Source organism: Uranotaenia lowii, chromosome 3, assembly GCF_029784155.1.
Source record: "Uranotaenia lowii strain MFRU-FL chromosome 3, ASM2978415v1, whole genome shotgun sequence".
NCBI classification, from domain to species: Eukaryota; Metazoa; Arthropoda; class Insecta; order Diptera; family Culicidae; genus Uranotaenia; species Uranotaenia lowii.
Genome location: NC_073693.1, coordinates 299,905,402 through 300,049,580, shown reverse-complemented (window position 1 = coordinate 300,049,580; position 144,179 = coordinate 299,905,402). Strand labels below are relative to the sequence as shown.

Here is a 144,179-nt window from a genome sequence, read left to right as displayed (position 1 = left end):
AAATAATAAACTGGGTACTTCCTAGAATTATTTCCGCAAGTATCCGGGCCGGGCAAATCCGGGCTATTTCATGTTAAAACCTTACATAAACCAGGAAGCCGGCCAATATCCGGGAAAATTTCGGATTATTTCATTAAATCATGAAGAAAACATTTGAAACAAAATATTTTTTTATCGAATCAAATCAGCCGATTTAGAATCATATTTAAGGCTTCCAAAAATTCGTTCTTGTTTATTTTGAAAAAAAAAGTTTAAACATTAAGGACACTGTTGAAATTTTTGTTCAATTTGTCAATTAAAGTGATAAAATCTGTGCAAAATATGGCAATCTGGCAAGCTTCGTCTAACTTCTTGCAGTCTGTTAGACTAAATTACCATCAACAAGTGAGAAATTTTCTAAAAAACTGTTGTAAAATTTGGGACCTGGGATGGAATTTTGAGATTTTGGACTAAGTTCAGAATTCAAATTGTTACTCGTGACTAATTTCAGTTGTTCATAAAAATTGGACTTATTATTTAAAAAAGTTCAAGTATTTTACCCACATAGTGAGAGGGGGGGGGGGTGGTTTCAATGGAAATTTTTTCTTTAGATTTTGCATGATTTATTTCAAAGCTTAGGACACCCTGATTAAAGGATCAAATCTCCTTTAACTTTCAAAATATCACAATTTTTTAGTTCCATGAAAAGGCTTCTAGTTCATCTACGGGTTCATGTATCGATCTAACTTTTGCAGCATATATGTAGATAAACTTGATGTTACATGCTGTCAGAAAATGCAAAAGACATCGATTCGCATTTTTTCCAAATGGATATGATGAAAATTAAAAAAAACCTGAATCTAAATTTTACGGATCGAAAATTTGATTGAAATACTATCATTATCAGTTTCGCTCCCATCATGTGACTCTCCACTTACCTTTCATTGATCGGCCATCCTCAGGGCTAAAGTCCGAATCGCCGGTAGATTCCTCAAAGCGATACCCATGATGATACCCACTGGCAGTTGCTTCCACTCCCATCATATTGCCTTGTTCGCCGTTATTTTCGGCACGTGGATTAAGTAGTTGCTGTTGCTGGACACTCGCGATAGTACCCGGGTCACGTTTCGTTCGTCTCTTGCTACCCCAAGACACCCCAAGGACACTGCCTACACTAGCACTATCACAAGTTGTGGGACCACTTTTACCACCCCCCGCAATTTGCACTTGTCCACCACAATCACCACTGGACGACGACGACGCCGGCGGCACCTTGGACGCGATCGAAGGACGCGTGGACGTCGCGGCCGCTGATGGCACTATGGAAGGGCCAACCGTTGTACTTCGCCAGCTCACTATTGGAACTGAGGAAGGAGCAGCGCCACCAATGCCGGTTGAAGTTCCCTCGCTGTCTTCGAAACTGCGAAAGGAGAACAAAAATAGGTAAACGAGTTCGATCAGTCAAAATGTCATCGGGCGTAATTTAAAAATAGGTTTGAATTAGGTGTAACAGAGAAGAAAAAAACGAATCTTCAAGTGAATCACTTTTGGCGGCAAGTCGTTCGCACTTCTAGGACGTTGCCGATTTGAAAACGAAAGGTGTGAATTAAAAGTACGCGTCAAAAGTAAAGTGGTGGAAAGCTTGTCATTTGATGTTGCCACTATTTCATTATTTTAGACAAATGCCGTTGAAATCTCAGCTTAATCAAACTCGTACTCTTGAAATTGTTGTTTGTTTGGCGCTACACGTACAAGCTCGAATAAAAATTTCCAGAGAAATATGTACAATTTCACATGCTATCATCAAAAAAGATATTAAAATTGACTTGAAATAGTGCCATCTATAGCGCCGTTCAAAAGATACAAATCTACTTTAAATTTTCCAAATTTTCTTGCAATTAAATTAAACTTTGCTCTGGATTTTGAGTATATTAACTAAAGATTCCCGCAAAAAAAAATTTATTCGCCTGAAAGCCAATTTTATACCGATTCTAGTGGTGTAATTACATAAGCGCTGCGATACTTTACGAAAATATGAGAAATCTAAAACAAAAAGTAAATCCAGAAAATTTACGCGGACGCTTGCGTTTTAGTCTGTTTTCGCTCCTCCAAGGTGGCCAGCGAGTTACCATTTTCAAATTCCCGGTTTTTTCTCGGTTTTCCGATTGACACTTTACTATCCTCCCAGTTTTAAAATCCACAAATGAATATGTTTATCAGGGTTTTTATTTAACCAAAATAAGAATTTTTTTAATGTAAACGAAATATGTGAGAGGACTTAAAAATTCTAGCTATTCTAACATCAAATTCAAAGGTTATTCAGATAACGATGTTGTTTGTTGGGATTTCTACAGAAAATAGTTTAAGCGGCTTAAAAGGCAAAAAAGTAGGAAAATAATTGAGGCCCTTAGGATCGGATGGATGAGGTGTCAAAATTATCAATTCTGTGTCAAGTACTTATATCAATCGATTCTTCATATCTAAATCTATATCTGGTTCAACTCATATTTTTTTATTATTTTGTCAACACTTTTCGATTGAATTAAAACGATGATGTTACAATTAAAAATTCGCTTATCGAATTTGACAATAAAGCTCTGGTTTTATAAATTCTGAAAATTGAAATATAATTATCAACGATTGGTTTCGGGTGAATTACGGATTTAAACATAAATCAATTGATTGATATTTATTATACAGACCCCGTTCGATTTTGGCAACACGCCCGTAAATTTTGTGTTGCCAAAATCGAATGTTGCCAAAATCGAACTTTTTTTTTCTTAACTTATTTTAAAATATTTTTGAAAAATTATAATTATTATTATCAAAACCGTTATTTTTAGTAAATTTTCGATCATTTGTAGTCATTTTTTATTTTTTCATCGTGTTTTTGATTCATTTTGCACTTTTCTTAATTTGTTTGTAATGTTTGTTTTAATTGGTCATATTAGCTGTTTTTGTATTTCTTCATCATTTTTAGTTGTTTTTTTGTCTTTTTCAATCTTTTGTTTGAATTTGTTTTTTAACATTTTGAATTTTTCATCTTTTTGACATTTTGAGTACTTTATAAATTTTTTAAAAAACTTTTGTTTTTATTGTTGCATTTTATCACCATTTCAGAACATAAAAACGTATTTATGGTATTTTTCTAAACAAAATTGGTCCTATTATAACGAAAACTAAATGGTAATGTTGTTTTTAAAACCGTTCGATTTTGGCACATGTGCCAAAATCAGATGTTGCCAAAATCGGATGTTGCCAAAATCGAATGTTTCCAAAAACGAACGGGGTCTGTAATTTAAATTTTTTTCTCATCAATTTTGAAAACAGAATACGCTGTATCTTATTCCTCTAAAATATTCTGAAATTTTGTATCGATTCTCGTTTTAAATACCGAGTAAGGTTTTTAATTGTATAATTTAAATTTTTTAGAGCCTGAGTTCTGGGTGCTTGATTCTGGACATGCCATTTTAAAACATTGCGGATCAAATACGAGATATCTCGATTTTTCGCTCGCCGCAAGTGTGCTACACTTAGAAGCATAACTCAAAAGTTCTTGATTTTATCTTTAAGCTTGCTTCGATAAAATTGAACATAACACTTGCCGTTACTCAAAGCAGTGAAATTTGTGGAATTTGATTCAATGATTTCAAAGATATAGAGAGCCGAATTTCGATGCCTAGGGTGTTAAAAATTAAGGTTGCCAAAGTTTATTCTGTGTTTATGTGAAATAATATTTCTGTGACTGTAACTTTCTGTGATTAAACCCGAAAATTCTGCGATGGTTTTCTGTGATGCTTTTTCCATTGATTTAACTGAAAAGTCCTGACAAATTGGTTGTTTTCTACAGGTTAAAAATGAGCAAAATTTAAAAAAGAACTCAGTGAATTCTGTGATAACTTAAAAAAAATCATTTTATTAAATAATTTTTGACATGTAACACAAACCAGAAAATTTTGATTCAATAAGAGTTTTTTGTAAAAACTTGAAGTATGGTTATGATAAAAATGTGTACTGATTATTGTGAGTTTTGATAAAATGTTCCATTCATAACCCCAATTCAAAACAGTCAAAACTAAGAAAATTCGCAAAAAAAATCTCAAAATATTTTTGAACTGGACCACTTCTGAGCACTAAAATCACGATTTTTCATTTCCGACAATTCAGATTTTTTCAACATTTCTCCGATGGAATTTAGATTCCGTTTTATATCGCTTTGGAGAAAAAAAATTTATGATGATACCAATGAACTTCAGAATGAGGTTTATTTAGGGGAATAATGATCCGTAAAGAATTTTCCCGATTTTGATTTGAAATTCCCGGTTTTTCCCGGTTTTCCTGGTCCCATTTTCAATTCCCGGATTTTCCCGGTTTTCCCGGTTCGCAGGCCACCCTGGCTCATCCGTCGGTATCGAAATTAAAAAAAGTTAGATAGGTTCAGCGTTTTGGCACGGATAGAAAGGAGTGTAGGCAACGTTCAACGCCAAAATACTCAACTGGTACAAACCACCTTATGATTTGGTCGTTTTCACCGCCCAGTCCCACCCAATTTCGGAGCTAACAAGCAGCTGCTAGCGGTAGTTTGCGCTAACTTATGAATATTTAGAGAGTATTGAACATTTTTAATTATCATATTTTTGTAAAGTTTCACAGCGCTTAAGTAATTACACCACTAGAATGAAATTTGCTTTCTGATGATTTTTTTTTTGCGGAAACCTTGAGGCAATATAGTTAAAACCCAGTGAAAGTTGAATTTAAGTGCAAGAAAATCAGAGAAATTGCAAATTGACAAACATGTACCAAATTACGAAAACTTTCCATTCCTCTTTTCAAAATGTTCGAAATTCAAATGTAGCTTAACATAATACAATGCACAATTAACAAGGAAATGCATTTCTAACATCATTTTCTTACTCACGATTATCATGATGATATATCACTAAAAAAAAATAACACATTTTACTGATAAAAAAAATCAAAATTTCCCAAACAAATCACAATGAAAGTTTCAAATCAAAGGTTTTTTTTCAATAAACACGTCTTACTATTATAAAAACTTACTTATAGAATTAAATTGATAATTCAAGGGAACGGCATTTTAGTGCTTATGTTTTAATGATTGATTTGATAGATTTTAACGTCCTGAACTCTGATCTTTTGTCAAATTTGAACAATCACATTAAGTTTTGATTCTATGGAGTTTTGAAATGTGTCAGTTTTAAATTAAATCAATCATTGATAATTGAATAACTTCCTAATATACATTTAAGAAAAATTCTGATTTCGTTTATTATACTTCATTCAAAAAAAGAATAATATTTTGATGATAAAGATGATACAAGTTCTAAAAAAGTAAAATTCAACAGTTTTTTTTTAAATTAGGAAAGATATCAGGCCTTGTGTAATTTATCAAAACCTTTTCAAATATGATGTTGAGAGAAACATGAACAATATAAAATTTAGACTGAAATTGGTTTCTTGAAGAATATTTCATATCAGCATAACATTTTTGATGACATAAATGGTTTTATTCAAATTCAATTTTTTAGTAATAAGGTAAAGGGTATTGGATTTTTGATTTTTTTTGCTTATTCTGTTAGAGTTAAACGCCTGTTTCATGGTATCCAAATTGTCCATGTATAAAATAAGTATTCGATTTATAAATTTTGAATCTAAAATGGTTCGTTTGAAGCTTTGTATTTGTTTAGTTACATTTCTACACTAAAGACGAGGTAGGGTTTTTAAGTCAATTTTAGACTTTCAATTCAAAAGGTTAATTGAATTGCAAATCATAATTTATTGTTGTTGAATTTAATCGACGTTTTTCGGCGAGTTTTACAAATTAAAAACTGTTTTTTACCAGTTTTTAATTTGTAAAACTCGCCGAAAAACGTCGATTAAATTCAACAACAATATATCGCGGCGATTAACCAACATTCATCAAATCATAATTTACAATTGAAAATAAGTTTCAATTCGTGAACGTCATATAGTGAAGAAATGTCTGGGTTTGAGATTTAAGAGTAAATTCCGCCGGAAGCGAGCCAAATTTCTGACTTGCTTGATAACATCTATTTTTAAACACCTTTAAAGGTCAAGTAATTTTCCGATACTACGATAAAAAAATCTCCATGGGGGGGGGGGGGGGAGGGGGGTTAAACCCCTCAACCTCCCCCCCCCCCTCTCCGTTCGCACGGCTTCATTACTTGCATATTTCTACAAATTTTGCTTCATTTGAAAAATAATAGAAAATATTGCACAATACTAAATAAATTATCCCTACCAACTTATGCATGGACGTCAATCTTTTCAAGGAATCGGTATATTCATCCCAGAAATGCCGAATTGCGGGAATCCAATGGACAGTAAGAAAGTTTCATGCTCTAAAAATTTAAAAAAAGGACCGCCCATTTACCAAAGTTTTCATAGACAAGTTAAAAAAACCGCAGATTAGAATTGTTGAAAAAGGGAAAGGTTTACAAACTTTTGTCATTTAAAAGAATTTTTTTTTTTTGTTTTATCAGTTATAACATTGATTTTTTTCAAAGTACGGACCTCAACCTCAATCAATCAAAGTCTTTCGAAATTTTCCAGTATCTTGATTTGACAAGTGTGTTGGGAAAGCCTTCTATAAACAGAATGAATACGGATTTGATTGTTGTATAATCATTGCATCTTTTTTAAGAAAAAATTTTGCTAGAAAAAGTCGTTCTTCTGAGAGATTTATCAGTACCAAACCGGTTCTATTTGAATTCTAATACTCAACTGTAAAATCTGTCTAGTTTTCTATTAGGTACTGACGTACATAAATACAGAACACAATGCCAATTAATATATTTGGATTTGGTTTAATTTTCTTAAATATACCCTTTTCTTTTAAAGCTTAGCAAAAAATCACAAATTGGAAAATTTGGGTATAAGTGCAAAAATGTTCGTTTTTGAGTAAATGTGTAATGCCAAACGATGTTTGGCATGCATGTTTCAAATCATATTTGGCGATTTTTCAAATGATATTCGCATACTTCTACGTTCGAAAGCAAATTGCAAATGTTCGAAAAATGTATGGAAAATGGCTAAACACAACATAAGTTTTCCAAAAAAAGATTTTGCGGGCCATAAAAAGTTGGCCATGGTTTGGCCACCCATGTTCTAGACTAGAGATGTACCGAACATTCAGTCGGCCGCCGGGCGCCGAATACCGCCAAAAAACCGTTAAGCCGAATATTCGGCCCACCAAATAGTTGGCCGAATAGGCCGAATACTTATATTTCAAATTTTATAAACTAACTGACTTTTAGAGTTTTTCAACTGATGGTGGATAATTTAAAAAATATATTCAGAAGTAATGTTGAAAGGCTACAAAATCATCAAAAACTTATGGTTTCAGTACAAGATCTTAGGTGTATCTGTGTATATTTCACTATAGATAGCTTTATACTTTGATAATCGTTCATTCCAGCTTTTTTTCATAATCCAGGCTTGTCATTAATCCAATAATTTGAAATATTCCGGATTTTACCCGGGTTTATTCAGATTATTTGCTAAATCAAATAAATACTAAAATTTCTCTTTGAAAGTTTTTATATTTTTCGTTCAAAAACAATTTTTTTAGATTAAAACTAAATATAAACATCAACTTTTCCTTAACCCTTAGATACGATTTTAACACTGTTGCTGTGATTTGATGAAAACATTACATTTTAAGTAATTTACTTTCATTTTCTCTCGCATATCTTGTATAACAGAATCTAAGCATAATGCTAGATTGTGTTGAGTGAGATATGTTCTTTTTTATTTACAAATTTTTCAAAAAATAGTCCAAACCCGTCCGTGTAGATTCGTTTAGTAGAAAATATGACACTCTTCAAGTAAAAGTTCATCATTTGTTTGGCAACTATTTTGAAGACATCTGGCCAAAATTCGACTTACATCTGATTCAATATAAAATTAGCTATTTCAAATAACTGGTACCTGTTTTGACATGTTTTGTCCCAGATTTCACTGGAACCCAATCTCTTTGGTGATAAACGTCCTAAAAGCGACAATTCATCTGATGTCCTTCTTACTATGGGTGACATTTTGAAAATCAAAGAGACCTCTACTCAAAGAAGATCTGATGTTTTATACATCTAGCTGAAAATAATCGATTCAAAAACATAAGGAGTATTAAGATGGAAGAAGTAGAAGAAAAATAAAATTCTTGCTTTTTAATTTCTACTAAAAACTCAACAGAATATTCGACCGAATATTCGGCCGAATATTCGTTTGGCCGAATAGTTGAACGTCACCTACCCCCCCACCCAAGAGGATCCAAAACAGCAGGCGAGGTTTTCTTCCCTACACTAAAAATTTTAAATTCAGAACCAAATTATAATAATAGAGTAAGGTTAATAAAAAGTAGCAATCTAGACTAATAACTAATGCAAAACTTCAAAAGTCCATCCAAGTCAAAAATTCGGCTCCAATTTTTCAAAAGATTGTCATTTGTTCATCTAAATTTCAAGACTAAATATTCAATTTTGAATTAAATTAAACCCATTTCGAAGGCTCTGATTCCACAATTCCCATAACCTAGGGATACCATACGTACTCTTTTAAGAGTACATGTACTCTTTTTCGACTGAAAAATGAGCGTACTCTTCTTTTTGTAAAATTATACCAAATGTACTCTTTTTTTGGTGAAAGGAATTAAATTAAATTTTCTCATATAAATTAACTTATTTCTCACGATACATGAAGATTGTATTCTTGTAAATACAAAAATCAAACTTTTTATGCATTCGTTGCACAACACTTCAGTTTTGCTTCTTTTCATTAACGTTTCAAAGGATGGCTTCCTTTGGAAGGAATAACGCTTACATTCACGATTTCAATCTGAATTTTTCGTTCATAACTAGCGCCTTTAAGTATGCAATGAACTCCTGAACAGTAGGCAATATGCATAACAACAACTTACCTAGCATAGGGCACAAATCAAAAGCGATCGAATCAGCAATAATGTATTTGAAGATTGAAAAAATACGCCTCGGTAAAACTCTTCTGGGAACGCAGTTTTTTATCAACTTTGGTGTGCTTCCTCAGTATAAAATCGAAAATTTTGAATAATCCAACTTAAAATACTGAGCAAATGCCACATATATTGCAAAAAATGACCTAAAACATCTTGATTTTGAATTAATGGCGTTTGTCTTTTCAATTTTGGAAATATTTCTAAATGTACTCTTTTTGACGTTGCAGGATATGGTAACCCTACCATAACCAAAATTGTATTCCTATTTTTGTATTTCTGATTCTGTATCCAGTAAAAGATGATTGATTTTCAATTCGAATACCTAATCATAAGAAATTGGAAATTGTTAAAGTTAGAGTCTTAGTAAACAGTTGATTAGATGTTTCTAGTATGTTCATCATAACAACCATAGTAACTTGTTACTACTGTAAACAGGGCCTTGCCTATAAATAGAAACGAATTGTTCTTTAGTTAGTTAGTTAGTTAGTTCATAATAAACCGTTAACCTGAAAATATCAAAACTCTTTAGGTTATGGGCCCAGGTAAGCTCTGAAAAGAAAAGTTGGTTCTAGAATAGTTAAATTCTGGAAGCTAATTTCGAAGAACGGTTCAGATGGCTACTAGCGCCAAGAAAGCGGGCATCGTACAGTTCGCTGGAGAAAAGTACGACACATAGAAGTTCCGTGTCGAGACTCAGATTGCGGCCAATGGCGTACGAGACACCATCGTGGAGGACCCTCCAGCGGAGACGGCGGTGGCAGCAGAGAGAATCACCTTCAAGCGGATGGACGAAAAGCCACCTGGAATACGTCAGAGATAAACCGACAGCCAAAGCGATATGGACCTCGTTAACCAATACGTTTTCGAAGAAAGGGTTTGCCGCTCAAACCTGCCGCTCAAAGTACGACACATAGAAGTTCCGTGTCGAGACTCAGATTGCGGCCAATGGCGTACGAGACACCATCGTGGAGGACCCTCCAGCGGAGACGGCGGTGGCAGCAGAGAGAATCACCTTCAAGCGGATGGACGAAAAGCCACCTGGAATACGTCAGAGATAAACCGACAGCCAAAGCGATATGGACCTCGTTAACCAATACGTTTTCGAAGAAAGGGTTTGCCGCTCAAACCTACATTCGACGATCCCTGGCTCTTCTACGGATGGACGAAGGAACCGCCCTTAAGGACCACTTCCGAAAATTCGACGAGTTGATTCGGCAGCTCAAGAACGCTGGGGCCACCCTGACGGAACTGGACCAGGTGAGCCAGTTGTTCATATCGCTCCCGGCGTCATACGATGTGGTCATCACGGCGTTGGAGAATCTTCCGGATGGTGAAATCCAACTCGGAAATGTGAAGGTCGCATGGTCGCATGGTCGCGACGGTGAACCAGGATCTGGAAGTGATATTGAAAATACGGTTCTGGCAACGAAGGCTAACAAGTCAATGGAGAAGAAACGGAAGTTAGCTGGGAAGTGTTTTGGATGTGGAGTTTTCGGCCAAAGGCTGTCGGATTGTTCCAAGGAATGGCGCTCTAGGAATGCTCAGGCCCGAGCAGTCCAAGTAAAATCCGATCCTGAAATTGCTCTGGTCAGTCCGAAAATCCTAAGAAGATCGATTGATTTGGATCCTCAATTCCGGTGCGAGCAGGCACATGGCTTGCAAAGAAGAATTCCTCAAGCCTGGTCGATTTGGAGGTTCCACTTGGTATTGAAAGCGCAAAGAATCAGGGACGGATGGTGGCAACGAAAGAAGGGGTCATCAGAGGAACGGTCGAAATATCAACCCAAAAGGTTCCATTGAAGCTGAGCAACGTGTTATATGTGCCAAGTTTGCAATTCAACTTGCTTTCTTTGGCTGCGTTGCTTCAAGTCGGAGTGAAAGTGGACCCAACTGGACAGCGATGCACTATGCTTGGGTATGCTCCTAATGGATACCGCCTATGAGATTATAAAAAAAGGAAGACATTCGTCGCACGGGATGTGAGGTTCAATGAGGTGGCATTTCCCTTCAAAGACAAGCTGGACGAGGTAAATTTCCAAGAACTGACTATTCCGATAGTAATTCTTCAGTCACTAGAGCAAGAGGGGGAAGTAGCAGTAAAATCGAGAGGAGATGCTCCTAGGACTGAGGTTGTCGAGGCTCCCGAAGAAAAGCTTTACGAAACGATGGAGGAACCAGGTAGAGACGATTCGGATCTGATGACTTCGGATGATTATACGGCTGAAGAAGAATTTGCACTCCCTCCACAACTCAATAAGAGTACTGTAAACTGGGGGAACTTTGATCACTTTTTTCATTCATTTTTGAATATTTTGGTACGGGTTGCTTTTTCGTAATATCTAAAATTTTTAAAACCCTTACTGAGGTGAGGAGTATCAAACATGATCATTGATTGTAGTAAATTCAAAAGACATTGGTGGTAATAATTGAATGTTTGTTACAAAACCAGATTTCGAGTTTCGGGGTGACTTTGATCACTGTGGTTTTTAAGTACCGCAACATCTTCAAAAATTTTGTTATGGTGCCAATAAGCACGCAAAGCATAAACATTAATAACAGTAATTTCTGTTAGGACTATACCCAGTTTTTCAACGTTTTTTCAAAAACATTTATAGTCAAAAGATGAATCCTGTTGCTGCATACATCTAGGGGCAAAAATTATAAAAATTTCTTAATTTTTTTTGGCCTCAAAAACAAATAAAATTTTACCTTCATGCAATTCCCTAGATCCTCGCACTGTTCCCATGTATTTTTTTTTTCTTCAAATTGAACCATTTGATAGGGTCTTAGACATTTTTACTATACGGGGTTTCTCATGGAAATACACCGTTTTTTTTTCCAATATAAAAACATTATCACCAAATGACCTTGAAAATAACACCTAAACTAAACCTAAACAAAGAAAAAAGTTGAACTTTCACATTAAACAACCCATTTGCTCCTTAATGCTTGAATTTGATCAGGAGAGATGTTTGTTTGTGAGCCTTCGAAAAACCAGATATTTTAAGTTTTTAAAATTACATTATTAGGAATATCAAAAATCTTCTAATAAAAACCAAATTTAGCTTATTCGTAACTAAATTCATAGGCTTTCAAACGTAGTAAACAGTTATCAGATATTTTAACTTTTTGCTTAGTTCATGATGATTATCTGCAAAAATTTCATGTTGATCAAAGTTGCCCCGGTGATCAAAGTACCCCCAGTTTACGGTACCACTCAGAATGAGGTTGCTGCTAGATCCAGTGGTAGGGAGTGCAGGACACCAGGTTGATTCCGAGATTTTACTACATTGTATGGTACCGTTTCTGCTGTAGAAAATCTTCCTCTGGCTGCCACGTCATATGCTGACATCCATAATAACCCGGATAAAGACAAATCGGTATCGAATTTTGAATACGGCGAATGCGCCAACTGTAAACAAATCCAGATAATCACATAAATGCGTTAAACTATTCATTTTACATCCGAAAATATGATCTCCTTTCAATTTTTCTTATTTTAGTGAAGTTAAATTTAATTTTTTAAATAAGGCGAATAGCTTTTTTTTATGAGTGTGTAATCCCACAGTTCATTCGCCCATTTCCCCTCGAAATTTCGTCGCCAACAAAAGGGCCAATTGTTATCTCGAGATGGAAAAAGGGCATTGAAGTTTTCGAAAAAAAAATTTCCAGGACGAGGAGATGCACAAATCAGTATTTATAAGATCGTTGAATGTGCTAATGTGTTAACGTGATCATTTGGACCCGCTTTCAAGCCGAAATTTGCTTGAATATTGCTTCTTTAATGAGTGATCCAAAAGGCGAATAGTCATTCTGCAATTCAAAAGGGCACTCCAATTTGGCGAATGAACAAAATGAGAGCACCAGTCTGTGGTAAAAGGGCCCACAGTTATATTTATTAATTTTTTGTGGTAATTAGTACGGAAAAGCTATATTTATCGATCGGGTGTTGAAATTAAACCAATTTGTAAGCATTTTAGCGACTTCTTTAGGAAAATGATTGTACGCAGCTAAATAGGAAATTGATTTTATTTTCTGAAACTTGGAATGCGTTTTTCTCAAAACAAAGGTCTTGGCGCATTCGCCGTATTCAAAATTTGATACCGAAATGGCTTGAAGCGGTTCGAGACGAACTGAGGTCGTTCGAGCGAAACCAGACTTGGAAAACCGTAAAAAAGCCGGTTACCTCGATTCCTGTCCCGTGCAAATGGGTGTTTACGTTTAAGACCGATGTGGATGGAAGATCGGTTCGCTATAAAGCAAGATTGGTGGCGAAAGGGTACATGCACATCGAAAGCACATCGACTTTGAAGAAACATTTGCGCCGGTGGCGAGGCTTACTACGATACGGACGATTCTGGCTGTGGCAAACATGCGAAATTTCGAATTACACCAAATGGATGTCCGAACTGCGTTTCTTAAAGGTGTGCTTGCAGAAAAGGTATACATGGAGATACCGGAAGGGATTCCCTCAAAACCGAATGAAGTCTGCTTTTTTTTTTTTTTAAGGAATATAACAGCAAGCTGTCATTCTTCCCAAACATGAAGTCTGCGAACTATCCCGTTCCCTTTATGGCCTGAAGCAGTCTTCACGTTGTTGGAACAGTCGTTTCAACTCATTCATGCAGAAGCAAGGTTTTGTGCGGTCGCGTTATGACTACTGTCTCTATGTCCGAACGAGAGGAGAAGAAATCGTCTACGTTATCGTTTACGTGAATGATCTGTTGATTGCGACTAAGACGCCAGCTCAAGTGAAACTACAGCTTTCGAGAACGGAAGGAGAAGGTGCGAGTATCCTTATCGTGAGCTTATTGGAAGCTTGATGTACATCATGTTGGGAACGAGACCTGATATTTGTTTCATCGTTGGGTATCTTTCACGATTCCAAGATGTAGCAGGACCTGAACACTGGAGGTGTGCCAAACGTGTCTTAAGGTACCTACAAGACACAAAGAATCTCAAACTGGTATACAAAAGAGAAGCCCATATGTCCCGATTGGTCGGATACGTGGACTCTGATTATGAAAATGACGAAGTGGACTGAAAGTGTGTCTCTGGATTCCTGCTAAAGGTTTCCACCTGCACAGTGGCATGATCGTCCAAGAAGCAAGGTACGGTTGCGAAGTCATCTACAGAAGCAGAATATGTTGTCATGAGCAGCTGTGTAGGTAAAAGTTTCAAAATTAGGTTTGCATATGGGTTTGTTAGTCTATCAGTTATCAAAGACTTATTTTTCTCAAAACTGATGAATTTTTGGTGTTCAACTTTCCAATAAACTGATAATAAAAAGCATTTTAAACGCTCAGAAACTCAAAAACTTATAAAAATGTTTAAGAATAATATAACATGGAATGGTTTTAAACAACAACAGTTAGATTCTATCTTTAAAAGAAACCTTTTTAAACAAATTATTAAAATTATGGAGAAAGTTTTATACATCAATATTTATATCAAAAATCAATATTCTTAATACAACATAACTCGTAGAAAAAAGGTTTCTAACGTGCATGAAGGGATGTCACTCAAAACAACACACAGCTGCGAACAAGGTTAAATTAGTCAACATTGGAATACGAATCTTACTAGGTACAAAAAAAATCAACTAACATATTGCAAAAAAAACTTAGAAGGCAATATTTTAAGGGAGTTTTTTATTGCCGAATTAGATCATCGTTTCGCTCATTAGTGTTCCGAATCGTCGGCGGCCAACTGCCACGGCTCGAATTTGATCAAAAGAAATTCTCAACCGCTCGAGTCATCCTATGATGACGTTGGTATACAACAACTAGTTAGCTTGCGACTTGAGAGGAGAAAAAACGGTCAGAAATTGATCTGCTGCCACCCAACACATAACAGCTGGCAGATCGTCTCGATCTGTAGAAGAGATCATCACAGAGAATGGTTTTTCACTTATGTTGCTGAGGAGAGAAATAAAATGCCACAGCGCTTTTTTATCACGTTGGTGACTAGAGCACTGGGCCACGGTCAAGATATGTATTAGAAGAAGAGAACGAACGACCGGCTTTTGACGACACATTTGAAACAGTTTTTAATTTTATATTACTGTCTGCTCTAGTTGAATAATAATTTTCAAATTTGGAAAATATGTTGACGGTTTGGATGCAAAATACGTAACAATTCTGAAAGACAGTGAAAGATTTACCTTTTACTGGTGGTCGCCTTGACGTCCCGCAGCAATTGTTGCCGGTGGCAAACGACGGTGCGTCGTTCCGAGCCAACCCCGATCGAAAACGTTACCAAATCGGGTCGCTGGTGCTGGTGCTGCGAGGTAGGTTCATTATTTCCGGATCCAGATCGGAAGGAGAACTCGCCGTCACCACCACTTCCCCCGGAAACGAAACTTTCACACACTTTGTGGATGAGGAAGCGGCGATAGTTGCTCACCGGAGGAAACACCAGCACACTGGAATTCGGAAAATAAAAATGGAGTTGTGAGCTGAAGTTGTATGTTTTGTACATTTTTTTGCAAAGAGAATTTAGCTAAATCTGGAACTGATCGCTGACTAAACGTTTGAGTCTATACTCCTGGGTCTGATAAAAAAAACTGACTAGGAATTTTTGAACGAAATAACATTCAAAAACATTTTTGTCATGACATCTACGGTCTTACGGACTTCAAAGGAAATGTATGAGGCACCCTTTCTGGCGAGTGGCGAAGTCTTGAAACAAAATCGGTCACATTTTCCTCCCGGGGATGTTTTCTACATTGACAACAGAACTTGTAAATGAGGACTCCTCGTTAAGCTTCTCCGTAGACTGGTTATTGCAAAAAACGTACAGAATCATCATAATTGTTAGATTTCTTAAGAACCATTTTAAATAGGTATAATACCTTTTTATTAAAGATGCTATTTTTATAATTTCACCTACCTCTTCCGGCTCCCCTTCCTGACGAAGTCCCGTATGTCCTGATCCACCACCCACACGAACTCGTCATCAGCCACGCTCAGGAACCGATTCACGATTAAGTTATCCAGCTTGAAATGCTTCTGGTTTGTTCACCCCTGGATTGAACAAATTACGGTTCCAGATTTCTTCCACTGACCAGTCAAACGCTAGATTAGTACATCTAACAACGGAACTGCACTTCAATATTGGATTTTTTCTGACCACCAAAATGCATTTAGATATAAACCGAGCTGATCTAATTTGCCGTGACCGACTTTTCCGGAAGCACCACACTTTTGTGCTCTCTCTCTCTCTTCAGTCACGCAACCTTCACCGCTAGCTAGTGTGCAATTTCAATTCACCATTTGGGGTTTACTTATTGCATTTTTTCTTCCAATCCACTGATATTGTTCCCGACGTCTATGGATTGATTTCACTTCCGGCGGTGATTTAGAACACACATTAATCCTTCCTGACCCGTTTTCACTGGCTAACGAAACCTACACGACCGGGGGCAATCGCGAACGAGACCTCAAAAATAACGTTTCCTATCCGACCTCGCAATCTCGGGAAAGAACCCGTTAGTTTGGTACGGTCCAACGAGTAGCACCACACCAACACACAGCAAAATTTTAGTAAATCTTCCGCTTTGCCGCAGCCAGAGATAGTACACGAGTTGATTGTTGCCGCAGATCGTTGATCTGATCACACTCACACCCCGGAACCGTGGTCGGAACAGCAAAAGGACGTGCACGAGAGATCACAGACAGTTCGCCAGATCGTCCGCAGGCTCAAGGACAATTTTCACTTGCAAGTTATTAGCCGCAACTTCACTTGATCGCTGAAGGATTGTGGATCATCCAAAAGTTCTTCCCTTGCACAGATTTTCCTAAATCTGAAAAATTATTGAAAAAATTATAACCACTGCTAGAAATTTTGGAACTTGTGTGAACAGCAAAAGCAAAACAAAGGGAAACGAACGACGGAGGGGAAGGAAAACAAAAAGACAAAACGGAACCAAAAAGTCGACACTCGACATACACGAATATGAAAATTTACTCGTTTGCTTCTGAGTTCAACGCATTTAAGAAATATTTCAGACCAAGGTGTGTATAAAATAACCTTGTTTCAAACCTGGAGGGCTCACGCCCAGGGATGCCAGGTGTTGAGGAGTAAAAATCTGGGCAATTTTGAAAAAAAGTCTGTGTTTGTCTGTGCACAGGGAAGATCACAAATTTGGTAAAAAACAAGACATTTGACGGTGCGTGTGAGCGGGGGGAGGGGGGGGTTTGCCTGTGGTATTCAGGTTATTTTCGAACTGAGAACACTGTATCCTACCACGTACCACGTTGATGTTATTTAAAAAAAGAATTGGTAATGAATGCTTAGTGAAATACCAATGAATACAAGCGAGATTTCAGTCTAATCTTACGGATCCTTACGGATCAAATCCGATCCATAAATATTGGTTTCATCACTCAATTTTGAAAATCTGTAAAATCTGGGCACTCTCAGCAAAAATCTGGGCAAAATCTGTGTCTGACCAATATCTGGACGAAGGGTCAAAAGTCTTGGTTTTACAGACAAATCTGGGCACCTGGCAACCCAGCCACGCCCCTTTTCTCAAACGTAAAAATTAAGTTTGGCCGAGCTTCAAAAAGTAGTTCGATTCTATGAACTTAAAGTTAAGTTCCCATTTTCTTTATTGCGATGATTCAAAACGGAGGTTGAACCACAGGTTGAACTGCGAACTGAAAACTATCATCCCTTTTTCTCTTTCGGGGAGGGTGCACAACTGAGTTTGACCTTTTGTTTCTCTTCTTTTCTTAATTATTCAAAATTATCATTGTTGTTTGTTCTGGAAAAATTGATGCTGCACTTGTCACACGATAAAGGGATAGAAAACAGATGTTCACTCACACACGCAGCGAAACAGTTTTAGAGAATAAAGAAATTTTCCTTTGTTTAGTGGCCAATCAAAAGAAAATTACTTTGATTCTGGGACAAATAAAAAATCCTTTGCTTCTAGTCTGTTTTCCTTTATTTCAAAGAATTTTTCACCTTTTAAATTAAGTCAAATTCTTTGTCTCATTCACTGCGTTTGTCATTCTTCATCATTCTTCAGTTGTTTTTGTCAGTTTTAGACTTTTGTTAGTATTAGATTTTATTTTTTTTTTTTGAATTTTTAATCTTTTGTCCTTTTTAGTAGGGTCAAGTGGGGTAATTATGAACACGGGGTAATTCCGAACAAGTGCCATACGCGCTGTTGTGGGGGATGAATTAAAACAAAAAGTTCCAAAAGTGGTAGCACTGACCATACTGACTGGACACTCGGTTTCGTTTTCTGGATAATTTTTCCAGAAAAAAAAAACAAAAAAAATCATTTTTCCAACAGTACGCAATGTCGATTCCAGAGTGCGCATCGATCGATTTGAAGAAATGCTATCCCAGTTAGGAAATGCCACCCAACATTAAAAATAAAACACGCAATTTCTACGATAAAATCGGGCTAAACAGGACCATTTTTCCTACAGGGCATTTTTTGTCAAATTTTTCAGGTTCGCCACCTGCCGTCGGTATTGCGAACCTGCAAAAGCTGACAACAAAAAATTAGACAGAAAATGGTTGAATTTTTGTTCTAAGAGTCAAGTCAGTGTGGTCAGTGGTGGTCATAAAATTGATAGCTATAAGCTGTTTCCGATCTATTTTCAAATCCTTATGATATCATTTCAGAGGTTTTAAAAAACCATTACCTCGAGAAACGGAAATCGTTTTCGACAATGTTCAAGGTTGTTTGGTTTGAAATATCTGATCTTGAGAAATACAGCTGGAATGTTGTTATCACCTGTTTTACATCCAGTTTATGATGCTTTATCTTGATTTTGAAAAATTTTTGAAAAATTTTATTCGCACTGGTGCACAGGTGAGTGTTCATATTTACCCCATAGTTTTCGTCCTATGGGGTAATTATGAACACACATTTCCTGACATTTCTTTGGCTTTATGATGGTCAAATGTTTTATTCATCAACTTAGGGGGCCATTCATTTGTTACTCAAGCATTTCCAGACCCCCTTCCCCCCTCCTCCCCTTGTAAGAAATATCTCACAAAAATACCCCCCCCCCCCCCCCCCCTTCTGTAAGATCTTAACACAGGACCGTGAAGAAATCTTAGTCAGGAAAAATCAACACTCGGCATTCTATATCCCAGGAACTTACTGGACAAATTTCATAAATTTCATAATTAAATTAAGTCCGCAATATGTTAAGTTTTGAATTTTGAGAAATTGATTTTTTTTTTCATCCAAAAACGAGATTCGGATTTAGAAAAAAAAAGCTATGCCAGATCTTTTCAGTCTTTAAAAAAAATTTTTTGCACACAATTTTATCAAAACTTAATAAAACTTTAGTTTATAAAACAGAAATTTTGAAAAAAAACCTAAATCAGCATCTAAACGAGTCTTAATTTTGTTTAAAAAAATAGTGGTAAGAGCTTGCTTTTTGTTGATAGAAAAAAATGCAGTCAAATGTTTTCTCAGGTTTAGTGAGTGGTGCGTACGGATAGTAATACCGAAACCGAAAACCTGTATCCCAGAATAGTTTTCTAACACCGAATAAAGGTTTAAAGTCCTTCCAAAACCAGTTTTTTTGTATTGATATATAACAAGGTTATAAACTAGACTTGGAGAAATTTTTTATTATACTAAAAATGAAATTCACTATTTTTTAACAAAAGGTTTGCTGCTCGAGCTTTTATATATTACCGCGTGAAATTTAACATTATTATGAACCTTAAATCTCTGTGGTCAACAGAAAAATATATGAAAAACCACGATAAATTTAATAGATGAATAAGTCCACAAAACAAAGACCAAAAAGATAAATTTTCTTGTATGTTTGGACAACGTGCTGCTATTGAGAGCATTAGAATTACAGCAAAGAATAATTGTTTATGAGTTACATTCGGATAACAAAGATCCAAAATCTATTTTCTTGCAGTCTTATTTTTTATACTTAGTTACTTTTTTCAATCTTTATTTGTTCGAATACATTTTTCTAAAATTTAGAACAAAATGAGAATCTTTTGTTTGAAGATTTTCTCATTCAGTTTGGTGATGAAAACTTCTGCAGTGATAATTTTGTTTTGAGAAAATAGAGCTACTAATGTGATATTTCGTACAGGTGCTAAAAAATTAATTAGTGTTAATATTTTTAAAAACAGTCGATCATATAGAATTGACAAGCCTTGCAAAATATGACTGTTCACTGATCCAAGAAGATTTTGATGGGTGTTTTTTGTGAAACAACCATCTTTCAAAAAAATTAGAATTTTCTGTATATGTATAGGCTTTAATTTCATGATAACTCACACGTACGTGGAAAAGCAGCACCTACGACATTTAGGTGAAAACTTTATGTTTGCTGCGTAGGACATTTAAAACGGATGTAATAACTATCGAGTAGCCTAAGGCCGATGACATAGTGAGTGCGATGCGATGCGAATCAGCGGAAAAATTTACGGACGCAGCCTACGCGAACTCGAGCGGCGGAACAAATTGACATCTGCTTCGCCGCGTTGAGTATGTCAGGTTTAAGCGATTCACATACATTTTCATCGAATGTGGTTCACCGCATTGAACCGCATTCACCGCATCGCATCGCATCGTATTCACTATGTCATCGGCCTAACTCGCCTAAAATTTCACACGTATGGAGAGGTCCTATCAAATAAAAATGATCTGCAACGACATTAAGATATTCATATCCATCTCGTAAAAGATGCAACAAAAAATTTAACTACCGATACAAAAGATAGAAAAAATTAATACAAAAGAACACTAAATAGCTATTTTTTGCGTTGTTTTACCTCTAAATTTTGATTACGTTTCTTTAACTTATAAGTTTTATACATGAATTGAATTGAGTTTTTATAAAACAATCCATTTTCTTATTACTGCTAATTATTTTCATTATTTGGTGTTGAATTGAGATTTTTTGACACCATATAAATCATATTGGACAAGTCTCGGGGTAAATATGAACAGCGTTCGGGGTAATTATGAACAGGTTTTGGGGTAATTATGAACATAATTTTTTAAGTAAAAAATCACCATACACTGCTTATTATGGGTAAATGTAACGTATAAATACTGTTACTTCTCAAAAAATTTATACCAAGTCCGTAATCCGTGTTCATAATTACCCCCTAGACAGGGGGGTAAATATGAACAGACGGGGTAATTATGAACAGACGTATTCACTATGTCATCGGCCTTAAGGACGTGGGTTGCGACCAAGAAAAAAAAGTTGCTCTACAGAATGATGAAGAGCACGGAAACATTCAATATTGGCAGGTTTTCAGAATTTATGATAAGAAATAAACATATGGTGGCTGTGAGTATGCCAAATGAAGAAATTTTGTTCATAATTACCCCACCTAGCCCTACTTTAAAATAAAAAAAACTTTTGATTTTTTGTTGCATATTATCACCATTTCAGAACGCAAAAACGTATTTTCGGTGTTTGTCTAAATTATAATGGTGCTGTTATATTAATCGCAGCACACTAAATTGGACTGCGCACTCATGACTGCGACATTTGTGCGAACTTGTATACATTTGTGCGACCTGTCAAATCAGTGTAAAATCTGTCGGAGTTTTACACGCTAAGCTCTTGTCAGTCAACCTTTGTACGGATAACTGCGACTGCAAAACATTGTGAATGAATGAATCATCAATGAAAGAGATAATAGAGAAAACTAACGGCGTGTTCGTAAATTGATTTTTTCTATCGAAGTGATTTTTTTATCGATGCTGGCGTTCGTAAATTCCAAACAAACGTATGCAAAAGCATATGGAAAGTGATTTGACATCTACCAAACAAATCAATCGACTGATGCATCACCCAAAAAAATCAATTTACGAACGTAAATATCACAAAATACACAGTAAACTAAAATTACCGAGTTCGGTAATTTATTTTACAAAAGTAGTTCTGTAATTAGAAAATTTTCGGTAATTGATCAATTTGACGTTTAGTTTTTACCGAGTTCAGTAAATCGGCTCTTGACTTACCGAAGTTCTTATGAGGACTGGCAACACTGTCAGAGCCAAGTTTCACCAAATTTTCGTGTTAAAAGAATTTTCAATATTTTATCCGAAAAAAAGGATGTTAAATTGTGTATTGTGGTCTAGAGTGAAGTGCTATATTGGTTTTCCATCATGAAAATAGAAAGTCAGCGAAATATTATAATAAAGTGTTGATTATCTCCAAAATATTCACATGAAGGGGCTGGTGCTACGCCATCCGGATCCAACAAGGAATATGAACTGTGTATTAGCCACCGAATGAAACTTGACCTACAGTATCTGGAACCAAAGATAAGTTGTTTTTTTTCTTATTCTTTACTGAATACTAGCGTGGAACACTTTTTTTTTAATTCTAAAAATGTTTTTTATACAATTTTGAGAAATTTTGCCATCTAAAATCATGGCAGCACGAAAAGAAATATTTCACAAAACAAATCTTATATAAAAGGTTGCATACAATCTAGGCAACAAGGAAAGCTTGATTCTACTAGGAAAAGTTTCATGTTTGAAAAGCTTCAATGCATCGAACTTTGAAATGAGACTTGATGCTCAAAATCACGTTCAGAGGGCACTGTGATGAATACTCGAGCTTTTAATCCCCAGCAGGAAATTTACAACACTTTAGATAAGCAGCGTGACTTTAAAAAAATGTGTAGGAAGCATTTTTCGATCTGAAGAACTATAACACAGTCAATTCTTTAGTAACATTATATAGATAAAATTCAAGCTTTGATGAAAAAATCAGTTTAAAATACATAAGTTTTCGGTTAAGGTGTTTAAATTGTTATCTGTGATGGGTTCCATTTTATTAATTACAAATTTGATTAAATAAAAATGTAGCTGAATTTTGATCTGATAGCTGGATTGTTAGGGATGAAATATTTCATGGACGAACTCGATTCGACACAAGCTTTCGTACAAGTCAGTACTCAAGAAATATTTACCGATTATGGCGACATCTAATGAGTAAATTGATTGTTGTTGGTAGCGTCATCTGATGCAAGGTATCAGCAAATTTAGCTTAAAAAAAAGAGCCGGCGTTTAAAAAAGTCGTTTCACCCGGATTTTTTTTTTCGCACCATTATCAGGATAGTGCGTACATGAAAAATCTACACGTGTGAAAGTCATTTGAAGCAAAAACTCTGAAAACAAGTACAAAATAATTTCTTGACAGAAAACCTTCAAAAATTATAGAAATCGATTCAAAAACGTCTCCTTTTTATTTTTTGCACATAAATGGTAAGATGTTTTGCTATATATAGGAAAAGAAAAATTTGCTAATGAATGTAAACTCAATCTTGATAATACGATGAAGACATAAGATGATGTATATTCAAAATATGCAAATTAGGAATGAAAAAAGGAATGCAGGATAATAATTTTAGAAATTCAACAAAAAAATATTAATAAGAGGAAGTGTTCATAGAATAATTATGCATTATACTTTTGTAATGAGGCACATTTTTTATCTTTCATTTAATGATCGGAAAATAATATAATACGTTTGAGCTATTTGGATCCTAATTGAAATGGAAATCTGCAAACAAATACTTATTTATATTCAACTAACGAAGATGTACAATCAAAAAATATTGCGCTAAATTTTGTGTATAAACTTCCGAAGATATCAACTTATTCTGTCTTTCATTATACTTGATAAATTTCTTTGTTGTATTTTGTATCAACAATAATTACTTATTCTTATTTAAAACTTCTTAAAATTGTGCTCGTCATCAAAGTATCTTTTTTTTTACGAACGTTACCATATGATAATTATAAACATCACATCAAAGAAATTCAAAGATCTCTACACAAATCACGAACTATGTAGAAAAAAAACATAGCTATCAAAATAATAAAAAAAAAACCCTTGAATAGTCGATTATTCGATCATTCGACCACCGGAAAAATCAAAGAAACAATAACATGTTTAAAAATAAATGGTTAGAAAAAGAGGGGTATTAGAAAAGGGGAAGGCTGAATAGCAACGAAGCTTTCGAAGAAAGAAAATTATCACATGAAAAAATAGCAGAATAGAGATGCCAAACAATAAAACTAATGCATCACATTAAAGCAAGTTATTTTTCAATAGATTTTGAAATCAGCAAGTTAAAAATATTTCATCGCGGCTCTAGAAAAAAATGAACCTTAGGAAAAATTTAAAAACTATAGCCGATTAACACACTTTCAAATTCTAGAGATAGTGAATAGTGCGTAATAATTAAAATAACCTTAATAGACATTTTATTCGAAAGCAAAGCAGCTAACATTTGAACAAAATAAAATTTAACGGTTAAAAGAAGGAGTACTTTACGTGACAAATCTAATTTTATCTAAAAAAAAAAGAGTGAGAAAAAGTTTAAACAGAAAAAAAACAAATAACGAACTAAATTAGTCGAGGCTAGAGTCAGATAGAAACGTAAAGATGAAACGATCCCAAATGAAATATTGAGTTAGAGATCTCCGAGATTGAAATTTTAATTACACCATTATATTGAAAGCTTGGCATCTTGAAACTAATCTTGCTAAGATATAGTTATACAGAATTTTGATATTTGAAAGTTCAACACAATTGTGATAAACTATCATTTTTGAATACTTTTGAGTTCGATTTGAATGATATATGTAGATATGTTTAAAGGGATAGAAGTTAGGGAAGACTGTTATTCTTCCAATCAATTTCTTTATCGCAAATTATTAATTTTCACTTTTTAATATTATCCTCTGTAGGAGCGATCAGGATTTCAAGTAGGAATATTTATTAGGATTTTTAGAAGATTGTTCATTGTAAGTGTTTTGTTACTAAGAAGGCAAATTTTATAAAAAAAATGTGCACATGTTTATATGTTTATAAATAATGAGATGAGTTGATATTGTTATCAAATAATTTCCATGATAAAGCAATGATCCGTTTAAGTGCAGAAATGAGTAGATTAACCTAAACAAGTTGAAACCAAATAAGAACACTTATTTAAAAAAAACGATTAGTTATAACCTATGAACATTTCTTCAATATGAATATGTTAACATAGAAACTGTGTAAGAGATCGAGTGATTAGGTGTAACAGATCCATACACTTGTCAAAAGTGTCTCCAGATCATATCCCTTAACCCACACTCCCAAACCAATTTTTTTTGCTAGGATGCAGAGGTAACCTCGGTCCTAAAGCGCAAATTTATTTCTATCATCCTTTTCTCTATTTTTTCTTCTATCTATTGACTACTAGGACGTGGCCGGCGCCGTTATTGATGATCAAAGAGAGAGCATTAGTTGTGTGCATTGAGAATGATCTGCTAATCCCAAGCATCATTCTTTTGACCTTTGCACAAAATTGATGGCCTCGGTCAATCACGGAGTAGCAACCATTGGCGATGTGGAATTCGTTCTACTGAGCCACGCCAGCAATCGTGGAGTTCAAAATGCTATAATTCATTGGTCTTAGAACCTGATAAACTTTCATTGTAATACTCAATTCATAATACCAAGTTATTTAATTAAATTTAATCTAAAAATCTTTTCTTATTACTCATACATCTTCATAATTTTATGAAAGCATTTTGGATTTAACGATTTAAGGTGGATGTGAGTAGTCAATCAAGCTAAGCTCAAGCTCTTGACTTACCGAAGTTCTTATATTTTAATGTAAACAAATCTCAATGCCATCAATTTTCGGTAAAAAATCACCGAAATCAAACTGCAAACAAGACGAACGTCAAAATTCGATTGTCATTTTTTCGCACTCCGGGTCTTCCTTCTCATTCTTGCAACCGAAATTAATCGTTTCGACTACTTTAGTGTGTTCGAGTGTGATGGGTATCTTTTAACCGGCCAGTCGTCGCCATTGCTCGGCATTTTCGGTTTTGCGTTGTTTTGAGCAATGAAGCAGCAGTTTATTTTGCTTCGATGGCCTCCATGCATGCACTTGAACGCACATAGACGATCGGATTTGGGACATCGCCAGCACCGCGGGGCTTCGCATGGAATGGATTGCTAATTTGATCGCAGCTCCAGTAAAGGTACATCGGATGAGTTTATTTTCCGCACTTTAGTAAAAAATTAATTTTACTTCCAGGTCCCGTGGCTATGACAACCTTCCTCTAGTCACCTGTGGCAGATGGCCATTGTCCACAGAATGTGGAGGAGGGAATCCTTGAAAAGCCACGAGACGGTACCATGTTGCCATAACACAGAAAATAAAGATGAAATAATTTGATCCTCATTTTTATTCGTAGATTGAGCCTCTGCTATTGAGGCGTCTTCTAGAAATGCGATAGTATTCAGAAAAAAATATTTTTTTCGGTAATTTTTAACGAAAACCGCAAAACGTTTGGTAATGATATTACATGAGATGATATTCGAGACTCAAATCATCTCGTGCAGTATGCTGGTTACGTACACCAAAATACGGAACGTTTTACGGTTTTCGGTAAAAATTTGTGAAAAATTTAGTTTTTGGTAAATATTATCGGCATTGCGGTAATAACAGATATTTCGGCGAAAAAAATCAAATTTTCGGTAAAAACAACCGAATTTTCGGTAAAAATTGGAGGAATTTTGTGAAAATTACCAGTTTTTCGGTAAACATTACCGAAATTTTTGAATTTATCTGGTAAAACTGACCGGTTTTTTGGTTTAAATTACAGATATTTCGGTAAACTCTTCCGATTGTTCGGTAAATATTACCGAACTTTTACAGTTTTTTCGGTAAAAATTATCAGTATTTCGATAATAATTACAGGTATTTCGGTAAAAAATTTCAAAAATTTCAAGTATTTCGGTAATAGTTTTAGGTATTTCGGTAATCGTTACAGGTTTTTCGGTTAAGTCTACCAGTTGTTCGGTTTATATAACCGAGCTTTTTAGTTTTTCAGTTAAAAATAACCGGCCTTTCGGTAATAATTAAAGTCATTTCGGTTCAACAATACCGATTGGTCGGTTATATAACGAGCTGTCATGTTGACAACTGTCAATATTTTGACAGATGATCAGCCGAGTTTTGGTTATTTTTTACCGAAAAAGGTCCGTAATATTTGACAGCTGTCACTTCTCAGCCATGAAAAAATTACCGAACAGTTTAACGATCTCCACATGTTAGGATTTCGGTAAAATAATTACCGAACTCGGTAATTTTCGTTTACTGTGTACAGTCGGATTTCCTTTCGAATTTCGTTAATATGAATCTATTATTTCCCTGTGATTCGAAGAGTCACAATCCCGAGCGAGAAAACTGCAATCTAAGTGTGTAATTTTGACCGGGAGTGCCAAAACATTCTACCGCACTGGAAAACACAATGGATAAAAATAAAAAAAAAAACGCTCAAATGACAAACTTATCTGATTGAACCACTGATTGATACAAAAGTACAGAAGTAATCAAGACACAGATTAAATTTCAAAATTATGAGGACATTGAATGTTTTGTACTCCAGCTTGTTGTTGAATTTTTTAAATGTACATAAGTTTTTTTTCTACGTGCATAAAATCTTAAAAAAGCACAATCGAATGTTCTGGCAACACTCTTCTCAGCCGACTTCGCGAGTCGACAAAAGAAAATGCGACGCAAAAGGGAAAACGTGATAATAAACAATAACAAAAGCAAACGAAAAACATCAGCCATCACTCGTCGATCTCGCTCGCTGCTGGTCAGAAAAGTTGGCTTCCATTTTTGTTTGAAATCTACGGTGCTAATTTGTGGCCCCAAAAGTGATTCGAAACGTGTTGTCCCCGGTCGAAAATTGTCCGTTTGTCTGCTTCCGCCCGTTTGTGACCGTCGGCGGATGTTGGCGAAGTGTAAAGTGTGACCGCGTGCTCGTTTTTCGAGTGAATTTGTTGATTTTTGTGTGCGACTGGTTCCTGATCAGTTTTTTTTTTGTTGGTTATCCTTGGGTAGAGGAAAGAGGAGCGGAAGAACCAAGATTTCATTTTATACCAACACGATTAATAGGAAAGGATAATGACCAGTGACGGGAAGTAATTTCGGAAGAATAAAAAAGAATACCAATACGATCATTAATCCGCGTTGTGCCAGCCATGGGAAGGGCAACGATGACGCGGCTCAAAGCCGGAATTAAGGCTTCGGCCATTCTCGACCAGGGAGCCAAAAGGCAGCGCCGGTCGGATGCGGCGAAGAAGCAAGAGGAGTGCGCCAAAAAGAAGAAGCTGGACCTCTGGAAAAAGGTAAGAGATTGGCCAATGTTGCTCCGATAATGGGTGACACATTTTTTCTTTGTTTGGGTACCCAAAGTTTTGTTTAATTTTGTGTTTATTTGACTGCCCGAAAATTCCTATCGAAAAGGGGGGCGATGATGAAAAAATCAACAACAAAAACGCTAACCAGATGACATGTTCTACTTGCATCTAATAATAAGGGTGATGTAACGCCTATATTTTTCTACTTGCTATCCGATTTAGCTACCGGGTTAAGTTACCGGAGAGATATCCGATAGAAATATTTTAGATTTCTTGCGCAGCAAATAAAATGAAGTAGGACATTATTTTGCTTTACTTGGAAAAACTTGTTTCTTTGTTTTTTTCTCTTTTGTTTCCAATGAAAATATTAAACAAAATAATAAGGTTTTTTTATCAATCGTTCCACCAAAGGAAATCAAATTTACATTTTCGTCAAATCTACTGATTGTCTCGACGTTTTATTAAGCCGGAACAAATATCAAATTCTTCTTTTGTAACCCTCCCTTCCCTAGATTTTTTCTGAAAATCCCGAAGGGAGGGAATAAATAAAGTTTAAGGTAATTGGTTGAAAATGTCGATGAATTCTTCGAAAATTTAAACCTTACATTAATTAACATAATCAAGATCGGGGCTGTAGCTTTTTTCTAAACCCGTCTTGTTGCTATGTGTATTTCAGTCAATGTTCCGAAAGTTACACTTTTAAAGATTTAGGCTTCGAGTGTCTCTAAATTGCAGGAGATTTCTAAGACAACTTTAAATCATTTCGGCTCCATCTTGTAACTATTCTGGTCTGGCCACAGCAGCCATCTGGATCTCCTGATGAAAGATTAGCTAAACATGTCTGCAATCGCAAACGATGGTCTACCTACATCATCTCAGATCACACCATTTACCAGATATGTTGCATCAGACATGTGATTTTCGCTGAGAATCACTTCATGAAATAACGTTCAAATGGAGATCCAATTCTTCGATGACAGCTTAGTAATAATCACCGCATTCACATGCAGGCTATCACAAAATCATCGACATAAACAGCCATGTTATCAATCTTTTCCTTGAATCTTCACATGCAAGCAGCAATCGTGCGTTGATGGTTTGAATCCCATATTCTTCAACACACCGTAAACCTTTGGATTACTTATGTTTTTTACACAAACGGGATACCACGGTATGAAAGCCGTTCATATGGGGCTTAGAATATTTTCTCTGAGAAACCGTGTTAATTTGTGAGAATCCGATCAGAAGAGAAAAACTAAATTATTTCAATATGAGATATTTTTATATTCTTTTTTTATATCAAAATGAGATATAATTTAGTACTCGTAGGATATTAAAATATCTCAAATTATAACAATGAGTCCATCCAAGCATTACTAAATTATATCACCTTTTGATAGCATTATAATAGCGTCAGCTTTTTTTTATAACATCTTTTTTTTTGAAACGGCTCATACCTTTAGGCTTTAAGGAGCCAAACTCGTTTTGTTTGTTTACAATTGTGTGCTTAAATCTAGTTCATCACTTTTTATTAGAATAGAAAAGCAAATAGATAGGGAAATATGAAAATAAAAAGAATTATAGACGAAGATCAATAGCTTTTAGGAAAAGATATATTTCGAACATGTAGTCCAAGTCTATCAGAGCCAGCACATCTCTCACTGGAACATAGGGTGGTTTTCCTCGTGCCCTAAGGGAGTCTATAAAATTCGTTCTAGCGATAAGATGGACCTCGCACGAACAAACAATATGCTCGATGTCATGGTAACCTTGGCCGCAACCACATAGATTGCTGCCAGCAATATCAAAACGATAGAGTACCGCGTCTAAGGAATAATAATTGGACATGAGACGGGAAAATATACGAAGAAAATCCCGACTCAAGTTCAATCTATTAAACCATGATTTAAGGCTTACCTTTGGGATAATCGAGTGGAGCCACCGACCCAACTCATCCTCGTCCCATTTGCGCTGCCAGTTGACAAGAGAGTTTCTCCGAACCAAATAGTAAAATTCGTTGAAGACTATTTCACGTTGATACGTGTCGCCTTCCATCGCCCCCACCTTTGCCAGAGAGTCTGCCTTCTCATTGCCCACTATCGAGCAATGAGAGGGAACCCAAACAAAGGTGATAGTAAAGCGACGTTTTGATAAAGCACTCAAATTATTCCGTATCTTCTCGAGGAAGTACGGCGAGTGCTTTCCCGGTTTTATTGAATGGATTGCTTCAACAGAGCTCAGACTATCTGTTACAATATAGTAGTGTCCAATTGGCCGTGATGCGACACTGTCCAAAGCCCAATGAATAGCTGCTAACTCCGCTACATATACAGAGCATGGTGACTGGAGACTGTGAGAGGCGCTATATATTTCGTTGAACACTCCAAATCCTGTTGATTCCTCTATAAGTGATCCATCGGTAAAGTACATTTTATCAGCATCGACGTGTCTATATTTAGCTTCGAAAATTCTTGGAATCAAAAGTGGACGATGCGGATCCGGGATTCCACGAATTTCCTGCTGCATAGACAAATCAAACTTTACAGAAGAATGATCGTAGTCTGGGCTACAAACACGAGTTGGAGAATACGAAGAAGGATTTACCTGCATTGACATGAAGACATGGTATATAGACATAAATAGACGAAGAAGGATTTACCTGCATTGACATGAAGACATGGTATATAGACATAAATCTAGTTTGAAGATTTTGCTCAAGTAACCTTTCGAAATTCACAATCACCAATGGGTTCATGACCTCACACCTGATGAGGAACCGGAGTGATAGTAAATTGAATCGATCTTTAAGAGGAAGTATTCCTGCCAAAACTTCGAGACTCATGTTATGCGTTTAAGGCATACAGCCCAGAGCGATGAGGAGACAGCGGTATTGGATACGCTCGAGTTTAATGAGGTGAGATTTGGCAGCTGACTGGACAGAAGCTACCATATTCCATCACTGAAAGAATGGTTGTCCGATACAATTTTAAAAGATCTTCTGGATGGGCTCCCCACCAGGTGCCAGTGATTGATCGTAGAAAATTGATTCTTTGTTGGCATTTTCCTTTCAGATACTCAATATGGGCTCCCCAGGTACATTTGGAATCAAACCAAACCCCAAGATACTTAAAACACCTCGATTGAGGGATCGTTCTGCCTAGGAGTTGAAGCTGAGGTTGAGCAGGTCTATGTTTCTTAGAGAAAACAACCATCTTTGTTTTCTGAGGGGAAAACTCAATCCCAAGCCCCAAAGCCCAGGAAGACAATCTGTCTAAAGTATCTTGTAAAGGTCTGTGCAGATGAGACTCAGAAGATCCTGTGACAGACACCACGCCGTCATCTGCAAGTTGTCTTAGAGTGCAGCTTTCAGAGAGACAACTGTCGATGTCACTTACGTAAAAGTTGTACAAAAGTGGACTCAAACATGAACCCTGCGGGAGGCCCATGTAAGACATTCTTCTAACTTCAATATCTCCGTGAGCAAAGTTCAGATGTTTCTCACAAAGCAAGCTGTATAAGATGTTGTTCAATAGAGGAGGCAGACCTCTGGAATGCAACTTGTCTGACAACACCTCTATTGAGACTGCATCAAAAGCTCCCTTTATGTCTAGAAACACTGAAGCCATTTGCTCACGTTTTGCGTACTCCAGTTGTATCTCTGAAGACAGCAAAGCAAGACAATCGTTTGTCCCTTTGCCCCTTCGAAACCCAAATTGAGTATCTGAAAGGAGACCATTTGTTTCCACCCATTTGTCCAAACGAAACAATATTATTTTCTCCATCAACTTGCGTATACAAGACAACATCGCTATTGGACGATAAGAATTAGGATCAGATGCTGGTTTTCCGGGCTTTTGGATAGCAATGACTCTCACTTGTCTCCACTCTTGGGGAACAATGTTATGCTCCAAGAATTGATTAAATAAATTTAACAATCGAAATTTAGCGGCATCCGGAAGGTTTTTCGACAAGTTAAAAATGATTTTATCAATTCCCGGAGCAGAATTGTTGCAAGAGAGGAGGGCAAGTGAGAATTCGACCATCGAAAAGCTGGAATCCAGATCGCACCTGTCTAGGGACACATTCCGTACAATTTTTTTGTTCGGTGTGGAATCGGGACAGACTTTCCGTGCAGTTGAATATCCATCTATGAGAATGTTCCTCACTTTCATTTGTTGTAGATCGATTACGCATGTTTCGTGCTACTTTCCACAAGGTATTCAAGGACGTTTCTCGTGATAAACCCTCCACGAATGTACGCCAATGTGCAAGTTTTTTCCCTTAATCAATTTTTTTAATTGATTTTCAAGGGACAGATATGCTTGAAAATGATCCAGGGTTCCATGTTTTATAAAATCTTTGAATGCTTTTGATTTATCCTTATAAAGCTTGGAACACTGGTTGTCCCACCATAAGTTTTTTTTTTTTATTAGTTGATCACCCAGGTGGTAAATCCTTTTTACGGATTGCATTCCAAGGCACGGCGAGCCACCGCGTCCCCCCAGTTTGCTACTCTGGGTCCATGGGTGCAATTGGACGACTCATGATACTATGTACCCCTACGCCATAAAATCCACCTGGGGCCTCTGGCCATAATTCCCATCCGGACCTAGCAACGAAGGCTTTACCCATGATGGGAGACCATACTCGCGCAATGCGCTCCACGGCAAATACTCGTTTTATTCGTACTACACCAGCAATTTACGTCCACTCTTTGTCACGATTCACGCCTCACGGGTTGGCAGTCCGTTCGCCGCTACTCGTGACTCGAGTCCCACACATTCGGTCTCTTGTCACAATTTGAGCCGTCTTGACCCGTCTCTCCTCGTGACTCAAGACCTCCTCACATTCCTCCTCTTGACACGAATTGAGGCGTCTCTACCCACCTCTCCTCGTGTCTCGAGAGCCCTCGATCGTTCCGTCTCTTGACCCAATTCGAGACGAGAACAACTCGCCTCTCCTCGGGTCTGGAGATAACCACACATATCCTTTTTCTCCATCTCGACTCTTCGAGACCCAACCTGAGGCCCATCCACTGGGCGCCACATGTCACGGCACAAGGCCCCTCTGTCTGTCGTGAGTCAATCGTATCCGCGAATTGGGGCCAGGAACCTCCCCAAAAGGCAGATCGATCGAAACTCGCCAAACATTTGGTCGTCCCGCATATCGGGGTCGCGACTATCCGATACACGTTACGACCCCTCCCTCTTGCAACTGAGCACTGGTACCAGGGTGCCCAGTCACACCACGTTTTGTCACCCTCGGCACGCAGCTCGTCGCAACTGACTGTACCAAGTGTGACGTGTAGTTCTCTTGGCCGTACATCTACAGCTGGTCACTTCTGTAGACACGTTTCCACTCTGCACCACGGGGAGGTGGAACTACGTCGCAGAGCACCTGTGGGATTGGACCTGAAGAGACAACCACGCATGGTTGTCTCCACTCCACACACACTCATGACGGAGGAATTCCGTCGGAAGGTACCGGCTTCTACATCCGGCTCGAAGGACCATTTCATGTTGTGGTCATGAAAAGCCATAGGACTGTAGGACGGAGGGGCCTTGGCAAAACTACCACTGCTTGCCTTTTCCCCCTCAGGGATAAGGCTTTGACAACCCCTGGTGGTTGTCAAACAGTGGAGGCAGGTCCGAAGACTGGCTGCCTGGGGGCCAAGGCCGATCGGTGTGAGCGCTTGAGAAACTACCACTGCTGGTCCGCTCCCCTCGTGGGATTGGACCTCAAGAGACAACCACGCATGGTTGTCCCATCAGTGGAGGCAGGTCCTCTTGACACTGCCTGGCGGCCAAGGCTCGGGGGGTTCTCGATCGCCTAGTTGACCGAGATCCAAAACTCTTTCGGATGGGGGGGCTCTGAAAAGAGCCGATTGTGGCAGCTGGACCCGGGAGCAAGGCGTCGGAGCGAAGCACCAGAAGGAAGAAGGCACTAGTTCGGCTTACATTCTATTTTATTTTCTCTAACTTATCACTAATTTACACACTACTATTTACACTACCATCCTTCTTGACGGTTTGATGAAGACTGACTCCATGCGCATCAAAGAATGCGCCCTTAAATAGGCTGTGGGGCAAGCACTCAAGCACGTGCTTGCATCAGATGGAAATGCCTCGAACCTTCTAGGCGCTTTCAGCGAGAGCAGCCGTCTTGCTCTCTCAGTGTGGTACTCTCGCGTACATTCCTCGTTGCTCTCTCCCACTTCAGTCGACTGGTCGGACTGAACACAATATAACTTACTTACTTAATGATCCCGCGCCGATCCTCCGGTGCATAGGGCCGTGGTAAAAGACCTCCACTGTTGACGATCCGGAGCCAGCGACTTCACCTGGTCCCAGTCAAGATTCTCGTCGACAGTTCGGATTTCAGCGGCTAGGCTTCGCCGCCACGAGTTTCTGGGCCTGCCTCTTCTTCGATGACCTTCTGGATTCCAGTCAAGCGCCTCTCTGCAAATCTCGTTTTCATCTTTTCGCAGCGTGTGCCCAATCCATCTCCACTTACGTTCCCGAATCTCGATTTCTAGCGCCCTTTGATGACACCGGCGATGTAGTTCCTCATTCGAGATCCAGTTGCCAGGCCACCAAGCGCGGATGATGTTCCGCAGGCAGCGGTTTACAAATACTTGCAGTTTTCGCGTCGTCACCGCATATGTGCACCAAGTTTCGCACCCGTACAGCAATACGGATTTGACGTTTGAGTTGAAGATTCGGATTTTTGTTCTTAGAGAGATCTGGCGTGACCGCCAGATGTTTCGGAGACTCGCAAACGCAAATCGGGCCTTTCTGATCCGGGTTTCGATGTCTTTCCTGGTACCACCATCAGGCGTTATCTGGCTACCAAGATACTGGAAGCACTCCACTTTCTCAACTTGTTGCCCAGCTACCATGAAACTGGAGAGATTTCCTGTGTTGATCTCCATCGACTTGGTCTTTCCGACATTGACTTTGAGACCTGCTGCCTTGGAACTTTCGGTGAGGTCGTCGAGTTTGCTCTGCATATCTTGTTGTGTTTGGGCGAGCAAAACAATATCGTCAGCCAGGTCAAGGTCGTTCAGTTGCTCCATTGTTAAAGGATTCCACGGCAATCCTCGGTTCGGTGCACAGTCGATCGATCCAGTCAGAATCTCATCCATTACGATGAGGAAAAGTAGCGGTGATAAGATACATCCTTGTCTCACTCCAGCAGTTACCGGGATTGGTTCAGACAAGACACCATCGTGCAAGACCTTGCACGAAAATGCCTCGTATTGTGCTTCGATGAGATGGACTAGTTTCTCTGGGACCCCTCGTCGCCTTAGAGCCGCCCAAATGTTTTCATGATTAAGTCGGTCGAATCGAACACAATATAAGATATTTTTATATTCTTTTTTTATATCAAAATGAGATATAATTTAGTACTCGTAGTGTTGGCGCAGGCAAGTCAGGAAAAAACGGGTGGAATGTCGAGTTCTGACAGTTTATTTGTAGATGTGATAAAACAAACTTTAAGACTATAATAAAAGGATAGAATTAGGGTTTGGAAGTGACATGGCAAAAGTTCTAACTTACATTTGGTCGACTCTCCCGAAACTTAACTCCTGATCGCCTAACCTCAATCCTAACACCCGGAACACCCGGACCTGATTTGTTATAAACAACAACTTTTACAATAAAATCATTTCGATCATAAAAACAACTCACCGTTTCAGCTGTGTCTTGCAATAAGAATAAACCGAAATCTCCGAAAAGTGGATTCCCGTTCACGGGACCTATTTATGGTTAGAATCCTAATGAGTTACAATATTTATTCTTTTCAAGTAATACTTACTTCGACAAGTATCTACCGTTTGAGGGTTTTCACTACTGAACAAAATAGTCTAAAGCTAATAAGCTAACTTGTGCTTGTTCTACCGAAAAATCTAAAATAAATTTTGCCACGACGTAAAATGTAGGCGTCCTTTTTTGCTTCCACTGATTTTCTTCGACCGTTAATTTTCACCCCGGTTGCCAGTCAGCCTCGATAGAAAAGTCCGATTGACAGCTACAGGCGACGCTTGGTTTTCTAAACCGATGCCGCAACACGTAGGATATTAAAATATCTCAAATTATAACAATGAGTCCATGCAAGCATAACTAAATTTTATCACCTTTTGATAGCATTATAATAGCGCCAGCCTTCCGACTTCCGAAAAACTTCCGACAAGGAAAAGTTAAGTACTAGATTGTCGGAAGTCTGTGTTATCTCGCGTGAGCTTTCATTACGTGTTGGGAGGGTTCTTGTCCTTGGGACCACCTGCACGTTGTTGGCGGCGAACCACTCCATGGCCTTTTTACCGTAATGGCAAGATGTCAAATCCGGCCAAAACAGTACGGAACAACCGCGTTTCTTCAGGAAAGGCAGCAGACGTTTATTCAAACACTCTTTCACGTAAATTTCTTGGTTGACAGTCCCGTAAGCTATGAAAATGCTGCTTTTCAAGCCACAGGTACAGATGGCTTGCCAAACCAGATATTTGTTCGCAAACTTTGACAGTTTCATGTGCTTGAAAATATCTGCTACCTTTCCCCTTCCTTTTGCCATATAAAACTCCTGTCCCGGAAGCTGCTTGTAGTCGGCTTTAACGTAGGTTTCGTCGTCCATTACCACGCAGTCAAACTTCGTCAGCATCGTCGTGTACAGCCTCCGGGATCGCGCTCTGGCCGTCGTATTTTGTTTATCATCGCGATTTGGAGTCACTACCTTCTTGTTAGTCGATAGTCCGGCTCGTTTCTTGGCTCGATGCACGGTTGTAGACGATACACCCAGCTTATTTGCGGCATCTCGGAGAGAGAGGTTATGGTTTTGCTTGAAACTATCGGCAACTCTCTTTGTCGTCTCAGCGGCTTCCGGTTTTCGATTTCCCCCCGATCCAGACTTCCTGGCTGTCGACAAACGTTCCTCAAACACTTTATTTAAATTTTTAACGGTTGATTTGGCAACTTTTAGCGATTTTGCTAGCTTTGCGTGCGAGTAGCTGTGATTTTCGCGATGCGCGAGCAAAATTTTGATACGCTGCTCTTCTTCCTTGGACGGAATTTTAACAACTGAAAAGTGAATTCCAAAATCAAAATAGGAGCAACATTCTACACACACATACTTTCAAAATGAGAGGTGCAAAATGCAAAATTGGAAGAAATACGTCAAGTTGATATTGACCAATTTTTGACCGTATCACCCTTTAGTCGAAACTTCTTTCCATTTAGAATATTTGTAGCCTGAACTACATATTCTACATGTGAAATACAAATTTTAAAGTTGATTTTACAAAAGTTTTCAGTGAATTCTTAAGATGCTTCATACGACGTAATGAAAGCTCACGCGAGATAACATGATTAGATTAGATAGGATAATCACCACAAAAAACAAGAATTTGAATCTTGCATACAAGCTTTCATGCAATGCTTGCTTTGGACCTAAGTAATTGTATGCAAGGTTGCATTGTCTCCTGCCTTGCGTTCAAACTTGATGAACGCAGTACGTAATTAAAAACCCGATTTAATAAACTTAACAGTGGATTGTAGCCTTTCTTACAGACAGTAAATTATATTTGGGTACATATGGCACAAAATAAATTATGATCAATGAATTTCATACGCAGGTAATCCAAAAAGAATTTAGGAAATATAGATTCAAAGTTTTTAATAGGATAAAAGTATTTTATATAATCATTATTTTCATATCAATAACATTATTTGCAACTAATTGGAGATTTTTGAATGACTAGATTCCGGAATATCTTGTATGATTCCGTTTCTATGACATTATAATCGAACTCAATTTACTCCTTTTGGAGTTATAGCATATGGTAACTTCAAAATGGAAAGGGTATAAAAATTAAGAATACAATTTGAAAAAAGATTCCTGACCACGTATTACAAATAATTCAACCTCTCAAGTAATGGAAACAAATAAATAGATAAAATTATTGGATAAAATTTCAATTGCTAGAGTAAAATACGATACCGTAGAAAATTGGGAGAATAAATTTTGAAAATTAAAAATATTGAAAATTTTGAAACCGCAATATTTTAAATTTTGTAAATTAGCCATTTTTGTCTGTTTTGTCAATTTCGTCAATTTTGTCAAATTTGTCAATTTAGTCAATTTTGTCATTTTTTTTCAATTTTGTCAAAATGTCAATTTTATCAATTTTCATGATTTTGTCAACATTGTCAGTTCAGTCAATTTTGTCAGTTTTTTAGCTCTTGTCAATTTTGTCAATCTTGTCAATTTCGTCAGTTTTGTCAATTAAGTGAATTTTGTCGATTTATTCATCGTCAATTTTGTCAATTTTCCCATTTTCTCGATTTTGTCAATTTGGTCAAATTTCATGATTTTGTCAACTTTGTAATTTTTTTCATTTTTGTCAATTTTGTCACTTTTGTCAATCTTGTCAATTTTATCAGTTTTGTTAATTTAGTGAATTTGGTCGATTTTGTCATTGTCAATTTGACCAATTTTCTCAATTTTGTCAATTTTCTTCGATTTTGTCAATCTTGTCAATTTAGTGAATTTTGTCAATTGGTCAATTGCGTCAATTTTGTCAATTTTGCCAGTTTAATCAATCTTGTCAATTTTGTGAATTTTGTCGATTTTATCTTAGTCAATTTTGTTAATTCTGTCAATTTTGTCTATTTTGTCAATTTTGTCGATTTTGTCATCGTCAATTTGGTCAATTTTGCCAATTTTCTCGATTTTGTCAATTTTCAAAATTTTGTCAATTTTCAGGATTCCGTCAACTTTGTCAATTTTGTCATTTTTGTCAAATCAGTGAATTATGTCAAGTTTGTCAATTTGGTCTATTTTGTCAAATTTTTAAATTTTGTCAATTTTTTCGATTTTGTCATTTTTCTATTTGGTCAACCTGGTCAAAATGGGTAATTCGAACAGTTTTTTCTGTTTCTTCAACTTTGTCAATTATGATTATTAGCTTTTTACCTTTACATGCATGTTCCAAAAAAAATAATCCCAAATGCTTCAAACTTTACTATGGAGGGCTTGGTGGCACTACTGTTTGGTTGTTATCTTCCACTGGCTTCAGCAAGTGAATGTTTGGGTTGACTTCCATCCGTCATCGTTTTTGCTAGACACCAACCCCAACAACAACAACGCAACAATTGCACAGGTTTTTCAATGCGAACGAAAAGTTTTCATCGCGCAACGTTAGATCTAAAGAGAGGGAGAGAAAAGCTATCCCGAGAGCTTAAAGCTCGAGAGGATCCAGTAGAATTTGTCTTATTGGATTCAATTTGCTTGCACGGACGAAATTCTCTCCTGTCGTTCGTGCTTAGGAAAAAGCTCTGAGCACGAACGGCCTGTGGTGTACGTGCATCGTCCGCGTCCCCCCCGTGTCGTTTTCCCCTTCTCAGAGCAATCTGTGCTTGAAAATCTATCGTTGGGCGAAGAGTGGGACTTACTATCACTATCGAAATATGCAATGTGATAGGCTACTCCTTATGCTTGAGTTATTCTAATTCGGGATTGCACCTCATGGTTTTATTTATTTTTTATTTATTTACATAGTATTCCGTCTCACGACATAACTTGACGAACATAATTCCTAAAATTCACTCGGTCCATGGCAACCGTTCTCCAATTCCTCGGGCACCCTACGTTCGCCAGATCACGCTCCACTTGGTCTAACCACCTCGCCCGTTGCGCCCCCGCTCGTTTTGTTCCTACCGGATTCGTAGCGAACATCTGTTTTGCAGGACAGTCGTCCGGCATTCGCGCAACATGTCCCGCCCAGCGTATCCGGCCAGCTTTCACCACCTTCTGGATACTGGGTTCGCCGTAGAGTCGCGCGAGCTCGTGGTTCATCCTTCGCCTCCACACTCCGTTCACCTGTACGCCGCCAAAGATGGTTCTTAACACTCGTCGCTCAAATACTCCGAGTCTACGCAGGTCCTCCTCGAGCAATATCCATGTCTCGTGCCCGTAGAGAACAACCGGTCTAATGAGCGTCATATATAGGTTACACTTCGTGCGAGGGCTAAGTCTTCTCGACCGCAGTTGCTTGTGGAGTCCATAGTAGGCACGACTTCCGCTGATAATTCGCCTCCGGATCTCACGGCTGGTGTCATTGTCTGCGGTCACCAGTGAGCCAAGATAGACAAAGTCTTCGACTATCTCCAGCTCGTCGCCGTCGATCGTGACCTTGTTATTACTGGACAAGCGGGTTCGGTCGGCCTCGGATCCGCACGCCAGCATGTACTTCGTCTTGGACGTATTAATCATCAACCCAATCCTTCCTGCTTCGCGTTTCAGTTTGCGGTAGATCTCCTCCACCGCCGCAGATGATCTGCCGACTATATCAATGTCATCGGCAAAGCAGATAAGTTGACTGGATCTGTTGAAAATCGTGCCCCGCATTTCGCCCACCGCTCGTCGAATAACACCTTCTAGCGCCACGTTGAACATCATGCAGGATAGACCATCACTTTGTCGAAGCCCCCTGCGCGATTCGAATTAACTCGACAATTCACCCGAAATCCGCACACAGCACTGCGTTTCATCCATCGTCGCCTTGAGCTTCCCGGAGAAGCCGTTCTCGTCCATGATTTTCCATAGCTCGTAACGGTCGATCGTGTCGTTTGCCGTAATGTGAATATCTTATCCGTCGTTGACCGTCTCTCCATGAAGCCAGCCTGATGACATGGCATTGAGGACAGTGATCGATCGGTAGTTCTCACAGTCCAATTTGTCGCCCTACTTGTAAATGGGGCATATTACCCCCTTCTTCCACTCCTCCGGTAGCTGTTCTGTGTCTCAGATCCGCACTATCAACCGGTGTAGGCAATCGGCCAACTTGTACGGGCCCCTTTTAGACGAGTTCAGCTGCGATGCCATCCTTCCCAGCCGACTTGTTGCTAATCAGCTGGCGAATGGCTTCCTTAACTTCACTCATCGTTAGGAGTGGCTCCTCTACGTCATTGGCTACGCCAGCGATGTACCTTCCCCCACTGTCTTGATCTCCTGCATGTGCGCCGTTCAGGTGTTTATCGAAGTGCTGCTTCCACCTTTTGATCACCTCACGATTGTCAGTCAGGATGCCCCCTTCCTTATCCCGGCACATTTCGGCTTGCGGCACGAAGCCTTTGCGGGATGCGTTGAGTTTCTGATAGAACTTTCGTGTTTCTTGGGAACGATACAGCTGCTCCAGCTCCTCGAGCTCCTCCTCCTCCAGGCGGCGCTTTTTCTCCTGGGAAATTCGGACTCGCTGCCTCTTCCGCTGTCGGTGATTTTCCACATTTCGACGGGTGCTTCTTTGCACTACTGCCGCTCGCGCGGCATTCTCTTCGACCATCACTCTCCTACACTCCTCGTCGAACCAGTCGTTCCGTCGTGTTCATTCCACATGCTCGATGACGTTCTCCGCAGCACCGTTGATGGCTCTTTTGATGGTATCCCAACAGTAATCGAGAGGAGCTTCGTCAAGCTTGCACTCTGCCGGCAGGGCTGCTTCGGATAGTTTAGAGCGCATCTCCACTATCACCAGATAGTGGCGCCTCCAAAGGATCTGACATCGATGATGGCCGAGAAGTGTCGGCTGTCTTTCAAAACGTGGTCGATCTGTGATTGCGTTTGGTACGGTGATCTCCAGGTGTACTTGTGTGGGAGGGCGGTGCTGGAAAAAGGTACTACGTACGGCCTGTAGAGATTTCTAGAGTAATCGATTAAAAACGCGATTTGAAACTCTTGTTTAAGGTGATTTTATTTGAGACGAACACAGAGTATAGCTTAAAACTAGATCGGTTACATTAGTGATGTTTGTATTTATTCATTCATTTTTTCTCGGTGTGCCTATTTCTGATTTGAAGAACCATGAACATTTAATCCAGTTGTCCACTAGATTCCGTTCAATATTGTATCAAACATTGTATCCAATCTCGTGCAATGTTCCGTGCAAGTTGTCCGTTTGACAGATGACAGCTGACAGTTGAAGTCTCCACGAAATGCGCAGGGTATTGTTTGTAGAATGTCAAATTGATGTTGTGTGCAATTCACTCGACTTGCATATAATCGCTAGTTCCCGAGTGAAATGATTTCTCAACACGGCCATCCGTTTGGTGGCGGCCAAATCTATGAGTCTTAAGACGTTGTTGTTCGTCAGCTGGTGCGCACTGAACCTTCCAATTGTCGGTTTGAATTCCTCCTCCTGGCCGACCTGAGCGTTAAAATCCCCGATGACGATCTTGATATTATGTTTTAGGCAGCGGTCGGATTAATGCTGCAGCTGCGCGTAGAATTTTCTTTGTCGTCATCGGTACATCCAATGTGAGGGCTGTGCATGTTGATGATGCTGATTGTTGCGGATCGTATTAATATATACTAGATGTTTTGTAGCAGTACAGCTCAAACTGAAATGATGATGTATTTCGAATTAGGAACATGTTAATTTCTTTTTAAATTCACAAATAGTACTTACAAATTTCTAGTACTAAATTATAAGCCTTCAACAACTTCCTTTGGATCAAATTCCTACTCCGGACTAACTTCAGCACCTCAGCAGATCCCGGTTTTCTTCACCGTTGGTGTAACTAATTTTTCTAATTTATTAATAATAGTTAGGTATTATATATTGATTTGTTTTAGAGCTTCATACTCACATTAACGAAACAGGCTTACTAGCTTGATTGAGAACCACTGATATTGAGCACTGTACAAACGAATGTGGTCAATCTACAAGATATAGATTTTGTTTCCTTATTCGGATCTAATATTATTTTCAATGGTACTTACGATTAGTTGGCTCAGACACTTCTTTAATTTGGTTCAAAAACCACTGAATAGGCAGCCTTGCGGAATTCGCGGCTCTTCGACTGCTGATTTTAACCTAGCTATAAAATATCAGTTTTATAACAGTTTTATCTATCGTTTTATCGCATAGAACATACCGATTGCCTGTGCCAACCAACAATATCTCTCAGTGTCCTCAATTTACTCGGTAACTTCGTAATTTAATAGCTACACGGAACTTTAACACCTGTTCGTAATGTGTATTCAATCGCGCGCCTTTACATACGTTTCGATTCTTCTAACTCATCTAGTCCTAGTATCTATGGCTATATGCCCTGTTGTTTGTTTTCTCCGTACTGACGGATTGACACTAGCGGAGTAAACTGTCACAACACTGATGTTGAAGAACCGGCACATTCGTGGGTCGATCGTCCACCGCCCGATTACGTGCTTCTGCATCTTCCTATGTCGAATTTGTGATTCAATTCGTTGGAGACCACGAAGTTTCATAGTTCGGCATTTCCATGTTCCAAATTTTCTTGCAGAAATCGATCCAAGTCAATTGGAATAACAGCTAATCAACTGTTAATCTATTTCGATTCATTTCGATCAAACTTCATTGAACACACCTACTAATTACCAGCAGGCAGGCAGGCCGGCCGACAGGAACACCACCATTACTGCACTCACTCGCACACATACAGTCGAATATCGACAAACAAGAAAAAGCATATCCACGTAGTTGTGATATAGAGTATAAAAAACTCTGGCCAGAAAGGGGAACCCATACATACATACATACATCTGCTGGCCGGCTGGCTGAGCCAGAGCCACCACCACGTCTTTTCAAGTCTGGTTTTCTCCGAGAAAACATGTGAATAGTTTTAGTCCACGGAAAGTTTGCATCTTTTACTGCTGCCTGTCGGAAACCATTATTTCTCCACTCATATATGAGTCCAAGCCAGGGAGAGTTCCGGTGTCTGTGCTGAAAAAGTGGTGGTCTTTATTTTGTCGAAAAATGGAGTGTTTGAGGAATTTTAACCGTGTTAGGACAATCGTTCATTTGACAAGTCCAAAATGGCGTTTGCGAGCAAATAATTTGAAACCCGGCATGGAAAATCCAGGCCGAAATGTACCTCACCCGCAGCGACCCCATCATCGGCTTGAAGTGAGGTGCTGTTCGGAAGATTGAACGTGCAATAATCTATGTTGAACGAAAATTGGTTGAATCCTGTAGCTAATTGAAAACTGCTGCAACATGCTGATCGAACGAGATCCAAGATGGAGGTAATGTAAGAGTAGAAAATTGAAAAATGAAAACCGATAATGCGCTTTGGAAAGATAACCAATTAAAAGATAAAGAAAAACTCGAAATGTATGGTAAACAAGAAAAAAAATTAAGTTCATTAAAAAAATATTGAAGTCTTTATGAGCTACATTAAAGAAAAACTCGAATTTTGCTGACTAAGCAAAACGAAATAAATTGGAATCGTGATGACTTGGTTCATGTATCAAATATGGATTTTTTCACGTGTTCGTAAGATAAAGCTCAAGAAGCCTGAATTCAATAGAAGTTAACCAGTAAACACTTGGATTTACAACTCCATGGATTTAAAAATTTCTATATTCATTATTACAATTCAAAAGTGCATACGAACGGTGCAAAATTCTACACCGAATGCAAACTAATGATCTAAAAAAAAAAGAGTTACCAAAATGCCAAAAACCTTAACATGAGTATAATATAACTCACAGAAAAAACTGGTGAAAATACCAGAAATTTAAAATCCTGAACCGAGTCAAAGCTAATGGTCAGATTTCAAACCAAAATAAACAAATCAACTTTTAATTGAGTTTATGATGAGTTAATGTTACGAAATAGAGATGTTTTTGACATTTCTTACGCACACTTGCTGAGGGTGTATAGACTCACTCACACACTCGGAAATATACGGCCAAATACCGGCAAAGGCACATAAGTAAAAGCACAGCCACGTAATTGTGATAGAGTATAAAACTCTGGCCAAAAGTGAAATCCATACATATATACATCTGCTGGCTGACTGAGCCAGGGCCACCATCACTTTATTTCTAGTCTGTTTTCGGCCGAGAAAACATGTGAAAAGTTTTAGTCCACGGAAAGTTTGCATCGTTTCCTGCTGTTTGACGGAAACCAATGGCCGGTCCAAGCCAGGAAGAGTTCCGAAGTCTGTGCTGTGAAAGTGGTGGTCTTTATTTTGTCCATGACCAGAAAAATGGCGTGTTTTGCGAATTTTAACCGTGTTTGGACAATCGTTCATTTCACAAGTCCAAAATGGCGTTTGCGAGCACATAATTTGAAACCCGGCTTGGAAGATCCAGGCCGAAATGTACCTCATCCGGAACGACCCCATCATCGGCTTGAAGTGAGGAGCAGTCCGAGAGGTTGAACATCTAATAATCTATGTTGAACGAAAGTTGGTTGAATCCTGTAGCTAATTGAAAATTGCTGCAACATGCTGATTAAACGTGTTCCAAGATGGAGGTAATGTAAGAGTAGAAAATTGAAAAATGAAAACCGATAATGCGATTTGGAAAGATAACAAGACAAAATAAAAACTCGAAATGGCAGAAAAAAAAACCCTTGACATTCTCATCCGAGAAAATGCATTGGCTTATTCAAAAAAAAAAATATCGAACTCTATATGAGCAACATTAAAAAAACTCGAATCCTACTGATTCTGCGATGAATTGGTTCCTTTATTAAGTATGGAATTTCTCACGTGTTCGTGAGATAAAACTCAAGAAATCCAATTCAAAATAAGTTAACCAGAAAATACTTGGGATTTACAACTTCACGGATTGACAAATATCGAAAATTTAAACGAACAGGCTAAAGCCAAAAAAATATCTACTATTGTTAGACAGTTCAAAAGTGCATACGAACGTTGAGAAAATTCTACACCGAATGCATATTATGTAATGGTCTAGAAAAAGAGTAGCCAAAATGACTAATATACAATGCAGAAACTTACAGGAAAAACTGACCAGAAATATAAAATCCTGCAAAATAATAAAATTTAAACTTTTGAATGAGTTTATGATGAGCTAGGATTACTGAATAGAGTTGGTTTTGACATCTCTTATGCAAACTTGGAGGTTGTGTTTCCTAAAACTGGAAAGTGTTGGTGAAGCAACCAGCATAACATCACGAACACTACCAGCGGCAGGTAGGACTCACTCTGACAAAACCGTACACCCGAGTCCAAGCTCAACCAACATTGAGAAAATCCCTAACCGCATAAAGGCTGACGCAAGGTTCCGAAATTCGCTCGCGATAGCTCCTATTTATACACTTTTCTCATAGCACCCTCAGGCAGCGTTGGTTAGCCCCTGCCTTTGCTGTACGAACCGAAAAAATGCTGTGCGACATTTCATTTTCAAATTATCAAAGCGGGCCTTCCGTTTTCTTGTTTACGGATGAGGGGAAGGCTCTGCCCAAAATACAAATTGATGGACGACTCACAACAGAATTTTCCGTCTGATGCATAGTTGCTAAGCGATCTTAGAAGGGGAAATTTTTCGTTTGTTGCATTCGCTCGCGATCGTCTCTATGTATTATTCAGCAGTGAAACATTCGGAAGTGAACTGCTCAAAATGTATCGCTTATATACCAATCGTAGACGCCGGGTAAGGCGGGAATGTTTGGGGGGTAAAAAATTTATACTACTCCTGCTAAAAGCTACAAGCAATTCGGACCAAAGATTGCTGCGACAATCAGGAAAACAAAAACAGCTCGGATAGTCTGCTCGTGAACAGTTCACGGAAAATAAAAAAAAGGTAAAATTTACCTTTTTGCGAGGTGATTTTTTTCCACCCCTCTTTCGAGGTAAATTTTACCTTTTTTTCATTCACCTAGCAAAAAGGTAAATCTTACCTTTTTTCAATTCACCTAGCAAAATGGTAAATTTTATCTTTTTCGCATTCACCTAGCAAAATATTAAATAATATCGTTTTTAGAGATGTACCGAATATTCGGTCGGCCGAATATTCGGCGCCGAATACCGCAAAAAAACCGTTAAGCCGAATATTCGGCTCACCGAATAATTGAGCAAGGTATTCGGCCGAATAGGCCGAATATTTATTTTTCAAAAATTTAAACAAATACAGACTTTTCAATTTTTTCACTGGTGTTGGGTTATTTATAAGATATCCAAAAGTAATGTTGAAAAAGCTTTAAAATAACCAAAAAGTTATGATTTCAGTAAAACATTTTAGGTGTTCCCGTGTATTTTTCACTTTAGATAGCCTTATATATCGATTATATTTTTTGATATTTTCAGGCTTGTTCATAAACCAAATAAAGAATTCGAGAAAAGTTAAATCTGACCGGAATAGACACATATTTTTTCAAACTTTTCGGATTTTTCCCGGGTTTATTAAGATTTTTGCTAAATCAAATAAAATACTCAAATGTCTCTTTGAAAATTTTTAAAGTTTGCTTTACAAAACGATTGTTTAGAGTAAATTTATTCGTTAGTTACGATTTGAACACTGCTGTTGTGATTCGATAAAAACTTTAAATTTCAAGTAGTTTTATTTCTTTTGCTTTTGTATGTTTGAGAATGATGCCTAGTTTCTGTTCAGATTTTCCTTTTTTATTACAAGTTTTTCAAAGAATTGTTAAGACCCGACCCAGCCGTGTGGAAACGTGTCGTAGAAAGTGTTGTATGCTTAAGGTTAAAGATCATCGGTCTATTTTGAAACTATTTTTAAGACATCTATCAAAAATTAGACATTCATCAAATTCGATATAGAAAAAAGAAAATTCAAATAGCTAGACACCTGTTTTTAAATGTTTTGTCCACGATTTCACTGGAACCCAATCTCTTTTGTGATAAACGTTCTAGAAGCGACAAGTCATCTGATGTCCTTCCAACTAATGGTGACATTTTGAAGATATAAGAGATCTCTACTTAAAAAAAGATCTGATGAATTATACATCTGGTTGGAAATAATCGACTTAAAAACATGAGGGGCATTAAGATAGCAGAAATAGAAGAAAAACGAATTTATTGTATTGTTTTGTATTGAAAATTCAACAGAATATTCGACCGAATATTCGGCCGAATATTCGTTTGGCCGAATAGTTGAAAAGGTCACTATTCGTTATTCGGCCGTTCGCCGAATACCACTATTCGGTACATCTCTAATCGTTTTCCCATTCACTGATTTGAAAGGTAAATGCTAGTTGGTTTGGTTGGTTTCTTCAATAAAAATGAAAACAAAATTCATTTAAAAAATTTATATTATTTTATAAATAAATATGAACAATTCATTATATTATTTTTTAAATATATCACCTTGCTTAAAAAGTATTGAGGTAAGTCCTTTTTTCGCCAGGCTCGTGGCAATTCGGCTTCTCGTTCTTCCGCGCCATAATGGCGACTTATCCAGTCAGGTCCGGCTTTTCCGGAATGATATCTGGAGGATGACGTGGATACACCTCGAAGCTGGGCCGATCTGAAACAAAAGCAAATTATTATGATGAGAACCAGCACAACTAAATAATAGCTAAGCATATTGGCACGAAACAAAACTTCCCTTCTGAACGACAAAACAGCTTAACCTCAATAAACGGATTCGGCAAATAGTTCTTTTGTTCGAGATGATTGTACCGTTTTGTTTAGCTCAATCCAGGTCAATTTCACCTCGCTACGAGGTAAGTTTTATCTTATTTGGATTTACCTATTTGTCTAGGTGAATTATACTTTTTTATTGAGCTCAATTCAGGTGAACTTCACCTCGCTACGAGGTAAGATTCTCGCTAAATTTGAAATACTCAGAGCCCGGCTACTTTTTACTCAGACGTCGCCACATGTATGAAGCAGCCGACGGTTGATCTTAATGAACTCATATATCAGCGGAAAAATTACTCAGACGTTAGAAAATTCGGCACTCAGAGAACTCGAGCGCTTGAAGGCGACAACTGAGTAAATGTTGATCAGTTTGTGCGAGGCGGTCGGACTTAGTTTGTTTTCGTGTAGCAGAATTTACATGGGTGAATATTCATTTTTAAGCTAATTTATAGATATTAATCCGATTTTCTTCATATTACAGGGTTCTGAGACGAAGTGCTGATGGTCCATAGCTAAATCTGGTACGGCATTATGGGTCCCAGCCCGGGAGACGAAACCCGACGGGCGAAAATAAAATTCAATAAGTTTGTCGATTTTTTTTTAAATAAAGGTGTATGAACAATATTTTGACTTTTGTTATTCATAAAATCAACCAATTCATCATTTGTCTGAATAATAATACAGGTTTTAAGTATTTTAGCATGAAAAAAGCGGCCAAAAACCGCTTCAGAATTATTCGCGCATTCTGAGTAACCATGACTCAGTTGTCGCGAAAAGGGCTGTTAGTCAGTTCTGAGTAAAGGCCGTTTAGTCAGAACTGAGTAGGTGCGGTTTTGGCGACAACTGAGTAACCGTCACTCTGAACTGAGTAGCTGAAAGTTAGCGAGTTTACCTTTTTTGGATTCACCTTTTTTCTCGGTGAATTGTACCTTTTTTCCAACCACGATTCAGGTAAATTTTACCTCGCTGTGAGGTGAGTTTCACCTCGAAGAGGTAGAAGTTACCTTTTTGGCTTTCACGAGCGTTCACCTTTGCTAACTCGGTAATTTTTCCTTTTTATTATTTTCCGTGTTCACCAACGATGCGCTCAGACCAGGCCCACCAATGGTTGCTAAACCACGAACCGGGTACGTTTAGCAACATATCTATCAACCCATCATCGCACCAACAGTCGCTAACTTGATTCGAGAAATAGCATTCGAGCAGTAGGTTGTTACAGGATGCGTTTATATAGCAACCTGGTAGCAACGCAGTCGGTCTTCGCTATATGAAAATAAACAAACAGAAATACCAACCTGGATGGCAACAAAGGGTGCGAAAATCAGTAAGGGCTGTCCCAACGGTAGATGCAAAACACGGTTTTCGACCACGCTAAAACAATCCGGCTGGCACCGGTGGCGTAAATTGCTGTTTTAGCACAGTTATCGATTTCAAAATTCCCAACAGTTATACGCCTTTGTTCCAAATTCATGCAAATTTGGAACAGGATTTCAAATTATACGACAGACCGATTTAGTTCACGGTGAGAAAATTTTAGCCAACAATGATTTCTTTCACACATGTTTGGGTAACATTGGGTGTGATAATAGTTTCTTTTTGAGATATTATTTGAATGTTTTTTTTCCGCTTCAACCAGCCTATACGCTACATAAATTGAGAAAATATGTTAATAAAAACCATATCAAGTATAAATAATAGATGTCACATTATTCTCGATTTAATATAATTAAATAAAATGCTTTTCATTTGGGCTCGACGAATTGTGAATCCAGTTTGAATTTAAAAAAAAAAATAAACGTAAAGAAAATTTTAATACTTTTTCGATGAGGTAAAATAAATGTTTATTGTTTGTTCTATAATTTTTGTTTTATTTCAGATATTGAGAGATTTTAAGTTTCGTGTAGAGTGCTCGGAGTTTTCGTCAATATCAGCATATTTTTCTGTATCCATACATAAATTTACAAAGCGAAAAAAGTTTTTCTCAAACAAAAATGTCGACAAATCAAAGGAAAATTTCCTTTGACTTTGGAATAAACATTTCTCATTTCCTTTATCAATGTCAGCAATAACTTTAAAAAAAATTGCTTTTCATTTCATTTTAACAAAACCTTATTACATTGATTCAAAGCCATTTGATTGAATTAATTGAAGAATTGTTTCAATTGACCTTTTTTCCTCGTTGTGTAGTTATTTTTGCTTTTAAATTAATGAAATCCTGGTAGAATAGTTGAAATCATTGTTCTGTCAAAAAGAATATTCGTAGAATTAATTTTGAGACAATGAACCGTGAAACTCAAAACTTATGCAATTTTTCTAATAAAATGGGTTTTTTTCTTCTCAATTATTGAGTGTCTGCAATGAAAGTGTTTCCGTTTTAAGTTTGCTCATACACCGGTGGGGAGTGGGTGTTTTAGCCGATTCTAAAATTTCAAGTTGTGCTAAAACTGGTATACTTAAAACCAATATTTACGCCTGAACCGTTGCAGGTGCTCTAAGTAGATAAAACGCAACCAATCAACACATCTAAAATACCGACCGAAATAGCAACGCCCGGTGGGTTTGGTCTCAGCAATGATCAGCGACAACTAGAATTTTGAATGTTGCAGATTACCATTGAATGTCTTCGTTGTTGATACAATATTGTTGCATTCGCTTGACTGCCTCATACAGGAAGATAGATGCAACCAACGATGCCACATTTTGATCGGTATTATCAGTGTATCTTATTCTCACCCATAAAAGTCTCAATATAACAGAAAGAGATACACTGATAATACCGATCAAAATGTGGCATCGTTGGATGCAACATACGCCTTCCCCTTTGGCTGAAAAGTGGCAAACTTGATTGCAGCAGGAAGGAAAAATAAAATTTTTGTTCCTGTGATGAGTTGGCTCGCTTGGTGATTAAAGAAATGAGCGAATTTCGGATCCTTGGGCTGACGGTCAGATAAAGATAATAAATGACAGAATCCTGAACCAAGTAAAAGCTTCAGAAAACGGGTAGGCAAGCACGTTATCCAAATACACGGGAAAATGTGCCTAGAAAATGAAATGAAACTAAAAATGAAACGCAAGATGAAGAAAACCAAAACCCGAATATGAGCTTATGATTAGGTCAATAAACTCCAAAATGAACAAGAAATAAATGAAAATTAGTTCCCATATTCTGAAACTAGTAAAAGCTCATAATCAGGAGCAAAACAAAATACAGACCCCGTTCGTTTTTGGCAACATTCGATTTTGGCAACATCCGATTTTGGCACATGTGCCAAAATCGAACGGTTTTCAGAAACAACATTACCTTTTAGTTTTTGTTATAACAGGACCATTTTTTTTTGTTATAACAGGAACAATTTATTGCAGACAAACATCATAAAAACGTTTCTATGCTCTGAAATGGTGATAAAATGCAACAATAAAAACCAAAGAATTTTAAAAAATTTATAAAGTACTCAAAAATGATAAAAAGATAAAAAATTCAAAAAGTTAAAAAACAAATTCAAATAAAAGACTGAATATGACAAAAAACAACTGAAAAATGATGAAGAATAAAAAAACTGCAAATATGACAGAAAAAAAAAATATAAACAAAACAAGAAAAGTGCAAAATGCATCGAAAACATGATGAAAAAATTCAAAAATTACTACAAATGGTCGAAAATTTACTGAAAACAACGTTTTTGATAATAATCATGATATTTAAAAAAATAACTAAAAAACAAGATGAGAAAAAAAACCGTTCGATTTTGGCAACACAAAATGTACAGGCATGTTGCCAAAATCGAACGGGGTCTGTAAAAAAAAATGATCCTTTGACTGAATTCATGATGCGTTAAAGTTACTGAATTACAAAATCCTTAACCCAAGTTCAAACTCATGGTCAAATTAAAACCAAAAATTAAAGAAAAATCGCTAAATCCCGAATCAAGACAGTACTTTATCACAAATTTCTGAACCCGAATACAAGATCATGGTTAGATGAAGAAACTCAATGAAGAAATTGATGGAGTTGAGATACCAAAAGAAAAGCACATGAACCGAGTAAAAGCTCATGGTCAGGTTTGACAGCAAAATAAAAAAAAAACAAATTAAGCCTTTGATTGAGTTCATGACGAGTTGAAGTTATTGAATATTGAATAAAATCAGGTTTATGACCAAATTCAAAGTTCAAGCTCATAATCAGGCTTATCACTGAAATAATCCTTTATCATTTATAATCTCATATGGTCTGGTTTTAAACCAAAATTAATAATGGAATTCTCAGGTGGTTGTGGATTGTATTTCTTCACCTATTATTACAACCGGCCTGCATTAACGATTCGTCTTTGTGTTCTTCCAATCCCCAGGTGGTGGCCGTGTTCAACAAATCCGAATCGAAGCGGACTCCCGATGACGAACGGCTGCTGGCCGCGCACAAAACGCTAGTCAAGCAGATCCTGGAACGGCGCAAACGTCGGCTAGAGTACAAGGAGCGTACGCTGGAAACGGAGGATGATCCCGCGTTGATCCGAGAGAAGGCGTTGCGCCTCGCCCAGGCCATTGCCCGATCCAAACATCTGGTGGTGTACACCGGGGCGGGCATTAGTACGTCGGCCAAAATCCCTGACTATCGGGGCAGCCAGGGTATCTGGACGCTGTTGGCCCAGGGCAAGACGATCGGCGATTACGATCTGTCGCTGGCAGACCCCACCTACACCCATATGGCGCTGTTCGAGCTACACCGGAGGGGTATCTTGAAACACGTCGTGTCACAAAACTGCGACGGGTTACATTTGCGGTCCGGCTTGCCTCGCATGAGTCTGTCCGAGGTTCACGGGAACATGTACATTGAGGTGTGTAAGAATTGTAAACCTAATGTGGAATACTGGCGGTTGTTCGATACGACGCAGCTGACGGCACTATACAAGCACAAAACCAATCGCCGCTGCCGGAAGTGCGGGAAACCGTTAGTGGATACAATAGTGCATTTTGGCGAGCGAGGTTGCCTCAAGTGGCCGCTAAATTGGGGAGGCGCCGTGCCACACTCAGAAAAGACTGATGCCATCCTTTGCCTGGGCTCTAGCCTAAAAGTTCTACGCAAATACACCTGGTTGTGGGCCACCGATCGGCCAATCAAGAAACGCCCGGAGCTGTTCATCGTCAATCTCCAGTGGACGCCGAAGGATCGAGTATCTAATCTCAAAATCAACGGCAAATGTGACGAAGTTATGCGACTGGTAATGCACCATCTGAACATACCGGTGTCCGACTATAATCGACTGAAGGATCCCATTTTTGCTCACGCCACCTTACTGCTACCGGAGGAACAGCATACAGCCTCGCAGCCGATGTTGAAAAAGGTCAACAAAGATGAGGGTGGCGAAAATAGTTCAACAGGTAGTGAAGTAAAGATCGAACCAAAGGAAGAAGATTCTATCGTAAAAAGGGAACCACCTCAGCAAATTCCTCTGCTGATCGGTCCCCAAACCCTGCTATCGCCTCAACAGCTACTGATAAACAATTTGCTCATGCAGCAGCAGCTCAACAACTACAACTTGGTGCTCAACGCATCGCACCAGCTCAATGTTCGGCCACCTGAATCCAGTGGCGTTCCAATGTCGCCGATTTCGAAACTTCCCGTTCCTCCACTGGTGCCCTGCAGCCCGCCGAATGGTCTTCGTCCGACCGTGAGGATCCGTTTGCCAGTGCAAGCCAAACCTATAGGAACCCATCCATCACCTCCGTCCTCAGTGATGAAGGTCATTAAAATAGACACCAAATCTAGTTTGTTCGGCAATTTGAAGAACATGTTCAACACGACGACCGAAAATTCGCCATCCAATAGTGTTGGTCATGATGGCTTAGGACCTACGGAGCAGGGATGCAAGCCAGTTCTACCGGCACCGGAAGATTTGCCCAAACTGATCCCGCTGAATCCTAACATTACTGTAAACGAAAAAACAACCAAAGAAGTTGCTGAAAAACATAGCAACGGAAATTTTGTTAGTGGCCCCGGTCCAATACCACTTGAACCTCTGAAAACCGATGCAACCAGCTTGGAAGAACCTCAATCTGGTTGTGATTCATTAGCGTTGTCAAACCGAACCGAATCGAAATGTAGTTCGGAGGCAGAGCCTAACACAAAACCTCGTTCTCCGTCGCTCTGCGATGTTGATAATCCCGTATGCGTTAGTGAAAGCCTTCCGGAGCAATTTTTGCAGGCGGATTCGCTCGAATCACAAGGCAATGGTGCCAACCGTGTGAATGATGAGCAAGTTGACGCGAAAACTATCGATCAAAGTGAACAACAAACTGTGCAATCAGGCGATTTTCAAACTCCGGTTCGGACATCTGATTGCACTCAACTGCCAACTGCTTACCATCCTTCAACGACTTTACCTGAAACTTCGACGGACGTGGACGCAAAAGATTCAGATTCCACTGTTGAAACTGTACTTCTTACGGAGGGTAATGCTCAAGCCAGCGCAACAGCTTCTGGAAAATCTACACCAGAAGCAGAAAAAGAAGGAGACATTCTGTGTCCTTCTTCAAACAAAAGTGACGTGAAAAAGTCGAGACTTCTTGGGGACGACAAGCCAGTGGTGGAAAATTTGGTTGACCTTGAGACATGTGATAGTCTTCATTCGAAGTTATCTCTCGGAACGGAGGAAAGCGGTGCTGCAGAAAAAAAGGAGGAGGAATCTGGGGAAAACTCAACAGAAAGTATTGTTGAACCCGTTGTGCCTGACAAGAAGGATTCGATGGTTGAAGATAAGCAACCGTCATCGGATTCCAGTGCGGTACAAGAAGAATACAAGAAGATTTCTAACGATCTTACTGATCCAACTTTTGCTGATGACGCATGTGACAAAAGGGAAACCATTAACGAAAACGTTGCTGCTACTGAGGAGCAGGTGCGAAAGTGTAATGAGTCCCAGAATCCGACAGTTGTTGAAAAGTCCAACGACGACGTTGGCAATGGAACTGTTGATCACATCAAGACAGCAGCGGAAGGTAAAGATAAATTAACGGAACCAACAGTGAAAACCTTAGTCAATCATTTACATTTGTGTACCTTTTCAGAATCCACATCGATCAACAGCAATCCGAACCCGCCTCAAAACACCGTCAAAGTTATCCTGAGTCACAGTCCAGTGTATCATCTGTTTGAAAGTGCACCAAAATTCGTTGATGGGTACCCGCCGGCACTGACGCTGCTGAACCCGCTGAAGCTTCCGCTGACGCACCACACTGTGCCTGCGGCCAATGTCAATGTTAACTCTGCAGCATGTCAACAATCACCGCTGCTAGCTGGAACTAAAGTGCTCGGAAACTACAACAGTAAAACTGTCCCGCAGGTTCCTACCAATCCAACCGAACGGAAGCTGCTCGCTGCCAGCCGAATTATTTTAGGTACGCAACAGCCCATAAGCCCTCGATTAGTGAGCCCTCCAAAATCATCGGAAATCGATAGTTTGAAAAGCTTCCGGTTGCATCGAAACAAACTGGATGGATCTCTGTCTCCAACGGAAACACCCAGCAGTCCTACAAGTCCCCCAAGTACTCCTGTGATTCAAGTGTCCAAAACCTCTTCAACTCCGCAGAATGGCATTTCGATTCGGCCCCCACTGGTGCTAAATGGGACTATGCCACCGCAACTGATGATCAACGGAATTCCAGCAATAATCACTAACAATCTTGTGGGAGCTGGAACTAACTCAAAAGCAGTACCGGTTAATCCCGTCCAGCGGTTTCCCATAGCATATGTCCTTAACAACGGTTTGGCTAACCAAACGGCGAACATTGTGCTACTAACAGCACCTCCGCGACCGGTTACGGCCGCCAAAATACTTACCCAAAATATTCCTACCCAGGTCGATAGCCTTAAAACCCCTACAAAGCAGTTGCTAGTTCTGGATCCAACAGCATCGACGCCGCAAAACGATAAAACCATAATACTAGATACTCCACCCCCTTCTGCTGAACCAGATCCAGACAGCTCACCCGGGAAACCGGTCCGTAGAACCCGACGTCGGGATCTGAATAAGACTGACGAAAATACTCCTACAACGACACCGGAAGCATCTCCGGAGAAGCGATTAGAAGAGACACCCCCTCGGCAACCTCTGCTAGATTCCCCGCTCATCATATCATCCGAGGAACAATCCAGCTCACCTAGCAGTGGAGCCCGGTCGCGAAGTATGCGGATCCGCAAGAAGACAGAATTTCTCAACATCAAACACCCGGAAAAGAAAAAGGTTAAAAAAGACGATGGGAGCGACACTCCCACAACGAAAGTGAAAACATCTTCATCAATCGATGATCAACCAGCGATGGTATCTGTATCTGACACAATTACATCCACGGTTCCGGTGATATCCACCAACATCACCGCACTGAACCCTACCACCCCTCAGCAAACGGTTATGGTAGTGTCCCCAGGCGTAGCCGCGTCGATACGGGCTGCTAGTAGCATTTTGAAAACACCCCACCATACAGTAGCAGGATCAGCAGCAGCAGTTCCAAGTACTGCTACCAATACTGTTGCCTCCTCTACCGGTACGATTCCGGTTAGGAGCTTTCTGGCCTTCACTCCGCCGGGCGGTTTCCTACAGCAGCTCGTGACACCGGTGGTTCCGGCGCCTTCAGGACGTAAGTAAAAGTCAATTTTGTTCAAATAAGCGATACATGTTCCGCCCTTAGCTTCAGTTTACCAGTTGTGAGGGGAGTTCCGGTTGAAGTTTGATTGCGGTATGAGGTTTAATCCAAGGCTTGAGTTTTTTAATCATAATGGGAGTTCCGACTGGATTTTGATTGCGATAGGTGTTCTAATCAAAGGCTTGAGTTTTCCGGTCGAAATAAGTTTCCGACTGAAGTTTGATGCTGACGGTAGATCCAATCGAAAGCTTGAGGTTTAAATGCGAGAAGGGTTCAAATCAAAGGCTTGAGTTTTCCAATCGTAATGGGGGTTTCGGCTGAAGTTTGATTGCGATGGGAGATCTAATAATAGGTTTTAAGTCCCGGTTGTGTTGGTTATTGCTGAATTTGGTCAAATGCACAATCATATTTGGATTAAATTACAATATTTTCAAAATTAGAAATTTTATTCAAATCAGTTCAAAACAAACGAGAATCTGGGGTGTATGGGGGTTTTTCCCTAGACATTAAACAACTTTCTTTTTGACTCAAAATAGGTATTAATGTTTTGGCACAAAATCGGTTTATTGAAGAAAAAACTTTCCTTCTTGCAGCCGAATCACCCCAGGACAAAGTGAAGCGGATTCTCAACTACTGTAAGGTTCTGCAGCAGCAATCCCATTCGGGCGTTATCGGTGCTCCTAATCTACCCCAGTGGTACGATGTAAACTATGCGTACTCCGGACTGCACAGCATTATACACCCACCTCCACCGAACGTTAATCTTTGGGGATCGCCGATCAAGCGGGAAGCGTCGACCGTGGTGAGCACCGTCGTGGTCGAATGTAAGTTCTGCTACGAGAACTATCGCCAAACCACGTGTCAGTTTTATGCTCCTCAACCGGCCGTGTTTGCCATCAGATCAAATCGGCGTGGGAAGCTGGTAGTGTGCGAGTGCTGCGATTTCTCGGACGAGGAGGATGAACCAGTTATCACAGTCGCCGCACTGGCACAGGCGCCCACAGTGAAGGAAGAAAACGTCACCGATGATGACGACGATGACTGCAAACCTCTTAGTGAGATCAAGAAAGAAGTGGTAGCAAATTCTCCCATCGTTCTACCGTCCACGTCCAGAGAATCTCTGGACCCGGAAGTCAAGTGCGAATTGGAATCGGACAGCTCCGAAGATAAACCCTTGGCGGTGTCGATCAAACGGGAGTCCGACTCCCAGCAGGATGCATCGGAAAGTGACGATTCGAAGAAACAAAGGCGGACACCGAAGGCAGCAGCGACAGTCGTTCCCTCATCCTGTGATATCACCACCACAACGTCATCCGCTGCTGTAGCTATTAAGGAAACTCTCCGAAATCGTCCAATCGGGAAAAAGTCTCGCGTCAAGCCCGGTTGGTACGGCAAAGGCTACGGTAAACTGCGAAAGAAGCGGCGCTGGTAAGTTTTTTTTTCTAGCGGATGATACGAAACCCGGAACGCGATTAGTCATTTAGGTTTAACGTACGTTGAAATGTAGTTTCCGCAAACATCGAAAGCATTTATTTCCTAGAGTAGGTTCTAAGTTTTTCACCCGATTTGCGTTATTATGTCTAAGCCTTGTATAAGATTGTACGCAGCTGATTTTGAGCCATTGGAACAAACGACATCGTTTTTTATACTATATCGTACTATATCTAGCAGCTTATTCTGATACAGTTTAGGAAACTTCAACTTGGCGGCGTCTGCTATTTCGATCATTTTAATGATTTTTGCGATTAAGTTCAATCACTTGACATTCTTTTTTTAGAATTTTGGTCAACATTTTTTATGGAAGTGAATTTTGTTTGATTGTCAGATATCATTTACCGTACAAAATCACTATTTGATCAATATTTTGAGGCTGGGTAGCTCACGTGATAATGATCGTGCTAACATTGTACAATACAGCAAAGAAAGCTATAAATATTCAAACATATTCTCAACATTTTCAGAGACGTGAGTAAATGTCAGGAGAAATATCTAATTGTAATCAAACATCTTATTCCTAAACACAGTTTGGATTGCTTTCCGCAAAAAGCGGGAAGTATATTCAAAATATTCTAAGTTTCATATTCAAATGCCAGAAGAAATATCTATTCGTTTTCGAACATCTTATTCTTAAATACCGTTTAGATTTCGTTAAAATTTAAGATAAAGAAGATTATCTATTTGTGATAAAGCATCTTATTCTTCAAGACAGTCTAGATTAAGCCTTGCAGTAAAAAAATCTGAAAGGTCCCTGACAACTTGGAGTCAAACACACTGACACTGAGTCAAATCTTATTGATGTTGGTTACGGAGGTCCACTTGACCAGATCTTCAGTTTAAAAATCATCAATCCACACTCTAGTTCTCCTTGACTCAGATTTGAAGGGAAACAATTCAAAATGCGCCAAAACTGGGAAAACTCAAACTTTGATTAGAACGGCAAAACTCAGAAATGAATAGTAGGGGTTTTCGCGAATTCGATTAAGCTTATCTCGATTTCAAACTGACCGCATCTAGATGAGATTACAGTCGTAATCTTACTTGTAACACTGACGCTTCCGTCAATTCCGTTGATTTGTAGGTTGTTTTGCAAAAAAGGCAGCCCCAGAATGTGTGCGGCTTCTTCCATTATAGACTCCACTTGGCTTCCCGAATCTAGCAGGCAACTTGCTAGATACCAATCGGATGCCCCTTTTATGTTTATCTCGGCCGTTGCCAAGAACACGTATTCGTGGCATAGTCATTGTTTTTGTTGCTTGTTGAGGCCTGAGCGGCGGCGTTGGACGCTGACCTCTTCTCTGAATGAAGTAAATGCCAGACCCTTCTTCTGGCATGTTCTTTATTTCGGCGGCATAGACAAATGCCAGTAAAATATCTGTTTGTAATTAAGCATCTTATTTCTAAGCACAGTCTAGATTACGTGTGACAAAGCTATAAAATGTATAGCATATTCTCACCATTCCCAGAGAGGTGAATAAATGCCAGAAAAAATATCTAATTGTAATCAAGCATCTTATTTCTAAGCACAGTCTAGATTACGTGTGACAAAGCTATAAAAAATATAGCATATTCTCACCATTCCCAGAAAGGTGAGTAAATGCCAGAAGAAATATCTAATTGTAATCAAGCATCTTATTTCTAAGCACAGTCTAGATTACGTGTGACAAAGCTATAAAAAATATAGCATATTCTCACCATTCCCAGAAAGGTGAGTAAATGCCAGAAGAAATATCTAATTGTAATCAAGCATCTTATTTCTAAGCACAGTCTAGATTACGTGTGACAAAGCTATAAAAAATAAGGCATATTCTCACCATTCCCAGAAAGGTGAGTAAATGCCAGAAGAAATATCTAATTGTAATCAAGCATCTTATTTCTAAGCACAGTCTAGATTACGTGTGACAAAGCTATAAAAAATATAGCATATTCTCACCATTCCCAGAGAGGTGAGTAAATGCCAGAAAAAATATCTTATTGTAATCGAGCATCTTATTCCTAAACACAGTTTGGATTGCCTTTGGCAAGAAAGGAGAGAACTATAAACAAATTATATCATATTCTCAACATTTTGAGCGGCATTGATAAATGCCAAAAAATATCAGTTTGTTATCGAGCATCTTATTCCTAAACACAGTTTGGATTGCTTTTCGCAAAAGAAGTCGAGACTCGAGAGCTTTATAAAATTATGACATATTCTCAACATTCTGAGCAAAATATACAACTGCCCAAAGAATGTTTAGTTTTATAATGGGGTATCTTATTCTTAAACACAGTTTAGACTTCGTTACAATTTTAGATTAAGAAAATTATCTATTTGTAATTGAGCATCTTATTCTTCAAGACAGTCTAGATTAATAACACACGACATATTACAGGACACGACTTATTACAGGACACAACACTTCACGTTCTTACTAACGGAAAAAAAGAACTAAAATTACCTTTTTGTCGAGCGGTTTTGGGCGGTTAAGTTCTTACGTTGGCACAACCCACTACTTGTATAACAGATATAAGAAGTCTTATCACAATCTGGTACTTCTTGAATGAAATGAACTGGTCTCGACAGAGACGAAGTGCGACTTTGCCATCCTGCTGATGCTTGATGCGGAACTGCACTATGCAGTTGTTCAACCTAATTGACCTCTGTTGTCGAGATAGGCTTAGGTCGATTGGAAGCCCATACTAAGTTCAGTACGAACATCCCGTACTAGATCTGACTGTTTGGGGTTTTTTTTCGGGTAACGTTGGGTAATCATCCGCTGAAAGCTGCTAGGGTTATTGTTGGAGCCAAACGGCAACCCTTCAACAAGAAATATTTTTAAGAGACTGACCAGACTGTGTACAAATTCTCTACTTTAAATCCAACGGTTAATAATCGTGTCGGAAACTGAACTTGCAGTCTAATTCTTATTGATGTTGGTTACGGAGGTCCACTTTACCAGATTTTTAATCATGTATATCCTTATATTTAATGCAGCAAATGACATGACAAAAGTGACAAAAATGGCAGGACTTTTCCTCTATTGATAAAAACATCAGGGACAAGCTTTGCAAATTCGCACAAAAGCTTGTCGTAATCTAACTGAGGGCTGCCTATTAATGCCACAATGTCATTTATAGTCATTGACTTCATGGCTAAATCAGCTACATTGTTGGTATTCACACTAAGATCTTGTAAAGCCTTGGATTGAGGCTCAAATGTTGACGCCTCTGCCTCAGTAATACCTTCAAACACTGCCTTGAGTGATGCAGCACCGGTATACTGATGTTCTGTAGTCAGGCTGAGGTTTCCTGAAGCTATGAATATTTCTTTAGCTTCGTCAATTATTTTAGATTTTACAGCCCCAATTTATTGTGGTTATAGCGGGCTGTGTAGATACCCCGAAAATAGCTCGAGAGTATTTGGGGGGGGGGGGGGGGTAACGTTGGGTAATCATCCGCCGAAAGCTGCTAGGATTATTGTTGGAGCCAAACGGCAACCCTTAAAACTGGAAATATTTTTGAGAGGCTGAAAAGACTGTGTACAAATTCTCTGCTTTTAATCCAACGGTTAATAATTGTGTCGGATACTGCACTTGCAGTCTTATCTTATTCATGTTGGTTACGGAGGTCCACTTTACCAGATCTCATTCACAGCCAAATGCAAAGTTGTTTGACAATGTAATAAGATTTAACATCTGCTGGTGTTTATTTTTCTGATGCTTATATTTATATGTACATGGCTACCCGAACGGCGTCCGTCATCAGCAGGTCCTGGAGCATGCGGTAAACCGCAATGAACGGGGAGGGGAGCGTCTCATACTGGATATGAGTTACCGCATCAACCCTGCCGTAGTGTCCGGGTATTCCGAGAATGGCTTCGGTGCGAAGATGAGCCTGGAGGGCGAGGAAGAACTTCCGATCGTTAAAGTCGGATACATTTCCTACGCCGTCAAGGTAGTAGCCGATTTCGTCCGGGATGGACATCGGGGGGAGCTTCCTTTTGAATGCCTCGAACTCGTTTACTTTGTCACCTCGCGCAGTTTGGACATAAGTGAGGCGTTTCCATAGTAACGTGACGCAGTAGTACTGGTACATGGACAACGAAAGGTACTTCTGCATGCCACGATCCTGTCGGGTCATGACTCGGTAGGAAGACTCAACTACCTGAATGAATTGGGAGAAATCGAGTAGATGGTGTCGGTCTCTCTCGATGGTGACTCCTCCGGAGATGCCTTCCACTGGGATGGCGTCTGTGAGCAATACGTCGCGTCGTTCGGCGGTAGCGGTGGTGCTGAGGGCTTTGGGAGCGAAGTCCGGATTGGATCTTGGACCAAGGGAGGCTGCGAGGCCTCGGTTCTGAGGGTTACCGATACGTTGACGATTAGCTGGTGCAGGTTGTTGTCGATTCGGTTTCAGAACTTCTGCTGGTGCATCTGCCTGTGCAATGGGTTGTTCTGCCCTGACTTGACGGGGGCGGTTGTTGCCTCGGCGATTTCGCTGCTGGCCGTTTTGCCCGTGACGCGCGTTTGCATGTTGGGGGGCGGTTTCATTCGTTTGGGGGTTCATCTTGTTTTGGCGATCACTGATCGTTGTAACCATTTGAAGCTGAAGACGTTGGTCAACCCGCTGATTCCGAAAGCGCCGATTACCATCCTATTTCCAGTACTACGAACTTTTCTAAGGGGGAGATGTTGGAGATCAAGCAATCCATGATGAGTTTGTGGAAATCTAGGAAATCTAGGAAATCTAAGTTTTCACTTCTAACAATGTCATTAGAAATAAATTCATTCTTAGTTAAGCTATTGACCAGTACAGTCTTTCATTTACAAGACGCAATACTTTTCTTCGTTCCCATGCGTCGGACAGTCGGCGTGGGATAATCAACAAACTGTTTATTCAGCATTATCTGACTTGAAGGTTTATAATTTAGTCTAGAATATTCTTTATCGCCGAATAAACATGTCCGTGAAAACATCCTATCCAAATACTAACAACTGATATGAGCAATCTTCGGGTTTTCTTATTTCCTACATTCCTATTCGCTACACACTGTCTTTGCCGAATCAATTTTTGATTTATCGGTTCCCATTTTTTTTACTTCGCGGTTTAACAGTTTAACTATATACTATTCATACTGATCACGGTCGCCATGTAATATTCCAACTCCAAGGGATTTCGGATGATGGAGGAGGCATTACCAGTTCGTGTCTCAGTACCAATAAGAATGATTTTTATTCAGTTCAACTTAAAACTAGAAACCTTAAGTCTACACTTGCTTAACTTAAACCTGGGGGTTGGCTTTACTGGTCTCCAAACAAAGTTAACCGATCACGCTTCGTTTACACGAGTAATGGTAACTTCTTGAGCTTTACTCATTCGTCATTAAAGACGAACGTAGCCGAAAACGTAAACCAAAAATCTAGGCCATCTGGTTTGCATTTAGCCGTCATACGAGTATCAGTTTTTTTTTTGTTCTTGGCCTGCATTCTTGCCAAGCGGAAAAGAAGTAAGTGGTAAACATAAATTTGAGTGTTGAGTGTTGTTGCTTTCTGTATAATTTTCACGAGTATAATGATTATAGTCGCCTATGTTTTTACCAAATATTATGGTAATCATAATTTCAATTATCATATCGCATCGACGTGCGATTCGTACTGTGTGTAGCATGCCCAAACAGAAGTCTAAATGCGTACTAAGACGCGAAAACTGTATAGATGAGTATCCAGAATTGGTTGCGAGATCATAGCCCAGAAATTTCCTAACTCTAGGAAATATCTACGTGATCTCCCATCTTCAAGGCTCTGATAGTCAGAGTCAATTTCGTTATTTTCCGTAGACCATACGGAATCATAAACGCCTTTAAAGGGGTTGGCCAGGCACTTGCTGCATTGAAGACGGTCTTGATGGTTTTATTGTTATGGTTTGATTTCTCGTATGTCAGCATGAGTGGAATTTGGAAAGTTTGGTTCTGGAGAAACGTTTTTCACAGCTCGTAAATTAAAGAAGCTGGGATAGAAATTTGATATGAATTATTTTACTACATGTGATATCTTCGTTCGGCAGGTCCGAACTCACTCGCTTCTAATAACTAACTGAACTATATTTCCAAAAATAATTCCATACATATTATACTTTTCTCACAGTTCACTGCTGCTGACATCAGCAGTAAATATGCGGCCCGCGTCAGCACTAAATGTGCGCGGGCTCCTTCTACTTGAGCAATGCCAAGCTTCACACGCTTGGCCTGCTCCTGCGCTGCGCCGCCAATGAAAGATGATCGCTGCAATTATTAGGGCCACAATGAAGGCCCCGTCCATCGAATACGATGCCACATCGTGCATCGTTATCGAACTCTCCACGTTGGTGTCGCCTCCGAATGGCCACATGCTTTGTCCGGATATAAAATAACTGACCAATAAACCGAGTGATCAATTCGATTTATTGGATCATTTTGCTGATATGGTCATTCTGGTGCTCCTCGTATCCTCGAAGAATGTTTCCTTTAGTAACTGCTGGCCTGTTCCGAAACTTTATCTATGTCTCAGTCTTGATTAAGCTATTTACTTGTGATCATTCTCTCAAACTCGTAGTCATCATCCGGCGAAAGCTGTTAGGACTGATGTTGAAGCCAAAGAGAAGCGCCTTAAACTGAAAATTTTGTTAGGGAGTTTCAATGGCTGTAGGCCTTCTGAACTTGATCGAGATGGCGTCTGAAGAAAACCATACCTACATACAGTCTTATCTTATTGATATTGGTTACGGAGGTCCATTTTACCAGATCTCATTTACAGCCAAATGCAAAGTTGTTTGACCATGTAATAAGATTTAACATCTGCTGGTGTTTACCGACGTGATATTCACATACATTAGATAAACCACTTATCACGTCGAAGGTTAAACCGAATCTGTTTATTGTTGAAATGTTTTGGTTGCATGTTACTAAAACTCTACACATTTTTCTTAACTCTACAATTAGGTGGGAGATGCTTGGAGTTGCTAATTAACCAATCAGCGATCGATTCTAGAAGAGAGGAATCGACGCCAAAGCAAATAGAGAAAGAGAGTACGGCGCCAAGCCATGTAACACGATGCGCTTGGCGATGGTTCTGTTTATCTATGTGTAAGCGAGAAATATCGGTTGGGTCTAACTGTCTTGTGTGGGAATGTGAAGAAAGACTCGAATTACGTTAGGACTTGTTTTTTTTTAGGGGACGATGACATGGGTCATCGTTCTAAGAGGTTCTATGGAAAAAGTACTTGTAGTGATTTCGCTTGAAGTGGAATTCACATTTGTGCATAAGGCAATTAATTATTGATTTTAATGACGGTGTGGTTTCAAGTATGGGAACATGGATTTTTGAAATGTGGGAATGTCTGGTTTGTAAGTGTGATGAGACAAGGGTTATATTGTGGGAAAATGCTGATCTTTGAAGTTCTGAGTTCGCGTACATGTTTTATGTCATTAGTGCTCGGAATGAGATTTTAAGGATGCAAATGAATGTTAAGATGAAAGTTAAGGTCTAGGGATATTTATTATACTACAACAAGTCCTCTGGAGAAGCCAGAGGGAATTATGTTTACTTATCTGCGATTACTGACAAAATAGAACTTGTAGATACTTCTTCTAAGTCTCCTTAGGAAATGTTCCTGACGATATTTCTACTAGCTCTCCCGAGAAAATGTAACTGCCTGTCAAGTCTACAGGGTTTTTATGTACAAAACCGGCAAACTTGAAACAGCAAATGACCTGACAAGAATGGCAGAGGCCAACATTCTTTCAGCTCCGAAGGTTTGGTGGAACTTAAAACTCGTTTACTCGAAGAATGTTTCCTTTAGTAACTGCTGGCCTGTTCCGAAACTGTATCTATGTCTCAGTCTTGATTAAGCTATTTACTTGTGATCATTCTCTCAAACTCGCAGTCACCATCCGGCGAAGGCTGTTAGGACTGATGCTGAAGCCAAAGAGAAGCGCCTTAAACTGAAAATTTTGTTAGGGAGTTTCAATGGCTGTAGGCCTTCTGAACTTGATCGAGATGGCTTCTCAAAAAAATCATTCCTACATACAGTCTTATCTTATTGATGTTGGTTACGGAGGCCCATTTTACCAGATCTCATTCACAGCCAAATGCAAAGTTGTTTGACAATGTAATAAGATTTAACATCTGCTGGTGTTTACCGACGTGATATTCACATACATTAGATAAACCACTTATCACGTCGAAGGTTAAACCGAATCTGTTTATTGTTGAAATGTTTTGGTTACATGTTACTTAAACTCTACACATTTTTCTTAACTCTACAATTACAAATTTTTGACGAAGCAAGAACCATGTACAAGCATCCCAAAACATTCCGCAGAGATACCATGAACACCCGAACACTTCGCGGAGGGAGTAGGCATGAACAGCTGTGTCTATCAAATACTTTAGTACTTTTGCTGTAATCCAGAACCCGAGGAGACCAGATACTACGTTTCCAAGCCACGAAAACCAACCCCACATTTTCCCTGTAAGTGACTCAGCCAAGTGTTCTAATGTTACATCATCCAGTAAGCCGTGGATGGAGACTCCCTGAGGGATGGTTCCCGTCTGAGTTGTAATCCTAGTCAAGATATTAGTAATTGCAGATCGTTCTGATGGAAACATCACCTCGTGGCGCAGTTTATCTAGTGAATCCTTAGTGTAGAGGCCAGCCTGTATCAGCGACCCTGGGTCAGTGTATTTCCAGGTGTCTCTGACTCGTGGATTCAATGCCCCGGGGGCTTTCACTAGATGTGGGCCAGAATGGACCTTATACCAATCTTCATTCAGGAAATAAGTAAGGTACATCAATGCATTACAGTCTATTTGGGTTCCATATTGCTGGATTAGACGAGACCTAGGGGTCACAAATACCGATCTGTTCTGATAGTACGTAGGGATCTCTTGGTAACAGGATGGAGTTTCTCTTAACTGAACATCGACGGGCTGACATTGGATAATATATACCACCTCTCCCATTTGAAGAGCCGTATAGCCAGGACCCCCCATAACGAGATAAGCAAACTCTATTGGGTTAGAGCTTGCTAGTCCGAGTCGAGTCTCCAGGACCGTTCTTTCTAGGTCACATCGATGCCTAACCACATCTCGATAAAGGCTTTCTATGCTTGACCTAAGATGTCTCTCCACGTGAACAAATTTGCTATTCACATACGTAAACATATCCATGTTTTTGGCGGATTTTATTTTCCTAGAAAATGGTTTTTCGCCATCTTTGGAGACATATATAAACAAGCTTGGGTGTTCGGTGGAAAAGCCCCTAAGATAGCACAATGGTGCAGCCACGGTTGTCATGAGACTAAAGATAACCTCGCCTGTTTTTACAGAGTACATCCTCTGGGTCAGTCCATTTACCAGTGCAATAGTTTCTGTCGCCTCTCCCGAATAGAGGACATTATATTGGTTTTGTAGACAATCGTCTTGTGGGGTATACTCCCAATAAGTGTTTCCGCCTTCAGAGTCCATGCATCCATCCTTATTGTAAGGGCACGTATAACCCCCACGCAAAGACACGAGTCCGTCATCCTTTTTGACGGTCGTCTCGTAATCATATAAAGTTAAGGTGATGGATAGTTCAACCACTACATCGTTATACACTGCTCCCTCTGCTGTATATGTCCCTCCTGTACATCTACCCCTGAAGTCGTTGTCACCTGCTATAACTTTGTGAAACGTTTGCGTGGAGTTCATTCGCAGACGGTCAACTACAGTGCCATAAAGATTCCAAGATTTAGTAACATGCATCCCTATACAGGCAGTTCGAGACACATCTTCTACATATTGTGTTATTCCTCGCGACACGAGTGACGAATGAGAGAAGCTCCCGCAATGGTAGATTGTTCGTATAACAGACGCTTTACATTGATATAGGTACGTGTAGAGAATGCTCATTAATCTGCAGCAGCTGAACTTGTTTCGTACTGGTTGATACGTTGTCAGGGATACCGGGGCACTCTCCTACCGACCATATCGATAATGCTGTAAAGTTCGTGCGCTTATGGGCACAGTCATAAGCAATAAACGGATATACTCCAGGGATAAACCCAGCTATAGTCAAATAGATTATTATCAGAGAAGTCATCTTTACCTAAACTCGGGACCCACCACTCCCAACGGATTACAGCTCACTAAATGCCACCAACTTTAAAAACCTTAAATCTGTGCCTTCTGGCCATGATTTATTTTGTTTTTAAATGAACTGACGAGCGGTGAGTGATCTTCTCTTTTTAACAAATTTAACAAATAAATAAATAAACAAAAACTTAATCCCTAAGTGACACCAGCCGATTGCTATTAAAATTAGGACAAGACACCACACCAACATGTAGATATCTTATCCTAATTTTAGACATTTACGAACAATAATTTTTATTTACAATATTTACAAAGTTTTCATCCAAACTGGCCCAAAAATTACAATTTTTATTGTAACCATTAAATGAATGGTTACAATGTGTAAGCGAGAAATATCGGTTGTGTCTAACTGTCTTGTGTGGGAATGTGAAGAAAGACTCGAATTACGTTAGGACTTGTTTTTTTTAAGGGGACGATGACATGGGTCATCGTTCTAAGAGGTTCTATGGAAAAAGTACTTGTAGTGATTTCGCTTGAAGTGGAATTCACATTTGTGCATAAGGCAATTAATTATTGATTTTAATGACGGTGTGGTTTCAAGTATGGGAACATGGATTTTTGAAATGTGGGAATGTCTGGTTTGTAAGTGTGATGAGACAAGGGTTATATTGTGGGAAAATGCTGATCTTTGAAGTTCTGAGTTCGCGTACATGTTTTATGTCATTAGTGCTCGGAATGAGATTTTAAGGATGCAAATGAATGTTAAGATGAAAGTTAAGGTCTAGGGATATTTATTATACTACAACAAGTCCTCTGGAGAAGCCAGAGGGAATTATGTTTACTTATCTGCGATTACTGACAAAATAGAACTTGTAGATACTTCTTCTAAGTCTCCTTAGGAAATGTTCCTGACGATATTTCTACTAGCTCTCCCGAGAAAATGTAACTGCCTGTCAAGTCTACAGGGTTTTTATGTACAAAACCGGCAAACTTGAAACAGCAAATGACCTGACAAGAATGGCAGAGGCCAACATTCTTTCAGCTCCGAAGGTTTGGTGGAACTTAAAACTCGTTTACTCGAAGAATGTTTCCTTTAGTAACTGCTGGCATGTTCCGAAACTTTATCTATGTCTCAGTCTTGATTAGCTATTTACTTGTGATCATTCTCTCAAACTCGCAGTCATCATCCGGCGAAGGCTGTTAGGACTGATGCTGAAGCCAAAGAGAAGCGCCTTAAACTGAGAATTTTGTTAGGGAGTTTCAATGGCTGTAGGCCTTCTGAACTTGATCGAGATGGCTTCTCAAGAAAACCATACCTACATACAGTCTTATCTTATTGATGTTGGTTACGGAGGTCCATTTTACCAGATCTCATTCACAGCCAAATGCAAAGTTGTTTGACATTCACAGCCAAATGCAAAGTTGTTTGACAATGTAATAAGATTTAACATCTGCTGGTGTTTACCGACGTGATATTCACATACGTTAGATAAACCACTTATCACGTCGAAGGTTAAACCGAATCTGTTTATTGTTGAAATGTTTTGGTTGCATGTTACTAAAACTCTACACATTTTTCTTAACTCTACAATTAGGTGGGAGATGTTTGGAGTTGCTAATTAACCAATCAGCGATCGATTCTAGAAGAGAGGAATCGACGCCAAAGCAAATAGAGAAAGAGAGTACGGCGCCAAGCCATGTAACACGATGCGCTTGGCGATGGTTCTGTTTATCTATGTGTAAGCGAGAAATATCGGTTGGGTCTAACTGTCTTGTGTGGGAATGTGAAGAAAGACTCGAATTACGTTAGGACTTGTTTTTTTTTAGGAGACGATGACATGGGTCATCGTTCTAAGAGGTTCTATGGAAAAAGTACTTGTAGTGATTTCGCTTGAAGTGGAATTCACATTTGTGCATAAGGCAATTAATTATTGATTTTAATGACGGTGTGGTTTCAAGTATGGGAACATGGATTTTTGAAAATTCTGTTCTTTGAAGTTCTGAGTTCGCGTGCATGTTTTATGTCATTAGTGCTCGGAATGAGATTTTAAGGATGCAAATGAATGTTACGATGAAAGTTAAGGTCTAGGGATATTTATTATACTACAACAAGTCCTCTGGAGAAGCCAGAGGGAATTATGTTTACTTATCTGCGATTACTGACAAAATAGAACTTGTAGATACTTCTTCTAAGTCTCCTTAGGAAATGTTCCTGACGATATTTCTACTAGCTCTCCCGAGAAAATGCAACTGCCTGTCAAGTCTACAGGGTTTTTATGTACAAAACCGGCAAACTTGAAACAGCAAATGACCTGACAAGAATGGCAGAGGCCAACATTCTTTCAGCTCCGAAGGTTTGGTGGAACTTAAAACTCGTTTACTCGAAGAATGTTTTCTTTAGTAACTGCTGGCATGTTCCGAAACTTTATCTATGTCTCAGTCTTGATTAAGCTATTTACTTGTGATCATTCTCTCAAACTCGCAGTCATCATCCGGCGAAGGCTGTTAGGACTGATGCTGAAGCCAAAGAGAAGCGCCTTAAACTGAAAATTTTGTTAGGGAGTTTCAATGGCTGTGAGCCTTCTGAACTTGATCGAGATGGCTTCTCAAGAAAACCATACCTACATACAGTTTTATCTTATTGATGTTGGTTACGGAGGTCCATTTTACCAGATCTCATTCACAGCCAAATGCAAAGTTGTTTCGCCTTTGTGCAAGCGGATCAGTTTCACTCGCGTATTTCAGTTAATGAAGTTGATGAAGTTTTCCGAGGGACTTTTCTTTTTATTCTATTTTTCACAACACAGATCTTTCACTTGCACTTAACTTTATTTGAACACCTAGTGTGTTCCTTTATTTATGTTTTACATATGAACAATTTGAACTATCGAGTAGAACTGCGGAACTGAACTGGACTGGACTATCTGTACTGAACTGAACTGAACTGAACAATCCTTAATCTTTCGGACGAGTATTTATACAGAAAATCAAGATGACGAAGTCATCTGATTTCTGATTAAGATTTGATGGCACGCGCCAGGGTGGACATCGCCACGCGACAAAGTCGTAAACGCGCCAGGGTGACATCGTCACGCGAGAAAGTCGTAAACTCACTGGGGCATGTTATTGCCATCCTACCGTGAAAGGAAATTGTTTATAAAATTCGATGCTATCGAAGAAGCATCTCTCCGATGGATGAAGGATTGTTTTTCCTAACTGATAAGATGCGACGGCACTGGATGAGGCCGTGCGTTCTTGACAATGAATCATTCCTCCTTATGCTGATTACTCTGGGATGTTTTACTTTCCTTATCTAATATAGCGCGACGGATCGGCACTGTTTAATTAAGAGGAATGATGGAATAGTTTATGTTTCTTTGATTAATGACCTAGTGACTAACTTTATAGTGTTTTGGTTATAACGGTATTCTATTTTAGTTTCCTAGCTTTGGTTTCCTAACTCCTCTCCTCTTAAATTCATCTTGTCCCAAGATGACCCTGATGGGCTCATGGAAAATGGATATCGTCTTCAGCTTCTCTCGTTGATGTTAGTTGATGACCTTCTTAGACTTTGTTTCTTGGTCGGTACTGCGTTGGCAAGTTGAGGAAGGCGTCTATGCTGCGTTTCCTCTCGAGTGATAATTCGCTTGAAGATTTGTTGATTGTTGATTTTATCTCGACGGTTGGCTCGCTTGTAGATTTCTTCGCTGTGTAGAGAACTTCGACTGTATTTCTTCTATGGAGACATGTGAATGGTTTTAGAATGTACAATATTAATGCGATAGATATTATGATGGATAGAGATCCAAATGCGCCAAACAGATGTAACTTGAATGCTAGTGAGTCCGTTTGTAGATTCAAGTATTTCAAGTGTTCGCGATGTTGGAGTGTTAGATTATTTAGGTATTCCATGGGCGGTTGGTCGATTAACTCTGTCGGGTTGACGGTGAGTCCTATGGCTGGGAATTCTGGTCTTCCTGGAATTGAAATCTGGGAATTGGTATAAACTTCTCCATCTATTTTTAAGTCGCAATCTTCAAATTGTATCAAATAAGATCCATTTAATACTCTATTGGTATCGGAGCAGTTGGATGAAATATCTACGATGGCATCGTTAATCAAGACCGAAACGTCGTTTATTCTCTTGACGGTTCCTTGGAGATAAACTTTTTCATACGTGCAATTTGTATGTTTTCCTTGAACCAGATGCTGTATGCAATTATTGGGTGTAGATAACTGACGGTCGTCACAAATGTAGAAGGGTTTGTCTTCTATACAAGGTTGGTTGATTTCAAATATGTTACTTCCATTTCTTAAAATGAAGTTACGGTTCATCAAAATTCTTTTACGATTTTTTATAAGTGAATCTATAAAATCGTATTCGTAAATTGTGTCGGATAATTTAGGTTGTTGGATGGCTGTTTTGAGAGCGGGACTGGTGTTTGGGCTGCTTGAATCGCATGCTCGAAGCACACAATTGAAGTCGCCGGTCAGGATGACGTGCGAAGTGCGGTGACGGAGATAGTAGGGGAGTGTTTCCTTGAAGAAAATCTCCCGAGCAGCTCGTAGTGCGGAACCCGAGGGAGCGTATACATTGCAGATTGTAGTGTCTTGCACTCGCAGCGCAAGCAGACGGCTGTCCAGGCTTCGCTCGACGTGAGTGACCTGGATGTGCTGCTTAAGTGCGATAGCTGTGCCTCTTCTCGTGTGGTCTACGTTGAAAAAAAACGGTGAAGCCAGGCAAGGAGAGCTGTTCGTTTTCCACTTCTTGCAGGCACACTATGTCGAGGTTTTGGCTGCTGATGAAGGTTCGGAGAGCCATGCCGTCCCCGGTGGGATTCGGTCGAGATTTTTTATTTCTTATTCGTTGGCTCGTTCTGCTGCCCGTGGAGGCAGTGGAGTCGTCGGTTTCGTTGCCATTGTTGGTTTTGCTCTTCGATCGCCCTGATTTCTCCGCTGGCTTTTTGAAAGTATCGACCAGAGAGACCACCGGCTGCGGTAGGGCTAACACTGATGACGACGACGACGTTGGGATTTGCGTTCGTTGGGTTCGTGGTGGTACAGCCACCACTGCAGGTTCGTTGCTCGAGTTCGAGGTTCCATCGTGGCACGTAGCAGTCAGTTCAGGAAAAGCCGCCGACGACGATAATACTGGTGGTGCAGCGGTACACTTTTGACCGACTGTGTTTTTTGGTCCCGCACCAGCTGGCTTTCTGGGTTGATGACCGGTGGTTGACCTGTTAGTCTGCCCAGAGTGCTTCGCCACGTTTGCGTAGCTCTTCTGAAACAGAAGCTTTTTGTTCTGGACACATGATATGCCAGTGTGTGCTTGCTCCTTGCAGTGGCGGCAAGTTCGCAGCTGTCCCTTGTAGATGACGAACGCTGTCTCTCCCTCGATGTTTACCCACGAATCGATATTCTGCTTCACTATCATACGGGCAGACCATATGCCGAGCGGGATCCCTTCGTTTTCTTCGCTTCCGCCCCACATCACTTCGCGGATCGAAAACACTTCACCGGACTCGTTTAGGAAACTGACGATTTTTTCTTCGGGCACGTCTTCAGGAAGATCATGGACCCGCACTTCAACACTGCCATCTTCCAAGCTGATCCGTAGCTTGATCTTCTTCCCCTCCCCAACCTCCACTTCATGTTTCGCGTCATGTTCATCTACGACTTTTTGTGCTATCGCCAAGTCAGTGACCTTGACGAAAGCACAAGCTCCACCTCTGTGCCACTGAAGTCGTTTAATGTCTTCTCTCTTCAATCCAAGCACGGATCGACAGAAACCAAAAAGTTTTTCGACCGACGGCTTGACGGTAAACTGCGAACAGTCTATCTTGAAAGTATTTTCACGCATCATCGCGGAAACTTCAAAACGCGACGCGGCACGGCACTGAGAAATACAATTTTCAACGGTAGATGCTTCACTTGTGATAAGCGCACTCGAAATAAAAAGACGTCTGCGCGTCTCAGAAGCTGAGCGATAACTGATCGCTGCGATGATAAGGGCCACAATGAAGGCCCCATCCATCGAATACGATGCCACATCGTGCATCGTAATGGAATTTTCCACGTTGGTGTCGCCTCCGAATGGCCACATGCTTTGTCCTGGTATCGAATAACTGACCAATAAATCGAGTGATCAATTCGATTTATTGGATCATTTTGCTGATATGGTCATTATGGTGCTCCTCGTATACATTCCTTATGGAGTCACCAGGCGGATATCACACCAACTACTTTTGTGAGATTGGGCCAGCGTTGCCCAATCTTTATGAAACATCCAATATCACTTCCACACACTTTATTGTTTCACAATTTTATTCACTTTATGGTTATTATTGACAAATCCTCTGGAGAAGCCAGAGGGAATTATCTTCTAAGGAAATATAACTGTCCTTCTAACTTTCTTAAATGCTTCCTTCCTACTAACTCTCACGAGAAAATGTATAACTGTCTCTGGCCCTCTTGAGGAAAATGTGCCTGTCTGTCAAGTCTACAGGGTTTTTATACAAGATTCCTAAGCATCGAGATGACTAGAAGAGTCATCTTGATTATGATTACATTATCGCGCATCCGTGTAAGATCGGCACGCGACCGTCAAAGGAGAAATGGCGCGCGACCGTACTGATAAGATGGGGTGACATTCAAACGGTTGATTAATTAAGACGAGGCAACATTGAAGCACAGTCACATTTTTGTTCTGTTCACGCGGTATCCCTTTCCCGGATGAAAAGAAGAAACGTTCAGATTAATTGCACTTTTTCAACTTGACTCAAACCGCTAAGTGCGATGGACATCATCCTTTGAAAGCTGTTTGGGCTCGTATTGAGTCCAAACGGCAATCGTTTGGACCACGTTCGGGGAGTGAGTACGATTAAATCAATATACAATTAAACAATCAATAATACCACAACTAGCTTTTTCTTCTGTCGTTATTCCTCGAATAGAACAACGATTGTCGGGATTATGAGTCTAGTTAGGATCAATCGCTTCAAATTTTAGAATAGAAATGTCTGCACTGGTGTCAACCAGGAATGAACAAATTGTAGTTGCTGCATTTAGTTTTAATTTCACGAGGTTTGAGGCTGTAGGCCTTCTGAACTTGATCGAGATGGCTTCTGAAGAAAACCATACCTACATACAGTCTTATCTTATTGATGTTGGTTACGGAGGTTCATTTTACCAGATCTCATTCACAGCTAAATGCAAAGTTGTTTCACGATTTAAAGATTACTATATGATTGACAAGTCCTCTGGAGGAGCCAGAGGGAATTATGTTTACTTATCTGCGATTACTGAGAAAATAGAACTTGTAGATACTTCTTCTAAGTCTCCTAAGGAAATTTGCCATTTTTGTGTAGTGAGCCGTTCAATCTCGTTTAGCAAATTGCCACTGTCATTTGTTTTGACTAGTGATTTCAGTTTTGCGGCTACTGCTTCGGGGGTTTCTTTACTACTGCATTTTTCACGGACTGACTTTACTATGTCATCAATAGTTTTTACGTCGGTCGGCAGTGTTAAATGCGCTTTGTCGTTTAGCCGAGTTTTTATGAACTTGACCGCTACATCCATCTGCGCCATGAGTGAGGTCTTTGAGTAAATTTACCGAGTCGACAAACGACTCGAGATTGTCTGATGCACCATCGTACGACGACACCAGTGCCGTAGCGGTTCTCACGTCAAATGTTACGTTGGTCATTGTTGTATTTATTTTAATGTTCTTTGTTCTGTAATTTTCCTTCACGTATCCTAATGCATTTCTGGCTTGCTTCAAGTATGTTAAAAAAGCAGAAAAATGTACAGTCAGTATGAATACAATGATTTGGTTCAAATGCATCGAAGGCAGAAATGAATGTTCCGTTCGATCATAAACATTTTATTGGACTCAAATAAGTCAAAGTAGATTCTGTCAAATAGGCATTATCTGGGAAGTACTGGATAAGTCGCCTCGTACGACATGGACCAGTATCCCAGTGGCAGTATTCTTAAGGCCGCTGCCACAAGCATACCTACATACAGTCTTATCTTATTGATGTTGGTTACGGAGGTCCATTTTACCAGATCTCATGGACACCCAAATGAAAAATTGTTTCACGATCATCATCTTGGAGATCATCAATTCTTTTAATTAACTCATCCCATGTTTTAGGTGTAACTTTAAATTCACCTGGGACAATCGTTTTTTGGTGTTCTTTGACGATTTCGTCAAGAGATTCGAACCAATCGTCAAATTTTTGCATTTGAAAAATAATTTTATAATAATTTTCGGATGAAATTCTTGTGATATTTTATATTTAATTAAAGTAATATTTTTTATAATTTAACTATTTTGCTTAAATTAGAAGAAGGTTTTTACTCACGGTTTTTTTTTTGTTGTATAACTTCCGTCTTCCAATGGTTGTGGGTTGCAAATTTATTCGGGCGCCAGTTAATTATGTCCTCTTATCCGGGACTTTTCTTTCGTTCTATTTTTTTCACAACACTAGGTTTTTCACAATTTCGGCTTTTGGATCGGTTTGATTTTTTCTTTTGCAGGATGGGCACAGGATTCAACACAGCATTCAAGGATTAGTTGCTCTCTGCGGCGCGACTGGCGAGTATCGAACTCTGTCCAGTCAGCTTTCCACACCTTTTTTGTACCCGGAAGTCGCCAACCTGAGTCATTTAATTTTAATTTTCTGTTTAGCTCCACTGCTAGGCTTGGGTAATCTGGTGTCGGAGGTGAGGGAGTACGACAACGGGCAGAGGCTATGTTAGCTGACAATGTTTTTAACTTATACAGTATATCAATGTAGAACGTTTCGGATTCAATCACAAGTCCTCTTGTACTTCTTAACTAATAATGATTTCTTGGAACCCTCGTTCCACTTTATTTATACCTCAACTCCCTCATGTTTATTCTTCCTGCGTACCCGACCCTATGGAAATTTCCATCGTTGTTCTTGGTTTCGTTCCTTCTTCGCATAGATGCACTGCCTATGCACAAAACCAAACAAACGTGATGGAAATTTCCAACGCTTGGGTTAAGAATTCGATAAGGACTCTAACCCAAGCGTGAGAGACAGACAGAGGGAAATAATTCTACCCAGGTGGCTGAAGCATTAATTATGCTGAGCCACATTACTCACCCCCTTTTTTATGATCAAAGGCCAGAAGGCGTCACCCTTGATCATCCTGAGCTAAACTTCAATTACAATTCCTACGATCAAGGGCCAGAAGGTGTCACCCTTGACGGTCCTAACAAATCTTTTTTTTAATAATTTATACATTTAAGGGCCAGAAGGTGTCACCTTTAACGGTCCTAAACACTTGCGGACATTTTTTTTATGACATTTATTTATTAAATTCTAAAATCTGGCTCTATTGTTGGCCAATAATTGATTTTTTCTCCTATTATTTGGATCGGCTACTGGAATTTCGGATAGGGGAATTGCCTCTGGTTGAGCTTCACGTTACTCAACCTCCTCCACCCTCCGTAAATAAATTTTCGAATGTATGCTAAATTTGAAAACTTTAAAAAATAAAAATTCACTCATAAAAAATACTTACTTACTTAATTTTTTCGTTAATTATTGCTAATGCACCATCTTTTGCATTTTTTGCAATAACAAGAAGTTCTTCACTATTTTCATTTTCATATAGGTATTCTGTTATTTTTTCGTAAGTTTCTTTAATAAATTTTTGTTTTATTAATAAGGTAGAAAATTTAATTTTGTTATTTTTTGATTTTTTTTCAAATTAATATGAATAGTTTTAAGCTCATTTAATAAAACATAAACCTCATTCATTTTACTCTGGATCATTCAAAAAACAAAATTAGTTTAGAGGTAGCCATGTAATTGGATCATCTCCTGGCAACTCTCTAATTTTTTCTTTTAATTCTCCCCATGATTTGGGAGTGTCGTTTTGCATTGGAGCGAATGCTCCTTGCCCCTTTCCCTCTTTTACCAAATCAAGGAATTCCAAGAATTCCTTCAATTCTTGTTCGTTCATTTTACGTGTACATGTGTATGTGGTTGTGTGTATTTCGAAAAGAAAATCATTAAATGTGCATAAACCGGTTTGTATAAATTGTTTTTTTTTTACATAATATTTTGTTTTAAAAGGGAAAAATAAAAAAAAAAATTTTTTTCTACATCACCATTCTAGTATAATTTATCCTCGGGACTCGACTCGGCTGCCGTCGTCACTGCTAAGTTGCTTCCTGGTGCTCTCCCGCTGGTTCGTTGGGCTTATTTTTTTTCCTTCGCGTCGTTTCGTGGGGTGTTTTTTTTTTTCACATCGTCCTCTGCTGTTGGCTATTCTGGGGATAATTTTTTTTTCACTGTTCGGCGCTGATGCCGGAATTTTGAAAAGGTTTTTTTTTCACACTTGCGCTACTACTCTTCGTGTAGTGCGCTCTGTGCGCTTCCTTTCTGTCGCTTTTCGCTGTAGCTTCGTTACAGCTCTTAATACTGTGTAACTTGTAACTACAACTGCAATCACGCAGATTGCTATCACTTGCGCTGTTTGCGCATTTTCACTGTTCGAATTTACCGTTGCGGTTGGCGCGACGATTTCGTCGGCGGAAAACCAACCCATTATGCAAACGTCTATTTTATATTTTTGAATTAAATTTATTTTCACTGATGTCCGGGGGGAACTGTTGATTTTTTTTTTCACTTTTCACCAGACATGTTTTTGTTTCCCACTGATGTCCGGGGGGGGGACTGTTGATTTTTTTTTTGTTTTTCACTTTTCACAAGACATTTTTTTTTTCTCACTTTTCGGTGTTAAACCGGTTTCGGTGTTTAGTTTTCGGTGTTAAACCAAAGGATTGAAGTCTTCTCTCTCGACTCGACTTCTTTGTATTTGGAATGATAATGATCTAGATTCCATAATTGCTTTATATACTGCAACAGCTTGTAACAATTAGCACATTTTCACACTTTTTGAGCAAACCAATGCTCCTTTAACTCTCCTTTAACACGAACTTTCAATTCTTTCTAACAAATTTTCACAAATTACCTGTCCTGTCACGGTCGCCATATAAAAGTACGGACTTGTCATCTACATTAAACAATTAATCTGATTTGGTTGGAGTCCGACTGAAGACTGTCTGAACCCGTTTATTTGGTTTCTCTTTGTTCTTATACTAACTTAACTCTACACACATAATTTTAACTCTACATTGACATTTATTTTGAAGAGGAGCCTGGAGTTACATAAGGCGCTTTAAAAATATATATTTAGATCGATGCGTAAGCGAAGTTAACAATCGACCACTTGTGTTATGGTTTCGTTGCGCTGACGCATCGATGCACCGAGTCACAAACAGAACGATCATATTACGCTACGCACTTAACGAAAATATGAAAGAGCGTTTCGGTTATTTTGTCTATACGTGACGATGACATGGGTCAACGTCTCTAGTCGATTATGAGGACTAGCTTCAGCAATAAATTTGTTTGGAAACTGTTAATGTCAACGACTTGGTTGCTTCAACCGAATATTTGAATAATATATGAGAATTGTGACTTGCGATTTAAGCTGTAACATAAAACTGTTGAGTATTTAATTTATGACAGTTTATGCTTCAAATTATATGCTACACAATTTACATACCCTTGCTGCCGGTAGAAGTTTGATGGGGCGTAGAACTCCTTTGGTCCTCCTTTCTCTGAACGCATTTCCATAATGACAACGGCGGATTGTATCTGCTCCAAAGACATGCTTCAAAACAGCTACATCCTCTCCCCACATGCCCGTAACCGAATAGGACAGCCACTGCCTGTATACTTGGATGTTTGCATCGGGGATCATCTTTATTTGAAATTGGACATCCCTGAGTCTGTGATAAGCGTGCCACATTCCCTTTCCAGAATAATCCATGGCTAACGTGTCCTGGTCTAAGGATTCATCTGGAATCACAGGCCCAATTCCAGTGAGTCTCTTCATCCCTTCTATTGTTTCGACCTTGAAGTTCTTAGTCCAGATGATGAATCCTCCGTTATTAGTGTGCAATGCTCTCAACATCGCCCACGGGAAGGATGCCTTATGAGATTGTCGTGCAACGCCCATGACAGCTATATCCAGGACAATAGTCACAATGTGGGCAAATGCATCGCGACTACCCCTCAAAAGGTTAGCGATGGAAGCTATATGGGGAACACCTGCCAATTGTGATGTGACTGCTCGCACCCACTTTTCCTGGTATTCAGGAGCAGTCGCTTCGCATAAACCGATCATCAATCATGCGGGCCCCAACTGCTGCATTAGGGCGCTCTGCATCGCGGGAGGAAAATTCGCACCGTAGGTAAATGCGAGATGCTGAACCTTAACTCCCCAAGCATGGACATCGATTACCTTCTCCAAACCGCCTGTGTCACCCTTCTTATACAAGTTGTTGAGGTAGACCCCTTCATTGCATCTGAATCGGAAGGCGTACATTAGGCAAAGCTGCGTTTGGAAAGTGCCGCTCGCGTCTCTTGAAGCAGCGGTGTTAGTGAACTCCAGATCGTACATGTGAGTGACTGCCTTAAAAATGCCCTTTAGATTTGCAACCTCAGTCTCATTCCCGTTCAAAGCAATTTTCTGCTCGTCCTTAACCTTGTTTCTCACGTTTCCTGAGTTGTTTGCTTCCTGCTTGGCGAGAGTATAGACGGTCCAAATAATGGAAGTAATCTTCATTGTTTCATCGAGGTCTAACATTTGAGCTTCGGTAAATCCAAACAGTACTGCGTAGACTTCATGCAGGTGTATCAGGAGCTTTCGCATCTTTTTGTTGAGCTCAGGATTTAGTGTGGGCTTCGCCAGACCTCCGGATGTAACCTCTTCATTCTTAAGATTGTACAGTTTCCTGCGCCTAATCTGAGGCTGTTGGTCTACTTCCATTTTGTTAGCTTGGTTCCTTAAATTTAATTTCCTTTTGCATTGCAATTTTGAAACCATATTCTTCCAATGAGTTGGTCGAAATATGATGTTCAAGTAGAAAACACAAAAATTCTTATGATCTTGATCATAAGGAAATTAATTTACCCGATATATGACAGTAAAAAAAAATAAATATTATCTTATGGAATTTTGAAAATAAATAAAATTCTGCGGTGTCAAGATAAACCCTTTTGTTTTTTTTAAATTTTTATGGAGATTTTTTGCTGCTATTCGGCCGCCCTACGCCTGGGGCCGATTGGATGGCACCTTGGCACCGTTGCTGCTGGTCGGCCGCCCTAAGCCTGGGGCCGATTGGGTGGCACCTTGGTACCGCTGTTGCTGTTCCGTCCGCCCTAAGCCTGGGGCCGATTGGGTGGCGCCTCGGTACCGTAGCTGTTATTCGGCCGCCCTACGCCTGGGGCCGATTGGGTGGCACCTCGGAACCTCTGCTTATGGACACTCTATGCCGGAAGACCTCCACTTTTCTTCACGGCAATTCTCGAGTCCCGGTGGTTCCCAGTTAATACTTGGCTGCACGACGAACAGGAGCGCCGATTGGTAGCGCTGCGTGAGCTATTTCCCGCTCTTTGCTCGGGCCGTTCGGCTGGCACCACTGCTGCCACCGCCGCTCTTCCCGTCTTCAGCCGCCCTTCGCCAGGGGCGCTTAATGGTTGTAGTATTGGCGCCTCTGCCCTACGCCTGTGGCGCCTCCTGGGGACTACCAGGGGGCTGCTGATTTTATTCGGCTGTTCGGCTCGCGTGCCACTGCCCGAAATTGTCGCACCGGAAGGCAGTTAAAGATGAGGGGAGAAAAAAGAGCCCGCTGGAAATGCTGGCCTACGGGTCTAGAGCGTACGACTTACGCAACGTGGTTGTGCGGCTCTTTGTTTTTTTTTTCCAATCCGCCTTTTCTGGCCGGCTCGTCTCGTCGAAGGATTTCTGTCAAGGTGCAGAAATTCTGATTAGCGCGAGATTTTTGGTGCACTGCAGGTTAGTGCTTACCTTTTCTTTTCTTCGGCCAAATCTATCGCACCGATGTTGTTGGGCTACGCCTTCCGGCTCGTCGGGCACGCGCTCTGGAGTGGATTTCTGCACGGTGGGTTGAGAAACTATTAGCGCGAGATGATCGATGGACTGCATGGTAGGGCTTACCCGTTTTTCCAGCAAATCCGCGAGGTCACCGATCGCAAATCCACTTCCCGATTTCGGAGGCACTTTTTTCCGTCTATTCATGACGGTGCTTGGAACGAAATGTCGGATCTGTTCCGCGTGACCCGTTTGACAGTTCTTGTTGCACGCTGCGTTTGCTTTCCTCATTTTTGGGTGCTCTTAACATAAAATGCACGCTTGGCGTATTTTAACCGGTTTGGGTTTAATAATAACAACACGCTAATTTTACTCTATATGGGGATGGGTTTTAATGTGTTCATTGTGCCAATCGCTCGTACCGTAAACTGTTTTAGGATTAATAACTTAACTGTAAATTTCAATGCAACAACATATATGATGCCGTGATCAGGATCCTGTGGCTTATAAACGATCAGACTGGGGGACCTTTCTCACATTGTGCGAGTGCGAATCTGATGTTGATCTGCCGGAGACGAGAGTCGTTCTGAACTCATCATGGTTAGAAGGTGGGACTGTCTCGTTAATCTTGTCGGCGTTATTGCCCCATAAAGGGGGTGCTCCTCCTTGTGCTCCCGTATAGCAAAGATTTGATAAATTTCTTTTGTTTCTTTTTTTTCTTTGCACACTTTGGGTTGTTTTTGCTAGGCAGTCACTGGTTTATACTTGCGCTACTATGCGCCGCGCTGTTCGTTCAGCCACACGCTCGATGTGCTGACGCTGAATTTTTGCACCAATTTTACTATTAGATACCCCGCTGCATGTGTTTTTATACATCGGACTCTCCCTGGTATTTGACCAAGGCCTCCCTAGAGACCCAAGCCAAATTTCGGTACTTATTAGCAGCGATACCTTCCAATGAGTGGACGAATCCGTAATAGGGGTTGCGATCTACAAGACGAAACGCGTTCATGGCGATACGGGCCTCTCCAGGGAACAAACCCATCACTCTTCCCCAAGGGAAATTCGGAATCAGGTCGAGGGCTCTCTTGATTATCGTGATACATGTCAGACCTGAAAGGGCCGCTTGTCTCACGATGATCCTAAGCCGCATGTTTTCTTCCGGGATGATCTGCTCAATAGTCCTAAATCGTTCCGCCACGTTTTCATCCGTAAACGTTATGGGAAACCGGTCATGGTATCGCCTGATAAGGTCGACAGAGAGGGTTATCTGCCTACCCAGATCGGTACGAACGCCTTCCATGATTTTCTCCAAGCACTGAGTCGTGACTATGCCCTTCTTGGCCACAGCTGTGACTGCGCACACGAAGTCTCGAGAGAACCCTAAAAACGGGGCCCCTCGGGATTTCATAATACAGTAATAACTTTACTGTAAATTTCAATGCAACAACATATATGATGCCGTGACCAGGATCCTGTGGCTTATAAACGATCAGACTCGGGGACCTTTCTCACATTGTGCGAGTACGAATCTGATGTTGATCTTCCGGAGACGAGAGTCGTTCTGAACTCATCATGGTTCCAAGGTGGGACTGTCTCATTTATCTCGTCGGCGTTATTGCCCCATAACGGGGGTTCTCTTCCTTGCGCTCCCGTATAGCAAAGATTTGATAAATTTCTTTGCTCCTTTAACTATGGTTTTTACTTATCTTAATTTCTTCTGCCAAGTGGTAGTTTTGTAAATTTTGCCTTTTTGTTTTTTCAGATTATCTAATAGATTATTCAATGAATCACCTGCACTTAGAAAATTTTCCATTCCTTACCTTACGCAGTTTGTTGATCCCGTTGTTGATTTTGAAGTTGGCGATTTAATTTTCATTGTCACTACACTTTGCGATCTTGCTATCATTTCACTTTTGCACATCTTGCAGTGGAACGGTCATAGTCTAACGGTGGCTGGTGACTGCACTTTACTGGTCTTTAGGATTATTCACTTCACAGTTCAATACTTCCTACGAATCAGCTGTAGGCGCTGAAACGGTTAAACGTTCGCTGAACTTTGGCTGATTCTGGCTGATTCTGCTAATCGCACGCCTTGAATATATCGTTAAAGCGGACATCCACCACATAGCCGAGAATATATGCATCGATGCCTGTGAATAGACCAATCCAGTGACAAAGATGGGCTTCACGAAGCGTCCGGCTTGACGCGAAGTGTTTTGCATTCTAACGTTAGAGCCGACCTGAGCAATCGATTCGGCGTGGGCATTGAAGACTGACTGGTTGGATTTTGCCGATGATAGGGTCTCGGAAATTGACAACAGGAGGAGGTAGATGATAAGGTACCCCATGAAATTTTGAATGCCGGTCGTGTCTAGGTCAGGAATCCAGGCATTGTTATCTCCTGCGACGTACACGGCGTCTAGATCCGCACTGCGTACTGTGCGTACTGTAGTCGTCATCTATGAGGGGCTCGGATACGTTCCACCCGAGTAAGTTGCGCTTAGGCAGCCAGTTTCCGGGGGAACGTCCCACTCAGCATCGTGGTTGATGGCAGCATGATGATGAGCTGCGTCGGTCATCAACAGATCTTGAACTATGCGGTATATCGCAACGAGGGGGAGGGGAGCGTCTCGTATTGTACATGAGAGACGGGGTCAACCCTGCCATAGTGTCCGGGAATTACAAGTACTGCAACGCCTCTACTGACTTAATCTTGAGAGAACACGAACCTATTCTCCAATTGTACAACGTCTTCAACCTGCGTTCCATAGCATTCTCTAGATGTCGTTCCATCCACCACAAACCAGCATGTTGTACCATAACTGATCCCTCCTTCGCTCTTGATAGTCATGGCCATCTTTCGTTTATGATCAAGAAGGGCGTCTGCAATTCGATTGTTCCCAGCTGACATCAAGGCCCTGCCTCCTTCATCAAGTAGTGCCAATCTTGGATCTTCCATGCCAGCCGGGGAGAAGCACCTACCTGACACTGATACATTTCGGATGACAATGTACCTGTCGACGGCACCGAGTTTTGATTGTGCAGCTGTCGCCAATTTACATACCCTTGTTGCCTGTAGAAGTTTGATGGGGCGTAGAACTCCTTTGGTCCTCCTCTCTCTGAACGCATTTCCATAATGACAACGGCGAATTGTATCTGCTCCAAAGACATGCTTTAAAACAGCTACATCCTCTCCCCACATGCCCGTAACAGAATAGGACAGCCACTGCCTGTACACTTGAATGTTTGCATCGGGGATCATCTTTATTTGAAATTGGACATCCCTGAGTCTGTGATAAGCGTGCCACATTCCCTTTCCAGAATAATCCATGGCTAACGTGTCCTGGTCTAAGGATTCATCTGGAATCACAGGCCCAATTCCAGTGAGTCTCTTCATCCCTTCTATTGTTTCGACCTTGAAGTTCTTAGTCCAGATGATGAATCCTCCGTTATTAGTGTGAAATGCTCTCAACATCGCCCACGGGAAGGATGCCTTATGAGATTGTCGTGCAACGCCCATGACAGCTATATCCAGGACAATAGTCACAATGTGGGCAAATGCATCGCGACTACCCCTCAAAAGGTTAGCGATGGAAGCTATATGGGGAACACCTGCCAATTGTGATGTGACTGGAGGTAAATTCGCACCGTAGGTAAATGCGAGATGCTGAACCTTAACTCCCCAAGCATGGACATCGATTACCTTCTCCAAACCGCCTGTGTCACCCTTCTTATACAAGTTGTTGAGGTAGACCCCTTCATTGCATCTGAATCGGAAGGCATACATTAGACAAAGCTGCATTTGGAAAGTGTCTCTTGAAGCAGCGGTGTTAGTGAACTCCAGATCGTACATGTGAATGACTGCCTTAAAAATGCCCTTTAGATTTGCAACCTCAGTCCCATTCCCGTCCAAAGCAATTTTCTGCTCGTCCTTAACCTTGTTTCTCACGTTTCCTGAGTTGTTTGCTTCCTGCTTGGCGAGAGTACAGACGGTCCAAATAATCGAAGTAATCTTCATTGTTTCATCGAGGTCTAACATTTGAGCTTCGGTAAATCCAAACAGTACTGCGTAGACTTCATGCAGGTGTATCAGGAGCTTTCGCATCTTTTTGTTGAGCTCAGGATTTAGCTCGCACACTGCCGCGTCTGATTGCGCCGGCACTTCAATACAAAATGGCGTTCCTTTTACCACGCCGAATTTTGACATGTTCGGCTGCACGCTTATTTGCTTTCCTTTTTTTTCTGGGGATTTGCTTTCCTCACTCTTGGGTGCTCTTAACATAAAATTTCACGCTTGGCGCATTTTAACCAATTTTGGTTTAATAATAACAACACGCTGATTTTACTCAGTATGGGGATGGGTTTTAATGTGTTCATTTTGCCAATCGCTCGTATCGTAAACTATTTTAGGACTAATAACTTAACTGTAAATTTCAATGCAACACGATTTAAAGATTACTATATGATTGACAAGTCCTCTGGAGAAGCCAGAGGGAATTATGTTTACTTATCTGCGATTACTCAAAAAATAGAACTTGTAGATACTTCTTCTAAGTCTCCTTAGGAAATGTTCCTGACGATATTTCTACTAGCTCTCCCGAGGAAATGTAACTGCATGTCAAGTCTACAGGGGTTTTATGTACAAAACCGGCAAACGTAGCGGGAAACGATTTATTACTCTACCGACGACTGGTAATACCAGCCAGAAAACGCGAACCTACACCCGTGGTGTTTTACCGCTGTCACCACAATGTACAAAACCGGCAAACGTAGCGGGAGCGGTCATCTTAGATATAACCCCCCTTCGATTTCGTTTCTACCAACTCCCCTTTTATTAATCCTTATTTTTCCCTTTTATATACTCTAAGAGAAATGAACTTAGTTCATTCTCTCTTTATTTCTCTTTTTGGCTACTCAGTCAACACCTGTTTTTTTTCAATTGACTTGCCAACAAGAACTCTTCTGGGCACCGGACCCACTTGAATTCTTGCTGACAATCTATGTCTCAGTCTTGTTTAAGCTATTTACTTGTGATCATTCTCTCAAACTCGCACTCACCATCCGGCGAAGGTTGTTAGGACTGATGTTGAAGCCCAAGAGAAGCGCCTTAAACTGAAAATTTTGTTAGGCAGTTTCAATGGCTGTAGGCCTTCTGAACTTGATCGAGATGGCTTCTGAAGAAAACCATACCTACATACAGTCTTATCTTATTGATGTTGGTTACGGAGGTCCATTTTACCAGATCTCATTCACAGCTAAATGCAAAGTTGTTTCACGATTTAAAGATTACTATATGAGTTAATAGTTTCTTCTATACGGGACTTTTCTTTCATTCTATTTTTTCACAACACTAGGTTTTTCACTTTATTTTCTTTGAACACCTAGTGTGTTCTTTTATTTGTTTAAGTTTTACATACGGAATGCACAAATTAGACTGAACTGTCGGGAGGAACTCAACAACGCTTTATCCTTCGGACGAGTATTTATACAGAAAATCAAGATGACGAAGTCATCTGATTTCTGATTAAGATTTGATGGCACGCGCCAGGATGGACATCGCCACGCGACAAAGTCGTAAACGCGCCAGGGTGACATCGTCACGCGAGAAAGTCGTAAACTCACCGGGGCATGTTATTGCCATTCTACCGTGAAAGGAAATTGTTTATAAAATTCGATGCTATCGAAGAAGCATCTCTCCGATGGATGAAGGATTGTTTTTCCTAACTGATAAGATGCGACGGCACTGGATGAGGCCGTGCGTACTTGACAATGAATCATTCCTCCGTATGCTGATTACTCTGATTTCACTTAAGGCCTTGTTGAATTCGGTATCGAACCAGTGGTGAGGGTTATTGGCTGAACTGAGGTCGCATCGCCAGCTGGAATAGGCCCGTAACGCTGTCTGTACAGCTCGAGTTCTTTCTTCGCTTGTTGGCGGGCAACCCGTCGATTTTTGTTTTTGACAGTGCGCGCTGAAGCTACGCTTGGCTGTACAAGCGTCGACATTCGGGATTCCATATGGTATTGAGCCGAAGGTTTCGGGAATGTATAAACCATTGTGTCGCATGTCTGCTGACCTTGGTTCCGTACATTCGCCCGTCGACTCACCATACCACGGGCCCCAGCATCTACAGCCGGAGCCCTGATCAAGTTTTCCGAACCGTCAAATTCCATAGCTCCTCTTGGTGCGACAGGTAATTCCTCAACGGGTGGAGTGGGGTTCTCTATGGACTTATTCTCGCTAACGTATAATGACGTTTTACCCCATTCAGACAGAACTCCTCTTACCATAGCTTCGGCAGGGTCTACGTCGCTTCGCATAAACCGATCATCAATGATGCGGGCCAAACTGCTGCATTAGGGCGCTCTGCATCGCGGGAGGAAAATTCGCACCGTAGGTAAATGCGAGATGCTGAACCTTAACTCCCCAAGCATGGACATCGATTACCTTCTCCAAACCGCCTGTGTCACCCTTCTTATACAAGTTGTTGAGGTAGACCCCTTCATTGCATCTGAATCGGAAGGCGTACATTAGGCAAAGCTGCATTTGGAAAGTGCCCCTCGCCTCTCTTGAAGCAGCGGTGTTAGTGAACTCCAGATCGTACATGTGAGTGACTGCCTTAAAAATGCCCTTTAGATTTGCAACCTCAGTCTCATTCCCGTTCAAAGCAATTTTCTGCTCGTCCTTAACCTTGTTTCTCACGTTTCCTGAGTTGTTTGGTTCCTGCTTGGCGAGAGTATAGACGGTCCAAATAATGGAAGTAATCTTCATTGTTTCATCGAGGTCTAACATTAGAGCTTCGGTAAATCCAAACAGTACTGCGTAGACTTCATGCAGGTGGATCAGGAGCTTTCATTATTATTCTAGTATCTGAATCAGTAACATCATTTACTAATGATTCAACACCCATTTTTGTTGCCATTTTGGTAGCGACATTTAATGGTATGTTGTTTTTTATATACAGCGAAGTCAATTTCGCTGTTAGTTGTTCGACGCTTTGAATGTATTTCTCAGCGTCACCATTTGGTTTCAAAGCTTTCAATTTCGCTGCTACCGAGTCTGATGTTTCGGTGCTTTCGCAATGAAGTTTTACTGGCCGGGACTAAAAGTCGCCTTTTGAGCTTCTTCACTTGAATTTTAATTGCTTTGATTTCACAGATTTTTTTTTCTCTGTTTAATCTGCTCCGAAAATAACAAGACTTAGTTTTTTTTTTCACTATTGCCGAGTTTAGGCTCCAATTGTTAAGTTTCGGTTAATCGCCCTTTGCGCGATTCGTTCTACATGTTGGCGGTGTAGTTTTGCCAGTATTTTCGCACTCACATAGCTAACTGCAACTGCTGCTAGCAGGCAAATTGCAATGGTTTTGGCGAGGTTCTGCTGGTCGTTTGTACTGTTAACGACGGGCGCGACGATCTCGTCGGCCGAGGACCAACCCATTGTTAATTAGTCACAAAGCACTTCTTGGAAAAAAACCGTTTTTACGACACTTTTCAAGATTCTTCACTTTGTCACGGTCGCCATGAGGCAGATCGGACTTTTGGATTTAAAAAGTTAACTGACTTTCTAGTTCTGAAGTTGGTTTCAGACTCTTCCTCGATATATCCACCCTTGTCCCTGACCCGCTTGGGTTTGGGTTTGGCCTTCGTGGTCTTTTTCCTTTTGCGCTCAACCGTCTGCCACCCGGTTGGTGCCTCTGGGAATTGGTCTCTTTCACTTCCTGCACCCTCATCTTCATTTCCGCCCGGATCCTGCCGGACCGTAGGATCCCGGGCCCCCTTTTTTGGGGCTCCTAGCCTCGTTTCGCCTGGAGACCCCTTCTTCCTTTTGCCGTTTCCGGCAACCTCCTCACCGCTATCCGTCTGCACGCAGACGCTGACCTTCTTCGGTCGGGTTGTATCTGCCCGAAGACGGGTCGCAACATCCTCGCGTGCCTTCGACCGGCACTCCGGAGCAGTGAGCAGGCTTGCTTTCACAAACATCGCCATCACGTTTGCGAGTTTCTCGCGCACTTCCTTCTGGATGTTGGACTTCTTCCTCACACAATCCACAAGGTCCTGCATACCCGCCATCGCAACAGCTAGCTCAGCAGGAGTCTCAGGGTCCTGAAGCTCCGGGAATATATTTCAATCTCTGCTTTTAAAGAATTGTTTAATTTCTCTTTTTGTCGCAATAAACCTGCTGATAGTTTAGTATTTAGCCTTTTTAAAATATTTGTGTAACTTATACAACTCTTCATAAGCTTGCATTTCATGTGTTTAAATTAATTAATCATTTTCTTTTGCTTTGCTCAGCGGTAACCACGTTATCAGGTCATCACCTGGCAACTCTTTCAATAACATCTTTCCATGTTTTTGGCTTATCATTGTCATTAATTGGCATGAATGCCGGATCATTTATTTTTCCTTCTTTAATTTCTTTTAAAAGTTTCAAAAATTCCTCCCAGTTATCCATGTTTATCTTCACCTCGTCTGGGATTACCATGGGGGGAAGCTTTCGTTTGAGGGTCTCAAACTCATTCACTCTGTCGCCTCGCGCGGTCTGCAGAAACATGAGGCGTTTCCAGAGGAGGATGACGCAATAATATTGGTACATCGACAGCGATAGATGCTTTTGCATCCCGCGGTCCTGTCGCGTCATGACCCTGTACGATGACTCTACTACTTGAATGAACTGAGAGTAGTCGAGTAGGTGATGTCGATCTCTCTCTATTGCCACTCCGCCTGAGATGCCTTCGACTAGGATGGCATCCGTGACCAGCACGTCGCGTCGTTCAGCTGTTGCCGTTGTACTAAGCGTCTTCGGAGCGAATTCCGGGTTGGACCGTGATCCTAAGGAGGCGGCGAGGCCGCGATTCTGAGGGTTGCCGATTCTACGTGGTGCCTGAGCTTGTGTCGGAGTCGGTCTCAGAGTATCTTGAGGAGCATCAACCTGTGCAACTGGTTGTTCGGTGCGTACCTGGCGAGGGTAGTTGTTGTAGTTACGGCGGTTTCTTTGCTGCTTTGCATCTTATATACTATTTGACAAGAGATTCTGAGTTGCTACGATTAGGATAATTGCTTCTGTGTTGCTATGATCAGATTGCTAACATTTATCAAATTCTATATTTAATAATTGAACTTTTCCAGCGTTCATATTTTTCAAATTGAAAGTCTTGTCAAAAACTTTTTTTTCTGTTGACACTAGAAACAATTGTGTCGGCAAATTTTTCTGAAATTTTATTGTCAAACATGTTATTTCCTACTGGATTAAATTCATAATTTAATTTAAATACTTCTGTTTCCAAATTGGAATAAAATTTGGGGTAAAATCCCAATATTATTTCACCTGACTGAATAAAAGTTGGTTCTTTAATTATAAGTTTTCCCACATTGTAAATTTCTACTATTTCTGTTGTATTTCTAAATAAAACAGAAAGTTTGGTACGATTAGGTACTGCAAAAATCCAGGAGTTCAAATCCGTCATCTGGATCTACAATTGATGTTTCAGGATTAACGATCCAGACAAGCAAACGTCCTTAGGATCTTTAAAAAATGTTCCAACTATGCAGTTATTTGGCGTGCGTAAATTTGAAAATTGATGAAAGGAACTACAGAACCGATCCGCTGATCGCTTTGATAATGATGCACTTTTCCAATTTGAAGTTTTTTTCTTCTTAACATCACGAAGGCTCTTTTGACTAAATTATTTAACTGGTTCCGCGGTGAGGAAATTACCACAAGTGTCAAATTCTCACCGCTCCACCGCTGCCACCAATGTAACAGTTTTCGGATCGAATGACGAGACTTCTTGTTCCGTGTCTTAACTAAGCCTTTTGGAACCCTCGTTCCACTTTATTTATACTTGAAAACTATTCTGAGGCATGACCGTGGTCAAAGCCACAAAATAAAGAGATCAAATTTGATAGAATTTTGTTTATATTGGCAACATTTCTAAGTGGCAAAACACTCCCACATTTTCCCGAATCAGCGTGTACTCACCGCATTCTTGTTGAATGGACCCCTTTTGTGCGGCACCTCGCCTGGCCTGCATGCGTCCGCCGCCTTTCGACAGAGCGCCGATCGGCTGGCACCTCGTGCCTCTTCTGCTATTCGGCCGCCCTACGACCGGGGCCGATTGGTGGCATCTTGGCGCCGCTGCTGCTGTTTCGGCCGCCCTAAGCCTGGGGCCGATTGGTGGCACCTAGGCGCCGCTACTGTTCTTTGGCCGCCCTACGACCTGGGGTCGATTGAAGGCACCTGGGTACCGCTGCTGCTCTTCCGGCCGCCCTAAGCCTTGGGCCGATTCGTGACACCTTGGCGCCGCTGCTGCTGTTTCGGCCGCCCTAAGCCTGGGCCGATTGGTGGCACCTCGGCGCCGCTGCTGCTGTTTCGGCCGCTCTAAGCCTGGGGCCGATTGGTAGCACCTGGGTACCGCTGCTGCTCTTCCGGCCGCCCTAAGCCTTCTCGAGAGCTATTAGTAACCTCTGCGAAACTGGCTCGTTCGGTCGTTCCTTTTCCTACGGAATGGAAAAGAGCGTAAGTGCCGGGAGCGTTCGCTTTTAAAATCCGGAAATCCTATCTCTTAGATTGCCGAGCTGATGACCGCTTGGTCGTCCTATAGGTACGAGCGACCACGAACGGCGATTTGAGGGACTTGCTCGTTCCTGCGGGGTTCGGAATGGTTTAAGTATTTTTGCGATTTTCGCTACGGGTTTGTCGTACCTGTGTCCGTGGGTAATGCTGGTCGACGTCCCCACTCCACTCCAGAACGCAGCCGGTCAAAACTCGCGTTTCTGTCCGACACTTGCGGCCAATTTCCGGGCACTTTAATTTTTGCCGACCGCGTCACATCAAAATTTGCAGCACAATGGCGTTTCTTTTCCGCGTGGCCGGTTTTGACAGCTTCCTACACGCTCCGTTCGGTTTCCTCCGAATTGGGTGCCTTTAACCCGAACCTGCACGCTTGGCGCATTTTAACCTATCTTGGTTTGATATTTATAACACGCTGATTTTACTCAGCATGGGGATGGGTTTTATGTGTTTTTATTGCCATTCGCTCGTATCGTATTAACTTTTTTAAGACTTCTAAAGTAACTATAAACTTAAGTGCAACAAGACCCTCATGTCTAATCTACCTGCGTACCCGGAAATTTCCATCGTTGTTCTTGGTTTCGTTCCTTTTCCGCATAGATGCACTACCTATGCACAAAACCAAACAAACGTGGTGGAAATTTCAAACGCTTGGGTTAGGAATTCGAAAAGGATTTTAACCCAAGCGTAGGAGACACACAGAGGGAAATAATTCGACTATTTCAAATCCTAAACCTTGGACCTCTAACTCTGCGTCTGCGAAAGAACCTCATGATAATAAGTATCTGTAAAATATCTTTTCCATAAGTGCCTTCTGGCAAAAGAGTTAGTCTTGCTTGTTTCAACAGTTTTCACTGCTGCCTACAAAAAAAAAGTCAATATTGACTTAATTTTGAAACAATTGGAAAATTACGACAATGGCACAGTTTTTACGGTGAGGTGACCACCTGTTGAATCTCCTATTTTAGAAAAAGGGGAAGGAAGTAAGTGCGCTAGTCTCCGATGTGAAAGCGGTTGACCTCATGAGTTCATGTATTCAACGATGATTCAGTTAGATTGCACTCGTCTCCGATGGGAAGGATGACTCGAATGTGCTGGAAAAAGCTGATTTCTGATAAAGAAGCGAGCAAAGAAAACGATGTTCCTCATTGAATGGCTTAAAATCTGATGTGTTCTTCCTCCTAGCTTAAGACACCAAAAGTGTGATTAGTTCCGATGGATTTTTGACTTTTTGGTAAGCAATAAGATTACATATAACACTTTTCTCGTTTTGTCCATCCGAAAGTTTGCACTGAAATTTGATTTGTGAAACCCAAAAGTATTATTATAAGTTCTTTAAAACTTACGCGTCCTATAACAACGGTAGCTGTAAATTTGTGTTTAAATCATATTTGTTGCGAGAAAGGAAAGCAAAAAAAAACTAACCGTGATCTCAAAAATTTAATTTGACCGTGTACAATTCTGATCGATAGCTAACGAACGCGAAATCGCGCGATAAACAATAGAAACATCAAAATCAGAATAATTTTGTAATTAAGTTTTGTAAACAACTCCGGTAAGAGCGAAATTCGATGTAAAAAAACTCTAATTTTAAGTGTTTGTGTACAAAGGAATCTGGAGCGTCAGGAATAAATATTTAACGGTGAAAATCGTATTGCGAAATACTTTGTTTTGTTGCAGTTGTGTTTTCATTCGTGGTATCCGAAAAGACTTACAATCGATGATGACACCCCAAATAACAACCCCAAACAAATTCTATTTTGTTGGGCGACTCTCGCCGTCCATTTTTTTTAAAGCGTGGAATAATTTTTTTTTTAAATTTACGGTAAATTAATAGAAGAACATTTCAACACCAAGAACAACTTCTTTAAATGAGAGCTTTTAAAAATTCGAATAGTAATGGCAATGACGATAGATTCAAATTCTTAAATTATAACTTAACTTTATTGGTTTCAAAAGTTCTCGAATTGTATGTATGTATGTTTGACCCACCAGAGGCTGATACTGTTCATGCTTAACTCAGCAGCAATAATGGCAGCACAACCAAGGGGTCCTTTACCGCTGGGTTGGAACAGGTTTGACTCATCTTACTCCCCTCCAACTGTTCGAAACAAGTAAAGAATCCTGAAAAGGCACCTAAGTAACCTACTCATTATTCTTAATTTGCCAAGATAATCCGTGTTGGGTGCGGACCCACTGGGCACCAACGATAGCTGCCAACCGAAGGTGCAGTGGCCTGTGAGTGCCCCAGCATCTGGCGCGTCATCGTAGTTTTATAATCAGTTCTCTGAAGATACTTGGCATCGTCACACGCGTATTTTATTATCTGTATCCAACCCGTGTTTTTAATAAAGTATAATAGTTTGTAAACGTAAACCTCTAGTGTTCTCCCTCGTAACAAACTGGCGACGAGTCTACGGAAAACGTCCGTTCCGCGAAAACCCGGCAAAAGTGCAATTCTTTATCGCCCTATATCGCGATTAACGTGGTTAGCAGTGCTACAAAATGGCTACCAATGGACCGGCAAGAATTCCACCGTCGGGTCCATCGTTTCAAGAGACCATTTTGCACATCCTCAATAACCAGAATAAGCTGATGTCACAGCTCTCGGACCAAATCAACATCATCCAGAATTCGGTCCGTGGCACGTCGAGCAATGAGCAAGTGTTGGATTCATTGGCTAGTAACATCACCGAGTTCGTATACGAACCGGCGAATCAGTGCACCTTCGACTCGTGGTTTTCTCGTTACGCGGATCTCTTCGAGAAAGACGCGGCACAATTGGACGATGCCGCCAAAGTACGTCTTCTTCTTCGGAAACTCAACCCAGCTGCTCATGAGCGCTACACGTCATATACACTGTATCAAAAAATTGTCCGTACAGCACGTACCTTGAAATTCAAACAATCAAAAAGTACACTTTTTCAGTAAATAAAAATACTACAATTACATCATTCGCTGCAGAAATTAGTCCTTCTTGTAGATCAGTATTAAAAATGTTTATGAATTAAACCTTAAAAATAAACAAATTAATTTTGTATAGAAAGTCCCAAAAACGACGTCAAAAAATTGTCCGTACACTGAGGCCTTTGTCAAAAAATAGTTAAGAAAACAGTTTTATGTCAGTCTGTCAAACGCAGAAACGTGAGTTGAATCTCAGCAAAGACAATTTCCAGTGGTCTGAGCGATAAATTCGGTAAAATGAACTTTATCTAGCATAAATCAGTAGATTTTCGTGTTTTCAGATGTCAACGGGTATTTTTTTGTGAAAAGCAGACATTTTCCTGTTAATTAAATCCACAAATATTAACAAGAAAATGTCTGCTCCTCACAAAAAATACCCGTTGACATCCGGAAACTGATTGCTGACCTGAAGAATGACGGTAAAAGCTTGTCCGAAATTGCAGGTATAGTAAATCGGCCACGATCGTCGGTTCAGAACTTTAAGAAGACTAACTCCCTGGAGACCACTCCAGGAAGAGGCCGCAAACTGAAGTTTACAGATCATAACTACCGCATCATTGTCAGGGAAATCAGTCAGAATCCTAAAATCAGTGCCCCGAAACAAGCAGACAGCCTGGAGAATTTTGAAAACATACAGGTTAATCCTCAAACGGTACGGAACATACTTCATGAGAAAAATACCGAAGTCGTGTTGCTCTGAAGAAGCCGTTTAAATCTGCTGAAAATAAGAAAAAGCGGCTGGAATACGCTCAAAAGTATGTCCGGAACCGGAAGAGTTCTGGCAGAACGTCATATTCACTGACGAAAGCTAATTTAATATTTTTGGGTCTGACGGAAATGTAAGAGTAATCCAAATACTGAATTGGATCCGAAAAAATTGTGACGGACAGTTAAGCACCCTGGTGGCCATGTAATGGTGTGGTATGCTTTCAGCGCAAATGGCACCGGAAATTTGACATTCATTCACGGAGAAAAATAAATAGATTTATCAGTCATATTACGCGTCTACAGGAATATAAATATGATAGTTTGGTTCTCACCCGAAAATACGATCAAACCAACCATCAGCTTATACGATTAGTCTCCAGGGAGTTAGTCTTCTTAAAGTTCTGAAGGACATACTGAACCGACGATCATGGCCGTTTTACAATTCTATGCGTAATTCGAAGACAAGCAAATAAATAAATTTCGGACAAGCTTTTATCGTCATTCTTCAGGTCAACAATCAGTTTCCGGATGTCAACGGGTTTTGTTTTTTGTGAGGAGCGGACATTTTCCTATTAATTTAATCCACAAATTGTTGAAATCCACTGATTTATGCTAAATAAAGTTCATTTTACCGTATTTATCGCTCAGACAACTGGAAATTGTCTTTGCTGAGATTCAATTCGCGTTTCTGCGTTTGACAGACTGACACATAACTGTTTACTTGACTAATATTTGACAAAGGCCTCAGTGTACGGACAATTTTTTGACATCGTTTTTGGGACTTTCTATACAAAATGAATTTGATTATTTTTAAGGTTTAATTCATAAACATTTTTAATACTGATCTACAAAAAGGATTAGTTTCTGCAGCGAATGATGTAATTGTAGTATTTTTATTTACTGAAAAAGTGCACTTTTTGATTGTTTTGATCTCAAGGTACGTGCTGTACGGACAATTTTTTGATACAGTGTATCTTGCCGAAACTCTCCAAGGAGTTCTCCTTTGACGCAACTGTCACGAAGCTGAAAGCCATCTTTGGAACACCATGGTTCCGATCAATTTAAAAAGAAAAATTCTATTTGTACCTCTTATTCACACGATTCAAGTACGATAAGTATCAAGAAAAAGTAATTAAATTCTATGTTCAAGAAAGTGAAGCTCATTTATTTGATTATTTTTAAACTTTTCTCAATAAATTCATGTTAATTAATTTTTGAAGAGAACATTTTTTAATTAATTCATTATTAAAAACATATTAGGGTGAAACAAAATTTCAAAAAAAAAACCAATGTATACATAGAATAAAAAAAAATGAATGAATAAAGTTTAAAAAAATTATTGCTCATCCGAAGATAGTTCAACTTATTCAAAACTTTCTTCATTTGAATCATGTCCATCGGTCTCCTCAGATATTTCCTTTCTATTTCCATGGGTCAATGGGTTTTCGGCGGCTTTATCAGAAGAATTAGTTTTTTTAACGCGGTTTGGCCTAACGGCGGATTTTCTTAACATTTTAGATTCAGCCCTTGTCTTGCTGTATCGGAACAATTTTGTTCTGAAGAAACTGTCCAATTTTTGCATTGTATATGTCGGATCTCCAATCGAGGTTATATCGAAAATCAATTCAATGATATTCCCGAACTCATGGAATCCTCGAGAAGACTTGCCGCTTCGGCTAACTCCGGTCCACGTAAACAAATTCCGAAAAGTTCGGCAAAAACATATCCGCAATAAAATAAACGGCATTATCACCTTTCTCGTGGTATGAGTTTGAACGATTACCTTAGCCGAGTATTCCAACTGAAAATAAAATAATGTGAGACCTTAGTTTTAAAGAAAAGGAAAAGGTTTTGAATGAAATCTGACAAAAAATAATTATAAGAATTACATATTTGTGCCGTAAGGTTTCGTCTGACAAAGAGAATTTTTCTTATTAGAAAGTGATTTACTGTTTCCATAAGAATCTCTTATGAAAAGCAACAATCTCTCATTGAAGTAGGCGTTCATCTTCAGAATTCATTCGCGTCATAAGACAATCTTATGAATTTCATTAATTTTTCTTATGGCGCCACTTCATAAGAGAATCTTATGGCATACATTATAGTATTTTTCTGAGTGTACACACAAATTAAACAAAGCTATCCCAGAGACTCAGAGTTAGCTGCTTGTTAAATTATAGCTATAAGGCTGATGTCATGCTGAAGCAACTAGCAACGCGACCTACAACGCAACGTTCACACGACTAACCAGCTCTCATTTGATCTCCATGGAAATCGCGCAGACCTGTCATACTGGTCGCTTTGTATAGCGCGACCAATTTGATGCCAATGTGTTTTGTAGCGCGACTAGTAGGAAATCCAATAGGAATATTGTTTTTTCTCGATTTGAAGCAGTGATTCCGGGTTTTAAGCACAATAGTACGAAGATCTGTCCGAACTTGTGATAATAAACTAAAAAATATCTTAATCGGCGAGAAAATTTTCATGAATTCTTAGTTCCGGCAAAAAAACAAGGAATTTTGTCGGTTCAAATTTTGGCATTCTTGCAATCCGGGTCGTGATTTGATGAGTTTTTGATGGCTCCCGAAAGAAAGGAGACGATTCAAAGCATTATCAGATGTAGAGAAGTGATGATTTGTAGGGAATTTCAAAGTCACAGGTCGCGCCAGCATGACATACCAATGCGTTGCAACGCAATCTTATTGGAACGTTGCGTTGCGTTGCTAGTTGCTTCAGCATGACATCAGCCTAAAGCGTTGAGCATCTGTATTCGTGGTCCAAACAGCCGGTTTAGACCCAAATTCCGACCCAAGCAACCGCATTCGTGTTCCATTATACCAGTTTCAACTCAACATTTTTTAGAACCGGTATAAAGATTGATCCAAAAATGATGAGATTTGGATCCAATTTGACGCGGTTCCAATCCGTTTGACAGTTAATGAAACACGAGTGGGGTTGCCAGTTTTTTCACTGGATTCGATCTCATTTTTTTGGTTCAATTCTTGTATAAATTAGACCCAAGAATAGATCACGGATACAGGTGCTCTTATGCACAACCAGACCTGATCATTGGCATATCAAATAAATTACTAGTTTTTTCATTGAATTTTGCAATTTTTAAATGCTATGAAATAGAAGATACAATTTTTAAATATCTTTGAAAATAAAATTCTTTTGTATATTCTGAATGAAAAAGGCAAAAGGGTTGACTTAATGCTACTTTCAAGCATAATACAGTCCTTTTGTCAGTTCTCTATTTCCCATTCTTAGCTAGGCAGAGCCTGCAGAATTTCTGTTACTTAGAACGTGTGCAAGTTCAACTTTCGAGAGGAAATCACCCGACACGCGAGCATCAAGCACGGAACTTATTTCGCTGAAGGATGGCTCCCGAATGAGGCAACATTGCTCGCGTGTGCGTGCAGAAGAGAGCTAGGATCGGGTTGAACTCCGACAACGACGACGATACTCATCAGTGTTTTAGGTAGTGTGAGTGTGGCTCATAGATTGGCCCCGCACATTCTCCTTCTTCTCTGATGAAAAAAAAAAAAATTAATGTGAGATGTTTCTGTGCATCCCATTTTCCTTCAATTTCCTTTCTACTTCTTCGATTTAAAACTGTTTTTTTTTTCATAACTCGTTTAATACAAGACGTACTTTTACTCCTTCATTGACGAAAGCTTAGACTCTTCTGTTCATGACCTCGACGATTCCAGCACTTCATTAAAAACAGTTCTATCTCTGTGTAAGTTGCATTGTATTACCTTTCTTCAAGTTGCTCTTGAATAAGCGCTGTTTTTCTCAAATCAAGAATCAAAATATTTAAATAGAAATATAGACCATATCAACAGCCTAGGTCTTATATTTTATGCATCAGTTAAAGCCACATATTAACACCATCTATTGACTAGATGTTTCGATAAACCCTTAAGATGTATTTTTCCTGTAAAGTTTCTACTTACAAGTATGCTTTTGTTTTCTATTCATCGAGCATATCACAGCTTTTCAACAACCTATTTCCGTAGCCTCATCAACAACGCTACATATAAAATGATATAAAAGAATTACAAGAATTTATACCAATTAATCCAAGCTTTCGACTTTCACAACACAATTTTAAGAATTCAAGCAAGGAGAATATTGTGATCGATTTTAATGTATGGCCATATTTTCCGAAACTCAGCTTATAAATTTGTCATTAGTCATTTTCACTGCGTAGGTGGCTAGTGTTCACACTTACAAATAATTCTGGAATGTCAAAAAAAAAAGTCATCTACAACATTCATCTTGATTTATTAAGAACTGTTATTTTGTGTTACACACGGAAAGTTGAGAAGCAATTCTTTCAATCATGAACAAAAAATCCTTAAGACCTTTTTGATTCAGAATAATGATATCAGATTTCGTTGATGTGTCCGGATGTTTGATTTTATCATAATCAAATGTTGTTCCTCTGATTAGACTTTTTTAAAACAGGGAAAACATAACTCATCAGATTAACGTGACGTGCCTAAAAATTTAGGTAATTCCTGGAAAACCTGGAACATCCTTTTTTTCTTAGATATTGGCCGAAATTGATAACTTACCATGGATAAACTGTCTTTTCGCGAACTTTATTTATTCATAATTCAGCACGTTAGTCTCTTAAACTGCTCAACTTTGATTACCGTCGTTTTTCCCTTAACCGTCAACGTTATAGTTCACTGCATGGTCTTTCACTACCAGCTCCGATGAAAAACAAAAATAATCGAACTATATCATTAAAACATAGGATCTCTATCGGAAAATTATTTCGCAAATAATTAACGACCTCACAGACTCGAAGACAGGCAACAAAAGTCCGAAGCAGCTGATAAGCACAAATTTAAGCGTAATTCGACTGTGACTTTTCTATGGCCCTTTTTCGTTCATGACGACATCATTGCATGAGAAGCATCAACATCAACCAGCTGATCGTCAGATGTTTATTCCCCAGTGTGTGTGGTGTGTGGGATGCGTGTCCTGTTTCTGTTCGATGGGTCGATTCACGATGACGTATTCTCCCTTTTGTGGTGACAGTTCGCACGTCCTGTTTACAAAATTTAACGAACGAGAAATGGGGTGCGGCGAAATTTTTCTCGTAGCTGCACGGTCAAGAAATTTAACTCAAAACTCAGTTTAAGAATAGCAAAAAATCAAGTTCCATTTTGTGAATTAAGTTTAGCGCATTTTTTGGTTTCTCATGTTTATCTCTTTGGAAATGAACAGAAAGCTGAAAATTCGTACAAATTTCGAAAAGGAGGTTTGTTTATTAAAAGGTTTCAACATGTTTTCAAAACCCTTCTTCAACACATTTTTCTGGACCAACCCATATTGATTGTATTGAATATTTTGGGAAAGCGCGTCTACGCAGCAATTCGAACATGAAAATTTCTGGTATCGACATTCTCGTTGATTTTCGAGTGTCCAGTCAGTGTGGTCAGTGGTTTAACTTTTATAGGTTTAAGTCCATTTATTCCAGCTGGATTTCAGCTGGTTTAACAAACAAATGGATTGATTTTTCATTAATTTATACTTAAAACATCCAATTTATCTTTCAAATTATTCTTTATCCCAAAATTGAGCTAAGAACTTTTACTAAAAACGTGTGAATGAGAATTCAATGAGGACCCAAATGTTTGCTTTGTTTCCTCAGCGTGTAGAATTGGAAAATCAGGAATCAAAACAGGAATCGCGAAATGTCAAAACCTGGGGGAGGAAGACTGAATAAAAAAAGAAAAAAATCTTTCAAACGTCAAATTTCTCTCATCAATCTACCGACCAGTGCGGAGGTTCGAAATTTTACTTACTTATTTAGTGATTTTTAATAGAACTTGTTTGATGCTGAAAAGCACTTGTTTTGCATAAAACAATGATTTAATTAGGTTTTGTTTTGCTCTGGAAAATTCTTGTATGATATGGCGTATTAAGTCGCTCAAATTTTGTCAAAGTTTTGAAGCTGATAAATAAAAATGGTTTGATTAATTGTTGTTCTAAAAATTTAGCTAAATCTAAATTTAGCACCCAAACAACTAAGTAACATGACTCGCAACACGAAACTGATCATCTAAAGTTAAAATTTGAACGATTACAAATCTTTTCAACAATTGATGGCTTTTTGCCGAACAGTAAAAAAACGATGCAGAAAATTTCAGTCTTCCTCCCCCAGGTCAAAACCAGTGAGGCCAGGCAGTGCGTGAATCGACCTATTGCGTAATGGTGTGGTGGTGGTGGTGCATCGGAACGGAGCGAGAGAGATAACTCCGACTCCGAAAATCTTTCGTGTTGCCGGAGAACGGTTTTACAAGTATGTGTGTAAGCGTAAGGCGAAAGCAAAGGCTTTATGTTTGTTTTGACAAGCGTTGCCACGTTAAAATCTTTTCTTTAAAACGAAAAAGCCTTTTTCATCTACACGCTAGAAATTATTGAACCATTTATGTTTCAAAAATAACCATATTTGACCTTTTCCCGGGAAATGCCATTTTATGAGTTCTCCATGAGAAGTCATAAAATGACTTCTAGGGGAGAAGTTCGAATATGGTTATTTTTCAACCGAATGGAATTCTGGAGAAGAAGTGGAAAAATGGTTGTTTTTAAATCATAATGCAAAATGAGGGATGTTAACGTAGAAATATTACAGATTGGAGTGTTTTCGAAGAAAATATGAACAATTTCAAGTTTTTCACATCGTTTTATTTATTTTAACCGCTTAAAAAGAAAAAGCCAATGAATATTTGACCGGACTTTGGACTAATCGGCTATGGACGAACAGCAACAACAGCCTTAACGCCCGGTAGCAGTATAAGAGTAGCAGAAGTTCCCCCGCGACTCCTATCGAAACCAACTAAGCAAAACGGCGGTGCCGAGCAACGACGGAAGTGGTGGTCTCATATATCGTACTGACATTCATTCTTTAGAGCCGTAGCTTTAGCAGAAAGGGCAATTACAGCACGTTCATCTACGACCAGTAGGTGATGTTTACAGTCCGGCTCGTTTAAACTCCTTCCTGGAGATAGTATAAAAAAGTTCGCAGAACACATTTTTCTACCACCTGCTGCTATCGGCGGAAGGTTCGATGGAACTGTGCTGTTGGATTACCCTAACGGAGGTGGCTTAGTAGGAGCGTAAGCTTCCAGTTAGTTTGTTGATGTGGAAATCATCAGACCCGTGGTGTGTTCTGAAAAACAAATAAAATTCATATAGAAAACCAACCTTCATAACCCAGGGAACCGGTATTACCTTTACCAAAAATAATAGGAACGTCGTATCTTCCAGCTCTCTATTTTGTGATACTGAAAAATCTTCCAGGTTCAGCGGTTACGATGTTTTTTTCTTGATTCGTTTGCTGTGGCTGTGGCCAGGAACCGGTAGTGAATCCTCGGTATCTGATATCATTTCGATATCGTTTCGATGTTGTTAGGTTTTTAATTGGACCTGAAGCGGTGTCCATTCGGTACCCTGGAATTTGTTTTTTGTTGTTGATTATTGAGATTATTTTTGTCACGAAAATTTAAACAAATCCTTTACCTTTCATGATCTTCTACGAATTCGATGTGTTCACTTGTAAACTTGATTAAGTTACGTGGAATTATAAATTTATTTAAACGCGTTCGATTCCGATGACTGTCGCTTTCAAAATGGCGATGAAAAGACGTCAAATTTTTCAACCATTTTATGGTTTATACTCCAGAAGTACCAAAATGGTTAAAATTCATCTTGGGAAAATTAATAAAAAATATCCATATTGGCAGTTTCGAGGCAAATGTCATAAAATGGTTATTTTTGAATCAAATATGGTTATATGAAAACGAGCGTGTATATCATTTGGATAAAGATCTGTTCCAAAATCTGTATCAACGACATTGAAGTTCTCTATGAGAATATCAAATAAAATCTGTTTATTCTGAATTTTGTACTAATACCTGTGTTTTGAAACTACATATGTATTTCTTATCAAGAAACATCAAAATTTGCATTCTTTTGGCATTTTGTATCAAGTTACACGTACTAAGGGTTAAAATTCTTATTCTATTTCTCATCGTTTATTTATTATATCTCTTTATGATCAAATATTGTCATTCGATTCAGTTATACCTAATTCAAGATCTACTTTAGTCATCTTCATGCATAATGACCATGATCTGTAAAAATCTGTACGAAACTTCAAATGTCTTTCATCTATACGTACAGAATTAGTACCAAAAGTAGTCCAACAAACTATACATGTGGCAACCATGTGCAAGAGACCAAACCAGCGAGCAAAACGAACGACTGTATAAGTGTTCGTGTGAGATAATTGCATTTGAATCTGGGTTGCCAGGTGCCCAGATTTGTCTGTAAAACCAAGACTTTTGACCCTTCGTCCAGATATTGGTCAGACACAGATTTTGCCCAGATTTTTGCTGAGAGTGCCCAGATTTTACAGATTTTCAAAATTGAGTGATGAAACCAAGATTTATGCATCGGATTTGATCCGTAAGTGCCAGATTAGACTGAAATCTCGCTTGTATTCATTTCACCATGCATTCATTACCAATTCTTTTTTTAATAAGATGAACATGATACGTGGTAGGAAACAGTGTTCTTAGCGCGATAATAACCTGAATACCACAGGAAACCACCCCCCCCGCTCACACGCACCGTCAAATGTCTTATTTAGTATCAAATTTGTGATCTTCCCTGTGCACAGACAAACACAGACTTTTTTTCGAAATTGCCCAGATTTTTACTCCTCAACACCTGGCATCCCTGATTTGAATCCGAACCGAACGCGCCGTGTGTTAGGGTGCTGTTATACTCAGGCGACAAGCGGCGCGTTGATTTGCGACGCTCTAACACGACACACCTGCTCTCATTTAATCTTCATGGAAAAAGTGCAGACCTGCCATACTGAGCGCGACAAAGCTGATGCCAGCGACAAGTAGGAAATCCAATGGGAATATTGTTTTTTCTCGGTTTGAAGCAGTGTCCGAAGTTCGAAGATCCGTCCGAACTTGTGATAATAAACTAAAAAATATCTTAATCGGCGAGAAAATTTTCTAGTTCGGGCGAAACAAACTAGGAATTTTGTCGGTTCAAATTTCGGCATTCTTGCAATCCGGGTCATGATCTGATGAGTTTTTTTTAAAGGCTCTTGAAAGAAAGGAGACGATTCCAAGCATTATCAGATGTAGAGAAGTGATGATTTGTTGTGAATTTCAAAGCGACATGGTGCGCCAGTACGACATACCAATGCGTTGCATTGTTTTCTTATTGGAACGTAAAACGCAAAGCGATACTTGTCATCTCAGCATGACATCAGCGTAAGTTCAGGCGGACGCCAGGGCCCCGTTAACCTTTAATCGCTGTGGTTGTTTCTCTCATAGCCATGGTTACACAATTCAGGACGTTCTCAAAACAGGATCTTAAAGTTTCATGTCAGATACAAAAAATCGGGGCAAATCGGCTTCTTTTGAAAATCAGGAAAAACTAAGTCTTTCCAGGTTAGCTGGAAAATCCTGAAAATTCAAAAACATCGTAAATGTAAATGAGCTGTAAATGAGCTTAAAACGTACTTCTTACAATAGCATCATTATTGATTTAATTTGATTTAATTGATTTGTTAGCTTTTTTGCGTCTCTAAAAGTTAAGAATTAATGGTATGCCGTATGTAAAGTGTTAAAACTTTTTTTTTCAATAAGCATGACCATAATTTCCTTGCATTGCATTGCTAATTGAATTCTATTTTGTTTGCATTTAGAATGCTTCTAAATTCAACTGGCTATAGCGGTGTTAAACTCTTTGTTCATTGAGAAATCCACACGGATCTTAAAATATGTCCATAAAATGTTTATCGTACGCTCTAGCTCCTCATAGATTCAATTCAAGTTTTATTTTTGTGTTTTCAGAATATTGTTGGTTCTTTTTTGCTTCATTGGGGTTGCATTTTCCTGATGTTGAGTTAAAATAGAAATCCCTAATATTCAATTTTAAACTCTCCGTTTGAGATAGCGATGTAGACAGTAGTAACAATTATCAGTGTCAAAAATGTCTTAATGTATTTTATGTTCTTTTTCTTATTTTCTTAACGGAGTTTCCTTCTCTCCCTCTATTTTTTTTCTTTTTCCTACGACGAATTTTTTTTAATCAATTTTGCAGCTTTTTTTATATTTAACTCTTATTGGGCTTGGGCCTGCTAAAAAGAATAAAGCTTGCTCTTTACTCTTACACAGATTTCCATAAGAATGACAGCTAATCGGAGTGAAATTGGAGTGAAGGCTATTGCTTTCTCTGTTTGACACACGAGCAATCATATACCGGGATTTCGAGCGCGCCCATCGCCCATTACGATCATTTATCTTCAGTCGATAACATCCTGACATTGTTTTGTGAATAAATGTGTAAATCTGATGCCGTCTTCATGATACCAGTTCAAGTATTTATGTATCCAGTTATTTTCTTAATTGATACTTAGTTGCTCTTCTTATCCTGCCAGCTTGTTCATGGATAACTAGAGTGAACTTCCATCACATCTAGCCATTAACTTCTAAGCCGCTTTGCAGCAAAATCTGTTGTAAATTCCTTCACATCATATTTCGTATAACACACAAGATTCTTAACGCGCTTGTTTTGAAATTTTTTCTCTATCGGGCTCTCGTCACATTTTGTTATTAAAAACTTATTGCGGACAACTTTTGATCTGTTGTTTAAGCATCATGTTCATCAGGCAATAGATAGAAATTTAACACAAGCAGACTCTCCGCACACTCTCCCTGGAACTTCTTACTGAAACGTGGTGCTAACAATATTTTTTCTGGGGTTTCCCAAGGCATATTCAATCTTGAAGCAGATGCGCATCACACATCTTTAATCTTTTTTTTTTTTACTTAAGCGGACTTTTAGTGCGTTTATAGAAATTTCAGGGGCAGCCTTTCTACGCGCCTCCTTTTCTGATATCAAGGCGGACTCTCAACGTGCTTTTTCCTTTTTGGAATATGAGGAGCGGACTCTCAACGCGCTCAATTTTTTAAAATAATGGCGGACTCTCAGCGCGCCTTTTCAAATTTCAAAAGCCTTACTAATCCCATAGCGCTTTTTTTGGAATTTCAGAAACGGACTCTCAACGCGCTTCTTTTTTTTCCATCTGAACGGCGGACTCTCAGCGCGCCTTTTCTAATTCCAAAAGCGGACTCCCAGCGCGCTTTTTTTATAATTTCAGAAGCGGACTCTCAACGCGCTTCTTCTTTTTTCCATTTTAATGGCGGACTCTCAACGCGCCTTGTCAAATTTCTTTAGCGGACTCTCAGCGCGCTTTTTTGGTATTTCGAAGCGGACTCTCAGCGCGCTTCCTCTTTAGAGCAAACGCACCAATAAGTGAGTATACGCGGCCCGGTTTTGCTCATTTCAGCGGACCGGTTTTGGGATACACACTCTTTCGTGCACCAGGCGATAGCATAATTATTTTTAAATTTAGCATTGCACTGAGAAAACTTTTGTAGAAAATCTTAATCTTAAATTAATACGTACCGAGTAAATTTTCGGAGTCGTCAGTTTTTTGCTTAAATTTCGATGAATGTTGGTCTTAAAAGGGCCTGGGGGTGTTGGCAGTTATTTGACGGGATAGCTGCTATCCGTATCGTGAGGTCAAAGTCTACATCCTGGTTGAACATGCCGTACAGCAGCAGCAAGGCCAAGCAGCTTCGAACACCAGCAATCGGGTCCGATGACGGATGCATCAAGAACTTCCGAGCAGGATGTTTGCTTCGCTTGGCCTCGTCATCATATCTGTAGGACACCGCTTTTAACCGGTGGTGGTTGTTTTCGGCGACCGATTCAACTTTGATTCTTTCGGTAAAGCGTTGAGTTTCCCTTACGGTGTTTCCAATTCCGTGTCACCCGTTTGCTGGATTGTGATTAAAAACTTATTGAATTGTAGGACGACTTGATTGAATAAAATAAGTTCAGATAATAATATATTTTCGAATTAAGCTCGATTTTGCTTTCAAAACGCCGGGCACTTATATTTCCTAACACATGGACCCGAAAAACAAAATCCAACAAGCTAAACAATTCAACTAAAATTCAACTTTATTTGTTTACTATATTTATATTAAAATCATACTTTTGTAAAAAATCTTCAACTTCTTTTTCTATCCAACGTGCTGATTGAAATAGTTGCTGCTCCGAAAAACTGGGTCCCATTAGTTGCAAACTTATTGAGAGACCTCGTTTCGAAAGCCGAATCGGTAGGGACAGTACTGGAATGCCACCCATATTGGCCGGTTGGATACAAAAATCCTGCACAGCGCACTGGTCTCGATTATTATTACTACGAGAAACTCCGAGTGACCATTTTTGGTCACAAATTACGATGCTTCAAGTTTGTTTATCTGAAATTGAGTGAGAAAGGAAAAAATGTTATCGAAATTCATAGGTGGAAAAAAGTCCAAAACAGTATAAAATACAAAATAAATAACTCACCATCAGAACCAGCATTTACACTTTCTCGTTCAATTCCTGAAAAAACCCGAAAAAATGTAACGAAATTGCGAATTTAACTGGTTATTACAAAAAAATCCATCCACAATTTTAATCTGATACAATTTTTTTTCTTAAAATAAATATCAACAAACATCTACACGCTGCGACATCGTTTGTTTAATTCTGCTCAAAACAGTAGAATTTTTTCAGTGCATGTTTGCTCTCGCCCCTTTCTAGTGAGCAAATTTGGTGATTTTATCGGTCCCGACGGCATCGGCCCTATTTTGCTCACCTTCATACTAACCCCCGGTGCGGTATGGAAGTGATTAAACTCGTGAGCATTTTCACTTTGCTCGCGATTGCTGCGGATGCCCTTAGTTCTTGCATCCACTATTTCGGCATGACTCTGTTTTGGATCTTTTTTTTTTTTTTTTTAAATATACTTACATGACTTTACACTCACACTCTTTTAACTTAAAATTCTCGCGTGTGGGGTGATTTCCAAATTGTTGTTTTCATTAAAAAAATTTCACCGGTCACAAAACTGCAACCAGCAAACCTGTCTAGGTCGCCATTGTGCAAGTTCAACTTTCGAGAGGAAATCACCCGACACGCGAGCATCAAGCACGGAACTTATTTCGCTGAAGGATGGCTCCCGAATGAGGCAACATTGCTCGGCTCGCGTGTGCGTGCAGAAGAGAGCTAGGATCGGGTTGAACTCCGACAACGACGACGATACTCATCAGTGTTTTAGGTAGTGTGAGTGTGGCTCATAGATTGGCCCCGCACAGAACGAAGTAATGACTTCGCAAGAAAACATAAGTGATCGAGTTGAAATGTAAATCTACTGTACAGAACAGAGAACAGCAACTACTAATTTATGACACTCCTAATTTAAATAAATATATTCCAATACTGATGTATAATAATTACCTCTATACGTTTTTCCATAGAATAACTGCCTTCATCATTCTTACAGGTCGTGGTGATAATAATGGTCCATTGCGTACACGAAATAAGATTGGGTTCTCTCCGATAGGATCAGAAATTGGAACAACTCTCGAAACAAATAACAGCAATTGTTAGAAAACCGTTCAACTATTTGACCGGCTAAATAATATTATTGTATGCAACCGATAGCAAGAAAAAATGAAGCTTTATTCGTTGGTTAGGTTCGAGTCTATACTTATAAGTTTTATAAATTTATACTCATATTTAATAAAATTAATAAAATATGTCAAATTTAATTCACCTGAAGATATTATTTAAAAATATAACCCATATTCTGAATCAAATTATCACTCTTCCCAGAAACGAGCTACTCAAACCATTTAAAATATTTTTTCGATTTTTTTTCACCTAACGCATAGTTTAACATTGATTTTTGAGTTAGATGAGAACAATTTTATCAGCTTTTTTCTAATTCAGCATCATTTGCCTTCAGCATAAACGAAATAAAAAACAAGCTTCCTTTCTGGATCATTTGAATTCAATGTAGTTTGAACACATTTAAAATAACGCTAGACTAATTTTAAAAGGTTGAAGATGTAAAATTAAGCTTTACACACTGTCGTAACCTGGTGATTTCGTTCAAGTAACAATTGCTTAGCCAATTCAAGATAAATCTTTTTGTTTGATTTAATGGCAGCAGTGAAAACTGCTGAACCATTATCGCAACGTTCTGCTTCGTCCTGGTGTCCGAACAAGGTGACCTCGACCAGCTTGCGGGCGACCACCGTCTTCAAAGCTGTCGGTTTTGGTTCGATTTTCGAACCGCTGCTTCGACCCGGCGCTTCCTTCTTCTTGGTTGTGGTGATGGTGGTTGGATTATCCCTTTTGGCAGAGGTACCCGGGGCTTCCTTCATCGTCTGCGTCTCCATCTTTATTCAATTTATCACTGGTTATAAACAACCGTCACAAGAATATCTTCCAAGGTGTGCTCCGACATGAACTATCGAAGAGATGTCCGTGATAGTGAACACCATCTCAGAGCTCTTGCGAAACCAACCAACTTTTGAAGAATTTTTAACCCAAAATTAAACTTTTCTTCAAAATCACACTTAAAACAATGTTTGTTTTGTGATGAATTGTTCGTTTAGGTAAATCCTACTATGATTCTACCGAAGGAAAGAGGAGGACTCAGCCTTCATTCACCAATACTGAAATCCAAATCATTGCTGATTAATAGGTTACTGCGAGCTGGATCGAATCTTATCTTCACTATATGTGGAGCTATCTGGAAAATAATGACAGTCCTCCGAATATATCTACAATTCCCAGGAAATATTCTCATATAAGAAGCGTTGTGCAGGAATCAGTGTTTTTGCCAGATTGTATCCGCCGGGCTCCTTACTCGTTGAGCATTTACCAATTCTATCTCCAACGACTGAAGAATCCGAAGATAATTCAAGAAAATCCACAGAGAGAATGGACTAGGATCTTCAAGAACATTCACTCTAAACACATTTCATCGAATCGACGTTCCACATGGTTTATAATCATACACAACAAACTAGCGAACAATGAGCTGCTATTTAGAAGGGGAATGAGAGCTGATCCATTTTGTGACCTGTGTCCTGGAACTACAGATAATTTGGAGCATGTTCTGTTCGAATGCGGTAACACGAAACTAATATGGAACTACCAAAGACGACTATTCTTGGCCATCGACAGGAGAACCCTTAGCCTGTACAAAATGGATTGGATCTTTCCTAGCTTTCGAAACTTTCCTAGAAACACTAAAGATTTGCTTATTAAAAAGTTTTCCTTGTTATTATGTTATCTAACAGAAACAACTAGAACAGATCGAAATGTAAATAGTTATAAATTTTACTTACAATGTGAATAAACCTAGACGATAAAAGTTAAAAAAAAAAATCCTATAATAACAGGGTTGTAAATTACTAACATTTACATAGTTATTCAAGCAAACGAAGGAGATATAGCCATAAATCTGTGTGATTTTAGTGGGTTTTCGAATGACTTCTACTTCATAGTCTTATTGTGCTATGTTTAATTTCAGTTTTATTTTCTTCATTATTAATCGCCTATCTCTACACACACTACATTGGTCCATGTGTTTTTACATTTAGCAATCATTTCCATCGATTGTAATTTTGCTAGCCACGATGTTATTTCGGATTGAAACATAAATTTGTATCTTAGCCATGGTCCAATAATTTGGTAGTGGTAGTGGTAGTGGTAGAATGATCGACAGCTAACTCAGAGGACCGGAGTTCGAATCTCGAAAGGTACTTATACATATATGGATAATTTAAAATAAACCACAACAAACACACACTGTAGGACGTTTCTACTATATGAGGGCTTAAGTATATTTTTATTTTTGATCAAAACAATGTCGTATATCGTGATAAAATATCATGATAATCGGGTTTTAAACTATCGTAATCACATACAAATCGAATTCCATTTCTTTGCAATTTTGAAATAAAGCAAATGACAACTACCTAATCGTATATTTATTTTAATGGAAGATGAACAAAATCGTACATTCAATGTTAGAAATTTCTTTTCATATGTATATCGCCTCCATTTCTGTAGCTATATGCTCTTTTCGTAAGTTGCAAGCCTGACAATTGTATCTTTCATCGGCCGGCACCTTGTTGTTCGATAACATCGTTCAGAAATTTTTTTACTCAAGAGTGATATCTCCCGAATCGATCAATTCATTTAGCTTCTCCCAGCTGATCATAGGTACACTGGTTTCCTTTGCTTTATCCAACCATCCTCCTGTAAAGTCAATCCCCTCGTAGCATCGAGGTGGGAGTACTTTCTGAGCCAATCTAATATATCTTTCCTCTGTTTTTACACCTTTAATCTGGCCTAGCGATTCTGCATTGTTGGTTGCCCTCTTCCAGGACATTGCAGCAATAGCAGCCGTTCTAAAAGGTCCAATTGCAGTTTTAGTGCTAGCAGGACAGATCAGCTCGTAGCAAGTCCACATGTCGTCATATGTGTCTATCAGCTCCTTTGCAACCTCCCACCATTTGCACAATGCTCCCACTACTTGCAGGTCTATGTGAAGGAGCGTGAGATTAGGGGCAGTGACAAATTCGTATATAATTTTAAATTGGGTCATCGAGGATGTTTCGAATATTTCCGACATGTGTTGCGCTATGGGATGACGAGAAATAAGGAGAGTCCGGAACATGCATGAGCGGAAGTTAGGGTAGTGAGAGGTAATCCTCTGGAGCTGGAGTAGATCTTCATAAGCAAAGACATCCTTGAAATCTTTAATCTGTGTGGCAGGAGCGTTCATCACAGAAGAGATGGCTTGGAATCTTTTGGTCAACAGTGAGTCGAGTATGTCATGTGAATCACCTGCAATGTTCTTGGTGCACAGCAACATCCGCGAACTGCATCACCTGAGAAGCAGTCCTCCTAGGTGCGCCGTTCATTCCTTCCACTGAAAAGACATAAGCCTTATCCTCGTCAGTTTCGGCACGAGTCTTCGTTTCTATACCCTCATCTGGATTGCAGTAATATTGTCGGTGAACTGACTCTAGTCCTGGGATCCAGATGATGTATGCAAGCAGCTGGTTGATGTCAAGTATGCCGTTATCTATCAGCGATTTACGTCCCGGTGTTTGCTTAACAGTGTTGAAGCAACAAGCCATTGCCAAAGATTCGATATAGCTAGGATGATCCACACAGCCTATGGTGCTCTTGCACCACTTTGGGACTGCCCGTACAGGTGCTCTCTGCCCTGTCAATACAGCATTAATCTCGTTAAGCCAGATCCTATCCCCATAGTACTTAAAAGGCCCTTTGGAAGGCGAACCCCATTCTGGGTCTCTCGCTAGGATCGTTGCCACCTTCCTTCCACCGTTGGCTAGCTTGATTGTCACCCCTGTGTATTTGAGCGAACGGTCTACAGAATCAATATCAACCACGTTGAAGTCTTTAAGCAACTTCTCGATGGCAGCTGCGCCGACGATTACGATATCTGTGAAAGCCATAGTTCCGTTGATCTCTAACTGGTTTGTAAAAAACGATAAATCGAAACAATTCGCGTGGCTGACCTCCCAACAATTCGGTGTTATAGGCCGATATCAGGTGAAACTAATCACAGCAATCGGGATATTCCAATTTCCAATGCCATTAACTTTACATACGCTCCTTTTTTAAACTCAAAATTGAGTAGTTTTGGTTCAAAACAGCACTTCGGTGGCAGCCCTCAACTTTGAGTTCGACTGGGCAATCGCAAAACTAAGTTCTGAAAGGCATACTCAAAATTAAGTTCGGCAGCCGAACTCGAATTTATCCTTTTTCTTCGAGGGTAGCTTATTTTCAGGGAATTAAAAAATGATTTAAATTTGTTTTACCCGGATGTTGCTGTTCCGGTACATTGCATTGCAATTACAGAGCGGTGGAAAGTTCTGACACCCCCGGTCAAAGAAAACTTCCGGATGTTACTTCCCATGGTGTTACATTTGAATTTTGATTAATTTTGAGCAATGATATGAGAGAGCAATTTAGGCAACAAGTTTGATTCAATAACCCACCCGTTGCATAAAACAATACGAGCGTGTTGGTTTTTAACCAAAACTGAGAATCAATAAAAAATGTGCAAAGTAAAAACCCATTTTGGGGGAAACTTTACTAAGCGTGCAAATGAGCGGTAAACGTCACTGCAGTTTCCGCACAATAGTCAAGTGTGGTGCTCGAAACCGGACGCACCAGAACAGTGCTCGTCGGGCTAAAAGCCTTTTAAAGGTGACGGATCCGGATAGTGCGGAGAACGGATATTCTCAGGCTCAGGTAGGTGCCTTTTGTGATCCTAGAGGAATCACCTAACCCCGGATTTATCGCCACAGGCCACAAAGGCACGGACAACAAATCCGAGGCACGTGCCAAGATCCCAAACAAGACCGGACCAGCGCCAGCAACATCAGGTCGGAAGAAACGAAGCCACGAGGAAAGTCAACTCGAAAAGGGTCGCCCAAAGCGTGAGTTTCTATGAAAATCAAGGTGGCAAAATACCTAACGAGATTTTTCTTCAGGGCCCTTTTTTGGTTCCGGCATATTTTGCTCCACATCTCGGCACGTGTTCATGTTGCTGCGCACCCATTGGTATCGGCTCCAACCTTTTTTCTTTCCGGCACAAAACGAGCTCCGAACTCTTCCGAAACTGCACGGCACAGACAGCGCCATCTGTGTTTTCAACCACATACTAGACGGAGATTTTTTTAACTTCGTTTCGTCCACGGTCCGGATCACAGCATTGTCCATCGAAACACAGGATCGAATCGCCGCCCATCCTCTGTCGAATGAGCCATTCCTGGCTTGGATCACGCGCTGGGGTCGAGACTTTTGATCGCGGTAAAATGAAGCCATTGACGAGAACGATTGTCGCGACGTTTGAACAGCACTGGACTGACACCCACCGTCTGCATCCGGGGAAGGAGAACTCGGGATTTTTGCTCCGCATCCACATGGACAGCAGGCGCTGCACACCTGATGTACCCGCTGTTCCACCGAAAAGCCAACAGAAGCGGCGATCGTGGCACAGATGGCCACTCCATCATCGCCGGCTTCGGAGCCAGCAGCTGTTGAACGTGAGCCGTAAGTGAAAATTTTACGCTGCTACACTCCAGCCAAAAAATGACCGGAGTAATCGGGCGATGGGTGGGAGATAATAAAATGTTGCCGATATAGAAAATTAACATAATTAAATCAATCATTTATTTTGTGGCGATGACCATCAAGATTTTCCATTACAAAATGGCGCCCAACTGAATCGAACCACTTTTGATTATTAGTTCGACAAATTTTTGAAACTTAGCGTCTAGTTACAATTATCATTGTTATTAGTATTAGATAATTGATTATTATTGCGATTACTTAATTATTGCTCTTCTTGTTTATCATATCATTTTGCTGTATTATCATCAGTATTGTTTTGTTTGTTCAATACTGTATTTCATATTTAGCTGGTTTTAATCCGTTTCAAGATCATGAACATTCGGGCACAGATGTCAAGGGGTTGCTAAGGAAACATCAAAAGGAACGCGATCTGGAGGCGCGGTATAACCTCTATTCCGGGCCCTTGGCAATTAAGAGGATTAAATCCCTCTTTTCCTAAGACATCCGTTGCTTCTAGAAAAACCAGTAATTGTGTTTAGTCCTCACTGTAAGATCAGAGTCATTTTTTTTCAATGACTACAAGATTTTAATTGATTGTTTTGCTGCTTAGGAGGAAGTCTTAATAGTTTGGTTTCAGGAGTCGAAGGAATTTTACCGGGTCTGCTGGAATAGATTGACATCATTTGCCAAGATATGTTGGCGTTGAGTTTCGTCTTTAGTTTTAGTTTAATCTTTGCCATAATTCGTTGGCGTGAAGATATTTTTGCCAAGATTCGTTGGCTTTGAGTTTATTATGATGTGTTTATGTTTTATATATTAAGTTTAAGACACCTCTGCAGTAGGTGTTACGCTTCTGAGGTATGCTCGGAATGTAGTCGATCATTTTTTTTCTTCCTTCGAACTCCTAGTGGCGTGATTATGAATTTTTCATGGATCCTTGTCATGATCCATGAAAAATTCTACCAAAGCAGCAATGTTGTGTTACATTTGAATTTTGATTAATTTTGAGCAATGATATGAGAGAGCAATTTAGGCAACAAGTTTGATTCAATAACCCACCCGTTGCATAAAACAATACGAGCGTGTTGGTTTTTAACCAAAACTGAGAATCAATAAAAAATGTGCAAAGTAAAAACCCATTTTGGGGGAAACTTTACTAAGCGTGCAAATGAGCGGTAAACGTCACTGCAGTTTCCGCACAATAGTCAAGTGTGGTGCTCGAAACCGGACGCACCAGAACAGTGCTCGTCGGGCTAAAAGCCTTTTAAAGGTGACGGATCCGGATAGTGCGGAGAACGGATATTCTCAGGCTCAGGTAGGTGCCTTTTGTGATCCTAGAGGAATCACCTAACCCCGGATTTATCGCCACAGGCCACAAAGGCACGGACAACAAATCCGAGGCACGTGCCAAGATCCCAAACAAGACCGGACCAGCGCCAGCAACATCAGGTCGGAAGAAACGAAGCCACGAGGAAAGTCAACTCGAAAAGGGTCGCCCAAAGCGTGAGTTTCTATGAAAATCAAGGTGGCAAAATACCTAACGAGATTTTTCTTCAGGGCCCTTTTTTGGTTCCGGCATATTTTGCTCCACATCTCGGCACGTGTTCATGTTGCTGCGCACCCATTGGTATCGGCTCCAACCTTTTTTCTTTCCGGCACAAAACGAGCTCCGAACTCTTCCGAAACTGCACGGCACAGACAGCGCCATCTGTGTTTTCAACCACATACTAGACGGAGATTTTTTTAACTTCGTTTCGTCCACGGTCCGGATCACAGCATTGTCCATCGAAACACAGGATCGAATCGCCGCCCATCCTCTGTCGAATGAGCCATTCCTGGCTTGGATCACGCGCTGGGGTCGAGACTTTTGATCGCGGTAAAATGAAGCCATTGACGAGAACGATTGTCGCGACGTTTGAACAGCACTGGACTGACACCCACCGTCTGCATCCGGGGAAGGAGAACTCGGGATTTTTGCTCCGCATCCACATGGACAGCAGGCGCTGCACACCTGATGTACCCGCTGTTCCACCGAAAAGCCAACAGAAGCGGCGATCGTGGCACAGATGGCCACTCCATCATCGCCGGCTTCGGAGCCAGCAGCTGTTGAACGTGAGCCGTAAGTGAAAATTTTACGCTGCTACACTCCAGCCAAAAAATGACCGGAGTAATCGGGCGATGGGTGGGAGATAATAAAATGTTGCCGATATAGAAAATTAACATAATTAAATCAATCATTTATTTTGTGGCGATGACCATCAAGATTTTCCATTACAATGGGAAGTCAACAACATCCGGAAGTTTCCGGACATTCCAAGCCGCTCATCATATGATGACAATGACGGACAGAATTTTACGCTGACGCGGTGAACATGCATTCCATTATGAAGTTCCTTCATAGTCTTCCGGTAATTGTTCCGGAAGGACCAAATTTTGCGACGTGTTCGTTGGTTGCTGTTCCGGTTCGGACTGAACTCGCTAAGTGTTTTCAGTCCAACAAAGAGAGTTCAATTTTTAGTTCATAAGGTCGAACTCAGCTTTGATCCCTCGCCGAAGGAAAAAAAGGGATAAATTTTGAGTTCGCAGTTCGAACTCCGTTTTGATCCATCGCAAGGAGGAAAAAGGGTACTTAACTTTAAGTTCATAGAATCGAACTATGTTTTGAACGTTTTGAACCTCGGTCATACTTAATTTTGAGATGAAAAAAAAAAGAGCGTGTGAACTCTGCGGAACCCCATGACGCTGGGACACCAATTACATTAATTTTTGGTTCTATCCCAACTTAATTTTACATCTTTTTTCTGATACAAGAAAAAAAATACAAAGTTACTGCATACATTCAGGGGTAAAAACTGCGTGTGAGACATTAGGCAGAAAGCAGCCGCATCTAGAAGTTGATTTTGGAAGCGAGTAGTTCCACTCAAGATCATATTTGAATTTTAAAAACTACGCTATTAATTGATATTTTGACGGAAATCTCGTCACAAAAATCCTAATAATTTTTTTATGAGTTTTGCTACAATTTTAGTCATTAAAAATCGTGAGTTACATAAGTTAACGTTCAAAGTTGGTGTAGATAGATATAGGTGAAAACTGCAGCAGAAAAGGCGTTTGTTTTTAAAGCTGCTAATAATATTGTTTCTTTTTATATATTTAGCTTTGTCATCTTGTATGGGAAGATCATAAAAACATGTTTTTTAACATTTCGACATGATTCATAAATAATCATTGACTAATATCTTAGGAAGTAAATAACTCCGATCCAGATCAGATTTCGACTAGTTCCACTCAAGATCATTAAATATTACTCTACGAACTATGAAGTCACCGGTTTTAAAAACGCTTCCATAAATGGGAACAAAACGCAAGTTCATCATCGTGTGTGCCACATGGCGTCTGAGCTGAGCTTAACTGAAGTAGGTACTAAAATGAACAAATATATTTAAAACATACACATTTGTGAATATTTAGATCCACAACGTGTGGGGGAGGAGGTAGACTTCCCGATGCTCATATTAAGAATCTTGATGCAAGCAAAATCAAAGTGGGTGTCACGGTCTCCAGTTTCTAAATAAGGTTGACATCGTTTGGCTGTTTTTTCCTGCTTAACACTTTGTCATTCATTACCTTTGTTGAATGAATCAAATGTGCGTTCCTATGGAATCTGGAAAGTGAACTTCGCTTCTCGGTTGATTACATCATCGTCCGCGCACACAAATTGATGAGGTGATGTGTGACTAGACGAAACGATGATGGAGGCGAGAATTTGTCTGCAACTCTTCTGGGTGACACGAAAAAGATTCAGCATTAAGCAATCTGGAGTAAACTGAACTATTGACGCTAGGCATTTGTTATTGGCTGGCATATGCATTCCCATTTGACTAAATGATAGAGGCAAATTTTTACAATAACTTCAAACAACAATAATTTCTCTAAACTTTAAATTTTCTTCTCCAAACTATTCTAATTTTCATTTCCAGCGTCAGCTCCCCGAGCTATTTAAACGCCATGAAAAAAAAAAAAAAATAACTTCAAACAACAATAATCAACAATTAATTAGCTCGTTTGTACGAAAATCAGTCATTGAGGTTCAAACCTACTCCTATTGATGTTTACATGATTTAACAACCTTTTTATTTATTCAGGCATGTAGATAAACATATTAAGAAACAATAACTCGATGTGTCCACTTTCGTTCTCAACTACTCTCTCCAGGCGAGATCTGAATCGGAAGCATACCTGCGCAATATATCAGCTACTGACATTGAAGCCCACATTGAGGGCCATGCATTACACCAAATTTGTCGCTGCGAATACGATTTGCATCGTGTATACTCGGTACTGTTTTAATGTGCGCGCAGTTGGTTTGAGTAAAATCGGTCAAACTGTACTTGTCTGAAAAGCCAATGTTCGAATTTTTCTTCAACAATCATTTTCAAACCCTGTTCTAGCTAGAACCCCCTCTCAACGATAAGCTACAGTTTCACATATCTGATTGATAATTTATCTGAAAGAACTAAGTTTTTTGATTTCAGGAACCAAGACCCAAAACCCAGCATAAGAGTTCGAAGTCAAACCAGAATGAATCTCGCACCTCGGATTGGTTATCACAAAATAAAACAGGAAGCAGTTTGTAGTTGATCATTGGAACAGTAATAAAAGTAATAATTTATTTGGTTACTATGAACAGGTCACGTTTAGCTTAAAAGATGTTTTAATAAACTTTTTTTTGACATCACCTTTTCATCCGCACCCCTAGTATTCTTCGGCTTCCTCTTCCTCGCCATCGCCGGAATCCATACCAACCTCTTCGTAGTCCTTCTCGAGGGCAGCCAAATCTTCACGGGCTTCGGAGAATTCACCTTCCTCCATACCCTCGCCGACGTACCAGTGGACGAACGCACGCTTAGCGTACATCAGATCAAACTTGTGATCCAAACGGGCCCAGGCTTCGGCAATGGCCGTGGTATTCGACAACATGCACACTGCGCGCTGAACCTTGGCTAGATCACCACCAGGAACAACCGTCGGTGGCTGATAGTTGATACCAACCTTGAAACCAGTCGGACACCAGTCAACGAATTGGATCGTACGCTTTGTTTTGATGGCAACGATTGCCGCATTGACATCCTTCGGGACAACGTCACCACGGTACAACATGCAACAGGCCATATACTTGCCGTGCCGTGGATCACATTTGACCATCTGGTTGGCTGGTTCGAAACATGCTTTAGTGATGTCAGCCACAGACAGCTGCTCGTGGTAGGCTTTCTCAGCCGAAATAATGGGAGCGTAGGTTACCAGAGGGAAATGGATGCGCGGATACGGTACCAGGTTAGTTTGGAACTCTGTCAGATCGACATTCAGAGCTCCGTCGAACCGCAGCGAAGCGGTGATGGACGATACGACCTGGCTGATCAATCGATTCAGATTGGTATAGGTTGGTCGCTCAATATCCAAGTTACGTCGGCATATGTCATACAGAGCTTCGTTGTCGACCATAAAAGCGCAATCGGAATGTTCAAGTGTTGTGTGCGTGGTCAGGATAGAGTTGTACGGTTCAACAACGGCTGTCGAGACTTGCGGAGCCGGATAGATAGCGAATTCAAGTTTTGACTTCTTGCCGTAGTCAACCGACAGACGTTCCATCAACAAAGAAGTAAAACCTGATCCGGTTCCTCCTCCAAACGAGTGGAAGATCAAGAAACCCTGCAGTCCACTGCATTGATCGGCCAGTTTGCGAACACGATCCAGCACAACATCGACAATTTCCTTTCCGATGGTGTAATGACCACGAGCATAATTGTTCGCTGCGTCTTCTTTTCCAGTGATCAATTGTTCCGGATGGAACAGCTGCCGGTAGGTTCCGGTGCGGACCTCATCGACCACGGTTGGTTCCAGATCGACGAACACGGCCCGTGGTACGTGTTTTCCTGCTCCCGTTTCCATGAAGAAGGTGTTGAAAGCATCATCTCCACCGCCGATGGTTTTGTCCGAGGGCATCTGACCGTCCGGTTGTATTCCATGCTCGAGACAGTACAGCTCCCAGCAGGCGTTCCCAATCTGGACACCCGCCTGGCCGACATGCACGGAAATACATTCACGCTGTTGAAGAGAAAAAGAAACTATAATTAATGAACGTGGTTCATGACTACCGCAATGGAGAGGTTGAAAAAAATCACCCTGAAATAATTACCTGAATTTAATTGTCAGTTGAAAAATGAATCCCCTAGTGGGATTCGAACCCATCTTTCCCCTTAGAGGATTGTTATAACTACACTGAGGATTTTCTTTTTGCACGGGTTTAGGTGTTAAAAAACTGTGCTAATAGACATAAAACTCTGAGATTTAAAATTTGAGGCATGAAAACTAAACCTGAACCCTAGGAAATAAGACCTGGGACATGGAACCTGAGACATGAGATCCTACACTTTTGACCTCAACTTGAGACCTGAAACTTTAGAACTAAGACCTGAGGCCTGAGATCTGAACCTGGGACAGGAGTTCCCAGACATGAGCCTTGAGAGCGGAGACATGAGATGTGAACAATGTAAAGAGAGAAGAGAAACTTGAGACTTTAGACGTAAGACATGAAAAGTGTAACGACGTAAAATGTGAGACATCGAGACGTAAAACTCATGTATTAGGACTCAGGTCAGATCCCATGGAAGTGTCCATTCTTAAGTCCCATTTTTTTAGGTCTCAATTCTCAGATCTGAAATCTCAGGTCTTCGGTTTCTAGTATCATGCCTCATGTCTCAGATACAATATTTCATATCTCATGTACTAGGTTACATGTCTCAGGTATCAGGTTCAGGTCTCACCTTCCAAACTTAAGAGCTTACCGTGTTAATTAAGAAAACCACGTTGAAAAGCCGTTTAAAAATCGTGTAAAAAAACTTGGTGTATTGCATTCTACCTGTGATGGCCATCTTTTTCGTTGTTCCGTTTCCCGTTATTTCGTCTTACGGTAATTGGACTGGCATGGGGGGTTATTCTGCGACGCGAGTGACGTGACTTACGAAATTTCATATCATTTTGCTGGCTTAAATAGCTTCTCTAGGCTCGAAATTTTCGTTCAAATATGCTGTTATTGGTCTTCAGAGCTCATCGATACAAAAATTTCCTTTCGAAAGCATTTTCTGGAGTCAGGACGAAGACGTGAAAATTCGTGAGTCACGTCACTCGAGTCGCAGAATAAGCCCCATGGGGGCAGCAAAGTTCGAATCTTATTTGCAGTTTAGATTTAGTTCAAAAAATAATATTTTTAAACTGCCAGAACTTAAGGGAAACATATATGTATGTAATTGAAAAACAAATTCCTTTGTCACAAGAAAAGTTTTTTTGTTCGTAGAATAGCCTGCCATAAAGCATTTCCTGAGACAGATGGTGGTAGGGTAGCTTTTTGTTTTTGTTTTTCACCTACTGGTCGCCATCTTGAACTTGGGAGATTAGCACTGTTCAATTATTTCTTCAAAAGAAATATTTTTTTCAAATTGACATAACATAACATCAATGTTACCTTCAAAGTATTTCATGTGTACAATTATTAAGTTTTAGGTAGTTTAAAAAATTAAGAATTTTACATAACCATTACTTTTGCATCGACAATTTGGTTTCGTTACTATCCGACCACTGAACATGCGTAGTGTTGTTGTTATTTTTACCCTACCACCAGGTGCCGAAAATTGTAAACATGAGAAATCAGCTGTTCGGTTGACAAGTCGGGAAATACCTTATTGTCTAAACAAAACAAGTAAATTAAAACTCCAACGCCGTAACAACTTTTTCAGTCATCGGCCGCTTTTTTTGTCACGCGTGAAGAAAATTCAAATTTTCAAATTGAATTGAGTTGCGATAGGCGTTTTAATTAGGATTATTGGAAAGTTTAAGTCGTGGTCATTAGTTGTGGAGTGGTTGAGCAGCAAATAGCGCAATACCGAGAAAATTATTATAAAAGCGAAAGGACGCTGTGGTTTTTGGTGCGTATGTAGCAAGTGAGGTTAAGTGATGGGAGGCGAAACGCAATTATCGGATCCACCGGATTTGGAGCAGAGATCAACAGGAGCCGTGAAAAAAGGAAGCAATGAAAGGATGGTTATTGAAGGAGAAAGAACATCGAAGCAGGACAGTGGAAAAAAGGATAAACCGGTCTTCAACTACACGGTTACCGATTCGGGACCGTATAGGGTGTACTTTGAACCACGCAGTGAAGCAGCCGAAAAATTGCCTCAAATAAATAAGTTTGCTTTGGGAAGTGCATTGAGAAAAATGGCTGGCTACAAAAATTTTATTTCAGACATGAAATACGTAAGCCGACAGAAAATCATTGTTTTTCTCAGCAGTTACAACAAAGCTAATAAGCTGGTTGAGGAAATAAACGCATCGTCCGGTGAGTACAAGGCATACATTCCAAAACATTTGATATGCATTACCGGTATTGTGAACGGGATACCAATTAATTTGGGCATGGGCGACATACAGGAGGATACGGAGAGTGATGTTCCGATACTCAGTATCGACAGAATGCACCGAGGCAAGGAGAAGACTCCCATTAATAAAATCCGCGTAACATTCCGAGCTCAACAGTTGCCTGATTCTATAAGGATCTTTGGATGCCCTGCAAAAGTTAAACCATTTTATCCAACGATAGTAGTTTGCCACAAATGCCTGAGATTTGGGCATAACACTACGAACTGCAAAGGAGCGAAACGTTGTGATAAATGCGCGGAACGACACGAGAACGATGAAGACTTTGAAAACTGTTTGAATCCGATCAAATGTGCAAATTGTCGCAGTCGGGAACACAGTTCAACTGATATCAATTGCCCGGAGAAAAAGAGACAACAAACCATTAAAATGTTGATGTCCAAGCGCAACTGGACTTATGCGGAAGCAAGAGAACAAGTCACCATTAATCAGAACGTGTATGCTCCACTACAAAATGTCACAGATTTCCCTACTCCAGCAGAAAGCTATGCAAGCATGACGCAAGGAAATTTCAGGTGGAAGGATCCATTACGGGAACAATGGACTAAAACAAATCAGGACCGGAAATCCATTCAAGCCGCCGTGAAACTTCATAAAGACCAACCGAATCCAACTACAACCGGACAGAAAGGTAAGAGGGCCCGTTTTGAAAATCCTACTAAGCCTACATTGGCGGAAATCGTTACTGAAAAGCGAAATAATATTACTCGCACCGATGAAAGCAATAATCTTGGTTTAGGACTTCAGAATAGATGGAGAGTGGGAGACCAAGAAAGATGGACAAATGAGGTAAGAGAAGCGCAAATATTTTATGAACGAACTTTCCAAGAGAAAATGATGTCGTTTTATACCGAGTTTATTGGTCTTTTGGGACCTCAAGAACAAGTAAAAGAATTATTCAACAATTGCACAAAAAAACATTTTAATCTGGCAAACTCAGTAGTACTCAATCAAGAATAAATTAATAATGCATTTATAAAAAAGCTTGAAAATTATAAAAGTAATTGCGATACCTAAGCCGGGTCGCGATCAGAATACGATAGCTGGGAAAAGGCCGATTTCTCTTGTTCCAGCAATTACGAAGCTGGCCAATTCAGCTGTTCTGGAACGGCTCCAGAAGTTTCTTGATGAGAAACGAATATTGCCTGATAATTCATTTGGTTTCCGCAAGAACTTATCTACTAATACCTGTGTGAACTACGTTCTCAATTGGATTAAACAGAGTAGACGCCTCAATTTTTTAACGGCACTGATATGCATCGATTTATCCAACGCATTTAACGCAGTCAGACTGGATAAGCTGGAAGAAATCATGTTGAGGATCGGCGTTCCGCAAGATGTTTTGCTTTGGACAATTTCCTTCCTGAACAATCGACAAATTGTTTTTCACACAAGTAGCAAAACTATCACTAGAATTATAAACAACGGGCTCCCTCAAGGTGATGTGTTGTCTCCCACTCTCTTCAACATTTACACCATAGACCTGCATAGAAATGCGAACACAGAAGTCGAATTGGTGCAGTTTGCCGACGATTTTGGCATTTTGCTCCGGGCCAAAAATATTGATGGACTCAACGAGCTAGGTCAAGAATATCTGATCAATTTTACAACTATCGCAGAGTCACTGAACTTTTCCATCAACCCGGGGAAAACGAAAGCTCTACTGTTTCAAAATGGCACTAAAAAGCTTAATATATCTATCAACGGCATTGGACTGGAAACTGTAAAATGTCATAAATACCTGGGTGTGACTTTTGACCGTTCTCTGAGCTTCGGAATTCACATCAAAGATCTGAAGGCAAAAATTCAAGACCGACTCAACATGGTGAAAGTTCTCAATGGAGTCAAACATGGAGCTCACCCTCAAACGATGCTGAAAATCCACACGGCACTTTTTAGGGCCACTATGGAACAAAACTGTTCGGTTTACAATAATTCCAGTTGCACAAACCGCAACATACTTACAGTTATCAATAACCAGTGCCTAAGAAGGGTAACAGGTTTGACCAGGTCCACTCCAAGAAATGTAATTGTTGCTCTCAGTGGGCAAGAGCCCGTAGGGTTAAGACAAGAATTCGTGACTTGCAAGGAATTATGCAGACATTTCTCCCGCAATAATGTCATTGCCCAACAGTTGCGAAATGTGGTGCTACCAGAAGATAAAAATAGCTGGAAGAAATTTTCGTATCAAGAGCAAATTTACTGGGTCCACAAAGAGATTTTCGATAACATTCAGCCAATCTTACGCTCAGAGTTTTTCCAACCTGTCGAAATATTCCCTGAACTGGAAGGTCTAACTACGGCGAAACAAAATACGAACCCGATGAGATCAAAACAACTAGCCTTATTCGTTATGAACGGTAGAAACAAGGGTAGAGGACGTGTTTTTACTGATGCCTCGAAAGACGGGTCGAAGTGTTCCATAGGAGTGTTTTTCGAAATGACGAATCTTCGGCTTTCCATGCTGTTAGGCAAGGAGACAAGTATCACCTCAGCAGAATTAATTGCCATCAGAGAAGCTACACGGATCATCGAAGAAAGATCACTGGTGCGATCGGTAATATACACTGACTCCAAAGCATCCTGTCTCATGTTACAGGCAGCCCAGGAGTCCAAACAAGATGAAAGGATTTTGATCGAAATTCTACGAGTATGCTCTCACCATCACGTTGCTATTCAATGGATCCCTAGCCACGTTTCCATCCAAGGAAACGAAATTGCAGATAGTCTGGCTAAGCACGCCCGCATAAATGGGGATTATAACCGAACGATTTCTCAAATCGTCAAACGACGATTTTATGAAGCGTACAATAACGTTTTCCAAACGATTATAGACATTGTGAAAAACATTGCCCGAATCGTGAATTCCGAAATGATTGTATTTTAAATATGTCGTTAGGTTATGTAACTGTTCAAAACTGTTAAAACAGTTGTATGGGAAAACTTTTCTGCATACAGTATGCTAATGGTTCAGAAAACACTATTATTAATAGTATGCAGCATATCGAACTATAATGGTTATTGTTGCAATAGAAAGCGATAAAACGATTCTATAAAACGTGCTTCGGATGTTTTGCTTACGATAATGAGGAATGCGTTACGCTTTAAATAAATCGTAAGTTTTTCAAATACTGTTCGTGAGACAGTTGTTGAGAAAGCCAACACTATTAATAACTGTTCATTGGTCTTTATAGGAAAAGTTTTCCTAACAATAGTACTAACAGTCATCATCAGAATACGCATGTGGTTAAGGTATTAAATTGCCAACATTTTTAGAGATAATTTTTGTATATTTTTCACTTAATCACAAAAATACAAACATATAACATATTCACTAAAATATTCACCATTTTTTGGAAGCTTAATATCATTTTTCACTTTCCACGGAAGCTTTATACATTCCTCACTTAATTCGGGAATCCAGAAGTCCATACCCGGCGAAATGGCACAGATGTTCGACATCAAAGCAAATGACCGTCACTGTCCTCAGTGTCAAAGCCATGGCCTTCCGGAATTCGGACCAGAGGTAGATCAAATCGTTCCGGACCCTTCTTTCGGAGATGCGACCAACCGGCAGTACCATAACCTGAAAAAGGAGAAAAATATATTTCGATGTAGTTTTTTGTTCGTTTTTTCGGAGGATTTTCCACAACCGTGGTTTGGTGTTCCCCCGTCAGGTTTTCGTACCTCGATTGAATTCTAATGCTACCGGTGTCTGGAAAGTTAGGCATGCTGTAGCCTTTACACGGATGTTTTGAAAAACATCCGGCGCGCCGGGTTGTACACTTGCTGCTAGAAAGGTTCTATTTTTCACAAAGGTTGGATTTCACTGTCGCGTCGTTGTGAAAAAGATATCGAATTCAATGCTGATTGACCGTCAAGATACGGAAGGAACAATCCCCGAAACGTTTATCAAAAACAAAATTGCAAATTTCGCGCGAACTAAACAAAACAAACTGATCAGTGGTGCCAGATTGTCTGAACTTTCAAGTTTTAATTTTTTGGTTCTAGCTAGATTAATTCATAAAAACAATTTAATACAACTAAATGTGCCATTTGTGTTGCGTGCGATGATGTGATGAATATGCTGATAAGTGTCATTTGTGATGTATTATGCGTAAAAAAGTTATATATGATTATCAGCATACCCAAGCAACCAAAAGTCGCGTTTTTACTTAACTCCGAACTCCGAAGTTCACATTTGGCTGAAAAAATGTATTACGGGAACTTTAGGTGACTCTTGTCGCGTAAAAGTTACTCAGGAACTTCCATCGCCCTTTGAAAGGTTAAACTATCGATAACGGAACTTCTAAGCGCTTTTAATGGAACTTCTTTCAAGAAGGTCGATAACGTTCGCGTAACATTCCAAAACGCACCATTAAGATACTTGAAGGTGTTTTAAAGAACCTATATGGGAAATCTAAGCGACATGTCAAAAATATTTTCCAAGAAGGTCGATAACGTTCGCGTAACATTCTAAAGCGCACCATTAAGATACTTGAAGGTGTTTTAAAGAACCTATATGGGAATTCTAAGCGACATGTCAAAAATGTCTGTCAATTTCTTGTCATGGTATTTGTTTTGTTTATATCTGTACTAATATTTACAAATGGGATTCAATATTTTTTCGAATTTTTCTTATAAATGTTAAATAAGATATTCGAATAAATTTTTGATGATGCGAATTTTTGTTATGATTCATATTGTGTACTGAAAGTCCTTTGAACGAAATAAGGTACCTTCTATTGACCAACCCACTCAATCATCTCAAATGACATTAAGTTTAAATACTAATCATTACAGTGGCAATTAGCTATTGCTGGATTGGTCGAGAGGCTGGTGAGTTTCATTGCAACCTAGAGAGCAGCGGTTCAATTCTCTAGGCGTGTAAGCAGCTTTTGTAATCAAAACAATATAATTAAAATCAATGAGATAGATTATGATAGACCGGCAACCTAGCAATCTGACATGTGGTTGTCAGAGCAATCTGTCAATTGGATTTTTTTTTCGGCGCGTAGAAGTTTCTTGACATTCTCTTAGAAACTGAATAGCGTTCTCTACAGCCACCTAAACGAACTTGAAAGTAGCTTTAAGAACTTAAATTTTGGGCTGATTAGCATTCTCTTCAGACACAAACGAGAGCTGATTAAGCTTCTATGGAACCTTTTTAAGGGAATTCTGGTTGCTTGGGTAGATCCATCTTGATCCAAATTTATATAGAAATAGACGAAATCTAATCGTGAGTAAAAAATCTAGTAATCTTTGAATTCATATAGTTTAATTCAAACTCTGTTTCCGATGAATTAAGTTCATAATACATGGTATCCATCTGAAAATGAAATTTTAACATTAAAATCCTATGGCGTACTGACATTTTATTTAATAAGGGACACCTGGCATCTCTGCCCGGCGTTTTGATCAAATGCATGAACACTTTTGGTAATGGTTCGAGATCAATTTTACGCTTGAAAAATTGAAAACGAATCGATCATATCCATTATTCACTTTATCTGATAATGTTATTTTTAACATGAACGTGAGGGTATCGTTTTAATCGTTTCAGAGCCAAGGTATGATGAAATAGTAACATTTACAGAAAACTTCACTATTTCAACAACCGTTGATGTATCGTGATAACTATTTAAGATATGGTTTTTTCGTATGCGGGCGGCCTTCAGTCGGCTAACGTTTATGAAAATCACTTTATGGTAAAGGACAGCATGGCTTTCTTCAAAAGGAACTTGGGAGAGAAAACAGAATCTTGGTACAGCTCATACTCGGAGGACAAAGGCAAAATTTTTCATTCCATTCAACCTAAGTTCTCGAAAACTCCATGGTTCGTTGGACAAGATATGGATGGCAGAGACATTCGTCTCTTGAACCGTCTAATGACCACTCACGACTACTCGAAGTACTGGCTGGCGAAGATGAAAATAGTTGAGGACGCCAATTGCGAAACTTGTTCAGTACCAGAAACGGCAAACCACATAATAATAGAATGTCCCCGGTTCACATCTCTAAGATTACAATACGATTTCAACGGATTATATTCAAACATTCAAGATATCTTCAAGTCAAAGACAATCATGCACTATAAGGAAATCGTAGAATTTGTACGCAAGGCAAAGATCGAATTCTAATTCGTACCGACGAAGTATTACAGGGCATATAGTCTAAGTCACTGGCCCTTACACCCCCTGGACTGCAGCCCAAACAGCCACAGTCCAGAAGTAGAAAGAAGAAGAAGAAGAAGAAAATTAAAACTCGCGTGAGCTTTCATTACGTCGAATGAAACAAAATTTGAAAAACTGAGATATTCACTAAAAAGGCTTCATTATAACATTATCTACCTATATGATTGATAAAACAATCAATTTAAACCCTTTTAATGTATAAAATTTAAGACTTTCAAAATGACGAATGAAACAAAACCTTGCTTGCCCATTTTAATGTTGCTTACGTCCCTTCTTCCAAACGGCGAATGTGCAGAGGAAGAAGAATCTAGCACATTCGCTATGGATTCCATGAGCAAACAGTGTATACAGGTAGAGGTAATCAGAATATCAAGCTGGCAATATTATTTCAGATTCTTGTTTTCAGGCGTTCTTAAATCGATACTCAAGGCTTTCGAACGCTGTACAATAATGCAGCAAGGAAAAGAAACCGAACAGCAGCAGTAGCAGCAAACCTAACAACTAACAGCAGCAGCCTGCTGCTGTTAGTCACACAATCACCCGATTCACACTTTTATTACGCATTCACTAATAAATTTACCGCTACACTCGATAACTCACTAAGTTAACATTCACTATGCCAAAAAATTGAAAATTTCTCGCGTGAGCTTTCATTACGTCGAATGAAACAGAAACACCGAACCGAGAAAAACGCTTCTGAAATTTGAAGAGTGTTTTTCAAATCCTGTTTTCATTCCTTCGCCGATAACCCTTCAAAAAATACGCAATTTTCATGGACACTAATTGTGTCAGATATTCCACATTATGAATTTAATTTTTTGCAATTTTTAGAGCTATTTTTCAATCATATAGGAACATACGACATATTCAAACATAAATCGTTCATACGTCTTAACACATTCGTCGTTTGGAGGGGAAATTTGTTTCATTCGTCTCTTTTCTTTCGTCCTTTGATTCGTTCAACTTGCACTTACGCCCAAATGTTTCTGATCTTTCTGATGCAAATACTATGGGAAATTTTCAATTTTCTCGGCGTAGTGGCTGTTTAATAAGTGAAATATCTAGTGTAGCGGTAAATTGGTGAGTAAATGCATAATGAAATGTGTGAATCGGGTGCGCCATCGGTCAAACCAGCTCGCTGCTGCTTATCAGCTTTCTGTTGCCGACCAGCTGGAGGGGAAATTTTTCTCATTCGTCCTTTGATTCGTTCAATTTGCACTTACGCCCAAATGTTTCTGAGGCAATTACCGGTAAATTTTCAATTTTCTCGGCATAGTGTCGAGTGTAGCGGTAAATTTATTAGTGAATGAATCGGGTGATTGCGTGACTAACAGCAGCAGACTGCTGCCGTACAGCCTGCGGCTGTTAGTTGTTGAGTTGCTGCTACTGCTGCTGTTCGGCTTTCTTTTCCTTGCTGCATTATTTTACAGCGTTCGAAAGCCTGCTTGAGTATCGATTTAAGAACGCTTGAAAAGAAGAATCTGAAATAATATTCATTGCCACGTTGATATTCTGAAAACCTCTACCTGTATACACTTGTTTGCTCATGGAATCCATAGCGAATGTGCTAGGTTTTTCTTCCTCTGCAAATTCGCCGTTTGGAAGAAGGGACGTAAGCAACATTGAAATTGGCAATCAAGGTTTTGTTTCATTCGTCATTTTGGAAGTCTTAAATTTTACATATTAAAAGGGTTTTAAATTGATTGTTTTATCAATCATATAGGTAGATAATGTTATAATGAAGCTTTTTTAGTGAATATCTCAGTTTTTCAAATTTTGTTTCATTCGACGTAATGAAAGCTCACGCGAGATTTATCGTTATTTGCCTCAGAAACATTTGGGCGTAAGTGCAAGTTGAACGAATCAAAGGACGAATGAGACAAATTTCCCCTCCAGCTGATCGGCAACAGAAAGCTGATCAGCAGCAGCGAGTTGGTTTGATCGATGTTGCACCCGATTCACACGTTTTATTATGCATTTCCTCACCAATTTACTGCTACACCACTTATTAAACAGCCACTACGCCAAGAAAATTGAAAATTTTCCATAGTATTTACATCAGAAACATTTGGGCGTATGTGGAAGTTGAACGAATCAAAGGACGAAAGAAAAGAGACGAATGAAACAAATTTCCCCTCCAAACGACGAATGTGTTCAGACGTATGAACGATTTATGTTTGAATATGTCGTATGTTCCTATATGATTAAAAAATAGCTCTAAAAATTTCAAAAAATTAAATTCATAATGTGCAATATCTGACACAATTAGTTTTCATGAATATTGCGTATTTTTTGAAGGGTTATCGGCGAAGGAATAAAAATAGGATTTGAAAAACACCCTTCAAATTTCAGAAGCGTTTTTCTCGGTTCGGTGTTTCTGTTTCATTCGACGTAATGAAAGCTCACGCGAGAAAAATTGAAAGACATTTTAGATTATCATGTAATGATATTCGTTGAAAAGCTTAGAGCTGTTTCCGTATTTTTACTTAATTTCCAGGGTGGCCAGAAAGTTTCCATTTTCAAATTCCCGGTTTTTTCCCGGTTTTTCGATCGAGATTTTATGATTTTCCCTGTTTTGAAATACATTAATGTGGCAAGATGGATTTTTTGAAAACTAAAATAAGCTCTTTTTTCAACGTCAAACGTAAGAATATTCTAATAACGATAATGTTTGTTGGGATTTCTACAGAAAATTGTTTAAACAAAGGATGAAGAATATAATAAAGGGCCCTCAGAATCAGAGGGTGAGGTGCCAAAATTACCAACTTTGTGTGAAATACATATACCAATCGATTCTTCATATCTCAATCTACATCTGCTGCAAAACTCTAATTTTTTGATAATTTTGTCAACACTTTTTCGATTCAATTAAAACGATGATGCTTCAATTAAAAATTACTTTATCGAACACAGAATTTGGAAATTGGGCTCTGGTTTCTGAATTATGAAATTTGAAATATAATCATCAACGATGAATTACGGATCTTTAAATCAAAACATAACATCTTTAAGTTTGGATTTGTGATTCAAATTTTAACTGAATAATACTGATTGATATTTATATTTAATTTTTTTTTCTCTGCAATTTAGAGAACAGAATCCACTAAATTCTATTCTTCCTATCATTCTTAAATTTTGAATCGATTCTCATCTTGAACACTTGAGCCTGAGGCTGAGTTCTTAGAGCTTGACTTTTGACTTGGCATGTTTATCTAAACTCTGAGTCTGAATTTGCAATCCAACCAGAAAATTTGAATATCGTAATTAAAATTTTGAATTTGAAGCTCTAACACAAATTTTGAAAATTATTCTAAGGCTCTAATTTGCTTTTCAAATTAGTTTTTTTTAATGTGATAATATCTGAATGTAATTTTTAGCTCATACATTTAAACTATCTGTATTTTTCAAATTTTTAATCAATAAAGAATGCGATTGCCAGTAAAAGCGCAAAATGTTAAATAGAATCACACAAACTTTTGGTATCTTGATTCGTCTCCCATCAGTTGTTGAACACGGTCGTGGTTTTGTGCATCTCGAGCTTCGTGTGTGAGAAAAGTGTCCTTCGAACGTTTGAGTGGAGAGACGGTTACCGCGTTCAATCCGGTGATTTTTGCCGTAAGGTGACACATTGGACACTCTTATTCCCGCTAGCTGCCATAGCGGATGAATTGGAAAGCCTTCGCTAGTGACGAAAAAGTGTGTAGGTGACTTTTTTGAAGACTGCGCTGTCGAGTGCTGGAAGTGGTTTTTTTTTCCTCTGTTCCCCGTGGAAGTCAATCGACCCCCGCTGGAAGTGTTTCTTCTCCAGCCAGACGGGTGAGGGCCGCCGTTATTGTTAGGCAAAACACGGCCTCATCATCATCAAGACTGGTTGCTTTGATCGTTGACGTCGTGGCAGCCATCATCAATCAACAAAGGAAGACCACGTGGTTGGAGCCATCGTCGACACTGGACCAAATAGACGACTTGTAAATTGGCCGAATAGTCGTGCAACGAAGAAAATAAAACAAGTTTGTAATTTCTCTTATTTTTCTCTGTTTCTCCCCTGTCTTTTTTCTCTTTTTTTATTATTTCGACCATTGAGTGCTTCGCTCATATTTTTAAAACGGAGTCATTAGTGGCTCCGTTGAAAAAATATGAACGAAGGCGGGGGGTTAAACCCCTCAGTTATGGATGATGAGAGTTCAACCTACGAGAATGAGGAGCATCTGGAGGACCCAGATGCTGCTGGTCCTTCAAATGCTAGTCTTTCTCAGATGGATGATGCCTCTTCATCATCCCCAGCTGAGAGTAGAACAACCCGACTCCGAGCATATGCAGAGGGCTCATCTTCCTCTGGGCCATGGGTGGTTTTCATCCGGCCCAAAAAAAACGGTAAGCCTCTTAACGTGGTACAGATCACCAAAGATCTGGCGAGGTGGCCCTCTGTAACCAGTGTTACAAAACAGCGTGCAAACAAGCTGCGCGTTGTTGTGGCTAACTCGAAAGCTGCAAACGAGATTGTAGCAAGTAATTTTCTGAACCTAGAGTATCACGTTTACATCCCGTCTCGAGACGTAGAGATAGAGGGCGTGATCACAGAAATGAGTCTGGATGCGAAATACGTTAAATCTAACGGCGTTGGTAAGTTTAAGAGCCTCGATTCGACTTCTGTCGAAATCGTGGATTGCCGTCAACTCAACACTGCCAACGTCGTAAATGGAGTTACAAAGTATTCGCCTTCAGCTTCATTTCGTGTGACCTTCGCGGGTACCGCCCTCCCTCACTACGTCTTGATTGACGGAGTTTTAAGGCTTCCCGTGCGACTCTTCGTGCCTCGACCCATGCATTGTCAAAATTGCATCAAGTTGGGGCACACAGCGTCGCACTGTTCCAATAAGCCACGCTGTCCCCAATGCGGGGAGAATCATGGGGCTGGAGCATGCTCAGCAATAGAGCAGAAATGTGTCTATTGCGGGGGCTCGCCCCATGAAATCTCTTCGTGCGAGGCATTCAAGAGTTGCTGGGATAAACAGAAGCGCTCTTTAAAGGAACGATCGAGACGTTCTTATGCCTCTATCTTAAAGAGCGCTTCTCCACTGGCCCAACCTCATTCAAGTAACATCTTTTCTGTGTTGCCAGTTGACAACGAAGAAACAACGGATGAGGAAATCCCTTTTGTTTTCGTTGCGAACTCCCGGAAACGTGCTAAAACAACTCCCAAGACACCCAAAATACCCAAGAAAATCCCTACAATGAGCCCTCCAATCAGTGTCCCTAAAAAGCCGAATGCTGCAGAACAACAAAAACAAAATCCTCCTGGATTCCGTACGATTTTTTCACCACAGAATGATGCAACACCAGCAGGGACCTCAAAGGCCCCTTTGACGAATGCAGTTTTTTCAGAATCAACTTCCCAGCCAGGATTGTTTAAGTTGACTGACATTCTGAATGGAATTTTTTCGTTTTTCAACGTTTCTGAATCCATCAAAAGCATTGTAACAACAATGCTTCCTGTAGTAAAGACATTTTTGAAGCAATTGATGCAAACTTGGCCCCTCATTTCAATGTTTATCTCTCTCGATGGCTAATTTACGCCGAGAGGTCGGAGATATCACTGTTATACAGTGGAATTGTCGTAGTTTAGTTCCTAAACTGGATCCGTTCAAATTTCTTCTTCATGAAACTAGTTGCGATATTTTTGCCCTTTCAGAAACATGGCTTTCTTCTCAATCAAACATCTCATTCCACGATTTTAACATTATCCGTTTGGATCGCAACGATTCTTATGGAGGGGTGCTTTTGGGGATCAATAAGCGCCACTCCTTTTATAGAATCCACCTCCCTTTATCAGGAGGAATTGAAGCTGTTGCATGTCATATAACTATAAGAGGTAAGGACTTATGCGTTGTCAGTTTGTACTGGCCTCATAGAGTTGCAGTGGATCGAAATCACCTAGAGGACCTGTGCTCAGTGCTTCCTGAGCCAAGGTTGATCCTGGGTGACTTCAATTCACATGGAACTGTCTGGGGAGAACAAACTGACGATTGTCGTTCTACTCTTATTTATGACATTTGTGACAGTTTCAATTTAACAATTTTGAACACGGGTGAAAAAACACGGGTACCTAAACCCCCTGCAAGACCAAGTGCAATTGACCTCTCACTCTGCTCAAATTCACTATCATTGGATTGCCAGTGGAAGGTAATCCCTGATCCCAATGGTAGTGATCACTTGCCAATCAAAATTACAATCACCAATGGGGCCAGCTCTTCAAATTCAACAAATATGGCATATGACCTTACAAGACACATCGATTGGAAAAAGTACTCGGACGAAATAACAGATGCCATTAACTCTATGAATGTTTTACGTCCTTTGGAGGAGTATCACTTTCTTTCACGTTTGATACATGAAAGTGCACTTTGCGCTCAAAAAAAACCTATCCCAGATTCATCTGTTCTTCGAAGGCCCCCAAATCCATGGTGGGACCAGCAGTGTTCCAAGCTTTATAAGGACAAATCAAAAGCATTCAAAGATTTTCGAAAACATGGAACCCTCGTCCTTTTTGAATCATATGTTTCCCTTGAAAATCAGTTCAAAAAATTGATCAAAGGGAAGAAAAAGGCGTATTGGAGGAATTTTGTGGGTGGTTTATCACGGGAAACATCCTTGAGTACCTTATGGAAAGTGGCACGAAGCATGCGCAATCGATCATCTACAAATGAAAGTGAAGAAAATACACATAGATGGATATTAAACTTTGCACGGAAAGTCTGCCCAGATTCTACACCTGTACAAAAAATAATCCGGAACGTGCCTCCTGATAGGTGTGGTCTGGATTCCAGCTTTTCGATGGTCGAATTTTCACTTGCCCTCCTCTCTTGCAACAATTCAGCTCCGGGAATTGATAAAATCAAATTTAACTTGTTGAAAAACCTTCCGGACGCCGCCAAGTTTCGCTTGTTAAATTTATTTAATCAATTCTTGGAGAACAACATTGTTCCCCAAGAGTGGAGAGAAGTGAGAGTTATCGCTATCCAAAAACCCGGGAAACCAGCATCCGATGCGAATTCGTACCGTCCAATAGCGATGTTGTCTTGTATACGCAAGTTGATGGAGAAAATGATTTTGTTTCGTTTGGATAAATGGGTAGAAGCAAATGGTCTCCTTTCAGATACTCAATTTGGGTTCCGAAGGGGCAAAGGGACAAATGATTGTCTTGCTTTGCTGTCTTCAGAGATACAAATGGCGTACGCAAAACGTGAGCAAATGGCTTCAGTGTTTCTAGACATAAAAGGAGCTTTTGATGCAGTCTCTATAGAGGTGTTGTCAGACAAGTTGCACTCTCGGGGTCTGCCTCCACTATTGAACAACATCTTATACAGTTTGCTTTGTGAGAAACATCTGAACTTTGCTCACGGAGATATTGCAGTTAGAAGAACCTCTTACATGGGTCTCCCGCAGGGTTCATGTTTGAGTCCACTTTTGTACAACTTTTACGTAAGTGACATCGACAGTTGTCTCTCTGAAGGCTGCACTCTAAGACAACTTGCAGATGACGGCGTGGTGTCTGTCACAGGATCTTCTGAGTCTCATCTGCACAGACCTTTACAAGATACTTTGAACAGATTGTCTTCTTGGGCTTTGGGGCTTGGGATTGAGTTTTCCCCTCAGAAAACGGAGATGGTTGTTTTTTCTAGGAAACATAGACCTGCTCAACCTAAGCTTCAACTCCTGGGCAGAACGATCACTCAATCGAGGTGTTTTAAGTATCTTGGGGTTTGGTTTGATTCCAAGTGTACCTGGAGGGCCCATATTGAGTATCTGAAAGGAAAATGCCAACAAAGAATCAATTTTCTCCGATCAATCACTGGCACATGGTGGGGAGCCCATCCAGAAGATCTTTTAAAATTGTATCGAACAACTATTCTCTCAGTGATGGAATATGGTAGCTTCTGTTTCCAGTCAGCTGCCAAATCTCATCTTATCAAACTCGACCGTATCCAATACCGTTGTCTCCGCACCGCTTTGGGCTGTATGCCCTCAACGCATAACATGAGTCTCGAAGTTTTGGCAGGAATACTCCCACTAAAAGATCGATTCAATTTACTATCACTCCGGTTCCTCATCAGGTGTGAGGTCATGAACCCATTGGTTATTGTAAATTTTGAAAGGCTTCTTGAGCAAAATTTTCAAACCAGATTTATGTCTATATACCATGTCCTCATGTCAATGCAGGTAAACCCTTCTTCGTATTCTCCCGCTCGTGTTTGTAGCCCAGACTACGATGATTCTTCTGTCCAGTTTGATTTGTCTATGCAGCAGGAAATTCGTGGAATCCCGGATCCGCATCGTCCACTTCTGATTCCAAGAATTTTCGAAACTAAATATAGACACGTCGATGCTGATAAAATGTACTTTACTGATGGATCACTTATAGAGGAATCAACAGGATTTGGAGTGTTCAACGAAATATCTAGCGCCTCTTACAGCCTCGAGTCACCATGCTCTGTGTATATAGCAGAGTTAGCAGCAATTCATTGGGCTTTGGACAGTATCGCTTCAAGGCCAGTGGGGCACTACTTTATTGTAACGGATAGTCTGAGTTCTGTTCAAGCAATCCACTCAATAAAACCGGGAAAGCACTCACCATACTTCTTCGAGAAGATACGGGATAGTTTGAGTGCTTTATCAAAACGTCGCTTTATTATCACCTTTGTTTGGGTTCCCTCTCATTGCTCGATAGAGGGTAATGAGAAGGCAGACTCTCTGGCAAAGGTGGGGGCGATGGAAGGCGACACGTACCAGCGTGAAATTGCCTTCAACGAATTTTACTTTTTAGTTCGAAGAAACTCTCTTGTCAACTGGCAGTGCAAATGGTACGAGGATGACAAGGGTCGGTGGCTGCACTCGATTATCCCAAGGGTAAGCCTTAAACCATGGTTTAATAGATTGGACCTGAGTCGAGATTTTATTCGTATATTTTCCCGTCTCATGTCCAATCATTATTCCTTAGACGCGGTACTCTATCGTTTGAATATTGCTAGCAGCAATTTGTGTAGTTGCGGCCAAGGTTACCACGACATCGAGCATATTGTTTGGTCGTGCGAGGTCCATCTTGTCGCTAGAACGAATTTGATAGACTCCCTTCGGGCCCGACGAAAACCACCCTATGTTCCAGTGAGAGATGTGCTGGGTGTGATGGACTTGGACTACATGTTCGAAATATATCTTTTCCTAAAAGCTATTGATCTTCGTCTATAATTTCTTCTTATTTTCATATTTCCCTATCTATCTTCTTTTTTCTTTAAAAGTGAACTAGATATAAGCACACAATTGTAATCAAACAAAACGAGTTTGGCTCCTTAAAGCCTAAAGGTATGAGCCGTTTCAAATAAAGAATTTACAAAAAAAAAAAAAAAAACTTTTAGTATCTCGTTCTACCTCTTGGAAATTTTATTAATGAACCATATAACATGGTGGTCACTCATTTTGAATTTTTCTGTTTTCTCGCATAATTTTATAAATTGCCGGCTCTAAAAGGTTAAAAGTTGAATTTATTTGTGAAAAACAATTTTTTCGAACATATGAAAGATACATAAAGATACATGCTTATAAAAAATTAGTAAATTCGTAAATGTCAAAAATTTGTAAATTTACAAAAAAAAATTTCAATATATTTTGGAACTCGAACACTCCAGAGCACTAAAAGGTATGTGCTGAGCTAAAAAATCTTGGTTTTTCAAGAAATTATCGACTTTTGCCCACATTTTCTCCATGGAATTTTGATTCCAATTTAATTTCGCTTTTGAGAAAAAAATGAAAATATGAATTTATTTTAGAATTCAATTGGTTTATATAAGTGGAAAATTATCCAGAAAGAATTTTCCCGGTTTTGATTTAAAATTCCCGGTTTTTTCCCGGTTTTCCTGGTCCTATTTTCAATTCCCGGTTTTTTCCAGGTTTTCCCGGTTCGCTGGCCACCCTGAATTTCTAATCCCAATATGGTAGCAAAATCTGTTCATCGGTAAAACAAATGAGTTTAGATTTTTTTTGGTAATATCTTTGGATGATGCAATATTCAAATTATTTTATTTGCAACAGTTTTCAATTAAAACCTGTTTTGACCTATTTTTCTTCTGATATAGATAAATCAATTTCGTCAAAAGTTGAAGCTAAAATTGCATCATACTTCTGCTTTCCCTAAAGTGTCTAGCCTAGCATAACATGATTCCGTTTTCACTTCGTGAGATGCTGCGGTAAATTTCTGGGAAATGCTTTTTCAACAGTGAATCTATTTATGGAAAAAAATACTCCCCAACAGACTTTTCTCTGCAACAGTTCATCGACCTCAATCCGGCCCAAGCGAAACGAACCGCAAAGAGGCAAACGCCAAACCAAGCCATCAGGGGAACTCAAAAGGAAAAATGAATGGAAGAATATCGAGACAAGAGAAAACGCCAAACGCTAGGTAAGTTTTGATTTGGGAACAAATAATTTATTAAATTATTTCCTCTTTTCTTTTGGTGGCCACGTTTTCGGATGAGTCTCGCGCATTTTTTTTAACGTGCCATTAGACTCTTGTGAAGAGCTTTCTCTTTAGTATTCCTCGGCTCCCTCACCTTCACCCTCTCCGGAGTCCATGCCGACCTCTTCGTAATCCTTCTCGAGGGCAGCCAAATCTTCACGGGCTTCGGAGAATTCACCCTCCTCCATACCCTCGCCGACGTACCAGTGGACGAAGGCACGCTTGGCGTACATCAGATCGAACTTGTGATCCAGACGGGCCCAGGCTTCGGCAATGGCCGTAGTGTTGGACAACATGCACACGGCACGTTGAACCTTGGCCAAATCACCACCCGGAACAACGGTCGGTGGCTGGTAGTTGATACCAACCTTGAAACCAGTTGGACACCAGTCGACGAACTGGATCGTACGCTTGGTCTTGATGGTGGCAATGGCGGCGTTAACGTCCTTGGGGACAACATCACCACGGTACAACATGCAACAGGCCATGTACTTGCCGTGACGGGGATCGCACTTGACCATCTGGTTGGCTGGTTCGAAGCAGGCATTGGTGATTTCGGCCACGGACAGCTGTTCGTGGTAGGCCTTCTCAGCCGAGATGACCGGGGCGTAGGTGACCAGAGGGAAATGGATACGTGGGTACGGCACCAAGTTCGTTTGGAATTCAGTCAGATCGACGTTCAGGGCACCATCGAATCGCAGGGAAGCGGTGATCGAGGATACAATCTGGCCGATCAGTCGGTTCAGGTTGGTGTAGGTTGGGCGCTCAATGTCCAAGTTGCGTCGGCAGATGTCGTAGATGGCTTCGTTGTCGACCATGAAAGCGCAGTCGGAATGTTCCAGGGTGGTATGGGTGGTCAGGATAGAGTTGTAGGGTTCAACGACGGCGGTCGAAACTTGTGGGGCCGGGTAGATAGCGAACTCCAGCTTTGACTTCTTGCCATAATCGACCGACAGGCGTTCCATCAGCAGGGAGGTGAATCCGGATCCGGTACCACCACCGAACGAGTGGAAGATCAGGAATCCCTGCAGACCGGTGCACTGGTCAGCCAACTTACGAATGCGATCCAGCACAACGTCGACGATTTCCTTTCCGATGGTGTAATGACCACGGGCGTAGTTGTTGGCGGCGTCTTCCTTGCCGGTGATCAACTGCTCCGGGTGGAACAGCTGCCGGTAGGTTCCGGTGCGTACCTCATCGACGACAGTCGGTTCCAGATCGACGAACACGGCACGCGGCACATGCTTGCCGGCTCCGGTTTCACTGAAGAAGGTGTTGAACGAATCGTCTCCACCGCCGATGGTTTTGTCGGAGGGCATCTGACCGTCCGGCTGGATTCCATGCTCCAGACAGTACAGCTCCCAGCAGGCGTTACCGATCTGGACACCGGCCTGTCCGACATGTACGGAGATACATTCACGCTGTTGGAGGGAGGAGAGGGAAGAATACGAAAAGAGAGATTTTTTGGTGAGTGCGTTTGTCGTTAACGTGGATTTGGGCGAGTAACTTTCGCGATCGCGATTGCTTGCGATATTAATTTTAGTTTTTTTTTAAATGAAAACTGTTCATCTCTCTACATGATGGTTTACCAATGAAGGGTTGAGAAAACCATCCGATTTAAGAGACATTTTGCTCTGGCCTTACTGATTAAAGATCGAGTTGCGAGGTGGAAGCAAAGTGACCTTTTGCCCAGAAAGGCGTACCAGATACGATTTGTGTTTATGAATATGGAATCGTTGCAAGAAAAAATCAGGTTTACTATCAGAAATTTTAAATTCCCAACCATGTTGAACTAGACTCAGAGTTTTTATTTTCTGTGAGATTTAATTAAAGAGAAGATTTGGGAAAACTGTGTCGAAAAATCGAACTCAGTTTTGTTCGAGAGTAATAATTCGTAACAGCTCGTGTTGATTCGACTGTAAAAAAAAAGAAAGCTTTCCATAGAAAATGTAAATACCTAAAACTGTTCTGGTGATATTAGGATAAGTAAGGATTAAAAGTGTGAGTGGTAAATAGAAACGTGTGATAATTTAAAATTTCCTCCAACTGATGTTGCAATGATTAGTAAATTTTCGCCTCAGTTAACATCTACCAAATTAGAATCGAATTTCAGTGTATTATCAAAGATTAAAGTCAATGTTTCACCTTCACTTTCTATCCATTCCGTTCGTATTCAACCCTTTACACGCCATTATCATCGCCTGCTGTGAGTAACTTTTCCAAGAAATCGACTTCGAGACGAATTAGTGGTTACTATCAAGGTGTGTATATATTCATATATTGTATATTGTATCAAAAGACCTTGGTTACTATATTGTTAGGAAAAGTGCCAGCCGTCATCGGAGTGTTTTATTGTTGTGAGCAGTGGGGTGCGAACCCGTCCTACTTTCTACAGCAGATGGTAACGCCGAATGGAAAAGTGTACTGTCCGGGAGAGGTTTCGCGGTGTCAATGAACCGGAGCCGACTTTCGGTCTACCTTTTCGTTCGTTCGTTCCGGGTAGTTAATATCAGCGTTATTTTTTTTTTTTTTGTTACGAGACGTTGTGGTCGACTTTCTACAGTTAATCTTTAGTGTTTTATCTGTGACAGTTGTGGATTAACAGCTTCCGGTGCACAAAATTGCAACACACAACTCGGACGTTTAAGCTGTTAGCTTGCTAGCATAGCGATGGTGCACCAGATGTGCTCGAGGGGAATTCAAGAAACATTTATAGGATGGCGTATGTAGGAGGGCGACAGAACGGAACGAAGTCTAATGTAGGCGAATGAAGAGGAATGGTTCAGTTGGTGAAGTTATAACGGGAATGGAAATCGAAAAGATCCGAAAACTGAAGCGAAAATGAAGAAATGTCTGTTTTAGCGAGAAGATATTTGAGTTGGATATTTTTATTAGAATACCTGTCTATTTTTTTATTATAG

General features: G+C 39.9%; 7 protein-coding genes across 8 annotated transcripts in view; 3 read left to right on the top strand and 4 right to left on the bottom strand.

Moving 5' to 3' along the window:
- The window catches only part of LOC129750821 (mucin-5AC-like), a 90,934-nt gene extending 74,095 nt beyond the window's left edge, over positions 1–16,839 (bottom strand). Inside the window, exons 1-3 of the mRNA XM_055745902.1 lie at positions 15,881–16,839; positions 15,153–15,413; positions 918–1,399 (exon numbers count right to left, since the gene is read on the bottom strand). Coding sequence (XP_055601877.1) covers positions 918–1,023 — 106 coding nt within the window. The 5' untranslated portion in view covers positions 1,024–1,399; positions 15,153–15,413; positions 15,881–16,839. The remainder of the gene's footprint in view (positions 1–917; positions 1,400–15,152; positions 15,414–15,880) is intronic.
- A 10,856-nt stretch (positions 16,840–27,695) lies between these two features.
- LOC129757651 (mucin-2-like) lies at positions 27,696–110,476 on the top strand. Its single transcript, XM_055754927.1, has 5 exons — positions 27,696–28,164; positions 52,910–55,556; positions 55,626–57,194; positions 57,794–58,628; positions 110,435–110,476. The coding sequence occupies exons 1-5, from the start codon at positions 28,018–28,020 to the stop codon at positions 110,442–110,444; spliced, it is 5,208 nt and encodes a 1,735-aa protein (XP_055610902.1). The 5' UTR covers positions 27,696–28,017; the 3' UTR covers positions 110,445–110,476.
- A 2,634-nt stretch (positions 110,477–113,110) lies between these two features.
- Positions 113,111–114,539, bottom strand: LOC129753658 (uncharacterized). The gene is made up of 2 exons (XM_055749501.1): positions 113,895–114,539; positions 113,111–113,839 (listed from the first exon to the last, which is right to left on the bottom strand). The coding sequence occupies exons 1-2, from the start codon at positions 114,435–114,437 to the stop codon at positions 113,111–113,113; spliced, it is 1,272 nt and encodes a 423-aa protein (XP_055605476.1). The 5' UTR covers positions 114,438–114,539.
- Positions 114,540–114,929: 390 nt separating this feature from the next.
- On the top strand, positions 114,930–116,348 carry LOC129756957 (uncharacterized). 2 transcript variants are annotated; one of them, XM_055754036.1, is made up of 3 exons: positions 114,932–115,239; positions 115,296–115,427; positions 115,482–116,345. In XM_055754036.1, exons 1-3 carry the CDS (start codon positions 115,093–115,095, stop codon positions 115,653–115,655), a joined length of 453 nt encoding a protein of 150 aa, XP_055610011.1. In that variant the 5' UTR covers positions 114,932–115,092; the 3' UTR covers positions 115,656–116,345. The 2 variants fall into 2 exon arrangements, with proteins under 2 accessions (XP_055610010.1, XP_055610011.1); XM_055754035.1 differs by having other exon boundaries at positions 114,930–115,239; positions 115,296–116,348.
- A 148-nt stretch (positions 116,349–116,496) lies between these two features.
- On the top strand, positions 116,497–118,197 carry LOC129756743 (uncharacterized). The gene is made up of 3 exons (XM_055753738.1): positions 116,497–117,379; positions 117,436–117,567; positions 117,622–118,197. The coding sequence occupies exons 1-3, from the start codon at positions 117,233–117,235 to the stop codon at positions 117,793–117,795; spliced, it is 453 nt and encodes a 150-aa protein (XP_055609713.1). The 5' UTR covers positions 116,497–117,232; the 3' UTR covers positions 117,796–118,197.
- Positions 118,198–120,819: 2,622 nt separating this feature from the next.
- On the bottom strand, positions 120,820–123,707 carry LOC129753657 (tubulin alpha-1 chain-like). The gene is made up of 2 exons (XM_055749500.1): positions 123,690–123,707; positions 120,820–122,169 (listed from the first exon to the last, which is right to left on the bottom strand). The coding sequence occupies exons 1-2, from the start codon at positions 123,705–123,707 to the stop codon at positions 120,820–120,822; spliced, it is 1,368 nt and encodes a 455-aa protein (XP_055605475.1).
- Positions 123,708–141,206: 17,499 nt separating this feature from the next.
- Positions 141,207–144,179, bottom strand: part of LOC129756370 (tubulin alpha-1 chain-like) — a 3,913-nt gene continuing 940 nt past the window's right edge. The window contains exon 2 of the mRNA XM_055753227.1: positions 141,207–142,679. Within this exon, the coding sequence (XP_055609202.1) occupies positions 141,330–142,679 (1,350 nt within the window). The 3' untranslated portion in view covers positions 141,207–141,329. The remainder of the gene's footprint in view (positions 142,680–144,179) is intronic.

Excerpts from the sequence above, each read along its gene's own strand:
- LOC129757651 (XM_055754927.1), top strand. The coding sequence starts at position 28,018 with ATGGGAAGGGCAACGATGACGCGGCTCAAAGCCGGAATTAAGGCTTCG. Across the intron at positions 55,557-55,625 it reads CATCAAGACAGCAGCGGAAG|AATCCACATCGATCAACAGC; the intron begins GTAAAGATAAAT and ends GTACCTTTTCAG. Across the intron at positions 57,195-57,793 it reads GGTTCCGGCGCCTTCAGGAC|CCGAATCACCCCAGGACAAA; the intron begins GTAAGTAAAAGT and ends TCCTTCTTGCAG.
- LOC129753658 (XM_055749501.1), bottom strand. The coding sequence starts at position 114,437 with ATGGCTTTCACAGATATCGTAATCGTCGGCGCAGCTGCCATCGAGAAG. Across the intron at positions 113,840-113,894 it reads CTGACGAGGATAAGGCTTAT|TGCAGTTCGCGGATGTTGCT; the intron begins GTCTTTTCAGTG and ends CTTCTCAGGTGA.
- LOC129756957 (XM_055754035.1), top strand. The coding sequence starts at position 115,093 with ATGAGCGGTAAACGTCACTGCAGTTTCCGCACAATAGTCAAGTGTGGT. Across the intron at positions 115,240-115,295 it reads ACGGATATTCTCAGGCTCAG|GCCACAAAGGCACGGACAAC; the intron begins GTAGGTGCCTTT and ends TTATCGCCACAG.
- LOC129756743 (XM_055753738.1), top strand. The coding sequence starts at position 117,233 with ATGAGCGGTAAACGTCACTGCAGTTTCCGCACAATAGTCAAGTGTGGT. Across the intron at positions 117,380-117,435 it reads ACGGATATTCTCAGGCTCAG|GCCACAAAGGCACGGACAAC; the intron begins GTAGGTGCCTTT and ends TTATCGCCACAG. Across the intron at positions 117,568-117,621 it reads CGAAAAGGGTCGCCCAAAGC|GGCCCTTTTTTGGTTCCGGC; the intron begins GTGAGTTTCTAT and ends ATTTTTCTTCAG.